This window comes from Leguminivora glycinivorella, chromosome 8, assembly GCF_023078275.1.
Source record: "Leguminivora glycinivorella isolate SPB_JAAS2020 chromosome 8, LegGlyc_1.1, whole genome shotgun sequence".
NCBI lineage: Eukaryota > Metazoa > Arthropoda > Insecta > Lepidoptera > Tortricidae > Leguminivora > Leguminivora glycinivorella.
In genome coordinates, this window is record NC_062978.1 from 21,195,741 (window position 1) to 21,317,411 (window position 121,671).

General features: G+C 38.1%; 3 protein-coding genes across 3 annotated transcripts; all 3 read left to right on the top strand.

The window, feature by feature from the left end:
- Positions 1-41,571: 41,571 nt before the first annotated feature.
- LOC125229111 lies at positions 41,572-46,696 on the top strand. The gene is made up of 4 exons (XM_048133891.1): positions 41,572-41,820; positions 45,141-45,239; positions 45,905-45,997; positions 46,506-46,696. Exons 1-4 carry the CDS (start codon positions 41,763-41,765, stop codon positions 46,694-46,696), a joined length of 441 nt encoding a protein of 146 aa, XP_047989848.1. The 5' UTR covers positions 41,572-41,762.
- A 226-nt stretch (positions 46,697-46,922) lies between these two features.
- LOC125228538 lies at positions 46,923-48,610 on the top strand. Its single transcript, XM_048133140.1, has 2 exons — positions 46,923-47,180; positions 47,518-48,610. The coding sequence occupies exon 2, from the start codon at positions 47,556-47,558 to the stop codon at positions 48,522-48,524; it is 969 nt and encodes a 322-aa protein (XP_047989097.1). The 5' UTR covers positions 46,923-47,180; positions 47,518-47,555; the 3' UTR covers positions 48,525-48,610.
- Positions 48,611-49,635: 1,025 nt separating this feature from the next.
- On the top strand, positions 49,636-91,803 carry LOC125229112 (glycine receptor subunit alpha-1). The gene is made up of 10 exons (XM_048133892.1): positions 49,636-49,667; positions 52,036-52,112; positions 60,580-60,679; positions 72,024-72,178; positions 81,311-81,466; positions 84,913-85,053; positions 85,686-85,915; positions 88,113-88,253; positions 89,345-89,527; positions 91,318-91,803. The coding sequence occupies exons 1-10, from the start codon at positions 49,636-49,638 to the stop codon at positions 91,465-91,467; spliced, it is 1,365 nt and encodes a 454-aa protein (XP_047989849.1). The 3' UTR covers positions 91,468-91,803.
- The last annotated feature ends 29,868 nt before the right edge of the window (positions 91,804-121,671 follow it).

The following is a 121,671-nucleotide window of genomic DNA, read 5'->3' on the forward strand; positions in this document are numbered from 1 at the left end:
CCATACGGTCCGTCTGACGGAAAGCGGTCACCGTAACCTATGGACGCCTGCAACTCAAGGGGTGTCACATACGCGTTGCCGACTCATTAGAAACTTGTACACTCGTTTTTTGAAGAACCCAATACTGTAGTTCATCGGAAATACCTCGGCAGGGAGCTCATTCCACAGCCGCCCGGAGCGTCCGCGGGAGGACCAATACTGTAGTTCATCGGAAATACCTCGGCAGGGAGCTCATTCCACAGCCGCCCGGAGCGTCCGCGGGAGGACCAATACTGTAGTTCATCGGAAATACCTCGGCAGGGAGCTCATTCCACAGCCGCCCGGAGCGTCCGCGGGAGGACCAATACTGTAGTTCATCGGAAATACCTCGGCAGGGAGCTCATTCCACAGCCGCCCGGAGCGTCCGCGGGAGGACCAATACAGTAGTTCATCGGAAATACCTCGGCAGGGAGCTCATTCCACAGCCGCCCGGAGCGTCCGCGGGAGGACCATTTAGTTTGCAAGTTTGGAAGGATGAGCGCCCTGTCGATGGCGAGCGGTGCGATGATGAAAAGAGTTCTTCAGAACACAACCCATTGTAACACCCCGTCGTTTTTGCGTCGGGGGTGTGACACAAGTTCATGTATTATTTTCAAATCCACTCGAAAGTTATTCTCTCCAGATATCAGCTATTTCTAACCGCTTCAAGTACAAATTATAATGAAATATTTAGGCACTGAGCTTTATTATTTCTCGTTGATTTGTTCCACTCACAGACCACCTCAACTACTAGACGGAAGATTCAAGCCAACTCAAAGTCACCACACACACGATTTCGCGTAGTAATTTATACTCTGTAACTTTAGGTATGTACTTCGTAAACAAAGATTTTGTATATTTTCTGGTAGTTGCATCGTCAATTCATAATTTGTCGGTTAACCAACAAATCCAACAATATTTAATTTTAAACCAAGTGGATCAGTCACTGAGAGATCTGTCTTGAACCTTATTTTTTGGTCGTGTAATGTTTTCAAACCTTCAAGTGACTGAAGAAGCCTTTTGAGGGTAGTTTTTTTCACATTTATTTAAACACTTAAAGCTAGGAACATACTACGCGGACGTCCGTCGTAAATCGACCGCGACCGCGACCGATCAGTGTGCACGGTCACCAAAACATCCAGCGAGCCAGATTTCGATCGGACGTATATGCGTTCAAGGCCACGTCCACGTCCGTCGACCGATAGTTTGCACGGTTAAGTTTATATTCATTGTCCAGATCCCCGTCCGCGGTCGATCGACGACGGACGTCCGCGTAGTATGTTCCTAGCTTGAAGATACAGACTTGGTTTTTAGGGTTGAATCTGGGCTGTTGCACTATATATTTTCTAATGGTGGCGTAAGATGTTACTCAATGGCGCTTCTCAAATCGTGGTATTTTACGTCATATATTAAAAAAAATTGTCATAATATATTTAAAACTGCAAACGGGACTTAATCGCGTATTACTATGTTTTAAACACCAACCTCCGACGTTTCAAGGACGGCATTGTCCCCGTGTTCTCGGAGCAGAGTCTGACCACGACCACCACCACGATCACGACCACGGGGACAATGCCGTCCTTGAAACATCGGAGGTTGGTGTTTAAAACATAGTGTCCCGTTTGCAATTTTAGATTTGTGTAAAAATCGTGACAGTTTAAATCAATGTCTGGTAACCGCGCGTTCTTTGTAAAGGCTTCATCATGTCTGGGTAGGTACTCTGTGCTTCCACAACGTCAGGTTTATCCGAGACGCCCTACAGATAATCCTAGATGGTTTCGTCTCGACGCCGAGAATCAGTCGATTGCACCTGTGGATTCAATTGAATGAGGTTCTTTACTTCTTTAGGTTTATTAACTTCGTGTAGGTTTTAGCTATCTGATGATTCTGATGAAATGCTTTGTTAATGATGTTTTTCCACAGGTACAATTTTTTAGGGTTCTGTAGTCAACTACGGGTTCTTTATAATTTCGCCATGTCTGTCTGTCCGCCCGTCCGTCCGCGGATAATCTCAGTGGCCGTTAGGACAAGAAAGCTGAAATTTGGTGCCAATAATAATTAAAAGTGGATAAAAATGTTGGATATATGTATGTTTGAATTAGGTTTTTGTTCTACAGGAAATAAGGGCATTGTCAACGTAGTTGCTATTTATTATCTTATCCTTAAAACTTACACCAATGTATTATCAAACAGCAAGAGATTTAGAAAGTGAGAAGCTAGCTAAAGTGAAAACTTCTTTGCACTGTGTAATGAATTCCCTTTCTTTTACAGATACCTTGTATGAGGACACCATTGGAATGTCCTCCACTACGCAAACGACCCTCGAGCCTCAAAATGAGACTAGTTTCTTGGCCAACTACAATATTTTTTTTGATATGGTAAGCGTTACAAGTAATTATTTTTTCCCCTCACTAGCTCGGAAACACGTGTTTTGTCCTTTAATACCAGCGGGTAAAAACGCATTTTATCCACTTGTGGGTAAAGTAATTTGACCTTGAATAACGTCAAATTAACTGCTTTAAAATTGATAAAAGTAGGTGAATCTAGTAATAAATACCTGTGGAACTACTGGAAGCAGTGATAAACGCATTTTTTGCGTTGCAGTTTCCTCGCTGTAGTGAGGGGAAAAGTTTTGTGTTACACTCGGGTGCAAATATATTTTACTTCTCGTGTGTTAAAAAACTCGCAAGTTCAGGATTCTATTCTCGAACCACTCGCTTCGCTCGTGGTTCAACTAAAGAATCCTTTCACTTGCTCGTTTTTCAATTCTACACTCGGCTTTAAAATACAACTTTGCCCCCTTGTATAACAAATACCTATTCCTTGTTTTACTGTTGCAAATTTTATGTTGTATTGGTTGACGACACAATTTTCATCGCTATAAAATTAATTAAGCATCCTGCACTAATAAAGTTCTAGCTCAAGTAAACGATAAACTATCGCGTAGTTTAATTTTCTAACTCAAGAAACTAAAGATCTTAGAGATCCTTTGACAGTAAAGGAGAAAGGATTGTAGTCGATCGCTTTCAGACTACATTGTTGGCGAGGATTTTGTTTCTCTCGGCGTTAAAACTGTTTAACGCTAAGTATCAAGTAATAAATTTACTCAGCGATATTCATCAAACAATGCTAGCTTGGAATTTGAAACTTACTCGTGCACTGAGAGAGACACTATTTGGTGTTAAGAGTAGAGTAGGTGTTATATTAGAACTTTTACTTGATAGCCGAGCGACAAAACTATCAGGCGAGGCGGTGTACCATTATCATCATCGTCGTCATACCAGCCCTCTATCGCCCACTGCTAAGCATAGGCCTCTCTTCTAGTACGCCACTTGTCCCGGTCCTGTGCTGGCCTCATCAGTTGTAACGCCCAATTTTCCAAATGTCATCCACCCAACGAGCCAACGGATGACAGTGTAGAACAACTTGCCTTCGCGCGCGAGTCCATACAATACAAGCGTCTCACGGTAGTAGTAGTCTTGCGGGCGAGATTTCAAGTTGTGCTAGACCGCCAGAATAACTAGCTTCTAATGTCTACTCGCTTCTGGCTCATCGTCAGCGAGGGGGCAATACCTGTTAATGTAGATCAACCCGATAACACCCCACAGCTAAAGTACTTCACAAATTAGATGAACCGTGAGATAGCGCCTGAATTTGAACCTAACCTTTTTACCTACTGGCCGAAACACCTATCGCATCAATCTTCTGACCTGACTTTACCTAAGTCCTCACCTTGAACCCTGTTTGATAAATAGGCATTCTGTTCATTTATCTTGTGTTCAAACCATTGATTTGTCAATTACTTGTGAAAGAATAATATATAGACGTACATTGAATTTTATTAAACACTGATGAAAACATTCTTTTACACATGATTTAAATTTTAAATAGGACTTAATCGCGTCTAAATTTTAAAAGTCACCCTCAGACGTTTCGGGATGGCGCGTGGCGTAATACCCGTGGCCTCTGCATATACCTGTAGGTTTTTGGAACTATTTTTGAAACTTAGTCATGCAATTCAGTTCCGTTTACAATGTCTCTTTCTAAAAAGTAAGTAATGTTAAAGTAATAACACCAGGTCACCACTTAATCATACAGTTTATTGAACGGAATCCTAAAATACAAGATCAATGACAATCGACATGAAGAGACGCGACGATTCAGTCTGACGCCATTTTGGAAGCGATGCGTGGGGATGGGGACGTCGACTAGTGATGTTCTTACAATAAGTAAACTCTTTATTGTACCACCAAAATACAATACATCAAATATAAAAGAAAGAAGAAGGAGGAAGTACAAAGGCGAACTTATCCCTGATAGGGATCTCTTCCAGTTAACCTAATGAAGATAAGTAATGAAGATGTTATATTTAAATATTAACAATCTTTTAACTTCTGATTAGCAGAAACGTCTGCAATCGATGCCGTTAGGCTTAGAATAAATTTAAAAGTGGAAAATGTCTGCCTTGGGTGAGACTTGAACTCACAGCCTCTGGATCGATACTCCAGCGCTCTGCCAACTGAGCCACCAAGACTTCAACCAAGCCAGCGAAATTTTCCACTACTAAGGTCAATGGGACCCGTAGCGACATCTACCGTAAGAGTGTTAAACTTCTTAAACGGCAACCGGAGTTCCAAGTCATATTGGAAATTCAAACCATGCTAAATTTTAACTTCTGATTAGCAGAAACGTCTGCAATCGATGCCGTTAGGGCTACGGGTCCCATTGACCTTAGTAGTGGAAAATTTCGCTGGCTTGGTTGAAGTCTTGGTGGCTCAGTTGGCAGAGCGCTGTAGTATCGATCCAGAGGCCATGAGTTCAAGTCTCACCCAAGGCAGACATTTTCCACTTTTAAATTTATTAACAATCTTATTATCTTATTATCTAATCCTATACATATATATATAATACACCGCACACAGCGTCCTACGGGTCAGTTGGTTGTTCATCTGAGAGCCAAAGTTTTTTCAGTTTAGATTTTAGGGATGCTACTGATTGACACTTTCTGAAAGGAGGTGGTAGTGCGTTCCAGAGCTTAACAGAATATACGGCAAAATTATTTATTGTATGATTGGTGTTTGTGAGGCGGGATAGAGAGAGAAAGATCGATGCTAGAGCATAGTCGATGGTCACTATCATCTGCCAGGAATTTGTACCGTTCAGAGAGGTAGCCTATATATATGTCACCCTCCATCCCTTCAACTATCAACAGATACACACTTTCTCATTTATAATATCAGTATGGATTATGGATATTAGAATTAGAATATTCTACAAAACCAAAAGGTAAAAACTCAAAATCGTTCCTGTCAAAATCGGGTTGATCTTTAGACACTGTTGTCATAATTGCATAGTCGCGATGAATAGTACTAAATAAAAAACCTAAAATAAAATTCCAATCACGACTAAAATTTTACCTTCTTTCTTCAATACTACTTTCTAAATATTCACGCGATCCTCCCACGAATTCGACTGTGAGAAAATAAACTTTAAGTGTCAGTCAAGTGTTGTGGCTTGTGACAGCTGAGAAATTCGTGCTTGGAATATTTACACAGGATACATTAATATTAAGGACAGATAATATCCCTCACAAGTGATACCCTACGAGCGTACATCACTGCTGATAAAAGTTCTAGGCTTATCATCATCATCATCCTCCTTGCGTTATCCCGGCATTTGCCATGGCTCATGGGAGCCAGGGGTCCACTTTGACATCTAATCCCAAGATTTGGCGTAGGCATTAGTTTTACGAAAGCGACTGCCATCTGACCTTCCAACCCGAAGGGTAACTAGGCCTTATTGGAAACAGTCCGGTTTCCTCACGATGTTTTCCTTCACCGACTACCGACTTCCAGGCTTTAAATAACAACGCAAATATTAACTACCTATCTAGCTTTGATATAATATATCCATGTACGTACCTTTTATATATGTTACATTACATGGGACACATATATCGCCACAAAAGAAATGTCGCCACTTTAATTTTTGAATATTTTCATGGAGTTTACAATAGTGATGTCCATTTCATTTTTTCTGTTATGAAAGTAAGTTTTAGATGAAACGAAATAATTATGTTAAGATTATTTGAAAAATGTAAGTTTCCGACACGACTCGTGTGGGGATGGGTTAAGAATTTCACCACCATCTTTCCTCCCAGGCGACTGTGGGTTATTGGTTTAGTTGAGATGTGGGCGATGGGCTGGTGACCTGTCACTAATGTGTCCGTTTTCACATTATCCGATCCGATATCGGATGTTGGAAGGATTTCAATGGAGAAAAATCTAAGATGGCACCTGTAATGTATGGGATATCAGACCTACATCCGATATCGAATAATGTGAAAACGCTCTAATAATCATCATAATTTTGTTTTGCCAAGAGTGGCACTAAATCTTGAACATTTTCATGTACGTACTCTGGCTTATAAAGGATACACGCCAATTAGTCTCTAATAGTAATCAAAATGTTCGTTAAAGTTTAACAAAGAGCTGGCATTGATTATAAAACTCCCATGAGACTCAAATATGTTTAAGGTGTACTCGGGTAATTCCGAACGTCGAAAACCGTCGGCAAATTCCGAAAAGGGACCCTTATTACTATGGAATCACGGGTGATTATCATTTGAATTTCGGAATTTTCCGACGGTTTTCGACGTTCGGAATTACCCGAGTACACCTTAATAGTTATTTGTTTTACAAGGGGGCAAAGTTGTTGTTTAACCGCACGTGCCAATATTGATACCCGAGCAAGCGAAAGATTCCAATATTGAACCGCGAGCGTAGCGAGTGGCTCAAAAAGTGGAATCTAGAGCGTTGCGAGGGTTTCAAGGCACGTAGGTTAAACAAACTTTGCCACCGAGTGAAACACAAAATTTTTCACCACACCAACATGAACAAAATACTGACTATAAAACATCAAACTAAATCAAATCCAGCAATCTATTCAATATGTATGATTCAAAATAATTATTTGTAGGTAAATTCTACCAGCCAGCTCAAGGGATCAAGTTAAAATTTGTATGAAATTACCATGCACTCTTGTGGATAAAATGCAATTATCCGTTTTCGAATAGCAGAATTGATCTTTAACAGTTGGTGTGGTGAAAAAATATTTTAAGCGGGTTACTCACGTGTTGAGTGAGTCGATATAACGTTCGGAAACGGATCGAAACATGTCGAACTTTATATCGACTTAACACGTGAGTAACCTGTTTAAAATATTTTTAAAGAGGCATTGGTTAATAATTATTTCTGGATATTGACCGTAACACATGAAAGCGGGTATTTGTATGGAACATACCCGTCCCCTTTCTTAAGTTTTCATACATATTTTACAAAAAAGAAAGCGATCTCTTTCGTAGTTTTTGATATAATTATATTTTAAATAACGACCGGTCTGGCGCAGTCGGTAGTGACCCTGCCTGTTACGCCGCGGTCCCGGGTTCGAATCCCGGTAAGGGCATTTATTTGTGCGATGAGCACAGATATTTGGTCCTGAGTCATGGATGTCTTCTACGTATATAAGTATTTATATATTATATATATCGTTGTCTGAGTACCCACAACACAAGCCTTCTTGAGCTTACCGTGGGCCTCAGTCAATCTGTGTAAGAATGTCCTATAATATTAATTTATTATTATTATTTGTATCTCCGTTTAAAACTCTCGGGTCTTTCGAGCCCGGTCATTTATAAGGCATGCGTGGGGATATAGATCCAACACGTAGAGGCTTTGATGTTATGTAGAAAATTAAAAAGTTAATAATATTTAACGAAGGTTTGGTTCTAATTGGGTCGTTAGTCTATTACAACTTTACTTTATGTAGCACGTTTTGAGGTATATCTCTGTCGGTGTCACAACCTACTAATTTACCTTAAGTGGGTAAGGAGCCGTTTCAGGGAAGGTTTTATTTACATTTAATTGAATACCTAAAGATCATCATCATCATTCTCTTGTCCTCTTCCCATTATTTGGGGTCGGCGCAGCAGATTTTCCTCCTCCATTCCTCTCTATCAACCGTCATTTCCATACTAACACCTTTCACTTTCATATCATTGTTCACACGTTCCATCCATCTTTTCTTAGGCCTTCCACTGCCGTTGTCGCCATCCACCTTCATATTTACCACTCGTTTTATAACATTGCTTTCATCCCTCCGCATTACATGCCCATACCATGCTAATCTACTTCCTCTCACCTTCTCTGTCACTGGCGCTGTCTCAGGCTTCTCTTATATACTCATTCAGAATCCTATCCCATCTTGTCACACCACACCGAATACAGAAATACCTAAAGATACAGACAATAAATACTGTTCAGACTCAGAATAGTAGGTACTCAAGTTGAACAATAGCACTAGCTGAAAGTTCGTCTAATAATCGACGGCGTATCTAAATTCGATCCTTTTACTTCAAACTTATAATAGCATTTTCGATTAAATTTGGTGTTGGTTTGGTTTAGTTTTGATAAAACATGATGAAAGAAGAATAAATTTAATAATAAATCAATCAATTCTACTGGGGGTTCTTAACTAAACACAATTTAACTTTTCAGTAGATATAGATATTTCGGCACTTAAATTTTCGCAATAATATAATAGACAGAATTAGTTCGTAAACTTTAACTTGAACGTTTGAATTTTCTTTTTATAATTCAGTGTGGAATTTATTTCTTCGGAGGAATTATAATGACTCTGTCCAAGTGATTGGAGTATTTTTCAAACTATATAACTGTAATAATCATAAATCTCTTGTTTGATAGCGATAATGCCATTATGGGGCAAAAATGAACCATGCTACCTACTCTGTTTAAAATAATTTTTAAGAAAAAAAAACCGTCGCCTTTCGGGTTCTGATGAAAGCTACTTGCGAATGTTGGATTATGTAGAAAAGAAATGTGTATTTTTTAAAACTGCTTTTAATGCTTTAATTATTAGATGGCAACACTAATGAATATACGTATAACGTTAAGGTTTGAGAAGTTTCCTCAATTCCTCATGAATTCGATTATATTATAAGAAATCGATGCTTGACAAACTTTGACTTCAAAACTCAATATGCTTAACAAACATAACTAAATAAATGTCACTGTTCTGATCTTAAATGCATGCTTTTCTTACAAAAATACCAAAGTCACTATGAGTGTGCCGTTTTAGGTTTGAGGAGTTTGGTTCTGACTATCATCAGCAGTTCCACTGCACCAAATGTCACTGTTCTGGACGTAAGTGCATGCTGTTCTTATAAAAATACCAAATTCACTATAAGCGTGCCGTTCAGATTTGAGGAGTTCGGTTCTGACCATCATCAGCAGTTCCACTGTAGGTACCAAATGTCACTGTTCTAGACGTAAGTGCACGCTGTTCTTATAAAAATGGCAAAGTCACTATAAGCCTGCCGTTCAGATTTGAGGAGTTTGGTTCTGGCCATCATCAGCAGTTCCACTGCCACCAAATGTCACTGTTCTGGACGTAAGTGCACGCTGTTCTTATAAAAATACCAAAGTCACTCTAAGTGTGCCGTTCAGATTTGAGGAGTTCCGTTCTGACCATCATCAGCAGTTCCACTGCACCAAATGTCACTGTTCTGGACGTAAGTGCATGCTGTTCTTATAATAATACCATAGTCACTATAAGTGTGCCGTTCAGATTTGAGGAGTTCCATTCTGACCATCAAAAAAAAACTTTTCAAAATCGGTATAGTAACGACGGAGATATCGAGGAACAAACATAAAAAATAATAAAAAAAAAAACAAAAAAAATACAGACGAATTGAGAACCCCTTCCCTTGAGATTGGAAGGCGGTTAAAAAATAAAGATAATTACTGAACACGTGTGTGACAGCCTTTAACAATTCCTAATGTTTTTTGTTTTGACATGTGCCGTCAATCACTTGAAAAATTTTTTGCGAATTTAACTAAAAGTGATATACAGGGTGGTTCCTAATAATGAACCTATAGCTAGGTACGTGTCGAATTTAACGGAAAACAAAAAAAACACGGTGTATATATAAGACCGATAAGTTGGATCCAATGACGGATACAGGGGCACAGTTTTGGAAACCATAAAGTTTCCTGACGCATTAGAATAGGTTACTATGCAGGGTAAGCCTAACGGATTTTTTGCAATTTCGCGGTTCTAGTACCTGTTATATAATTATACATCCAATAAAGGTAGTTTATTTAAACGCAATGTACCTATTTCAAAACTTAAAATTGTCACATTAAGCTGTAAATCTGTGATAAAACAACGTTACCTTATGTCAACGTCAACACCGACCGGCACTTTAACGCAAGGGTCATAGACAGATTACAAATCGATCACGCTTTAAAGCACATCGACCAGCTAATTCGAGCTATCCACGGAACAAAAATGATAAACGAGCGATGAAATGATAAACTCCCGCTAACCCTTTTGTTGGCCACGGAACGTCACCTTCAACAGACGCGTATGTTTCAAGAACTCTGCAGAACCTTGGTGTAGTGACGCAAACGCCAGGGCCACTGCAGTGGGCACCGTGCAGCGATGGTATCTAATCGCGTTGATTCATGGGCCGGCCTCGGCCCCGACCTTCCTGTCTGGGCTAAAATTGCTTGCCCTTTACGGCTGCCTGTTTGAACTAGCTAGCTCTAATCATTCAGACTAGAACATATTGCTCATTCTAGGTGCAAACGAGAAGGCCGATATAGACAGAACATGTGTAGTCCTCAGAGCATAAAATCTTAAATATATAAAAGAAGAAGCTGACTGACTGACTGACATATCAACGCACAGCCGAAACCGCTGGTCCTAGAGATCTCAAATTTGGCACGTAGGTTCCTTATATAGTGTAGAGGAGCACTAAGAAAGGATTTTCCAAAATTCACCTCCTAAGGGGGTCAAATGGGGGTTCAAAGTTTGTATGGGGAAACAAGATTAGTTTGACTATTTTATTCGAAACTTCACAGGAAGATTCCTTAAGACATATGACTGAATACGTGTTTCAGGTTTTTTGAAAATTTAACCCCTAAAAGGGTGAAAATGGGGGTGATAAAGTCAAAAAATCAATATGGGTATCGTTTTTATGGTTTATCGGGTCGCTGATCACGATAAATACAACGTTTTTAAAATCTAACGAGGCGGAAGTGAAATACCTTCTCCCCTGTTGTGGTGCAATGGGGTTTAAATATCAAAAAAATATATAAAAGAAGATATTGACTGACTGACTGACATATCAACGCACAGCCGAAACCGCTGGTCCTAGAGATGTCAAATTTGGCACGTAGGTTCCTTATATAGTGTAGAGGAGCACTAAGAAAGGATTTTTCAAAATTCGCCTCCTAAGGGGGTTAAATGGGGGTTCAAAGTTTGTATGGGGAAACAATGTTAGTTTCACTGGTTTATTCGAAACTTCACAAGAGGGATCCTAAAAACATATGACTAAAGACGTGTTTCAGGTTTTTTGAAAATTTAACCCCTAAAAGGGTGAAAAGGTGGTGGTAAAGTCAAAAAACTAATATGGGTATCATTTTTAGGGTTTATTGGGTCGCTGATCACGATAAATACAACGTTTTTAAAATCTAACGAGGCGGAAGTGAAATACCTTCTCCCCTGTTGTGGTGCAATGGGGTTTAAATATCAAAAAAATATATAAAAGAAGAAACTGACTGACTGACTGACTGACATATCAACGCACAGCCGAAACTGCTGGTCCTAGAGATTTCAAATTTGGCACATATGTTCCTCATATAGTGTAGAGGAGCATTAAGAAAGGATTTTTCAAAATTCCTCTCCTAAGGGGGTGAAATGAGGGTTCAAATTTTGTATGTGGAAACAAGATTAGTTTGATTATTTTATTCGAAACTTCACAGGAAGATTCCCAAAGACATAGACTAAATACATGTTTCAGGATTATTGAAAGTTTAATCCCTAAAAGGGTGAAAAGGGGGTGATAAAGTCAAAAAAACAATATGGGTATCGTTTTTATGATTAATCGGGTCACTGATCACGATAAATACAACGCTTTTAAAATCTAACGAGGCGGAAGTGAAATACCTTCTCCCCTGTTGTAGTGCAATGGGGTTTAAATATCAAAAAATATATAAAAGAAGAAACTGACTGACTGACTAACTGACATATCAACACACAGCCGAAACCGCTGGTCCTAGAGATTTCAAATTTGGCACATAGGTTCCTTATATGGCGTAGAGGAGCACTAAGAAAGGATTTTTCAAAATTCTCCTCTTAAAAGGGTGAAATGGGGGTTCAAAGTTTGTATCGGGAAACAAGTTTAGTTTGACTATTTTATTCGAAACTTCACAGGAGGATTCCTAAAGACATGTTTCAGGTTTTTTGAAAATTTGACCCCTAAAGGGGTGCAAAGGGGGTAAAGTCAAAAACACAATATGGGTATCGTTTTTATGGTTTATCGGGTCGCTGATCACGATAAATATTTAAAATCGAATGAGGTGGAAAAGAAATTTTCTCCCCTGTTGTTGTGCAATGGGGTTAAAATATCCAAAATAGCCATAAGTATAGGTTTAGTTTTTATCTTTACTTCTGGTTCAAGAGATTTCAAATTGACACGGAAGTTCCTTAGAGGAGCACTAAGAAAGGATTTTTCAAAGTTCACCTCCTAGCATGATAATTTGACAGGGGCAAGGACAGGGACAGGGACAGGGACAGGGACAGGGACAGGGTCAGGGACAGGAACGGGATAGGGTTAGGGTTAGGGATAGGGAAGGGATAGGGGTAGGGGTAGGGGGTAGGGGGTAGGGGTAGGGGTAGGGGCAGGGAAGGGGTAGGGATAGGGATAGGGATAGGGATAGGGATAGGGATAGGGATAGGGATGCGGATGCGGATGCGGATGCGGATGCGGATAGGGATAGGGATAGGGATAGGGATAGGGGACGGGGATAGGGATAGGGGAGGGACAGGGGCAGGGACGGGACGGGGACGGGGACGGGGACAAGGATAGAGATAGGGACGGGGATAAGAATAGGGATTGGGGTCGGAATAATCGGTCGGCAATCGATATCTAGGCAGTGTAAAATGCAGGTGGCTCAGTGGGAAGGGATTAGTAAGTATGCATCGGCGAGTATCCTGCATCCGTAATAACTATTACATTCAATGTGCTGTAAGAAGATCGTTGTTTGCTTGCCTTTTATATGTTTACGTTTGCAATAAGTATAAGCAAAATGGAAAAAATTGTAAGCGATAATGCAAGGAAGTACTTTTTACCCTACCGACCATAGCATCGAGATACTGGCTATGTGGGTTGTATGAAGTTTCCCCAGTATAAATATTTATATAGGTAAAATACATACATAATTATTCGTACCTACTACCTACGCTGTGGTCGCTGTGTAACAATTCTACAATCATTGCAAGAATTTCTTTTAAAACAATAGTAATATGTGTAAGGTACAGTCAGCCAAAAAAGTGGTTTACCACTTTTTGATCAATAGAGTCGAAAAGTGGGAAACCACTTTCATGGCTGACCGTACAGCAAATAGATCAGTTACAATGCCCCCCCCCCCCCCCCCCCCCAGTCGAGAATTGCCCCGCTTTACCTTAATCGAAATAATCTCGGACAGATGTACCTACAAAGAAACCTACGGATCCAAATGAAAATCTTATTTTTGTAAACGTTTCAATAAGAATACTTTTATTACGCGGGCGAAGCCGCGGGTAAAAGCTAGTCTAGTGCGTAGTGACCCTGTCTGCTACGCCGCGGTCCCGGGTGCGAATCCCGGTAAGGGCGTTTATTTGTGTGATGAGCACAGATATTTTGTTCCTGAGTGGATGTTTTCTATGTATATTTCATTTCATTTATTTATTCATAAACAATAATAAATTGTGTTTGAATATTACATAGGTAAGTACTTAATTAATAAAACATGCCTTTTTACAATTTCCTGCAAGAAGAAAAGAAAAAAAAAATACACTACTATCTAAACTCACTATTTCAAACCACTTAAGTAATATCACAATAGTTTATAAATATATTTCACTATTCCTAGCAGTTGTTTTAAACAGCATCGCGTAAGTTTTGTTGCTATTTAGGATCAAGCTGTTAGCCGTGTACCAATTACAGCATGTCTCAGTAACAGATGTTACTTTCTCGTTTAAGTCGTCTAAGTTTTCTCCAGATATTACTGCACTACTGTCGTCAGCAAATAAAACTAAGTTTGCATGAGGTACTTCATTTTGCAAATGTAATATTAAATCATTTATATAAATTATAAAGAATATGGGGCCAAGAATTGACCCTTGTGGGACTCCCTTTACTATGCTACTGAACCTAGATCTGTGAACCACCTCTGTAGACCTATCATCTATTTCTTTTATTTCTACACACTGTTTCCTATTAGATAAATAAGACTTAAATAACTTTAGGACTTGCCCCCTGATTCCGTAATATTCTAATTTTTGAATCAGAATGTTATGATCAATAGTGTCAAAGGCCGCCTTCAAATCGAGAAATATACTTGCTACCTTCAGTTTTTGTTGTAACTTACTTGTTATATCCTCAACAAGAGTCTCTAAAGCTTCAGATGTTCCAACACCAACTCTATATGCAAATTGCCTTTCATTCAGAATCTTGTTGCAGATTAGGTAGTTACAAAGTCTATCTTTTATAGCTTTCTCTAAAACTTTAGAAATTACTGGCAACAAAGAAATTGGCCTGTAGTTGCTAGCCTCCGTTTTCAGACCCTTCTTAAATAATGGTAAAACTTTTGCTATTTTTAGTTGGTCAGGAAAAATCCCTGACTCGAAGCATAGATTACAAAAATGCGATAGTGGTTTTGCTAATTCAGATATACAAGCCTTTATTACGGTAATTGGAACATCATCATAACCAGTCGAAGACTTGTTTTCCATGCTATCTACAATTTTCTTAATTTCTGATGGTGTGGTTTTCGACAACTCAAGAGAACTATCTATTTTATTGACGTTTGACTCAAGAAGGTTAAATGCCACTTGTACATCACCTCCTACATCAGTGTTTAGCGTAGAAAAATTATTTGAAAATATATTTGCAACTGCAGAGACGTCATAAATCGGAGTATCATTCACTTTAAGTATTATCTTTTCCTTGCAGTTTGTTTTTTTCTTGTTGGTGCGTTTATTGACAATTTTCCAAATAGCTTTCGTGGAACTTTTTGCCTGACTTATTTCTCTTTGAACTGCCAACATTTTTGATTTCCTTAAAACTTTATTATACACTCTTATATTGGATTTTTTATACGTAAGGAGACTCGGGTGATTGTGTGACTTATCAATTGAGCATAAGAAACGTTTCATTTTACTTGCTACCTTAATGCCCTTCGTAATCCATTAATCAAATCAAATTAATCTTTCCTGTTTTTTCGATATTTACTTTCTTTTTTATTTTTTTGAAACTTTTGTTAAATATACTTGTAAATTGTTTCAAAAACATATTTATACCTAAAGAGCTCCAGTCAATGTTCGTAATATAATTTCTAAAAACTTCTATATTCTTTTTACTAAAGACTCTACGTTTCACAAAAACTACATTCTCCCTTTGTGTCTCCTTCCTAGCACGTTCAACCTTGAAATTAGCTTGAATACCCGCGTGACCATCAGCAAGTCCATTATGATCTACCGCCGTTTGTATCAGCTGGTCTGCTGGTAGATTTGTTAAGAAATTGTCTATACACGACTGAGACGAGTTTCGCCTAAAAGTAGATTCGTTGTCAATAAGATGCCTAAAATTATATGACTTTAAGAGATGAAGAAATTCCTTTTTAGGGTTCCGTAGTCAACTAGGAACCCTTATAGTTTCGCCATGTCTGTCTGTTCGTCCGTCCGTCCGTCCGTCCGTCCGTCCGTCCGTCCGTCCGTCCGTCCGCGGATAATCTCAGTAACCGTTAGCACTAGAAAGCTGAAATTTGGTACCAATATGTATATCAATCACGCCAACAAAGTGCAAAAATAAAAAATGGAAAAAAATGTTTTATTAGGGTACCCCCCTACATGTAAAGTGGGGGCTGATTTTTTTTTCATTCTAACCCCAACGTGTGATATATCGTTGGATAGGTATTTAAAAATGAATAAGGGTTTTCTAAGATCGTTTTTTGATATTATTAATATTTTCGGAAATAATCGCTCCTAAAGGAAAAAAAAGTGCGTCCCCCCCCCCTCTAACTTTTGAACCATATGTTTAAAAAATATGAAAAAAATCACAAATGTAGAACTTTATAAAGACTTTCTAGGAAAATTATTTTGAACTCGATAGGTTCAGTAGTTTTTGAGAAAAATACGGAAAACTACGGAACCCTACACTGAGCGTGGCCCGACACGCTCTTGGCCGGTTTTTTTTATTATCGTTACTCAACATGTCAACATTAAAATCTCCGCAAATTATACTTTTTTTGTCAAATAAATAATGCAATAAGCGCTCAAGTCTTTCCATAAATATGTCAAATTTACTACCATTCTGATAACAACAACATATACAAACATTAGTATCCAAATCTTTGATACCACAGATCTCAAAAGAGTCCGTTCTACATAGTTTTTCACATTCTTTCAGGACCTCTACACATCTGTTTTCGTAAGGACTGTATCGTTAATTATAGGGACACAACAACACGGAGAAAAAAGTCTCGTCCATGATACCTGAATAGTGTAATCTGAACGAGAAAATCTAGTAAATTCTGGGACAATTGTTCACATAGTATAAATAACTAAACTAGTCTGTTTAAATGCGTTGAGCTTAGTGAACTAGTTATCTTGTAATTGCTACACATTAAAATAGCGTGTATTACTAGAATATTTAGTAATCATAACACGTGGACCGTACAAATAAATAATATTTTCTTGCAGAGCTTAATAAATGAAATGTGACCTTGACAATATATTCTTGTAAAGGTAATATATACATTACGTATCATAAAATAAAAATATTGTAAGGGTCACACAGTCAAATTGTGTGTATTACTAGATTATTCAGTATTTATAACAAATGGAGTGTCTAAATAAACAAAATAATGTATACTCCACAAGAAATTCTTGTAAAGATTATAAAACTTTAGTTAGGCCAATAATAGGTATCGTTAAGAATACAAGTCATCTGATATATATTACATTCTCTTCATTTATGTAAACTTCATTAAATGGTTGATAGAACAAGAAAGTTAGTTACAGCAACTGCATTTATGGTACTCTCTAATAAATATACAATTGCGTTAACGTGTTATATTTTTATCGGTACCTATGAATTTGTCTGTGCACTGTATAGACAACTAACATTTCTTGTAAATGTAAAAAAAGGTTTGTTGTCTATACAAGGTGGTTCAGTAGGATTAAAGGCCGAGCCACGCCAGATACGTCTACGTAGACGTGTGCGTGGCGTGCGCGCTGTAAAGTACGAATCTTCAAAAGAGATGATACACCGCTTAGACACACACGGGAAACACGTCACACAAGCGGTGTAATCTCTAATGAGGATTCGTCATTTACACCGCGTACGCTACGCGCACGTCTACGTACACGTATCTGGCGTGGCTCAGCCTTTAATCCTACTGTACCACCTTGTATAGACAACAAACCTTTTCTTACATTTACAAGAAATGTTAGTTGTCTATACAGTGCACAGACAAATTCATAGGTACCTACCGATAAAAATGCAGGTTGCTAGGACCAGTTCCAAGAGACAGAAGCCTAGAGTTGAAACTGGGATCCGGAAACCTGGGTCACCCAGCATATGGAATGGATGCTATGAGCGGTGAAAATTGGTGAATCTGAAAGTAAATAAAATAATTATATAATTTGTTAAAAAATATATTTCAATGATCCTTAGTGCAAGACTTTGCTCATATATTCGTCAGTGTTAATAGAACCGTCCTTCATTTCGTCCAAAATTTATATTTTGCAGAATTTTTCCACTTTTGTTCCACAGTATGGCATGGGTCACAGGAAACTTGCAACCATTGTAAATCATCTGAAAAAGACATTAAAATTTCTATGAATAAATTTTACATTAAGTAATATTCTACGTCCACTTCAGATTATATATAAAGACTGTCCACGATAAAAAGTGGTCATATATGGTAAATCTTGAGAATAATGAGAATTTATAAGCAGCATGTTTGTCAAATAATTTGTAGATATTAAACTACATTATAAAAATACAAACAAATTATAAACTTTAGGTGGCCTATGAATTTAAGCAGTATGTATCTCATGATAACAATATTTTTTTGTACAGTGTCTTCTTGCAGTCTTTAAGTACAACAGTTTTAATGACAAAAATATTTTTTTAATGTTTAATTATAATAGCCAAAATATACCCTATTACATACTGATTTTACGATAGTAATAATTTTTCTGATTGTAATCAGATTAAGAAAGTACTGAGATTTTCTAACTTTGCTGAATTCGAATTTTTGACACTTTTTGGCTCTCCATACAAAAACAACTGTCAGTGCTTGGAGTAGAAAGTCTTCCTGACTACCAAAAGTCGAAATGAGTTTCAAAAAGTATTTTTTTGTCTGCTAAGATGTCATTCTAATGTGTGTAAAACAGCTTATAAAAATATAAGTATTTATAAAATTGTGCCAGGAAGCGTGTGAAGTTTGTTAAAAAACACTGTACAAGAAATGAAATGCTTGATGGTATACATTCGGCGAAACCTCAGACACACTAAATCATTATAAGGAATAGCTTTAATTATTATATAGTTTTATGTATACAGATTTATCAAAATATAATATTGCTTCAAAATGTGCATTCAGGAAGAAAGATTTATCATGTTATGTATGACCACTTTTTATCGTGGACAGTCCTTATTAGTTCAGTATTTAGATTTTGCCCACATAATGTCGTATGAATTTGTATGCAATGTAAAATGAATACAACATTAAATGCCTTTTTACTCACCATTCTAATTATCTACTAAGTTCTACGTTCTACATGATGTACGGTATGTGACTCACCTGCTTTTGCTAACTCTGCCATCTCCCATCCTTGCAAGAATTTTTGCACCTCTTCATCCATTTCCTAAAATGGAAACTACCAAACGAATGGATAATACGTAGTGAGTACGTTTAACGATAAATAATATAACCTATTGCGATCCGCGTCCACGCATGATCTCTCATGAGTTCATGACACGTAAATGGCCGCCGACCACGCCGCAAAACATTGCGTTTCGTTACACAAGCAAAACATTTATTTATGCGGACAATATTTTTGTTATAACAATTATTTTTCGGTGTATATTACGAGAATAATATTGTTATTTTTTACAAGAGGCGCAAAGTAAAATCAACTATACTGCTATAGCATTCACTAAAAGATATACAATGGTACTTAAACATGGCGTTTCGTTACAAAAACGAAACACATATGTATACTAACTAAATACTTTTTCAACAGAACTATTTGTTCACCAGTATACATTACGAGAATATTATTGTCATTATTTACAAGAGCTGCGAAGTAATACCAACTTATAAAACAGTCATATCAACTATACTGCGATGGCATTCGCTACGATACAAATAATAGAGTTGACAGCGATGCGTACATATTTATACAAACTTAATATTTTTAAATATAACTCTTCGTTGAGTTTACATTACAAGAATATTCTTTTTATTTCTTTACGAGAACTACAAAGTAATGGCAACGTATAAAAAAGTTACAGGAAGTATACTGTGATAGTAACCGCTAAGATTAAGATTGTAAAGATAATTTTTATTTTTTTGGCATTACAAGAAGCTTCTGTTAATAGAATTATCGTAACCTTTATTCTATTAGTTGTAAATAAAACTAGAGTTCTCGTATATGTAATTCAAACAGAACTGTTTAGTGCATATTAATGTTTGCTTAGTTCTATTGAATTCAAAATATAGTAAACGTAACAATACAGTTGTTTTTATTACGAGACTGTAGTATCAGTTACGATAAATCTATTTTACTAAACGTTCTGGTAGTATTTTTTTTTTTTTTTTTTTTTTTTTTTTTTTTTTTTTTTTTTTTTTTTTTTTTTTTTTTGACATGGTAGTATTGTCTGGTAGTATTGTTAAAATATTTTTTTTCCGTGAAACCTCGTCTAAATGTTGACATGTGCATAATTTTGTATTATTATGGTCCGAGAGTATGATCTGAAGGTATTGGTAAGTACTATTTGATATAAGAAGGTCTGATATTTTTTTTATTTTAGGGACTTTATGGTACTTTCATTAAGGTCTAGCAAATACATTTCGGACAACCCCTAATCTGGCTTAATTTGAGAATATCTCAAAGACTTTTTGTACGATTTCGACAAACAAAGGTTAATATGCTGCCAAAATATATTTTTTAAGAGTCCTCTTCATGGTTGTTCAATTGGGTACTTGCAGAATAAATGCGGTGAATTTATATAATTTAAAAAAACGCATTTTTGAGCAACGTTCCGGTTTGCCGTAAATTTTTGATACAAGCAGAATGAGAGAAATAGATAAAAAAAATTAGGCATAGGCCAATGTCTAATAGACATTCATGGTGTTTGAACAGTGCCTAAACCAGATCGATATAAACAGTGTATGATAGTTAAATTCGACATCAAAGTCGGAGTTAGCGTAAGCACCATGCCACATTCTCTAAATGGCCGCCATACACAGATCATGAACTTTATTTTTTTAAATAACAGTGGCTAGACTATGTCTAGATATTCTGCTTTGTGGATCATGTGTCGTTGAGGTTCGCACTGTACAATTTTTTTTCGCAATTGTGTCGTCTTGTACGCACTTTGTGAATTTTCCAGTAGCATTTGTCCGAAATCGTAAATGGTACTCGGGAGGATTAAGTCAATGCTGTCTAAACCACATGCTTTACGTCGAGTTTCTAGGACAAAATGCGTACCTTATTATGTGCCTTATTAAGCCCATGTCTTGTTATAAGAAAAAAATATAATAGCAAATAAATACGGCTACTCAAAGTTGTCTCCATATTTAACGATACAGTCTTTAAGCCAGAATGAGTGTCCCTCCCCTAACTTTGTTAGCCCTAGCAAAATGTGCTTTTAAAGTGTAACTATTTAAAAATAAAATTTCGGCAGATTTATTATTCAGAAAATGCTCACTGATACAAACATAGTGCGGTTTTTCAGTTAAGTTTTCTAAGTACAATTCTAATTGATCTAATTTGGAATTGATTCCACAGACGTTTTGATGAAACACATTCAATGATAACAATGAGGCCTGACGGGCAGGTAAGGATGGAGGTGAACAATCTTTGTCTAGCGCTACTAACGGGTCTTTGGCACAAAGTGAGCCTATTCTATGATTATTATTTATACGATGCAGTGAATTAGTAATATTAACAGTATTGGAGTAATTAGTCAGTTTTTCCGGCATCGTCACGAAAAAACGACCCTGCGTTTCCTCTGTGTATTAACTTAAGACTATTATTTATAATATTTTTTACACCAGTCACTTTAAGTTTCCCTGTCCATATAGAGAACATGTCAAAAGTAAGGTCTAAGTTTGAGTCTAGAAAAACAGAATAACCATGCTCTAGAATGTCCTTATATAGTAATGTAATAAAAGTATCTACTCTAGCATTAAACAAAGGTCTACCACATATATACGTAGGACAGGCTATAACAAAATTGGTATTAGTAAATTCTCTCAGTGTATCTCTTGTGTGCTTGACGAGTGTATTATAATCCTGAATAGTTTGGAAATCCTTCTCTCCAATTAATATTACGCAATGGTCATTCCTAGTGAGGCTTTTGGCCTGAGAACTAACAGCGTTTAGTAACTCCTTCAATCCGCAGTTGGGATAAACGTGATGACAATAACTATAGTGCTGTAGGTCGTCCTGATATTTTAAAACTTGCAGGATTTTCTGTCTGTTGTTGTTGCTAAAAAATAATACTTTATTTTTATTCTCGTAAGATACGTTCTGTGTTACGTCTAGGTCATGTTCTGTTATATCGTATTGTGTCGTATCTATGTACTCAGATTGTAAATCACCCTCTGCGATACGCGTATTTTCCGGCGAGTCACCACAGGAGACTGACATTTTTCCTACCTTCCGACTTTGCATAGAGGGCGTGTGTGTTTTCCTGGCACTCTTCTTAGTTTTATTTGACTTATTTATAGGCGTCTTGGTAGGTGACCTTTCTATTTTGCTCTGTACTAAGTTTCTATATAAATCACACCTTTTTCGAGCTTCGCATAAGGCATCTTGTAGCTCATAGTTCTCGCTTAAAAGCTTTTGTACTTCAGCGTCTGCTCCTAACAATTGTTCTTTCAGACTTTCCACCTGTTTTTTAAGTTGGTCCACCAAAAAATTTTCTACATGCGAGTCGAGGTTCGGTAAGCTTTGTATACTCATTTCGTTCGGCGTAGAGTTCAGTATATCAAAACTATTTCCATTAGAAAATGAAGTTATTCCCCTACCACTTATGTCATTCAATTGTTCTGATGACTGATGTATAGACTTTTCAGGTAAATTCATATTTTCAGACATTTTTCCCGTAGCAAAGTTCTGAGCCGGGACTAGAATATTTTGTTGTTGTATGGTTTGGAGTGGAGACGGTAATATATTCCTATCTGATCCTAATAATATTTCAGAATTGTTAGTGTTATCTGTAGCTTTTTTAGTTAAGCTCCCTTGACTAGAAACATCTTTTTTTGCACTCACAATTTTCTTATTACTCGGTACACTAATATTTCTGTTACGCTTAGTTCGTGTGATTGGAGTAATTTTTTTCTGCTTGCATTTAATGCACACCCACGAAGCTTTACCGTCCGCATCCATAAGATCATAACGTTTTTGTGCATTTGCGCAGCAGAGGTCATAAGCTTTTTTACAGACGGAACATGTCAGATAATGTTTATCCTGTATCCTATTTTTGCAATGTGCACAGTTTACTCTCGGAGCCATTTTTGTGGTTGATTAAAAACTTTGTAAACAAGTATGCAGAATTAGTAACTAAGTTCAATTCAAATTTATGAAATAAAAATAAAAGTTTTTAGTCCTTAGCTGTTTAAAATTCCTTCCTGTAGTGGTTTATGCTGTCAACACTCGAATTCGCCGCAGCACCGCTATGTATTTGCACAGGTACTGTAAAGCGCTGCTGCACTTCCAACCGTTAGACCGTCGAAAGCAGTAAGCGCTACAGCCGCTGTAGGCGCGCCGTCCAGTTGGCCGCCGATCGCTCACCCGACGACTCCCGAACTTATGAACTTTGTCCTCCGGCGGCTACTGCCCGGTTGGCCGGCCGATAACGTCTTCTAAACATTAACGATCACTCAGATTTTGATTATTTTACTATTGTCATAACTTTTGATTAACACGCTCGTTTGTAAATCTAATTTCACATTCTAAAAGCATTAGTTCTTAGCTTCACGGTGGTAAATAACAAAATGTCTAAATTGCAACTATTATATATTATTTGATTATAAATGCCTGTCGCAGTTTTATGCACTGTTGTCGCGGTAGCGCCCCGCGCGCCTCTCCTATAAGTACTATATAAGTATATTATATATATTTCGTTGTCTGAGTACCTGCAACACAAGCCTTCTTGAGCCTACCGTGGGGCTCAGTCAATCTGTGTAAGAATGTCCTATAATATTTAATCTTAATTTAATTTAATAACTCTGTGAGTGGTAGGCGAATTTTTGTGTTATTGGAATTTTGATTTTATTCTAATTAATCAAATTTCAGATAGACATAATCGGCCAAGAGTCGACAGCCGACACCACAAAGGTTAAAAAAACCGGTCAAAAAAAAAGTGTAACATTAAATTTATCCGCCCGACCGGCTTTTTGAAGTTATTAAACATCATTCTTATATCAGTTTTTCAATTTCACACCTAAAATAACCTAATATGTGAATGTAAAACCTGACAATGTATAATCAATACTGAATAAAGAATATGAATATGAATATGAATAAAATGCACACGAATATAAGTAGGTAAACTTAACGTCAGCCAGATTCAGGAAAAACATTTATTTTGAATTGTTTGAATGAAACTTAAATTGCTAATATTCTAGTTAAGGCTGCAATTACTTAGTAGGAATACAACCATCTCATGCAAAATCCTTTCTATGACTACATTAAGATCTGTACTTTACTCCGTTCCAATAAAACTTATAGTAATATGAGCAAAAATATTAACTATGGTCTCGTCAGCTTCTGACGTCATACTGGCGTGTTAGCCAGGGTATTAAAATTAATGTTATTCTACAGCAACACGATGTCGTGTATTTTACCTATTTATGTTGAAAAATAAAACTGAAAACTTTCTTTTTGCCCAGGCTTCAGACTACAAAATGGAATGTTAAAAATATTTCGAGAATCTTCTTTTTCTGTATCCTTTACCAGGCTCAATTCTGGGTTTGCACGGGCTTAGTAGCTAATGCTTAGTGCTTGTCACTAACACTTGTCACATGTTTACAAATGCTTATATTAGTGCAACTGCGAGTGCAAGTGAATAGAAGTCGGTTCTATTTACTAAGCGACAAGTATCTATCGCCCCGGCAAAAAATACTAATTTTGCCACTTTACAAGTGGTGTAAACATTACTGACAAGTGAAGTTCAACTACTCCAGTGATTAGTTTACTTTGTTACCACAGCAACATCTTGTAACTAATACTATTCTCTAATACAAAATTAAGGTGTCGTAGGTTCAGATAGCGCTAGTTTTAAAAGGGGGCAACGTTTTTTAGGGGTCCGTACCAAACAGGTACAAAAGTAACCGTAACCGTATTTTTAATTTTAACAACATAATATTATGAAATAAAACTACGGAAACGGATTAAATCGCGTATAATGAATTAAAAATACATCCCGACGTTTCGAACTCTTTACAGCGTTCGTGGTCAACGGGTGACTGAGGAAAAATTACAATATGCAGAAGCTACCTACATACAAGAAATATTAACGAACCATGACCACAAATTAATAATATAGATTTCTAAGGCAGGTTCACACACTATTAATAAAGCTAGTTATACAATATTCAAAAAAATTACCATTACTATGTTAAAAAATAATGAACCAATTAATCTACACAAAATTGACAAAGAACAAACTGCAAATGTCCAACACCATACAACACAAATGCCTCACCGCCTTATCGTCGTGCTTGTTCCATTATCAGATGTACTACTGAATCCCAAGCCGGTGGTAAAGTAAAGCCATCTTCTCTAAACACTTTCGCTACCAAGAACCCGACTGTCGGGCACACCGCTCGTAGAAGCGTAGCCGATTACATGGGGAAACCCGTATGTAGCGAAAATGTCGTAGCGCCGCGTAGAGCCCGGTTTCGAAAGTGTTAAAGTTTGGAGTATTATACGCGATTTAATCCGTTTCCATAGTTTTATTTCATGAGTACCTATCGCGGTAACCGAAGACAATATTAACATAATATTACTTCTTTGTAATGTATTTTCGGTTCACTCGTTTATGTCCCCGATGCCTATATCAGCGGTGGCCTATCCGGGGTAACACCCTGCTGAGCCATGTCGCAAAAAAATGTTTATTATTATTTCGACGACCGGTCTGGCCTGGCGTGTAGTGACCCTGCCTGCTAAGCCGCGGTCCCGAGTTCTAATCCCGGTAAGGGCATTTATTTGTGTAATGAGCACAGATATTTGTTCCTGAGTCATGGATGTTTTCTATGTATAATATACATAAGTATTTGTATATTATATATATCTTTGTCTAAGTACCCACAACACAAGCCTTCTTGAGCTTACCGTGGGACTCGCAATTACTTTATGTGAGTTTCTTTCATCCGCTACCTACTATTGATGTTTACTGTATCCTTTGACCTAAAGCTGATTGACATACATACGAGCTACTCGTATATGGCACTTCCAGTTCATGACCGTCATTTATTATTTTCTCGTCTGGGAACGTAGCCAAATGCCAAAAATCTAACAATAAAGTCGTTATCTAAGCTACCTATGTCCCTGTTCCATATTGGCGCGACAGGGCCAGCCTGCGTTTCAACCGGCTTCTAGCGTCGGTTGTCGTTTAGGCTGGGCCGGGTCGCCGACTACAATTTCACACCATTTGGTGTCGAGACCCTTGACCCTTCAGATCCAAATGCCCTTAAGTTATTTAAGGAACTTTCTAAGAGATTGACAGAGGTTATGGGTGACCGCGGGTTAAAACTGACAGATTGTTCGCTCAAATAATCTAACGATAATTTATAGTTGTTTTTATTACATTTGGGTTTTAGTGTGTTTTAAATAAAAACAGTAAAACATTCAAGTTAGTTGGTCAAAGGCGCCTAGTCTTCAGAGATAACATACACTAGAGAAATTTCGACGGGTACCTCGGCGGTCGGGGTGGTGTAACGGTTTTAGCACGTCAGCCGCGTTAGCTGGAGACCCGGGTTCATTTCCCGGCTTCGCCACCAGTGGGCTTGATCGCTTTTTCTTTAGTGTATGGTATATATTTCAGTTTATAATTTATATACTATATTGTTACTAGGTACTTTTGTTTACTAGGTACTAGGTACAATTTGTGTTTTCTTATTTTCCTATTATCTCTTTTATTTGCACCACCCGTTCACTTAATTATGTTCGCTGTTTCGCTATTTGAAGGTTGGCTGGTAGAGATCGCTGCTCAGCGATAAGCCCGCCTGTTGTCACCTTAGTTTGTTAATTTCATTGGATCTTGCTGTATCTTTTGTTTTGTAGTGTGCAATAAAGTATTTTATTATTATTATTATTTCTCTTTATTCATTTTAATTCTTAGGCTAGGTTTTATAATATGATTATAAAAGTAAAATACAAAACCACATACAAAACAATACAAAATATATAAACACATTATAAAAAACCTAACCTAGGGTGCCGCCAGCAGCGGGGCAGGGCCCAAGCTGCCGGTGGTTAGGGCTGCAGAGAGAGGAACCGTCGGACTATCCGCGCTGTGTCCAAGATCACCGCCTTCTGCATCTGGCCCTTGATCCAGCCACCTAGCGAGAGTCTCTTAAGATGTTGGTCGAGACTCTTCGCTATGAGACCGTTCGCTGAAACGACTATCGGAACAATGATCGTTGATTCAACATCCCACATGGCGGTTATCTCGTGAGCCAAGTCTAGGTACTTACTGGACTTGTCCTTCTCGGCTTTCACGAGATTCTCATCATGGGGGATGGTGATGTCAACGAGCACTGCCCGGCGTTGCAGTCGATCTATTATCACAATGTCAGGCTTATTGGCTACAATAGTCCTGTCAGTGATAATAGATCGATCCCAATAGAGCGTGGCACGACCATTTTCGAGAACTGGCGCAGGTAAGTACTTGTAGTACGGTACTTCGCGGTCCACAAGGCCGTATTGAAGAGCAAGTTGCTGGTGAATGATCCTGGCTACGAGATTATGTCTGTGCAAGTACTCGCCGTTAGCTAGATGAGAACAACCGGAAATGATATGCCTGAGTGACTCTCCGGGACGGCGGCATGCCCGACAAATGTCGACCGTACCGTCCTTCAGGATATATTTCCGGTAGTTGTTCGTCATCATAACTTCGTCCGCAATTGCACAGGCAAAACCCTCGGTTTCTCCGAAGAGGTCCCCGAATCGTAACCAGTTCACCGATGCGAGCAGATCTACATCGGGTCCCGTGAGGGCCTTGTAGAACCGCCCGTGTAGCTGCTTGCTCTCCCTACTCTTGCGGTCCGCAGTACTTAGTACCACAGGTTTGCGCCAGTTCTGTTTCGCCAAGGAGAGCGGCGTGAGGTTTCCGTCCACTGCCACCACATCACGATGCATCCCACACTCGTTGTTAAGGAAGTAATTCCTGAGATTGTACACCTCACGGTTGTGAAGATCTTTGGCGTTTAGGAAGCCTCGACCTCCGCACTTCCGTGGGATGTACAATCTCATAACAGACGAGCGCGGGTGTAACATACGGTGTGTGGTAAGCAGTGAGCGGACCCTCCGATCCAGGGCGTCCAGTTCAGTCTGGGTCCACCTTAGTATGCCAAAGGAGTATGTGAGTAGAGGCATTACCCAGGCGTTAAAGGCGCGCACTTTGTTGCCTCCTGACAAAAGACTGTTAAGGACTTTTGTGAGCCGACTGAAAAAGCGCTCCTTCACCGACCGTCTAATGCCAACATCCTCAATACCCAACGACTGTGACATACCAAGGTACTTATAGGTTTCTGATTCAGAGATAGATCTGAACGACATCGTCTCAGAAAGTTGTAAATTTTCTGAATTTACAACCTCCCCCCGCTGTACATGCATGACCGCACACTTATCGACACCAAACTCCATTCTGATGGCGGTACTGAAAACTTCTGTGGTTTTCAATAGCACCATTAGGTCTTGGTCTTTATTATTATTATTATTACTTTAAAAAAACAAATGAAAAAATATTTAATAAAATAATTTGATTTGTTCCCTACATCGTTAGTAAAACATTCATTTCTTTCATCCTCCTTGCGTTATCCCGGCATTTGCCACGGCTCATGGGAGCCTAGCGTCCGCTTTGACAACTAATCCCAAGATTTGGTGTAGGCACTAGTTTTTACGAAAGCGAATGCCATCTGACCTTCCAACCCGAAGGGTAAACTAGACCTTATTGGAATTAGTCCGGTTTCCTCACAATGTTTTCCTTCACCGATTCACTTCTTATCACAGTAAATAATAATATAATATTCAAGTCAAGTATGAACCCCGGATATTTTGGTTCGTTACATAACTTCATTGGACTGTTACTAACAACTACACGGACCGAGAATATCATCACATTGGATTTCGTTATACATATACCCTGTTTTGTTCATTTCCATTTATTTGAAGGGAAGGTTCTTTAGATGAAATATTAATTTATATAAGAAACTAGTGATTTTACTGCTTTCTTAGATCATCAGACAGTTTATCCATACTAATATTATATATGGGAAAGTGATGTATGTGTCTGTTTGTTTGTCCGTCTTTCACGGCAAAACGGAGCAACGAATTGACGTGATTTTTTAGGTGGAGACAGTTGAAGGGATGGAGAGTGACATAGGCAATTTTTTGTCTTTTTCTAACGCGAGCGAAGCTGCAGGCAAAAGTTAGTTAGAAATATTTGGAGCCACTCCAAATATTTGTACTAAATCTGTATTAGAAGTAGAGATGGGTCGTGGGTAAATACCCAATCTACCCACCCAGGTATTTACCCGGTAAATACCTATCTACCCGGTATTTACCCGTATCTTCCAAATTGACGGGTAGATTCATTTCATGTTGCACATGCTGATTTGTGTTAAAATGGAGATAAATACTAAGTTAGTGATTGTAATTATTATACACAATTCAAAACGAAACTGTTCAGTCAAATATACAATAAAGATTACAGAAGTTTTAATGTATATTTTTAAAAATAATTAAAAAAATATGTTTTACGTGTGCTTTTTAGATTGCATTAAATAGTCGTATTTATACGATAAAGATAAACTTCCTAGTACTGGTTGGAGGGAGTTATGGTGGGGTTAGGGGGGGTAAATGTATTTTTTTCATATTTTATGGAAACTATCATGAATATCGAAAAGTTTTGTATGTACGAACTAAAGTAGACACAATTTCCTACAAAAAAGTTTATATACATTTTTGTCATGAAACATACTATGTATGAGTTATGAGCTTCAAAAAGAGATTTTTAAAATATTTTTATTCACATATTTTCATTTACAGTTTTAATTTATCAGACTTATAATTTAAATTAAAAGCATTTTAAATTATTTCCGTGTGTCAGAGAATGATATTACACCATTTTTAGGGTTCCGTAGTCAACTAGGAACCCTTATAGTTTCGCCATGTCTGTCTGTCCGTCCGTCCGTCCGTCCGTCCGTCCGAGGATAATCTCAGTAACCGTAAGCACTAGAAAGCTGAAATTTGGTACCAATACGTATATCAATCACGCCAACAAAGTGCAAAAATAAAAAATGGAAAAAAATATTTTATTAGGGTACCCCCCCTACATGTAAAGTGGGGGCTGATATTTTTTTTCATTCCAACCCCAACGTGTGATATATTGTTGGATAGGTATTTAAAAATGAATAAGGGTTTACTAAGACAGTTTTTTTATAATATTAATATTTTCGGAAATAATCGCTCCTAAAGGAAAAAAAAGTGCGTCCCCCCTCTAACTTTTGAACCATATGTTTAAAAAATATGAAAAAAATCACAAAAGTAGAACTTTATAAATACTTTCTAGGAAAATTGTTTTGAACTTGATAGGTTCAGTAGTTTTTGAGAAAAATACGAAAAACTACGGAACCCTACACTGAGCGTGGCCCGACACGCTCTTGGCCGGTTTTTATAGTTGGAAAGATACACTTAAATCACATTTTATCTCATAGCAACCTATTCGTACTCAATTTAAATAAACATTATGTGTACAATTACAAAGACTGACTTAAATTAATCTATTTTAGCCCAAAACACCATTTAAAACGTCAAATTTGGAAGAAAAATGAAAATACCTGCGTATTTACCCGCGGGTAGGTAAATATCGGGTATTTACCCGGTAAATACCCACCGTCGGGTATTTACCCGGGTAGTTAACCCATCTCTAATTAGAAGGCAACGAACTTATTTTACTTAATTTACGTAAATTAATTAATATCTCACCACACTTCATGTTATTCAAACTGCTAAACGTCGTAAATGTATTAAAATATGTACTAACTTGATTATCGATAAACCGGAAATTGGGTAAGATGTAAATTTAAAAGATAACTAAAGCAAATTAATGTAGTTAATTCTTGTTAATTAGATATCAAGATAGTTGTAATGCTTTAACTTCGCTTCATCAATCATTTAACGATTAAGACGATACGGTATTAGGGGTCAATTCTCCATACAAACGCTCTCGACTTCCCTGGTTTTTAAAGATAGAGCAATGAGTTTTTCAACACAGATTGTTATTATTATTATCTGTGTTGGACCGTTTTGATCTTTTTGATATTCTGTTTTTTAAAGACTCTAGAGCCAATCAAAAATTTCCAAAAACAGCCTTTTTCATCGTGGCGCAAAAAAAGGTGTGATACTCCTGCCAAGCTATTGCCAAGCAATTAACCAAAAAAGCTACGGTCTGACATAGATTATTTCATTGTCATTCAGATTCTCAAATTTCGTTCCGATTGATTAAGTTTTGATGGAGGAAAGAGTCGAGAGCGGAACCTCGATTTTAAAGAATTTTTTGTAATATCTTTTGACTGAGTTGTTTTTAATGGTCATTTTTTTTTCGATCAATCTAGTTAATAACACTTGTATATTTAACCTTTCCATTTTAGCATTTTCGCTACCGTATCCTCTTAAAATCTTATATTTATTTACTGTAGACGATATTGCACGATCATGTTATTTTAATGATATTGTACCTATTAGAAATTATTTCCACCGACATTAAAATTCATTCCTAATCTAATTAAACATGCATACGTAATTTCGCATCATTTTAAAATTGATTGATGCCATCAGCATCAACAACTGTACGAACAAAACAATCATAATTGAGTATTTATACGTCCCACTGCTGGGCACAGGCCTCTTCTTGAAAAGGTTATGATACATGAGAGGGATCGGGCTATAGTTCCCATCCCACACTAGCCCAATACAGAAAGGGGATTTCACATACGTCTTTGAATTACATATTAATTAGAAGACATGAACATGTTCTCTTCGGTTTTTTAAAGATGTCGATGGTGTTCGTTTCATAAACCGTTCGCTCATTGCGGGTCGGCAACGCATGAACGCACATGTAACACCCCTTGAGTCGCATGCGTCCATAGGTTACAGTGACCGCTTTCCATCAAGCGGACCGTATACCTGTTTGCCACCGACGTGGTAAAAAAATTCTTGTATGTTATTTCCCATAGAAAATTTGAATTTCGCGCCATTTTTAGTGACCAGCGAGGGTTGCCTGGTGAAACCCAATAAGTGACAAAAAGTGAGATTTTAAGGTAAAAACAGTTCTATATTGATTCGTCATCGCTTAATCTAATGGTATTATCCGATAAGCTGATTTGACATGTATCTCGGAAATATGCCGAGTTGATAACCCAATAAGTCCGTGATCTCAATTTTTAATTTAGAACTTAACACTACAAGTCCATTTAAGGCATCTGTTTTTAATATTACTTAGTGAAAGAACCACATAATACCAGCGTTTTACCTACCAATAAAACGCTTATTAAACAACTTACTCATTCGAAGCCTGTAATAAATGAGAGTGGCAACACTGTTATCCGAAACTATGAAGGTTGAAGTGCAGTTTTTCAGTACTGGTAACCCTATCTTCCCCCATTGGTTTCCCACTTTTGCTTTCAGCCCCACCAGCAGCTGACTTGGCTCCTCGATTTGAAATCGAGCCTCATTGCGTCTTATTTACACCAGGCAGCGATAGAAATAGGCTTCGAATGAGTAAGTTGTTGTTGTATTGGTAGATAAAACGCTGGTATTAATCAACTGTACGTCATTCGAAGCCTGTAATAAATGAGACGTGTCTGTTATCGCCTGGTGGGGCTTATTTATGATTTACAGCCAATGTGATTGAATGATTCTGAAGTAAGTATCCTGAAGGACGGATTAGCAAAAAGGGTTTTGTATATTTTATGCATGAAAATAATGTATCTCGTCAGAATCATTGTATACCACAAAATAATTGGTAGTATGTAACATACTTAATAGTCTTGTAAACCGAAATAATTAAGCTAGCAAAACCATGAGACCTGTATGTTCACTTACTACCCATTATTATTTATGCTAACATATTTGCTACAGTATTAATCTCTGTAATGAGTGATAGGTCCAATGCTGGGGCAAACATGTTAAGAAAAAACTGAGCTATGAAAATTCTGGATTTGGAAATCCTAGTAGTGAACACTTCTTAGCTCAGTTTCGTTTTAGGGAAACCAGAACAGGTGATGAAATCTCAAAATGCAGACAAGGACAATAATAATCATTTTTATTACCAATTCTTACAGACACATCAAGTCCAACAATGTGTAAAGCTTAGTCTAGGCTTACATAAACACATAACTCTTAAAAATTAACTATCATACCCATAATGATATTATTTATAATCTCAATTGAAATTGTATTACAATGATAAGAGTGATAACCAACAAGAGTAATTAATTATGTTAACCGAATATCCGGTTAAATCACTATAAAATGTGCAACCAACCTCTTAAGCATTTAACATTTATTGATAGAAAGGTGACAATTTACATTTGATTCACATACTCAAAAACACCTATGCCTGTTTAAAGAAGCCACACTGGTAAAACAAATAATTATAATGTTAAATTGAACACTTTCATGATGATTTAGTTTAATAACATTCGCATTTCTTAGAATTATTGTTACTACAAATTATCAGGAATTAAATCCTTTGTGATTTAGTTAATTTAATACCAGAAGACACAGAAATCTAACCTTTTTACCTTTCTTAAAATACAAGTTTAAGTACATATCAATGTTAGACGTACAACAGATAAATGTAATTTCTATAGTAGGTAAACAAAATATTTTATAATCTACTGAACAGGTATTTTTATTCACTCATTAGGATCTATATAATTAATATTGATATTTATCACATCACATAATTTATACACGGCTGTTTGTTACCTTTGAACCGTTAATTAGTGGATATAATGTATAAGGGGGCTTATATTTATACATTACTAAATAGGTACAAACAACGATATCCCAGGTGTTTGGGACAAAGGCATTGGTTGGATTTCGCGGCGGTAAAAACGAGTAAATGTGTTAGTTACCTTGGGCCAGGATGTCATCTATTGGCAGTTGTTGCACCCAGTTTTTAGATGCTACCGCTGGGCGAAGGCTGCCCGGGCTAGCTTTAATGCCTGCCTCAGTCAGCATTCGCTTAACCCATCCTGCAATAACTGTACGTGACGCCGGTTTAAGAGGTCCACAACACGTTAAAAACAAATTGTCACTATTGCTCACACTCCGGCGCTCTGCTGATAATTTAATAACTAACTTAACCCAGTGGACGGGGTCGATAGCCTTATTGTTGGTATTGCGCATAAGGCGCCAGCCAGACTGTCTCTGATTTTCGTTGTCAGTTTTGGAGCCAAACATAGGAAAAAATGAAATTGAATTCTCTTCCACCACACACCTGTTTTGATTGATTGACAGCAATGTCAGGTCGTGGACCCTGCGCCCTGAACATAGCAACAAAAGTGTTGCCGTTCTTTTAGAACATTGAAACAAGTTATTCTCGTCGCAAATATTATTTATAAGATAATTAGTTAAAATATCCGTGTCCCAAATTGGTGGTTTACATGATTCCCGAGGATTTTGAATTGCTATGGACTTTAGAATTTTCTTTACCAGGATATTTGAACTTAGTCTGTCTGACACATCAGGATTACATAAAGTAGCAATAGCTGATTTATAAACTAAAATCGTGCGATATGAAAGTTTATCTTTTTGGAATAAATCGGAGAGAAACCTAGCCAATTGCGATCCACTAGGATCATAAGGGGATGTTACGTTATTAACGGAGCACCATTTCAACCATTTATTCCAAGCATTTTTATAAGTTTTTAAGGATGATTTGCGCCAACCTGATTGTAAAAGTAATTTTTGTTCTGCAGTCCAGTCAGTTAATTTACAGGTCCACCCCCACATCTCCAGACTTGAAGAGTCATTTCGTGTACCTTCTTGGGAGGTAGACCCGTAAGGGTGTCTACTAGGACCCGGTTGAGCCGGTGTATTGTGAACGGTGGGCTGAGAGATCTGTTCCGTATATCCGGCTTCCAAAATACTTTCTCCCACTTGGGAGTCACAATTAGATATATCCCCCTGGCCAAATTCAAATGAGACAGTACTTTCGGGATTAAGTATGGTGGAGGGAAGACCCATGCTAGAGGAAAATCCCAATTCCTGCTGAAGGCATCGTGGAACAAAGCTTTTTGGTCCAATATATCCAAGCTTACATAATGGGGTACCACATGAGCCGTTTCCGACGCCATCAGGTCGACCACAGGAACTCCCCATTTTTGAAATAGAACCCTCGTTACTTCTGGGAGTAGGTGCCATTCTGGGCTGGCTCTGAGGCGAGATATATGATCGGCTTCCCCGTTGAACTTCCCTGGTATGTGGTGAGCCGTTAGGTGAATTTTGTATTGATCTAACAGTTTGAACACTTTTCTGGTAATGCTCATCAGGTTGGCTGACCTTGTCCCGCCTTCCTTCCTCAAGTATGCTATCGTCGTCTTGTTGTCGCACTGTAACATCACAGACGAACCCTTTAGGTAAGGCCCTTGTTCTTTCAAAACGTGGAGCACTGCGAGCATCTCCTTTTGATTGGAGTGTAGGAGGCTCTCTTGTAGGGACCACCTCCCTGATAGGTGCAATTTGTCTAGCTGTGCTCCCCACGCCAAGTTCGATGCGTCGGTCACCAGAAAGTGCTCGATTGGTGGCTTGTGGAGGACAGAAGGGCAATCGCAATGTCTCAGCCACCACCTTAATTCTTTTCGACCCTGCTTGGGAATTGGATAGCGGCGCGAGAAATTGTCGGCCGGTAAGCTCAGGGAAAATTGAATCAGCTCCCGGTGGTTTAACCGGCCTCGCGGTACTACGAAGCTCGCAAAATTTATAAGACCTATGAGGCTTTGAATTTCTTTTAGCCGAACAGATTGCCGAGATAACATGTGAAGTATATTTTCTTTTAATGTTGCGAGTTTCGTATCTGGGAGGCTTTTTAAACCATGCCAGGGGTCCCATATTATCCCTAAATATTCTAGACTCTTTTGTGGAGTCAGGATTGACTTCGCATAATTTATTTGCCAACCTAGGGTTTCCAGGAGATTTACTGTCTCGGTCGCTTGCGAAGACAGAGTCTGCATATCTTGGTGGGCCAACAGAAAGTCGTCTAAGTATACTATGACTCTGATGCCCCTTTCTCTTAATTTTTGGGTGACCCAATTCGACAGACTGGCGAATACCTTCGGAGCGGTCGCTAGCCCGAACGGAAGAGATGTCACCTGATATAATTTGCCCCTGTACATTATTCGTAAGTACCTTCGATGTGACTCCGCGACTGGGAGGTGAAAGTACGCGTTGGACAGGTCGATTTTTACCAACCAATCGTGCGGCTGAATAAAATCGGGTATTCGTTGTATGTTTATTAGACGAAATTTGGTCACGATTAGATATTTGTTAAAATTTCGCAGATTGAAAATAGGACGCATTGTTCCGTCCGATTTGGGAGCTAGGAACATCGGCAATATGAAGCTTTGGGATGGCAACACCGCTTCTAGTGCCCCGATTTTTATTAATGACTTTATAGCTACCCTCATTTCTGATGAGGGCTCCGTTTGATGTTTGTGGTTTTTTAGTGGCCAGCAAAGGGGAACTTTTTGTTTCAGAGGCAAGCGATACCCTCGTATCATTTTTATTATAGAATCTGGGGCCTTCATTTCTGCCGTCCTATCACTAAAACCCATCTAACCCACAAATGATAGTTTTGAGATATGGGCAAAAAACATAAAAACCCATATCTCTAGGAAATGTGTCGATTTAGTCCAGATTTCTTTTATTCTTAAATTAAAACTAAATTCACGCTAACATTATTTAAAATCAATTTAATTAAATATTGTTTAATTTATTAGAAATTCGCCATTTTGTGTTTAAGTTATGCAAATAATTCCTAAAATATGTATGATTTTACTGTTAAAACACGGTTAAGTATACTTTAGCCGTTTTTTAGGATTGAATAATACATAAAACATGGCTTAATAACGGCAAAGTAAATTTACGTGTTTATAGTAATCGTAACTGAGCATTGCATAATAATCTAAAAACATAGCTTAATAACCGCAAAGACACTAAACAATTTTATACTATCGTATATGCTCTAAAAAAATGCTGTAACCGTTTTTAAGCTATGCAATGACTACTAACATCGAAATAATTTGTATGCATTCCTAATCTAAAAGCCCGCTATATGACAAACTAGCGACGATTACTACGTTTTAGCATTGTCATTCTTTTTAAAAGGAGTTTATCATTTTAGCAATATCCCGTTTACCAGCAGTACCTGCAATAAGTTTCAAGAGCAATTCAATTTGTTAAATGAATAAAAGACAACTGTATGATATTGTAACCATTTATTTGCATGCATAAAAAACCTCGTTATAAGTTATGTTACAAATTAACATATTTAAACTTAATATAATATTCTAACATTAGTGAAAACTAACATAACATTAATATGAAACAATAAAATTCGCTTTTTACATTGCAACAAATCAATTTGCTATACCGACAAGGTGAAAGGTGTCGCTCTTGGATATCCAAAGTTATTCGTATTATTACTACAATAAGTATAATACACTATTAAAATAATGTTTTTATTACCGAGTTATATAAGGTTAAAAACGGTTGACATTGGCAGTTCTTACAAAAAGAAACACGGATTTCATTTATTATTCGCCAAGCAAGTGAAAATAGCAATCTTTATTTATTTTATACTTCAAAAATTCAAAATACATTTAGGATTGTTTGACATAATAATTTTCTCTCTTTCCGCTTGATTCCGTTCTTCTTAAAATTTATTTTTCTTTTTTTGTGCGTTTGGTTTTCGACAGTTGTATTATTAATATTAATATTACGAGTGTAGTGCTCTATATCGACGGTGGTTCTACATCGATAAATGGTTATATGTACTTATGTGTAGGTCAGTCCTCCTTTTCTGTATGTAAAACTTCTGGATTTGAAGGGTCTGAATGAATTGGTACAGCAGAATACTTATATATCATACATCTTTTTTTTTTCTTTAAACTAGAATCAATATAGAGATCTTTGTTAACAATTTCTGGTAAAATCAGGTGCATCATTGCTTAAAATTGTATTAACTAGTCTGTTTCTCTGTTGTTTGTATGAATTGGAGCGGATAAATCAAGATAAAGCTTCATTTTGGATGATACATATGTTGTCATTTTACAATTTTTACATGCTAGGTATAGAGTTCTTCTTCTTTCGAGTCATCACTTGTAATTTCAATGCGTCTGCGACGGAATAGTCAAAAACCTTCTTTCCTTATATCAAGATGAGAAGCATTTTACGAATGATAAAAGAAGTAAACGTTGTTCGATTTTGTTACAACGAAGGATAAACCCAAATTCGATGATCGTCAGCAACGGTTTTAGCTTGGACCAGTAAAAGGGAGTTTTAAAATTGATGTATTTTCGTCAGCATTGAAAATTAAAGCAGAAACGTTCGACGTGGCTAAGTTAGGCAAAGAATTCTGAGGTATCAATCTCAAAAATTCTTGAAACAATACACAAACGATAGAATGTTCCTTGGTAAAGATCGAGTTGAGCAATCCCCTTCTGTTCTACATTTATTAAACTTACTGCTGGTGTGATGACTTGTGGTCGGTTTTTCGGTATTCATTTTATTCGCAGATCTCTGTTATCGTTTGTATCCTGAAGTTCGTAACAAGCCTAAAAGAAATAACATTAATTAATTAGATTTTTGACTGCATTATTAAATCAGCTTGACGGTAATATAATGTTGCGCAAGTAATCCATACCTACAGTCCTACATAGGTACTAAAACATTGTAAGGTAAATAAATGCTTACAAAATGTATGTGGCTATGGCAATGCCTACATAGCAATAGGATGGTACAATGTAATTTCTTGACTTATTTGTTTACGCTTTATTTGTACACAATAGTTTTAACTGGGCTCTTGATCGAATAACTTATGAGTTAGGTATTTACTTGTCGCGGCAAACGTGTGATAATACGTTAGCAAAACGCAAGTTGTGCTTGAAAAAAACCTTTAAAAAAAGACATTTAACACTTACCTGGTCTTCGGTTTCTTAACATTTTAAGGAGAAAATGTTCATTCACCGGTCACTACAGCCTTCGCACAACCTTCTGCGCGCGAGCCGCTCGGCCGACTGTCGGACTGGCGCAATAACTTTGGAAGGTATACTTTTACAACTAGCGGGGTTTTAGCGTAGCTTTGCTGGTTTGTCCTGTTTCAGTGTGGCATTATGAATATTTTTTAGTAATAAATTCACCGTAAAGCGCAGTAACTAGGTTTTAGTGATGTATTTGTAACCGAAATTACAATGAAAGTCTTTAAACACACGGTTAAAGGACTTTAGCCGTGTTTAAGCGTAGTATTTTATTTAAAAAAGTGAATGTTATAAAATGTAATAACGCAATTAAACGGCTTTAATGGGAATTTATGAAGCTTATGTCAAGTAACGTTGTTATAGTTATGTATCGTGTGATAAAACTATGAAGATAAACAACTGCTAAGCGCTTTAATATAAGTTATAGAAGACAAATGTGGGTTTGCGGTTTTATACTATTGAAAAGGGTTATAAAATAGTGCACTTAGCGAGGTATGTCGACTCTGTATCTCGGTAACTAAAAATGATAAAAATATGATTCCAAGACCAGTCGATGGGGAATTCTTTCCTATTTAAGAATATTTATCCAAATGAAAACTGGTAATATGCAGCTTAGAGGGGTTCTAGTGATAGGACGGCAGATTTGTTCCCACACATGAATAAATTGAAGAAGGCGACCCGCACTGAAAGTCTGCGCGACCGAGTCAGAATTTTCGCTTGCCTCGAAACCTTCTGTTGTCTCGATGGCCTCTCGAGTTAGAATTCGGCATTTGTTCATCGTTTTTTGTAGAATTGCGATTTCTATTTACTTTTCTATTCTGTTTGCCATCCCGATTTTGCGAAAATCGTTGTGGCATATAAAAAGGGGCTTGTTGCGAAAAAGGATTCATAAAATATCCTTGCGGAGGATAATATGGGAACCCATGCGCTGGCGGGTTTGGCATAGGTTTGCCAAAATAGCCCGTATTAGGAAAATTGTTAGAGCCCTGCGCGGGCTGTCTGGCACGCGACGGTCCAGCTTGCGCAGCTGGCCAGTTAGCCTTTGGTGTTTGATTCGGTAACGGCCAAAGAGTTTTCGCAACTCCGCCGTTCTTTTCTAGCTCGGCTGACAACATTCCTTTATCAAACAACCACAACACACAACAAGTTGGCGGAATCTTACGAATGGCCGCACGGGTGAATTTATCTTTCACATATCTCAAAATACCGTCACGCCTCTGTTGAATTAAATCTGCCCTATGTCCACAAGCCATTTGGAGAAGGTCAACTGATATTTTGTTAAAAGGACCCTCTATAAAGATCTCATTAAGTTTTTCTCTTAAGGCAGCTACAGTTATGTCTTGATCGGCGGATGAAATCCACGAGAGTAAAGACTCCAACCCAGATTGCAACGATTCTTTTTGTTTGATTAATGCCTGAGTAATGGCGGCAAAGCCTTTCTCAGTAACGCTAAGAGAGACATTTCTGTCATACGGCTTTAATTCATCGTTACATTCGGTATCGATGAAACCTGGGGTCGAGCAATAAGATTTCTGAACCTCCGCATAGCGGACGTCCGCCCAATCTGGCGAGCCAAAATGCTGAACCTCATTTAAGAAATGCACATGGTCCTGGGCAGATTTTGGAACTGATGGCTCTTTTAAAGTAGTATTAAATGGCAGGTTAATACTCAAATCTGCCGGCTCAGTCTTATTTGCGCCACGTGTTTCATTATCAGAGCAAAGTTCACCACTGACATTCAGACTAATATTATCGTCCCGATCGTCAGATATAAGCAGCGAAGGAGGTCCGGGCATGGGTTGCTGCGGACCATGTGGGTACGGTATCATTGAAGATAAAAAACGTTTTACCTCACTTACTTCTTTCATTAGGTTATGTACCGTAACCTCTTCGCTGTGACGTTTCCTTTTTGAAGCTTTGTGAGGCGCTCGCCGTTTCCTTTTTGAGGGCCCTGGAGCCGACGGATCCTCCACAGATACGAAGCTTGACCTCGATTCATCTGAGGATGAGGAACTGCCGTCGTTTTCCATTGTACTGAAAAAACAAAACTTATTAAAATCTTCACGAACGGTTACACCGTTTGAAATATTTTCTACATATACATAAATAGATATAAGTAAAAAATAAAATATGCACTTATTTTTACCAGATTGCAGAAATGTTGCTCTGGTAACAACCTTACAGTTGGAAAACAAAATTGCCAATGAGGCTCGATTTCAAATCGAGGAGCCAAGTCAGCTGCTGGTGGGGCTGAAAGCAAAAGTGGGAAACCAATGGGGGGAAGATAGGGTTACCAGTACTGAAAAACTGCACTTCAACCTTCATAGTTTCGGATAACAGTGTTGCCACTCTCATTTATTACAGGCTTCGAATGACGTACAGTTGATTAATATATATTTATAGGTTTTTATTGCAGAGATATTTCTACTAAATCAAACTAAACACACAACGTAGAACCAGTTACTAATACTTACCCGATATTACCTCATTACGATTTGAATCTTAAAAGTAATTGTGGTAAGAATTAAAATACGTTAGTATCATTTGTCGGATTCTGCTTTTACGATATTATTTATTAAACGTACAATCTACTTCAAAGAGAAACCCAATAAACAAACTTATAGTACTTATCTAAACTAAATCTTTAAGAAATATTCGGTTAAGTCTAGTTGTTGGATTCTCGCACGGGCCTTTAGCAAATTTATTTCAAAAGTGATCCGGGAAAGAACCCAATAAGCCTCGACAAGTAGCGACGCGATCGCAAGCGCAGCGCTTGTCGAGCGGAGTACCGTCGCTGCGTCGTTGCATATTTTAATTGAAAATAGCTGTTAAAAAGTTGTGTATTATATAAATGAAGGTTGTGTATGTGTTCAAAGTTGTGTGATGGGTGACCGAGGCAGAAAATTAGTGCAGCTAGCCTGCAGTAACAAGCTAGAAACAGGTAAAATCTACTTTTCTAACCTAGAAATACATTTTGAATTGTCGTACTAAATAAGATACCTACCTAATCATGTTATGCTGATTGATATGATTATGTACTGTACTTAAATAATAATAAATCTAAGCTATTGTAACCGTTCAAATGAAAAGTATTGTTGTTGTTTTGTTTCATTAAGAGCGAATCTATTGGGTTTTAGCACTAGCTACATTTATTAATCAAACTACGCGACGCGACTTTGAGTGATGCTTACGGTACAAAATAATAAATTAAACTGTTGTTTAAATTAACATTATGTTTATTTAAATTATTTAAATGGTTAGTTATTTATAATGTCAAATCAATGAGTTCCCTTCCTGAGTCGACGTGCCCCCACTGTCTGGATTCGACGCGCTTGTTTACATCTCGAGGTCTTAAGTCGCACATTACTCGCAAACATAAAGATATTCCTCATTTTAGTTCCTTGCAGTCAGCCAGCAATGCTGTCGTTCACTTTGATGTTTCACAAACAGCCCCTACGCCGCCAGCAGGCTGCAGCCTGGATCAACTTGCCTTATTTAAAAAATCTGTCCGCGTTCTCCGCCATATCCCGAAAGGGGCAAGGAATATGGCCGCTAATAAGTTATGCAGTATAATTGATAGCTGTGTTACAGTTAACGGAGTAAACCAGTGGTGCGCTCTTTTATCTTTCGCCTACGGGGCCTTGAGAACCCCTGAATCGGATAGCACAGGATCTCTCACCACCAAAGTTAAGGCAAACATAGATGCTTTCTCTTACTTAGCGCCCGTCGAAGTTTCGGCGGCTCACCCTTCACTTCCATTAACTAGGTTAATTGAGACCAAGGCTCACGAAGGCGATTTGAGAGGAGCTGTCAGACTACTTATGAGCGAGGACACAATCGCCCCTCCAGGACAAGACACCCTTTTAGCTCTGCAGTCGAAGCATCCGGAACCATCTCGACCTCTTTGTTTCCCAGCGGAACCAGATGTAAGCTCTCCAATCCTGTCAGTTAAAGTGGAGGATGTTTCGTGGGCTATAAACTCCTTTCACTGTGGAACTGCGGCGGGGTTGGACGGCATTCGCCCTGACCATTTGAAGGAGCTGACATCTGGCTCGGCTGGAGACAGTGGGGTGCGCTTGCTGGAGTCTTTGACCAAATTGTGCAATTTTTTATTGAGCGGGAAGGTACATTCTGAAGTCTGTCCGTTTTTGTACGGAGCTTCTCTCTGCGCTTTAAAGAAAAAGGAGGGAGGGATACGCCCAATAGCTATTGGGAGCACTTTCCGGCGACTAGTCGCCAAGCTTGGTTGCCGTGCTGTGAGAGAGCAGATGGCTTCTTACCTTCAGCCACATCAAGTGGGTTTTGGGGTCCCTTTAGGTTGTGAGGCGGCAATACATGCAGTTCGTACTTTTGTTTTGGATCCAGAGAATGCAGATAGTTTAATCGTTAAAGTGGATCTAAAAAACGCCTTCAACTCGGTTGAAAGGGATTCCCTCTTAAATGAAGTTAAGGAATACATACCATCTCTCTTCCCCTTCCTCTACCAGGTCTACCACCTACCATCCAACCTCTTTTATGGTTCTGATTGCATAATGTCTCAAGTAGGTGCGCAACAGGGAGACCCGCTTGGCCCCCTCACGTTCAGTCTCGCAATACAAAAAGTTATCACAGAACTCAAGTCTCCTCTTAACATTTGGTACCTCGATGACGGTACCATTGGTGGTAAACCGGAAGAGGTAAAGCGAGACTTGCTTGTATTGTTACCGCGTCTTAGAGATATGGGGTTGGAAGTGAATGGGTCTAAGTGTGAGTTTTTTCCTTGTGGATCGGTTTCCTCGCCTTTTTTCGCCAGCTTATCATCCGTGCTGCCTGGACTTAGGGAACTGAGCTCTAACTCTTTAAATTTACTGGGTGCTCCTATATTTTCATCTGCAGTTCCTGAGGCTCTGCGGACACGTAGGGAGATGCTTCTTCTTGCTGGCGAACGCCTCAGAGGCATCAATCCTCACGTAGCATTGGCTCTCTTACAAAAATGTTTTGCAGTACCAAAAGTAAATTACCTTCTGCGTACGGCCCCTGTATGGATGTACCCTACCGACATCGATTGCTTCGACGTCGCGATAAAGTCAACGATAGAGTCCATCGTCAACATTTCCATGGATGAAAACCAGTGGACACAAGCATCCCTTCCGGTTCGCTATGGGGGTCTCGGCATACGGCGCATTAAGGATGTGAGCCTGCCGGCCTTTTTAGCATCTGCCCATGGGGTTGCCAACCTTGTTGCTAACATTATATCTAAAAATGGCGACAGGGTGTGCATACCACATGTGGCGGACGCTATTAAGGCTTGGTTGTCTATTAACACTGGAGCGACGGTGCCGGAGAACCCTAACGTTCAGCGTGCTTGGGATGACACCCGCTCTAAAGCTGTAATTGACAATCTCATCACGAGTGCCGCCGGCGTTGACCGTGCGCGGCTTTTGGCAGTGTCTCAGCCCGAGTCAGGAGCATGGCTGCATGCGTTGCCATCTCCTCAACTGGGTACACTGCTCGACGGTGACTCGCTGCGTGTGGCCGTCGCTCTCCGCCTGGGCTGCGATGTTTGCCAACCACACACATGCATCTGCGGCTCTATGGTGGGAGCTGACGGCCACCACGCTCTGAGTTGCCGACGCTGCGCAGGAAGACATCCGCGACATTTTGCCCTCAACGAGACCATCCAGAGAGCCCTAAGGTCGGCTGGTGTCCCTTCGGTACTTGAGCCACCAGGACTTAGCCGCACTGATGGTAAACGTCCTGATGGCCTGACTTTAGTACCGTGGGAACGGGGGCGGTGTTTGGTATGGGACGCTACGTGTGTCAGTACCTTCGCTGCCTCCCACATCTCCCACCTCGCACGCGGCCGGAGCGGCGGCTCAATCGCAAGCGGGCTTGAAACGCCTAAAATATCTTCCCATTGGCCCGGGCTACATATTTGTCCCATTCGCGGTAGAGACGGCGGGGAGCTGGGGAACAGACGCGAAGTGCTTTGCACGCGAATTAGGCCGTCGACTCAGGCAAAAAGGAGAAAGCCCCCGCTCCGAGTCGTTCCTGGTGCAAAAGCTGTCCATTGTAATTCAACGCGGAAACGCTGCGAGCGTCATGGGCACTTTTGCACCGGGAACGACAGGGAATAGTTTATTTTGATAGTTCTAAGTTTTTATTGTTATTAGTGTTTAGTTATCTGTTTATTTTGAGTGGATTAAAATTTATACCTTATATTCGAAAAAATAAAATAAAAATTATTTAATAATATAGATTAAATCGTATTTTGCATTCCAGCGGGATCAGGTGCTTCTGTTAACAGATTTTCTATGACTGGACCTAGTGTTTCAACGGCAAATGAAAACATAAGCTGTTATCAGCGAAACAATAAAGATGGTAAGTTTCCATGGTTTGAAGATCCGTAATTGTGTACTTAGTACATTGAGCATTAAGCTTAAGCTACACAGGGTGGCTAGCCGAATGGCACAATCGCTCACGAAACGCTCACGAAACGAAGCGCTAGTAGATATCTATCTCTATCGCGCTTGCGTATTGGCGCGACAGAGCCAGCGGCGTATCGCTTTCGTTTGGCGTCAGAGAAATGCCATTCGGCTACGGGGCCAGGACTCGGGCGGGCGGACGCGTTCAACGCGGCCAGCTGAAATGAACCTTATAGCTTAAGCTATTCTTAGTGTAGTAGCCTTAAGCTTTAACCTCGTAGGTCCCGGCGTACCTGTAAAAGTAGAAAATAATCCATAAAATTATCTCTTCATTTTAGTACTTATGGTGTTATAAGATGACTAATGGTTTCGAATGATGCGTGGTCAAATCCGATAACTTTAGCTAATTGGTTTTGAAATTATAATATTAAGGGATGTATATGAAAATCTTCGCTTAATGACAAATTAACAATGACTTATCGGGTTTGACCTAGCATCCATCGATGTATTACATGCCCTTATTTGTACTTACCTAAGTTTAAAATCCCGTTATTGTGCGTAAATGATTATAAGTTATTGTGTTTTTGTTCACTTCTCTTACTTTTTTTTATTCAATTTCAGATGATGACTCCTCCGATCTTGATGAAACGCAAATAGACATCGCCGCCCAAATGCACAATATTGTCATCGATGATAATAGTACGGCAGACTCGAGTAAGTATTTTGAGGATTAATATAAAAAAATGTTATTACGAGCAATCTGTTTTTCAGTACAGATAGTGCTTTTTTTACGCTCAAGTGCGAGAAGTGGGTCATTATTTGTCAGATCGAAACTTCGGAGGGCCATCTGTACTGAAAAACGTCGTACGATACACGTGCGAAAAGGAAATTCGTAACTCGTGTCGATTTAAAACATTCCCTTTGGTCGTGTTTTAATTTATCGCCACTCGTTTCGAACATCCTTTTTTATCCGCACTTGTATCGTAATGTACTATGTATATCAGTACAGATGGTTTTTTTTACGAACTAGTGCAAGAAGTGGTTCATTTCGGGCCATCTGTACTGAAAAACGTCGTACGATATACGTGCGAGACGGAAATTCGTAACTCTTGTCTATTTAAAATACTCGGCCGTGTTTTAATTTATCGTCAGTCGTTTCGAACTTCCTTTTTCCGCACTTGTATTGTAATGTACTATTACTTATAGGTACTTTTTTTTTCAGATGATGAGACTGCTTTATTTGGCAGTGACTATTCCGATGAAGATCCTACTTACGTGCCAGATTCTAAGGACTATTCACCACAGCAAATAGATACCGACACTGATTTTATTCCTGAAAGTCCGAATGTTTCATACAAAGAGGAAGACTTTTTTATGGTGCTAATTGATGAAGTTTTAGATCGATTTCTGTAGAAGAACTTGACCATTTAGTAGGAGCTCCTTATGTTCTAGATACAGATTCAGAGAACGAAACACCTCAGCAAAATGACTACGACCATGATATTATTATTCCTGAAAGTCCCAGCCCATGCAAACAGCAGGAACATTCCTTGCCTGGAGAAGCTGATGAATGTCTAGAAAAAGCTCCTTCTCATTTTTCAAATTCAGAGGACGAACCACCAAAAATTTTAAAAACAACTGACTCTAGTTGCAATGGCAGCATAATCCCTGAAAGTTCAGATGTTCATTCTGAAGTAGAAGATACTGTTTACTTAGTTTTAGAGAATATTTTAGACAGAGTTTTGAGGAGTACAATTACAGCTTTTATAGTCCCAAAAAAGACCAATGTAACGTTTGTTCAAGATACAAAAAAGCACAGTCGAAAGAAAAGCTAGAAGAAGAATACCAAGAGCATATACAGGGTGTAAACCTAATACGGGCGAACCTCTTAACGGTGGTGAGTATAGAATATAAAGATTGGAATTAGGTAACTTTTACTTAAAATTGAAATATTTTTTTTATCCATACAAAATAATTCGGCCCGCAACGTAATGCAAACACACTCGCGTTAAACGCTCGTTGACAGTTGTCATTGATTGTCATCGCAACCACGTTTACAGTACATTGCTGCTGGGAAATTTTTCAAAAATTAACAATCGGGTGAAAATTAAGAGTAACTCAAAAACACCTCTTAATTAATGATAGCAATATTGAATTATATACCTGGTTTCATTTATCGCCCTTATTAGGTTTACGCGCTGTATAACGAAAGACGGTCTGTCAAAACGCGAAAGACACTGACAAAGCTCGTGCTAATGTAGACGAAACGTTCATGTCAATAACTATGGATTTACAGGCAGTTTTGCAAATACCTTATGGCGGAGAAAGTCTACTGTACTACATGAGAAAATTAGTTCTATTCAATTTTACCATTTATGAAGCTAGTCTTCCAAATAATGCTTATTGTCTTTGCTGGAGTGAAATAAATGGTAATAAAGGCAGTTGTGAAATCGGATCATGCCTTTACTACTACTTGTCTCAATTACCTGAAACCGTGACAGAATTAAGCATTTTTTCGGATACGTGCAGCGGTCAGAACCGAAACCAATACATTTCTGCTCTCTTAATCTGGACAGTACAAAAAATAGACCACCTACAAATAATTGAGCAAAAGTTTCTTGAAAGTGGCCATAGCCACATGGAAGTAGATTCGATGCATGCAGCTATTGAATATGACTCGAAAAACGTATCAATTAATAGCGTTTCTGATTGGAAAAATGTCTTTAAATTTGCTAGAACTAAAAAAACAAAGTACGTTACCAGTGACGAAGGAAAGAAAAAAATTAAAATTGATAGCTATAAAGTGAAAGAGTTTAAATATAACGAGATGTTGGACTTGAAAAAGCTCAGTGCTGCTATAATGAATAATAAAAACAAAGATACCACGAATGAGGCTGTAAACTGGCTGAAAATGAAAAGGATTCGGTATGTAAAAGGTGATTTTAAAATTTACTTTAATTACGACATGTCTGAGGATTTTCGTCAGTTAGATATTTCATATAAAAAACCAAATATACCGAGAACAAGAGCTAAGAGACAGTCTAACCCACCATCCGTTGCAATGCCGTGGCCAGAAGAGTTAGAGGCAAGATACAGCAGTCAGTTACCTATAAGCATTGCTAAGAAAAAAGATGTAGAAACCATGTGCCGGAAACAAATTATACCTGAGGAGTACCATGGATGGATAAGAAGCTTAAAAATATTTGTCGGCAACGCACCAAATTATTCAGATGAAGAATAACACCGTTCTGACTTGTAGATTAACTTCTTTTGTTTGATTTTTTTATAACTAATAAACCCTCTTAGTAACAATTACGGCTTTTTTATTTTTTCGTAAACCCAATAAGTCGACACCCTTTGGTAAAAAACATTTTCTTACAGGAAAACTACTTGAGTTACGTAACTAAAACACCAATTTACTTAAAGTGGATTAAATTACCTTTCAGATAGAAGTTATACAACTAGTTATTTATTTGTCGAAAGTAATGTTTGATGACCATAAACCTTTAACATCATTTTTCTCGAAACTAGGTTTTTCATACTTATTGGGTTTCACCAGGCAACCCTCGACTGATTTGGTGTGCTTTTTCTTCCTGCCGCTTGCCGGGTATGTCCACAAATTACGACGTAGCGGAACTGTTCCGAAATTATTTCCCCTTGCAGAGTAAAGCCTCATTACTTAATAGACGCTCTCGACAGTCCCAAAAAGTCAACATCTTACTTATTAAGGCTCAACTGACGCGAAAATCCCCAAATCGAAAGGATGGCCCCTCCTTCAATACGGTTTTAAGGGGGATTTTCAATTAAATTTTAATATAAAAAAAATAGTGGCTAAAGGAAATGCAGGCGAAAATCATAGTATTTTATAAAATATCCAAAAGCGAGTTTTCTATTTCAACTGTTTCCTGGGGGCCGATTTTTGAATCTCGGCCATTCGATTTCGTGAAATTCGTTCAATGATATCCCCATACTAGCGATTTAAATTCTACTTACAGAATCGAAAACGAGTGGCCATTACCACTAGTTTTAAAATTACTAGCCGTCCTATTTCAAAAATAGCATTGATTCTTTGAGGATTCCGTACTATTACGGAATAGACTGAACCTTTATTAGTTATCTATGCTGGCGCTCAGTCGATGCGCGGTCGGCGAAATTAACGACCATATTTTGCGTTTACTAACGCGAAGGAAAAACGCATGAAAACTCGAAAATTCGCGTTTTCCGGGATCTGAGGCTAAGGTAGATCGATTTCAGCGAAATCGTTCACGCTTTTTTTGCCATACTAAATTGAACCTGGCCAGAAAGTCTTCCGTGTCAGACTAGCAAAAATGGTCCACATGAGAGGGTCAAAGATGGGGCTGGTGACCCTCTCGCACGTGTACATGTATGCTATCTAGGTTTATAAATTTCTTATACTATTTTTGTATTATATACAGACCAAGGTATTAATTCCTTGTAAAGAATTGGTAAGTCATTATTCTGAAGCCATTAAACCAAAGATTTGGTGTCCTATCGTTTGACCAAAACTTGTTTAGCAAATTGACACTTGACAATCAACCACTGGCAAAATTATATTTTGGCAAGTCTTCACTTTACAAAAACATTTTTGATAAATTATTTTCGTAACCAAATATTTAACCTATAAAATTGCATTTTATAAGGGATATACTTGACAAGTTAATATTTAACACATAAGTTAACTAATAAACCTACCATTGGCCTAAAAATGTTTGCTGTAATGTATTATTTGACAAGTGAATCTGTAATAGTAATTTATAATATGGGTCAAATGAAACATATAAGCAAAACAAAGTAGATTAGGTTAGGTTAGAACTGTGACCAGAAAGATTTTTTCGCAATATCTTTCACCTTCATTGTCCTTAACGCACATTTTTTTATTTATTTAATCTTTATTGTACACAAAGAAAGAAAAACTTATAGTACAGACAGCATTCTCTACCAGTCAACCTTTAGGCAAAGCAGAGATATTCTATAAATCTAGTCAGTAACACGAGTATCTTTTACTAAAATTCTCAAATTTCTATCAAAAAAATTATAATTATAGATGCGATCCCTTTCTATGCGGAAAATTGTGGGTCAGATGATTCACAATTGGATGCACAGAACTAATTTAGTTCTGTGATTGGATGAGACTAGCTAAGGACGGAGACATGTCAAGTGGCGTACTTGAATAGAGGTCTATGATACTTTAAGAAAAAAAGGTCCGGACATAATTATTTTAAAAAAGGTCCATGAATAATAAGGACCCTTTTACCATGGAAAGCCACTTCTAATATTCTCAAAATAGTGACATAGCGTGCACGCCAAATAATCGATTGCGTTGTCGCCTTGGCCTGAAAGCGGTACATTCCCCATGTTGTTTTCATATGTGTTTACAACCTGGCAAAAAATACTACAAATTATTAGGTGGCAACATCGTCCCGTCCCGTTTCCTCACACATATTGATTAGAAAGTGAAGGTGAAAATGTTGCCATTCTTTCAGTTTTACTCCGTTTTGCCAGGCTGCAAAATAAGTTGTTACACTTGGCAAATAATTGTCAATTTCGCGTTGATTAAAAAAATCGCCACTGTACCTAATAGAACTGTTATTGGCTTCGTGCGAATTGCATGGAGGGTGTAATGTTTTTTTTTTTATTATACCACGTCGGTGGCAAACAGGTATATGGCCCGCCTGATGGAAAGCGGTCACCGTAACATATGGACGCCTGCAACTCAAGGGGTGTCACATTCGCGTTGCCGACCCATTAGAAACTTGTACACTCCTTTTTTGAAGAACCCCATACTGTAGGTTATCGGGAATACCTCGACAGGGAGCTCATTCCACAGCCGGAATAATTGGCAGTTATAAATATCACTTTATATGGCAGTCAGTGTGGGAGCATCATAACTAAGGCCAGAATTTTAACAAATTACATACATATGCCACCTGGATTAAATTCGGTTTGATTTTGTCATTATGTACGAGTAGCTACCAAATATAACAGTTAAATATTTTCTTTGAGTGCAAAATAGTATTTTATGCAACTGGTGGTTAAAAGAGGTCAAAAAAGGTGAGTGGCGTTGGTAACAATTTGAGGCGAAGCCGAAAATTGTTAATAAAGACGCCACGAGCATTTTTTGACTCAGTTAAACACCGTTGCATACAATACTTTTTCTACGACCAAGCACTTATTTTGAAAGAAAATTATAAATCAACAAATACCTACTTTCAGTCATCTTAGTTATCTAGTGGACCGCCTACCATTTTGAATATGCAGTTTGAGTGCAAACATGAAAATAAAACTGTCTATGGTATGGTTCTTTGAAGCCTGGCCACTAAGACGAATCGAGCCGAGTTAAATCGAGTTCTCATACATTTGAATGCGATTCGACGCGTCGCCAATGAACGCAGCAGAAAACGAAGGAGTCTCGACTCTGCGAATTGGTTTGTTAAGTTGGTAGCAATGTATTTACTGAACTGTAACAGCTATATCGTGCTACTGCTACTAAATGTTTTCAGGGTATAGACTAGATAGACTTGTCCTGATATCTTTTATGTAGGGTTTTAAAGTTCTATGCACGACCTTGTAACTCACGAATAAGAGTACGGGAGTAGAAAAATGTGTATTACTCGGCGTTCTAAGTTTAACCCTCGTGCTTTGAAACTTTTGAATCTCTTGAAGTTTTCCCTATTGTATAACAAATACCTGGCCTAACTAAAATTTTATTAAACTGTTCGTCATTGTTTCAGGCTGTGCAATGACGTTGTGTCAAAAAGAAACCACACGATCAAGCCACGGATCGTACTTCCGGAGAACTATGTTAAAGGTACAGTCTACTGCCATATTTTACCTCCGTTTTGAAAATTAGAACTATATCCTGTAACTGATATTGATATGAGTGAAAATTATTAGGGTAGGTTCAGATTCATGCATGCATGCATGCATTCATCACGTAGTCGTAAACGTGCGTTAGCTAAACGCGCGTTTACGACTATTGTCCCAGATTTGTAAGAACCTCTTTTTGACACATGACAGCGTCCACAAAACGTAAACTCGTGCAACCTAATGAAATTTTAAATAAAATCCTGTAATAATATTTAATAAAATCAAGTACTTAAAAACAATATTTCGCTTACTTTAAACATAATCTAACACATGTTACATTTTTGCGGATCTTCGTTAGTGAGTATTTTACGATATTAATTTATCACCCAGGATTTAGTTATTATGTCATTTATCATTCATTTTTATTTTTAAACTAGTGCTGTGGCAGAGTCTGTCATTTCGATTTAAATGACATTTCACTAATTTGATAGAAATCGTATATTTGTTTCAGCACCTCCTTGTACATAGGGCCTAATCGATTCAACCAATTCGAAATAAATCGTTAGATTTGGCAAACGATACGTCTTAGCCACATCGCAACATACTTCAAAACAAATGTGTCAAAAATGTGAACTGACAATAGGTACATAAGTTAATATGTGGCGTTATATGGGTAATTCATTTGAATTCAAATGACATATGAGCTATGGCAACCCTAGCCACGGTAAACATTAGGCTCCTAGTTTAAATTCTTTAAAAATAGTAAAAGCGAACATTCAAGTGCACAAACATTAAATTCAAGTGTAAAATAGTGTAAATGTGAAAAATAAACGTTATCCCTACAAATAAATAAGAAGTAGGTACAAAAACTGTGACCAAAAACTTAAACGAACCGCCAAACAAGAAATATAACTATTTTTTGCGATAACCAGTGAAAAATTAGTGAAGGAAAGTTAATACCAAATATTTAAGTGCTTATTCAGCTAATATCATAAAAAATCAATAACATTACAGTGATAAACAGTGAGTTTTAAATAGTTATTTCTGTTGGTCATTTAAATTCAAACTAAGATACGAAATGTAAACAAACCCTACGACCAATCACAGAACATCACCACAGATAACGTATTTTCTTACAACGGAACAGTATCAAAGTTAGCAACGCCATCTCTCAGCATTATCTCAAACTTTTTCAGCGCCATCTAGTGAACTGAAGGAAGATGAATGTAGCTCATCGTTACTCAGTTTCTCTGATTACAAGCTATTCGCCAACAGAGGGCAGTGTCGTTCAAATTATTTGAGTCTGAGATCAGAGGTAACACGTCACTACTCAGTTTCTCTGCTTACAAGCTACTCGACAACAGAGGGCAGTACCTATCGTGGTGATAATTAAAAAACATTAATTATTGCAAGATGGAAACTAACTGCAAAAAATGCCACAATTTAGTTAATGACAAATATAGATTACTGTGTACAAATTGTAAAAACACTTACCATATGGATTGTACACATGTTACCCTGAGTAGATTTATATTAATGGAAGAAGACAATAGAACATTCACATGCAATACATGTATGACTGATACGGAAGTTAACGTTCTGTCTCCAAACTTCACGCATAAAAATGTTACAATAAGAAAACGATACAAAATAAATGTGCCGACAGAAAACTCATTCTCCGGATTGTCGGAAGACGAATACGAAGATGCTTCGCCATCGAAAACATCAGTAAACTACCGTGATTTACGATTGAATACAAGTTATACACTGCAAGAAATGGCCAGTGAAATAAGCGAACTCAAAGAAAAACTACATACTGCGGATATAGAAATTTTGCACTTACTATCTGGAAACAACTTATTAACTAAAAAACTTACTGAGTGTGAATTGAAATTAAAGAAAACTACGCCCATCATCAGTCTAACATGTAACAGTAACAAGGAAAAATCTACAAACACAAAACAAAACGAAGTAAAACGGACTAAAATAGATTTCACATCCCCCGAAGGAAAAAATAAGGAAGGCAGCGTGAATCAGAACAATCAGAACACAACTCAACCGTCTCAAAATCTCTCGAAAATTATGCACTCGTCACCACCTGTAAAGCAAATAGAATTAAAACAAACATCGGAGCCTACTACTTCTACCACAAGCAATCAGAAAACAACCACAATTGATGATAGTAGCAGAAACAATACACAACATAGTAGATCTCTTCATAAAACTATATACTCCAAAATATATGACAAACAATTTCAAGATGATTTTGAGAACAGAAGAAACCATGGCTTAGCAAAGCGAAAAATTGTTGTATTATCCGACCAACAAGGTAAAAATCTCGGATCATCGCTGTACAACATGTATGGATCATATTTTGAAATACAATGCTACTCAAACCCCGGAGCCGACACAAGTAACGTACTGCGATCACTACCAAACAATGGAGCATCGCTGACCAAGGACGACTTCTTGATTATTATTACAGGAACTAATGACAGCAACCCAAGTAAATTATTCGCAAATATGTATTATTTAGTGCAACAATTAGATCATACAAACATTATCGTATCCCAAGTGCTGCATAACCAGTACTTAAATGAACGACCATTGAACAATATGATTAAATCTATTGTCAAACAATTTAATCATTGTGAACTACTAAATTCTTATAACCCAATGAAAAACTTCAACAAAATTGCAGTATTCAAACAATTAACAACAAAAATCTTTCATCAAATAGCCTGCACACTCTACACTGATGCCTACCAACGACAACTTCTTCAGCGCAATAAACCTGCATTACAAAACATAGACTCGGACATTGCGCCTCATAATATTGAACAAATTCTGAATGTAACTGATATTTCAATTCCAAACAGCCAACATAAAGTAATTTCAAATACAACGAGCAAACAAATATCGACTACTAACAAGTTTTTTCGTCGCTACTCCATGTAACGACATTTTAGCTCAGGAACAAATTGATTATTGCAGAATAAATAATAAAAATATAGATAAGGTAATGATATTACATCAAAATATATGCGGACTGTTGAACAAGCTTAATATCTTAGAAATTACTCTTAATGAGTTTCAAAATAAATATCAAAATATTGATATACTGTGTTTCAGTGAAACATTTGTAAAAAAAGGTAGTGAGCATAACATTAAATTAAAAAACTTCAAATTAGTCCCATACAACCATTTCAGTCGCAAAATCTTCAAATCAGTAACTAACTGTCAAATGTGACATAACGCGTGGTAACGGCGTGCAAACAATGCGACCGTATTGATACAATAACAAAATGTAGTCGTCGTGTGCACTCGTTACGGTAACAAAATGTGTACGAATTTGTGGCTGTCAATGTCACTGTCAGAATGACTTTTAACGACACTTTATTAGTCGACGTTTGCACACATAACGGTAACAACATGTGGACGAATTTGTGGCTGTCATTGTCACTGTCAGAACGGTTTCTGACAGTGACATTGACAGAATTTGTACACACATGTGTAGGTCTGATTACCGAACTGCTCCTAAACCACTGTATCCGCAAATGACAATCTGAAATACGATGGTTTCTCAAACTGTCTTGTGAAGTTGTGGACTGGTTGCTTTGAATCATTTAAATATGAGCGAATTAAATAATAATAAACGACGACGACCATTTAAGCACTCTTCGACATTTTATAGAAATGTGGGAAAGTTAAGAAAAGTGCAGAATGATAATACAAATAGATAAGCACTTTATAGTTACTTAATGTATTAAATATATAATTTTTAATTCTTATTGATAAAAATGAAGTGTAGTGTTGCTTTACACAATAAAAGTAGGAATCAAATGAAATAGAGTATTTACTGTGATATTAATAGAATTTCTGTTGCGCAATGATAGTTTTTTTTCAGTACAGATGCTGCTTTTTTTAACGCAGTAGTGCGAGCAAATCAAGCAATGATTCATTTCTTGTCTGGTCGAAACTCTTAGCTTATATTTAGGTACTGAAAATCGTCGTACGATACACGTGCGAAAAGGACATTCACAACTCGTGTCGATTTAAAACACTCCCTTCGTTCGTGTATTAATTTATTGCTACTCGTATCGATTTTCCTCTTTTCCGCACTCGTATCTACAAGTATTTTGTTTGGGTTACAAAAAAAACACATTATTTACTCTACTACGTTTTATTTATGTCTCTTTAACATTACAAATTTGTAGACACTTATCTATACAAAAATCTTGACAAAAGAAGTACAGATCGCTGAAATGAATGTTGATAGTAATATTAATGAAGACTAATTCAACAAGTGTCAATTGTGAAATGCCGCACAATACTAGTTGCTCTATAGAAGACCATAATAATATGATCCCCGATCCTTTACAACCCAGCAGCTCGGTACGCACGTTACAATTTTTTTTAATCTTCTTTAGTGAGGGCAAATGAGTACGACGGCATATTTAATTGTTTATAAAGTTTGAGGATACCTGAAAAAAAATGAATACAAGAAGCCATTCTGCTTTCGGTCACGCGTGTACGCTGCGACCATTTTGCGACCGTTTGTTGACCGTTTGGTGACCGTTAAGCGACTGTTTTTTACATGGAATATTACCGTCTTAATCCATATTTTAACAACTTTATTGGTTTTCTAGGCATTATTTTTATTATTTCAGTATAGTATATGCACCAGAGCACTAAAACTTCACCAATCAATATACATAACACGCAAACACCGAGTAGTCAATAATATTATTACTGGTTAAACTGAGGTAAATTGATGGCGCGTTGATAAATTTAGACTTATTTTATGAAATCACTCGAGCAATTTAATTGGCCATGGTAATTAGCCCACATTATATTACAAATGCAAACAATATTTATCTTTAACAAATTCTTACGCCATTACATTTTAATGTCAAATGATTTTATTTCTTTTTTACTTTGACGTCTCTGACAGTCGCCATTTGAAAAGAATGAAATGAACGAATGATTTTGGGAAAGTAGTCGCCAAACGGTAACAATGTGTGCACGCGTAGTGCACACTTCTGTCACTTCTGTGACCATTTGTGCCTGTTACCAATCGTCCCCATTTGGGTCGCCGCGACTAAACGTCGAACGTACTGCGACTAAGCATTGAGACCCGAAGACCTGTGTGTACACAAAATAGGAGGATTTGCGTAGGAACGGCGACCGATTATGGTTATATGGGGTAGCATCGCACTGCAGAGAAAAATCTAGGGGTGGGACAGCTATATTAGTTAGAAAAACGTTAGATGTTAAGTCCTTAAAGCTTGTGCCACAATTAGCCTCAAACTTCTATTTTGAATGTTGTGGTATTGAAATAATTAGCATCAACTTAATAATAATAACCATATATCGAATACCACAGAACACTCAATCTCACTATGGTATTTTTCTTCACAAACTTGAAAATTTGCTCCAATTTCTAACCCTTAGATACAAAAAGAAGAAAATTGTTGTTTGCGAAGACTGGAACATAGATATTTTAAAGGAAAATCCAGTTACGAAGGTACTAACAAGTATACTTAGGAATTTTAACATGACAATGCATATTAACACTCCAACTAGGAATAACTCGTGCATTGACCAAATTGCGAGTAATATGCGTAATGTGAAATCAGACACTCATCAACTTGAGTTATCGGATCATGATCGGGCACAATCCATTACTTTAAACATTAATAAAAATAGGACATGCACCACTTGGTTTGAACTAAAACGTAACTATTGCAAGGATAACATTCGTAAATTTCATGATAGTATAAAAGCTCTCTCCTTCTATGAAGTAATAAAATCAAATAACGCACAGGAAGCTTTTAATATCTTTTTTGAATTATTAAAACTTTTCTATGACCTGTGTTTCCCGATCATTAGAGTAAAAATTGACAATAGACAGAACGGAATTAAATGGTTATCCAAAGGCATTCGCAAGTCCTGCCAAATAAAACGAAAAATGCTTTTTGAAAGTAGAAATGATTCTAATAATACTCACTCTAATAAAACAAATCTTAAAAACTATGGTAAAATATTAAGAAAATGTATACAAAAATCACAACAAATTTGCAATAACGAGTATATAACTAAAAATAAGAACAAATGCAAAGCGACCTGGAAAATTATATCCTCACAAGTATCTAACATAGATGAAACAACTAACATTAGTCACTTAAAAAAGAATGAGAATATGTATAGAAATCCTCTAGATATCTGTTCTATTTTAAATGATCATTTTACTGAAATAAGTAGTGTTAACAAGGTGGCAAACAATAATAAAACAACAATAAATGTTGAAATAAATCCATATACTATGTTTTTAATGCCAACAGATAACAGAGAAGTACACAAACTGATCATGTCTTTGAGTAATAGTAAAACTTCTGGTATAGATGACATTTCCACTCACATAATTAAATTAACTGGATTATTTCTAAGTATACCTCTTGCCCATATAATAAATTTATCTTTTAGCCAAGGTTACTTCCCAGAAGAACTCAAAATTTCTATAATCAAACCAATATTCAAAAAAGGAGAACGGGATGATCCACATAATTATAGGCCAATAACAATCGTTCCAATATTATCCAAAATATTTGAAAAAGCTTTTTACAATAGACTAAATAACTTTCTAACAAAGCATAATATTTTACACCCTGACCAATTTGGGTTTCGGAAGGGATTAAATACCGAACTGGCGGGCTTTGAATTTGTTAAATACGTGACAGAAAAGATTAATAATAAGTCTCCAGTCATGTCAATATTTCTTGACATGACTAAAGCTTTTGACCTAGTTGATCATGCAAAGCTTCTAAATAAATTAGATTCTTATGGAATTAGGGGTCAAACTCATGATTGGATTAAATCTTACTTAACAAATAGAATGCAGTGTACGCAAATTAGTAAACTTGTTGAAACTAATAATCAAATCCATAAATTAGTCTACAGATCTCCTCTTCGAACTATAGTTGCGGGAGTACCTCAAGGTAGTAATTTGGGTCCTCTTTTATTTTTAATTTTTATTAATGATCTTCCGGCATCGACTAAACAAAAATCTATTCTCTTCGCTGACGACACGACTGTTATAGTTAGTGGACGTAATCAAAATACGTATGAAACAGATATAAACAGCTCTTTGATGGACATAAATAGATGGATAACAGATAATAATCTTCTAATAAATCTCAGCAAAACGCAATATATGCAGTTTCATTCATATGGATCAGTACCTCCTCAAATCAACATTCACATTAACAACGCCACATTAGTTAAAACAAGTTCCATCAAATTTTTAGGATTCAATATAGACTCATTTATGAATTGGAAGGACCATATTAGCTCTGTTTGTTCAAAACTTGATCGGTTCATTTTTGCACTACGTAAGTTAAGACTTTCTGTTTCTTGTGAAGCAGCCCTTATTGCTTATCATGGATACGTCTCGTCCATACTTAATTACGGCTTAATTTTATGGGGAAACTCTGTTGATGTAGAAAAGGTTTTCAAACTTCAAAAAAGATGTGTACGCGCTATAGCAAATGCTCGCATAGGGACTAGTTGTAAACCACTCTTTAAAAAGCTGAATATTTTACCACTTGCTTGTATGTACATATTCAAAGTCTGTAATTTCTCCAAAAAATATCCAAAGTATTTCCAAAAGCGTTCTGATATAATGTTCAATAAATCCAAGATCACAGCACAAGGATATTTTACACCAACCACGATGTATGACAGATATATACAAAAAAAATGCTTACAATATGTGTGTAAAAATTTACAATAACTTGCCTGTTCATATGAGATCTCTTGAAGGCAATAAGTTTAATAAAACACTAAGGAAATGGCTATTAGAACACTGCTTTTATAATATCAATGACCATATTGCTCATGAAAATTGTAATGATGATTATACAAATTGTACATAATAGGTGAACTTTACTATAAGATTCGTTTTAATAATTTTCAATTTACCTTTGTATGTACATCACTGTAAATAGCTTTAAAAGTAAGGTATAATAATTTATGTTTGCTATCTTCTAATTCTGTGTCATAGAGGTTTTTATTTTCTGTATATTTAATTCATGTCAACATAATTATACATTTGCATGCTGTTTTTAACAGCTGAAGAAGGTGGAACTATTTTATACTATTTAATAAGACGCTATGTACCCTTTTTCTGCAAATAAAGAATTTCTATTTCTATTTCTATTTCTATTTCATAAGTTAATATTTGGCGTTATATGGGTAAAAGGACCTTATTGTCGATGGCGCTTACGACCAGCGGCGCCGTATTCGTACACGAACATCACTCATAACGCCATAAGCGCCATCGACAATAAGGTCCCTATACCCAGATAATGGCACATATTGTAACAGAAGGACATAACATTCCTACCCTACATATTTCCGCACGGGGAGTAAAGAAAATAAATTTTTTTAACTTTTTTTTTTCTTAACAGAAGTGCGACCCCCTGCTAGAAAAGGCCAACCGGTGATAGTAGAATTCAGTATATACGTCGTAGACGTCAACTCTATCAATGTTGAAGACATGGATTTTAGGTAAGCTGATAACTATAATTTTATTATGACTGCATGATTAGACATTAATGGTAGATTTTTAAGAGGACAGCTTCGAAATCAGTAGGGTATTTGACTGCATTTATAATAAATTATTTCACATCAGCCCTTTATTTATTTGTTAGTAAAACATGTTTACATGACATTACAGTAAAACCAATGCGTCATGAAACTTAGATAACAAAAAACATGAAAAAGAGAAAAAAAAACAACCAATAAAGTTACAACTAAACAATTGATTTGGGCGATGACGTAACAGCTTGGCTCCGTTGCGTCGTTTGCCCCGGTATAGGATTCGGCAGGTTGCCCCGGAACCGCCGAAAAACCATACCTTTCACCATCGTACACTGCTGAGCATAGATAGACGTAGCAAGTATGCAAAATAATTTCATACTTTCAACTTGATGTCCTGACGTGGCCGGTAGAATTAACTTTGAAATGATGATTTTGAATGGCATTGACCGGGCAACAAAAATGGGCATAATAATAATAATAATAAGGACTGGCCCGCAGGACTTCATAAGGATTGAGCGAGGAATATTCCAGGGTGACAGTTTGAGTCCATTATGGTTCTGCCTAGCTCTGAATCCCCTCAGCACGCTGCTGAAGGATTCTGGGCTAGGTTGCCGGCTTCGGAGAGAGGGTGAAGTCATCTCTCACCTTCTGTACATGGACGATCTCAAACTATTTGCACCGAACGCCCAAGACCTGATGGTGCTATTGAAAACCACAGAAGTTTTCAGTACCGCCATCAGAATGGAGTTTGGTGTCGATAAGTGTGCGGTTATGCATGTACAGCGGGGGGAGGTTGTAAATTCAGAAAATTTACAACTTTCTGAGACGATGTCGTTCAGATCTATCTCTGAATCAGAAACCTATAAGTACCTTGGTATGTCACAGTCGTTGGGTATTGAGGATGTTGGCATTAGACGGTCGGTGAAGGAGCGCTTTTTCAGTCGGCTCACAAAAGTCCTTAACAGTCTTTTGTCAGGAGGCAACAAAGTGCGCGCCTTTAACGCCTGGGTAATGCCTCTACTCACATACTCCTTTGGCATACTACGGTGGACCCAGACTGAGCTGGACGCCCTGGATCGGAGGGTCCGTTCACTGCTTACCACACATCGTATGTTACACCCGCGCTCGTCTGTTATGAGATTGTACATCCCACGGAAGTGCGGAGGTCGAGGCTTCCTAAACGCCAAAGATCTCCACAACCGTGAGGTGTACAATCTCAGGAATTACTTCCTTAACAACGAGTGTGGGATGCATCGTGATGTGGTGGCAGTTGACGGAAACCTCACGCCGCTCTCCTTGGCGAAAGAGAACTGGCGCAAACCTGTGGTACTAAGTACTGCGGACCGCAAGGCGGTATGGGAGAGCAAGCAGCTACACGGGCGGTTCTACAAGGCCCTCACGGGACCCGATGTAGACCTGCTCGCATCGGTGAACTGGTTACGATTCGGGGACCTCTTCGGAGAAACCGAGGGTTTTGCCTGTGCAATTGCGGACGAAGTTATGATGACGAACAACTACCGGAAATATATCCTGAAGGACGGTACGGTCGACATTTGTCGGGCATGCCGCCGTCCCGGAGAGTCACTCAGGCATATCATTTCCGGTTGTTCTCATCTTGCTAACGGCGAGTACCTGCACAGACATAATCTCGTAGCCAGGATTATTCACCAGCAACTTGCTCTTCAATACGGCCTTGTGGACCGCGAAGTACCGTACTACAAGTACTTGCCTGCGCCAGTTCTTGAAAATGGTCGTGCCACGCTCTATTGGGATCGATCTATTATCACTGACAGGACTATTGTAGCCAATAAGCCTGACATTGTGATAATAGATCGACCGCAACGCCGGGCCGTGCTCGTTGACATCACCATCCCCCATGATGAGAATCTCGTGAAAGCCGAGAAGGACAAGTCCAGTAAGTACCTAGACTTGGCTCACGAGATAACCGCCATGTGGGATGTTGATTCAACGATCATTGTTCCGATAGTCGTTTCAGCGAACGGTCTCATAGCGAAGAGTCTCGATCAACATCTTAAGAGACTCTCGCTAGGTGGCTGGATCAAGGGCCAGATGCAGAAGGCGGTGATCTTGGACACGGCGCGGATAGTCCGACGGTTCCTCTCTCTGCAGCCCTAACCACCGGCAGCTTGGGCCCTGCCCCGCTGCTGGCGGCACCCTAGGTTAGGTTTTTTATAATGTGTTTATATGTTTTTTATATTGTTTTTTATGTGTTTTTGTATTTTACTTTTATATTCATATTATAAAAAGCTTAACCTAAGAAGCAAAATAAATAAAGGAAATAATAATTAAAAAAAAAAAACCGCTGACACTGACGGACGTGTCTTTGGATAAATTTTCACAATTTTATTTATTTTTATAGTATTTTTATCGCCGTTCTTGGTTTTTGTGGTTCAGTTTTTGTGTATTTCTTACGCTACATTAAAATCATGTACAATGAAGAACATCCAACGAATTACTATACTATCTAAATACACGGATATCAGCATGAACTGTCAAACGGCGATAAGTGCATTGTGAAATTTGTGAAAATGTTAACGAGGTCACGCACCAAAGCGGCACAAAGAAACGCACGCCCACCATCCCCGCCCGCCTCGTCCAGCTCCCCGTCCGCATCGTCGTCGGGCGACGAGTTCGCCACGGCGCCCGACACCGACGGGTCCAGCGACGAGAGCGGGCCGCCGCCGCCGCCGCCACCACCACCTGCGCGACGAGGGCGGCCACCGCTGCCGGCACGCTTGGGGCCTGCGGGACATCCTGCCCCGCCCACGGCTCCCGCTGCCGGTGGTGTAGTGCGTCGCATGACATGGACTCGAGAAATAAACGAGAATGTCATGCGCGCCTATTACGGGGCCACAGAGGGGGGAACCCGGCTATCCGCGTACCGTTCGAGAATGCTGCCTCTGTTTCAGGCACTCGAGCCATCCACCACCGTATCGGAGCAGCGGCTATCGGATCAGGTGCGCGTCATTCAGCGGTCAAAGCGGTTGGATGACGCCACACTTGATCGGCTCCGCCAGGAGGCTCTCGCTACTCGCGCGGACCCTGCCTCGGGGCGGGATTTGCCCGCCATGTCGCCGGACCCGGTGCCCGAACCCGACCTGGCACCGGAGGCGCCGCGGGTTGATTCCGGTAACGACGGCGGGGACTTCGCGAGTCAGAGCGAGAGTGAGCCTGCCAATGAGCAACTGAGGAGGTCTTTGGAAGAGGCGATTACGCAGTATCGCTCCACAAGCAATCCTAGGCCACGATTACCACGTCTGCCCATGAATAGACGCAATCTAGCGCTAATAGGAGCCTTAAATGCTTTACTAGATCCATATATGCGGACTAGTAAAGATCTAGATGATACACACTCGATCATGTACTGCGGGGCCATCGCGGCGTGCCGTGTTGCTCGAGTCAAGTTTCCGGACGCTGACCGTGCAACTAGGACCGCCGAAGGTGTCCCTGCATGGCAAGTACGGATCGAGCGTCGTATCAACTCGTTTAGGACTCTCATTGCAAAGCTGATCTGCTTCAGAGGGGTAATAATCGCCCCCGAGTAATGCGCTTTGTGAACCAGGCGTTCGCGGGGACGGACATCAGGCCCCGCGACTATTTGGCCAATGTCACAGAGCGCATCGACTTCCTGAAGCAGAAAGTCTATGCATGGGCAAGCCGTATTCGCCGCTACAGAAAGCGTGTGGACCGATTCCAGCAGAATCGTCTTTTTCAAAGCGACCAAAGGAAAGTATACCGAAGGTGGGAGGAAACCGACCCTCGTGTGTCTGACGTGCGGCTGCCGGATGCTACTGCCATGTCTGATTTCTGGCGTAGCATCTGGTCGGTGCCCGTCGAACACACGGAGGGTGAGTGGATGACCGTTGTCGAACGCGAGTGCGAGAGCATCGAGCCTATGGGGGCTATCACCATCAGCCCCGACGACGTAAGTTGTGCTACCCGTACGGCCCAGAACTGGAAAAGTCCTGGACCGGACGGATTGCACAACTTCTGGCTAAAATGGTTTCGATGCTCGCACTCGCATTTGGCAACGCAATTTCAACAAGCCCTCGATCTTGGTTCTCTCCCACCTTCCCTAACAACTGGTGTTACTTTCCTGCTCTATAAGTCCGGTAGTACCACGGAAGCAAAAAACTACAGACCCATCACGTGCTTGCCTACACTTTACAAGCTCCTTACATCCATTTTGAGAGCAAAAATTAACGCGCATATTGTCGCTAACAACATTCTGGCTCCCGCTCAAAATGGATGTAGGGTTGGGTCCCGTGGTACTAAAGAGCTCCTCCTCATAGACATGACCATCTGCCAACAAGTTCGGCGGAACAAGGGGGCCATTTCGGCCGCTTGGATTGACTATAAGAAGGCCTATGATTCGGTGCCTCATTCATGGTAAGGGTATTGGAGCTGTATAAACTTGATGCAGCTTTAATATCCTTCCTGGCTGCATGTATGAGGCAGTGGACCACAGTCCTTCGTCAACCAGGAGGCAGGGATGGCCCCCCTGGCCCGCAGGACTTCATAAGGATTGAGCGAGGAATATTCCAGGGTGACAGTTTGAGTCCATTATGGTTCTGCCTAGCTCTGAATCCCCTCAGCACGCTGCTGAAGGATTCTGGGCTAGGTTGCCGGCTTCGGAGAGAGGGTGAAGTCATCTCTCACCTTCTGTACATGGACGATCTCAAACTGTTTGCACCGAACACCCAAGACCTGATGGTGCTATTGAAAACCACAGAAGTTTTCAGTACCGCCATCAGAATGGAGTTTGGTGTCGATAAGTGTGCGGTCATGCATGTGCAGCGGGGGGAGGTTGTAAATTCAGAAAATTTACAACTTTCTGAGACGATGTCGTTCAGATCTATCTCTGAATCAGAAACCTATAAGTACCTTGGTATGTCACAGTCGTTGGGTATTGAGGATGTTGGCATTAGACGGTCGGTGAAGGAGCGCTTTTTCAGTCGGCTGACAAAAGTCCTTAACAGTCTTTTGTCAGGAGGCAACAAAGTGCGCGCCTTTAACGCCTGGGTAATGCCTCTACTCATATACTCCTTTGGCATACTACGGTGGACCCAGACTGAGCTGGACGCCCTGGATCGGAGGGTCCGCTCACTGCTTACCACACACCGTATGTTACACCCGCGCTCGTCTGTTATGAGATTGTACATCCCACGGAAGTGCGGAGGTCGAGGCTTCCTAAACGCCAAAGATCTCCACAACCGTGAGGTGTACAATCTCAGGAATTACTTCCTTAACAACGAGTGCGGGATGCATCGTGATGTGGTGGCAGTGGACGGAAACCTCACGCCGCTCTCCTTGGCGAAACAGAACTGGCGCAAACCTGTGGTACTAAGTACTGCGGACCGCAAGGCGGTATGGGAGAGCAAGCAGCTACACGGGCGGTTCTACAAGGCCCTCACGGGACCCGATGTAGATCTGCTCGCATCGGTGAACTGGTTACGATTCGGGGACCTCTTCGGAGAAACCGAGGGTTTTGCCTGTGCAATTGCGGACGAAGTTATGATGACGAACAACTACCGGAAATATATCCTGAAGGACGGTACGGTCGACATTTGTCGGGCATGCCGCCGTCCCGGAGAGTCACTCAGGCATATTATTTCCGGTTGTTCTCATCTTGCTAACGGCGAGTACTTGCACAGACATAATCTCGTAGCCAGGATTATTCACCAGCAACTTGCTCTTCAATACGGCCTTGTGGACCGCGAAGTACCGTACTACAAGTACTTACCTGCGCCAGTTCTCGAAAATGGTCGTGCCACGCTCTATTGGGATCGATCTATTATCACTGACAGGACTATTGTAGCCAATAAACCTGACATTGTGATAATAGATCGACTGCAACGCCGGGCAGTGCTCGTTGACATCACCATTCCCCATGATGAGAATCTCGTGAAAGCCGAGAAGGACAAGTCCAGTAAGTACCTAGACTTGGCTCACGAGATAACCGCCATGTGGGATGTTGAATCAACGATCATTGTTCCGATAGTCGTTTCAGCGAACGGTCTCATAGCGAAGAGTCTCGACCAACATCTTAAGAGACTCTCGCTAGGTGGCTGGATCAAGGGCCAGATGCAGAAGGCGGTGATCTTGGACACAGCACGGATAGTTCGACGGTTCCTCTCTCTGCAGCCCTAACCACCGGCAGCTTGGGCCCTGCCCCGCTGCTGGCGGCACCCTAGGTTAGGTTTTTTATAATGTGTTTATATGTGTTTTATATTGTTTTGTATGTGTTTTTGTATTTTACTTTTATATTCATATTATAAACAGCCTAGCCTAAGAAAGAAAATAAATAAAGAGTATAATAATAATAAAATACTTTATTGCACACTACAAAACAAAAGATACAGCAAGATCCAATGAAATTAACAAACTAAGGTGACAACAGGCGGGCTTATCGCTGAGCAGCGATCTCTACCAGCCAACCTTCAAATAGCGAAACAGCGAACATAATTAAGTGAGCGGGTGGTGCAAATAAAAGAGATAATAGGAAAATAAGAAAACACAAATTTAGACACATACCAAGTACACTAATACATAAACTACACATATACAATAAAACATATACTACACAAACTACTACATAGCATATAAATATATATAAATCGATGATAATAAATGTGTGTTTAGGTATCTATGACAACTAAGATGTAGATAAATAATGATCCTTTAGAAGATTTTTAAATATAGATAGGGATTTAGCGCGTCTAATATCCACGGGCAGAGCATTCCACAACCTAACTGCACGAAAAGTGAATGAATCGACATATGACTTGGAAGAAGAAGGCGGGGGGGCAAGAAGAAGATTTTGAGAGCACCTGACGGAGGACAAAAATTTAAAACGGACTTTAAGATAGCAGGGAGTGTTAGGAAGAAACAGGACGGAATATAGAAGATGGAGAATATGAGAGTTTCGGCGGAAGCGAATAGGCAACCACTTGAGTTGCTTACGATAGCTCGAGACGTGATCAAATTTACGTAGACCAAAGATAAACCTAATTAAAATATTTTGGAGCCGTTCGAGTTTGTTTAGTTGCTCTTCCGTTAAATCTAAGTAACTAATATCGGCATAGTCCAAAATGGGCAGTAAAAGCGACTGTGCAAGCGCAATTTTGGTGGAAAAAGGTAAAAAGTTACGAACTCGGCGCAGGGAGCCAACAGATGCAAAGACCTTCCTGCTCACCTCGCTCATCTGCGGAGCCCACGAGAGTGTCCGATCAAAGAGCACGCCCAGGTTTTTAACCTGGAGAGAGAACGGAATCAGTACTCCGTCAAATAAAACACCAGGAAATTTCTCAAAATCAATTCTTGCTATGGTTCTCGGGCTACCAATTATAATAACTTGAGTTTTGGAAGGATTAACCTTCAAACCATAGCAAGAACTCCAGTCCGAGATGCGCTCCATGTCAGAATTAATAGTGTGAACAAGAGAAGGTAATTCGTCGAGCGAGGCTTGTGAGTAAATTTGTAGGTCGTCGGCATAAAGATGGTAATCAGAAGTGAGATTTGAAGAAATTGAGTTTATGAAAATTGAAAAAAGAAGAGGGGACAGCACGCCACCCTGCGGAACGCCAGACACCGTGCTGCGCCAAAGTGAACGAGAGTCATCGACCTTAACACGTTGCCGGCGACCTACTAAATAACTACGAAACCATTGGATTGCTTCTGGAGAAACATTGAGAGAACGCAACATACCCATCAAGATATCAAAGTCTACGGTGTTGAAAGCGTTGCTGAAATCTAACAACGTCAACACCGTAAGCTTACGATTGTCCATGGCCAAACGGATATCGTCAGAAATCTTGACAAGTGCAGTGACCGTGCTGTGACCGGATCGAAACCCAGACTGAAGAGGATTTAGGAGTGAATTTCTGTTAAGGAAGGAGGTCAGTTGTCGTTGGACGAGCCTCTCCAGTACTTTTGAAAGAAAAGGAAGAATGGATATTGGCCTATAATCTGAAAAGGAAGATGGGTTAGACTTTTTTGGTAAAGGAATGATATCAGCGTCTTTCCAGGAAATAGGGAAACTACAGGAAGAAACAGAAAAATTGAAGATACGGGTAATAACTGGAACGAGAATGTCAAGGAGAGGGATGATCATATTGCGACCCACACAGTCGACGCCGATAGCATTAGAAGTAATAGCTAAAATATTCTTCTCAACATCAATCTCTGAAAAATGAGTGATAATGAATGGAGAATAGGCAGGAGTGGGAATGTTGGAGAGAAAGCTGAGGGTTTTTGATTTTACTGGGCCGTTAAAAGTATAAGAAGAGGAGAAATGTTCATTAAGCTCATCAAGGTTTAGATCTGAAGGTAAAGAATTGTTCGCCGACCTACCTACACCAAAGGATTTTAAGCATTTCCAGATCTTTGCAGAATCACCATCGACCACAGACTTGTGAATATGACGGCGTTGAGCATCACGGCACATAGTACTGCAACGGTTTCTTAAAGCGTGATACTTCGCTTTATTCCTGTCAGTAGGTCTATGTTTAAATTTATACTTGGCAATGTTTCTTTTAATAATTAAGGCTCTAATGTCGTCGGTCAGCCAGGGCGCAGGGAGGTGTTTTAATTTAACTGGGCGAACTGGAGCATGCACGTCAAAAAGTTGAGTTAGAAGTGAATTAAAAAGTGACACTTTCTCTTGAACGTTATTGGCAGCTTCAATTACACCCCAGTCAACATTACAGGCGTCCTCACGAAGCTTATCCAAATTGAGCCTACTAAAATTACGCTGCATTACAATTTTGGGTTTAGCTTTAGGAGGACGAATCTTGTATGATAAGCAAAGCAAATCGTGATAAGAGAAGGCTTCGGCAGAATGCTGACTGTATTTACCGACTAGAGAAGGAGAAGAGACAAGAGTAAGATCCAGAAGAGAGGGCATACAGTTGGGGAAACGATGAGTGGCATCAGAAGGTAGAATTGTGAGGTTACAGGCATCCGCGAGATACTTAAGTGATCTGGAACGAAAGTCATTTTTTAGAAGACATGTGTTAAAGTCACCCATAATAATATGGTGATTATAAGAAGGCATGAGGTCCTCAAGTACTTTTTCAAATGAAGAGAAATAGTCTACATTAAGAGAAGGAGAATAAAACACACCAAGAAGGACTTTAATACTAGAGATGTTCAATTCTAAGAAGAGGTACTCCGCAGAATTGAACGCTGAAACTGACGCCTTTATAATTGAATAGGGAAAATGAGAACGGAGATAAATGGCCACGCCTCCTCCACCCCGGCCTATGCGGTCATTGCGTATCAAGTGAAACCCTGGTAAAGAATAAGAAGTTGAAGGGAGACATGGCTTAAACCAGGATTCAGAAACGAGAATTGCATGAATTCCAGATACATCAAAAGATGTTAAAAAATCGTTATAGTGGGCGGGAATACTCTGCGCGTTAATATGTAGAATATTTAAGTTTTTAGGAACATCAGCTAGTTGGTTAGAAATAATATCATTTAGAGGGAGAGGAATACTATGAAAACTGTTATCATCGTTGTCTGAAGAAAAAGAAATAAAGTGATCCGTAGATACATCACTATCGTTATCAGTACCTAAAGACATACTAAATAATAAAATATATATAAACTAAATATATATCAATAAATATAAATATGAGTCTGAAATTGATATGTAGTTGGCAATAAACCAACTATGTTATACCATATCGACTATCCACCAGCAGTTTAAAACAGGGTAAAAAAAAGGAAAATAAATAAGTAACTTAAACTAAAAATACAAAAGTTTCTAACACATTCAGCTATACACAATATTTTCCAAGAAAGTGTTAAAATAACCATAACTATGAACGGCGTAAAAAGAAACGTACCATAACAGAGTAAAAATAAACGATCTGTAACAGCGTAAATAAAAACGTACTTCAATTGACAGATGTCAAGACACTAGAAACGTCACGTCAGGTCAGAGTTGTCAATGTCATATCAAAAATAAAGTCATATCAACCCACCAAAAAAATAAACCATTAGTGATCAATTTAGAAAAACTAAGTGACGGTAGAAAGGTTATAAGCGGCACTAAATTATATTAACAGACTAGGTACCTACTCTATGGAAATTCATTTCAATAAATTATACAAAGTACAAAGCTACTATGATTAATAAGAGATTTTAGAGATGTATAGTCTCTAAGTGTTAAAGTACATCAAAAAAAAGAAAAAATATACATGATGAAAACAAAAAACAACGAACTCATACAAATAAAAGATAACTAAAATAACTTTAGAGTTGTACTGACTCTTGATGTTACAACTAAAGAAAAAAAAATAGATATACTTAATCTACTTTTTTCCTTGGAGATGTATATGGTCTCCAAGAGTCAGAAAGAAAATAAACAAACAAGGACCGAACAGAGTGCCTCAATGTAATCAAAATTAATGTTACAATCTAATAGTTATAGCCCCTATTAGCTCAAACAGACCGGTCTTCACAAACAGCACCCGTTCACGAGTATGGCGCATATCTCAGCCATCGCCTCCCTCAACCTATATTCGGGAAGGTGGCGACCCGATCAACGACGCCACCGTAAGCAAAGACTTTTAAGCGAGCATGACATGTTCAAGCTGTCCGGGCTGTATTAAATATTCAAATGATAAGTCAATACCGTATACCTAGATGTAAGACACAACATTCCGTGCTTGTATGTTACATAGCTTAAATTGACTTAACTGAAACAAGATCTTGGGAGATGTAAAAGGTCCCCACAGTCAATTATAATTAATGGGATATAATAAAAAATAAAAATTTGGAGGTGTAAAGGTTCTCCAAGTGTAAATGCATTTTCCCAACGTAAAAAAAAGGCCTTATTGGAATTAATCCGGTTTCCTCACGATGTTTTCCTTCACCGAAGTATATACCTATATAGAACAAAATCTGTACAAAATCTACAGGACATCAGATAATGTGTGATGCTTACTATTAAGGTTTATGTCTTAGCCCATATGTGCCCCAAACATATTTTTCCTAATCGAGGTGACGATCTCATTCTTCTATTATAAAACCTGACCAGAAATATATGACATCGCGCCATGTTGCGGACTTTCACTAGAACTATTTTCTTCATACTAAACTGCACTGTCACCCCATACATCAGACCAGCACAGCGTTCTCCTGATAATAATCATAAATATTGCGAGTCAGTCTTTACTTAGGTACTTTAATGAGTAGGTATTACCTACAAAGTCATATAAACTTTGACTTCGTAAATTTGTTCATTCATGTAAATACTTAAATAAATACGTTAACGTTTCAGAGTGGACATGTTCATAAGACAGACATGGATCGAGAGCCGGTTGCAACTTCCCGAAGACATCTTCGAAGAAGGTGATGACCACGTGACCCTGCCACCGGAGTTCTTTGACAACCTTTGGCACCCCGACCCGTACTTCCTCAATTCTAAAGTCACAGGTAAGAACATACACGAAAAATGGAACGTCAGAATAAAATTATATAAGGTTTGTTTTAGTGAAACGCGTGGAGCGATTCGCACTGTTCAGTCGGTCTAGCCGTTGCCGTTAGACGCCGATGAAACGCAGAGTGAACTACAACATTATCAACTTCTTATAAATTGGTTATAAATTGGTGTTGGTATGCGTGGAACTAAAACCAGCCTAACTCAATTCAGAGTAAAGGCACTGGTCCCACCGCGAGCTAGTAAGCTATCGGCTATAAAAACGAACAAAAGATAATCACTCCCGTTCAAATAAAAGAGACACGGCGATGTTTATAGTTACTCGCCCAGCGGTGAGCTTGATAGCTTCGGCGATCGAGATGAACTTCATATGGAGAGGATGGGAGCCAATCGCCGTGTCTCTTTTATTTGCACGGGGGTGCTTATCATTTGTTTGCTTTTATAGCCGATAGCTCATAGCTTACTAGCTCGCGGTGGGACCAGTGCCTAAAAGTACAGTAAACCAATTGGAACCCTAGGCCACTCTACAACCATGTCAAAATGACAAGCAGTAAGAGATTTCTTACAATCTGATGTATAACGTCACTATGACACAGTTCTACAGTGGCCTGTGGTTCCAATTGGTTGACTTTACATATTGTCCTTTGCTTATGCAATTTCAGTAGCATTATTTGTGACGTTATCTGGGTAAAGGGACCTTATTGTCGATGGCGCTTACGGCGTTATGAACGATGTTCGTATACAAATACGACGCCGTGGGACGTAAGCGCCACCGACAATAAAGTCCCTTTACTCGAATAACGTCACATTTTGTTACCCGAGCAATAAATTAAACTGTAGGCTGTGCCTCAAACTGATGACCAATAGTTATTCAACGACGTTGAAAAATAACATGTGTTTTGGATTTGTATCGTCTTTCAAAGTTTTATTTGTAAGAAGCAATGTAAAGCGAAAGTTGTTACGTTTAAATCGTAATAAGCAACACCAATTACAATACTTAATGATGACATTGAAGCTAATATTTTATTAGTACGAAATTTTTGAAATAAAATTTTCTTTACTTTTTAATGTGGTTGAATAAAATTATCTTCGTTTGAGGAGTACAATCTGTGTGTTTCATTATTTGCTTACTTACATAGCTTGAGACAGACCAAGTTACAAGTTTAGAGCGATTTTGATAAGGCGTACCTAGTGGTAAGTTATACACTGAAATAGATAAAGGGAGAGATTAGAGCGACGGTCGGGGTGGTGTAAAGGTAATCACGGTAGCCACGTAGCTGGAAACTCGGGTTCGATTCCCGACTTCGCTGTCATTGGACACGATTTATCTTTGGTGTATTTTATCTAAGTTTTACAGTTTATAATTTATGACATATTCAATTAAATAATTAGATTACTTCTTAACTTAATGAGGTCATATTAAAATTGTTGTCAACTTGTATTCGTCTGGCTCCATCTTATCCTTAAGCAAATGGATCATTTTTTTCAAAGTTGTCCACCCCACTTTTTTTGTAACATGGGTATTTTTTACGCGATTCATACTCAGAATCGGGAGGTCTTTCGATCCTGATAGGAGAAAAAAAATATCCCAAGATTTCCATACATTTTTGAAAATAAAATGTATGAAAATATGGTAACGGAATGGGAAAAAAACCTTGGGACACTTTTTTTCTCCCAGTAGGATTGAAAGAGCTCGCGATTTTAAGTGGAAACCACATAAAAAATTCCAAATCCAAAAAAAAGTGGGGTGGACAACTTTGAAAAAACTGGACCAAATACCGGTGGAAATACATTTATATTGGACAAAAATAAAAAAAAAGTTAAAGGGGTTTGTACGATTTTAGGAGGAGCTATATACTACCGTCATCAGTCTTCTGGTAATTTTGCCCCGTAAGGGTAACCCTAGACTAGCGTTTTCTAAGCGTCGGTCATCTAGTAGATTTGGAAAATGGCGTCCCCGCTCACTTGCGCCAACGTCTGTGTTTCCGAGCTCATAACGTTATAACCCTGCAAAATTCAAATGGGTGAATAGACACCTTCTGGGCGAGCTCAATCCTAAGCCACGTCTTCGCCTCGACTATACTCTGTACTTTTAGGTGTTTAAATTAACGTAAACAAATAATTTGTTCATTTTCGGGTAGATGGGCATTTTCAGAATTTGGGACCCCCCAATAGCGTAAGTTGTTAACAAAAATTTACTCTCTGTCAGTTTTGTGACGATAATTAAGCATGAAATTTCAATAAAAATATTGTTTTTGTGTTAGTTACATATACTTTAAGCGATAATCTACATTCAGAATGTGAATTTAAAAAGAAAAAAATGTGAATGAAAAGTAAATTTTTAGACACATTTTATGCTTAATTGTCGTCACAAAACTGACAGAGAGTTAATTTTTGTTAACGACTTACGCTAATTGGGGGACCCAAATTTTGAAAATGCCCATCTACGACATCTGTTCGCTAACCAACCAAATACAAAAGCAAGCGGGTCTGTCACTGAGCGACCTGTTTATTAATTAACGTCCTTATTAGGTCGTGTAATCTTTTCTACGACACCCACGGGAAGAAAGGGGGTGGTGAAATTCTTAACCCGTCACCACACAGGCAACTATGGGATATGGGTTAAATTGTGGCGTAGGCGAGAGGCTGGCAACCTGTCATTGCAATGTCACAGTTTCGTTTTCTTTCAACCCCTTATTTGCCAAGAGTGGCACTGAAGCTTTAGTAGTTTCATGTGTTCTGCCTATTATCCCTTTATGGGATACAGTCGTGATTGTATGTTGATTGTATGTTGTAATCTTTTACTTTACCCTCAACTGGCTTAAGGATCAATTTGAGGGTAGATTTTGTTTACATTAATTGAAATTGGTACCTAAATACACACTACACCTAGATACGGACTATAGTCTGTGGCCATGAGTACTGTCATTTATAATTTAAAAGTTGTGTGGCGCAAAGAGTTGACTAGACGCGGAAGATTAGGAAACGCTTTTGTGGGGTGGCCCCAATTTTTAGAAATTGGAAACACTGTATTTTTTAATCCTACAAACTGCTTGTTCTTTTGTGTTAAATCTGATGGCTGGCCTTAAATAATAGATAACATAGTTGGATTATGGAAACTCGGCACTTCGTTACATTTGAAACATTTTGAATATTTCATAATAATTCGTCCAAATTCATGGTAGGTTCAACACTATTTTAATTACTTAACTTGTTGACTAAATAGTGTTCGTTTGCTAAGTGCTTCGATAATCAGGCACTTAGCAAACAAGAAATTATGTGTCAATTTCAATATTACTAATAACTTGAAACCTCTATTCTCATAGTGACTTTGATTAATTAATTCGTGTATACACAAACGCTGTCTTTAGTAAATAACGCCCTTATATTTTTTTATTGCTAAATACGATAATGTCACTACTTACTACTTTTTTTAGGGTTCCGTACCTCAAAGAGGAAAAACGGAACCCTTATAGGATGACTCGTGTGTCTGTCTGTCCCTTTGTCACAGCCGATTTCTTCGAAAGCACTAGACCGATTTACTTGAAATTTGGTATTTTAATTTAAGTTTTATGAACATCAGTGACATCAGCCTCGTGTCTGACAACCTTCAACATTTGCATAGTACTTTGTGGATAATGTTGTTGATTGTACATATAATAACACCTACTGTAACAGTTGTTGTACAAGTTGTTGTTGTATCCCTTGTACAGTTGTTTGTTATTCCTTAAATAAATAAAAATAAAATGTCACAAAATATCTGTGACTCGAAAAAAAAAATTGCCGGCCAAGGCCTGCAATATTTTATGGCATTCCTTTACTCTGGAGTTTTTTTTATATACTAACGTCGGTGGCAAACAAGCATACGGTCCGCCTTATGGAAAGCGCCGCCGAAACGTGATACTTTGAAATTTTGAAGCCAATTTTAAAGAACGCAATAATAATAATGACTAAAACTAGTTTAGTTATTAATGCTGCATACCTATGTTAGTATGCATAATTTAAGCACAAAAAATAGAGATAGAATATTATAAGACATTCTTACACACATTGACTGAGCCCCAAGGTAAGCTCAAGAAGGCTTGTATTGTGAGTCCTCAGACAACGATATATATAATATACATAGAAAACGTCCATGACTCAGGAACAAATATCCATGTGCTCATCACACAAATAAATGCCTCTACCGGGATTCGAACCCAGGACCGCGGAAAAATAAATAAAGTCAGTCAGTCAAAATGTCTTAGTTTAAAGAAGAAAAGCAAATTAAACATTTTTTTAAAGTTTTTTAAGGATTTTGCTGTCAGATTTACACATTTTAAAAAAATCAGGCTGTTTGTAAGAATTCACTATTTTCCACCTGTATGACTATTCCGCTTTCACTGTCATTATTTCGTAGGACCTTGGGCCCGTTTCTCAAAACTGAAAGTAACAAGTTACAAGCGGAAGTCTCTTTCTAATTTTTTTTTTTTTTTTAATCTTTCTAAATTGTCATATATATTAGACATTGACAACTACTTTTAAATTATTTTACCTATAAAACTCCCGTGAGACTCATACATATTTAAAAATATTATAAGCGGGTTACTCACATATTAAGTCGATATAGCGTTCGACATTTCAGTATGCGTCGCGCTCTCGACATGTAAACGCGGGGTCACTAGTCTTGAGAAAGATCCTCGAAAATTGGATCGAAACATGTCGAACGCTATATCGACTTAATACGTGAGTAACCCGTTTAAAATATTTACACTTGTAAATTCTGCCCTGATAAGCCGAAAAGCGCTATCTCAAACGAAAATCCATAGCTAACTTATACTTAAGTATCTATAACTGACAGTTCCACTTTCAAAATCATTTGGTTTTGAGATAGCTTAGCTTAGCAGGGCAGAATTGTAACTTGTAGTTTCAAGAAATGGGCCCCTTGTCGTTTCATTACAACTGGCACAAAACTTTGATAGTTTGATAGTAGTAGTTACACCTGCATCGGTACAATCAAAGAGGATGTACAGATGTCGTGCGAAAAGGGTTTCCTTCGTATTTTTCCGGAAACGTTCGTATTTGTCATGCTAGTTCAGTCGATGTGAGAACATCTTGAACTGAGACTGACTGAAATAGCATGACACGTTCGTACGTTTCCGTGGCAAAGTAGCAATACGAAGGTAAATCCTTTCGCACTACATCTGTAGTATATAGAGTATTACAGTCAAAGTAAAATGAGTAGTCACAATGCCTAGACTGCCATCTATCGACAAAGGGTTAGGCTAGTTTCCTACTAGTCAAATCAGCTTTTTTTAAGAACTGTCAAAACAATTTGCTAATATGGACTATGAAATACTGAGGACTGCCATCACGGTCAATTCATTTACTTTAATAGAAAATATGTTTAAACATAACTACTGTCCATGTTTTTATTCTAATTATGTGGTGCTTTATTTCGTGCATTGCATGAAATATTTTATTTTAAGTAAAGGAAACTAGACTATTTGCCCTTCAACGCCATCTATGCGAGTACGTCTTTCTCGATGGTTTTGACGTACATTTTTTTAGACGTTATCTGTCTACACGGAGTTATTTATGTTTTTCGTATAATCAAGACTATCACAGGCCACTACTGTTTCAAGTTAAATACACATAGGTATTTTCATGCACTCATTCGTGTTAGTTTTTGTGAAATGACCTATACTGATGAGTTTCCACCTATCGATATTCACTGTTTGGGTTAACTGTTAGTATTTACAGTTATTTTTCAATTTGATATTATAAAAAAATAAGTTCAAAAACTAAAACCCGACTAGTTTTAGTTTTTGAACTTATTTTTTATTTAACTTACTTTGGGGTTACAAAATATAAGGGCGCTAAAGGCGCCCGGCTAAGGACCGCGTGCGTCGGGCTTCGCCCGACACTATAAGTTTGAGGGCGCCGAAGGCGCCCGGCTTAAGACCGCGTGCGTCGAGCTTCGCCCGACACTTTAAGTTAGAGGGCGAAGGTAGAGGGCTAACAATATATACATATTTGAAATGTGCTAATCAAGCCCTTTCAAATGATATACAACATGTCATCCTAACTTCATTTTATTTTTTTGCTTCGTTACTTTATGACCTCTAGAGGGCGCCATGTTTTGTTTGCGGTGACGTCATATAGCCTTTAACCAGCGGACGATTAAGACGATTCGAATGACATATCGTTTGTCGAATTCTGATGAGTACTTTAGAAGTTATGAGGGAACAGATGAACATACATACATACCCACATACATACCGGTCAAAATCATAACCCTCCTTTTGCGTTGCAGTAGTCGGGTACTAAAATTATATATGATGTAGGTATTTCATATTGTGTATAGAGTACACTTTCTACTGGAGTTTGTTTCATTTGGTAAACACGTCGGTGAAATTAAAAAAAAAATCAAAAAAATTAAAAAAATAATCTTGACCATTTTTATTGAGGTTGCCACATTAAGACATGTTCAGAAACTTATTTCATTTTATAAAATATTATGTTCATCTGGTTAACACGTCGGTGAAGATCGAGCTTAGTACGGATCTTAGACTAATACAGACACTATACACAGGTAATAAATAAACATACAAGTTTTAGCTTCACGAATTTCTTTATTTTGAACAAATTAAAAAGATTGGGATTCGACAAACAATGGTTTTTGTATGCAACATTGCAGGCCCGGAATCAAAACTGCAATGTTTGAAACTTTTCAAATTTTATTCAATTCTTTTAACTTATAAAATTTGAGTGGATAAAACTGTATAATTAATGTAGTCTGGCGTAATGCACATGGTTCTATCAGATAGCAAATATTATATTTTACAAAGATTTTATAATATTTTGGTGAAATAAGGGATAGAAGGTGCGATACAAGTTAGTCACGATATTACAGGCTCATATAAATCCAACTACTTATCTGTTTTTGTAACTTTTTTATTAAGAAAAGGTAATAGGATATTAAGATGTCTGGTATTATTTCAAACAAACAAATTAAATTAAAATGTAAAATTAAATTAAGTCAATACAAATCAGGTAGGTCTTATACTAAAACTAAAATATTCCTCCCTGGATCGTACCTGGCTCACAAGTCCCCATTACTTCCGCTGCATTACCCCGCCGGACGGCGACGGGAGACCTGTTGGACCAGATACGACCCAGAACGAGGATCGCAGCCCCTCTCCCACAAACGACGCCCTAATTCCTTGAAAAAGGAGCGAGCCTCTGAACCCCAAGGGCCCGCCGTCTCAATCGCCACCGGCACAAAGTCGTAAGCCGATTCCAACGCGGAGTACTTTGCGTGCTTAGCCTTTGCCGCGGACTCCGCTGCCGAGCCAGCACAACTTGTAGTCTGCCTCAAACTCAAATGGGAAGCAGCGTAAATGCTGACACAAGTTACATCCCATATAAGGCAGCACTTTCTACGCCACGGGACCAAGGTCTTCTTTTAATTTTGCACAATTTTTATTATGTGACGTATTAATGTTCAATCACATCGAATAACTGAAATTCTAACCTGCCTGATTGTCTTTCAAGTCACCCGTAACACATTTAATAATTCTTATGATCGGGACTAGGTATAACAGGAAAAATCGGATTTCGCAGCATCTTTCTCTGTCACTCTAATGACGACTCTGTTGGAGGGAAAGAGAAAAATTCACACAATTGATGAATTTAGATTTTCGCGGTTATAGCCCAGTCACGACGACTCAAATATTTGTCAAATCTAATCTTTATTACTCAAAGTATGCCCTTCATAAATATACTCATTTGAATCTAAACTGTGTTTGAATACTTTTGAGGAATAACTCTGAAATATTAGGTACTGGCGGTAATCAAATATCTATGAATGAGTAAGAAATAAATAGTTCAGCTAATACGATTTCGCAATTTTTGTGCCGTCCATGGCCCAGTGATTTGCAACATACGTTTTATAAAAACAGAGCTCCGATCATCATCAGCACAAACATCACACCAATAATTATATTTGTAGTTGACATATGGAACTTTAGCTCCCCTATAGAACCACTATTATCCCCTCCGGCTGCATTCTGCGAGATTATGATATCTTCTTTTTCCTGCTTTGTGTTTTGACCGCCCATTTTAAACAAAAATTGTATGCCAAACTTGACAAATCCCGTGCACCGACATTCTGGCAGTCCGACCAAAATGCATCGGAATATCTTCAACCAGAAAAGTCTTAAAATGTCACGCGACACGTCGTGATGTGCGAGGCAGGGTCGCCATATCCTTATATGAGGCGGTTGCCGGATCGTAAGCAAATATAATAAGCAAGCTTTATATAATAAGCAAGTACACATAGACGATACGCACACTACAGTAGAAAATAAATCTAATTCCGGAGCAAATAATTATCCAGCTCGCCGGACTATACCAGACTGTAAATTATTCGCGGAAGGCGATGGAAGCGGAAGGTGATATCTTTTGGGGAATTAGAAATAAACACGTGGGGCCTTTTATAAAGTGGCCATTTTTTCTTAAGGATTTTTTTTGTTAGTCTGTAAGGACATTACGAAGTTTTTGTACGCCATCAGGCAGAGTATAGTGCTACATTACACACCGTGTTTTTTTTTTTTTTTTTTCCGTTAAATTCGACATGTCGGCAGGTTCGTTATCAGGAACCATCCTGTGTATACTTATCACTTTTAGTTAAATTCGCAAAAAAAATTTTTCTTCGTTTTCATATACACCAATGAAATAATTAGTGTGAGAGACCCTAAAGAAAGTTAACGGAATTCAATAAAAACAGGGTGTATTATATTGTTTACCACCACTGTAATCAGTTTGACATCTACATACAAATAAAACACTTTGGACTTTGAACTTTTCAATCAAATGTGATGGAAAAATGCATCAGTTTACAGACTGAATCATCATCTTTGTGCAATTACAACACCTTTTACACTTTTGAAAAAAAAAACCTACTAGTAATACCAAAATGACGTTTTTCGTTTTTGGTATTATGCATTTTTTGCCACCTTCGTTTTTGCATGAAGCGTACAAAATGAATTTTTTTTTTTTATTCAATGCGCAAAACACACAAAACGGCGTTTTATCAGGCGTCGAAATCTCTCGATGAATAATATGTTTTTCTTGTAAATTTTCAGAAATAGCAGAGTTGACCCACAAGTTCTCGTCCGTCACTCTTTATCGGAACCAGACCGTGCGCTACGCGGCCCGGATGCACGCTATAATCGCTTGCCAAATGGAATTCCAGCTTTACCCCATGGACATACAGTCGTGCCCGATTTACATCGAGAGCTGTGAGTAGTTCTTTATAGCATATGCTGCGGCTGCAGGACTGTCCGTTTTCACATTATCCGATTCGATATCGGATGGAAGGATTTGAATGGAAAAAATCCAAAATTGCTCCTGTAATGTATGTATATAGCATATGCTACGGCTGATCCGATATCGGATGTCGGACGGATTTCAATAGAAATAATCCAAAATGGCTCCTGTAATGTTTGGAATATAGCATAAATATGCTACGGCTGCAGGACTAAGTCCGTTTTTACATTATCCGATCCGATATCGGATGTCGGAAGGATTTCAATGGAAAAAATCCAAAATGGCTCCTGTAATGTATATTATCCGATATCGGTCCGACATCCGATATCGGATCGGATAATGTGAAACGCAGTAAGGGCCAGTACGTGCACTATTCCCGGCCTAGGCCAAACGTCGCACAGTGAGTCTAAGAACTAAAAATATCGCGCAAGTAGGTCACAAGGGCTCTTTCACAATTAGGGATTGCAATCCGATGGAACGGATCCGGTAATCCGTTTAAAGGCGATGAATAGAAGGTCAGGGTGGCTAGCCGAATGGCACAATCGCTCACGAAACGCTCACGAAACGAAGCGCTAGTAGATATCTATCTCTATCGCGCTTGCGTATTGGCGCGACAGAGCCAGCGGCGTATCGCTTTCGTTTGGCGTCGGAGAAATGCCATTCGGCTACGGGGCCTGAGCTCAACAGAATAATGTACGAACGAATATAAAAGCTGGCGATTTAATAAATAAAGAAAAAAGTTAATTGAGATTACAAACAGAGAATACAAACAAATCATTTTATTTAAATTGAATTTCGTTCTTAGAATGAGATTAGCGATGTATTCACTTTTCACTTCTGTGTTTTGATTTGTTTTTTTAATTGTTATATTTAAGTAGTAAAAAACTACTATGGGGAAACCGGGAATAGAACCCGGGTCTCCAGCTATCGCGCCGTTATTGCACCGCTACACCACCCCGACCGTCAACCACCAGTGGGCTTAATCGTTTTTAGGGTTCCGTAGTCAACTAGGAACCCTTATAGTTTCGCCATGTCTGTCTGTCCGTCCGTCCGTCCGTCCGTCCGTCCGTCCGTCCGTCCGTCCGTCCGCGGATAATCTCAGTAACCATTAGCACTAGAAAGCTGAAATTTGGTACCAATATGTATATCAATCACGCCAACAAAGTGCAAAAATAAAAAATGGAAAAAAATGTTTTATTAGGGTACCCCCCCTACATATAAAGTGGGGGCTGATATTTTTTTTCATTCCAACCCCAACGTGTGATATATTGTTGGATAGGTATTTAAAAATGAATAAGGGTTTACTAAGATCGTTTTTTGATAATATTAATATTTTCGGAAACAATCGCTCCTAAAGGAAAAAAAAGTGCGTCCCCCCCCTCTAACTTTTGAACCATATGTTTAAAAAATATGAAAAAAATCACAAAAGTAGAACTTTATAAAGACTTTTTAGGAAAATTGTTTTGAACTTGATAGGTTTAGTAGTTTTTGAGAAAAATACGGAAAACTACGGAACCCAACACTGAGCGTGGCCCGACACGCTCTTGGCCGGTTTTTTTCTTTATTGTAAGGTAAGATGCATTAGGCAATTCCGAAAGTCGTCTAATTTCGAAGTCGCATAAAAATCACCATTATTTCCATCACATCAAGATTTCCCTTTTGGAATTACCCGTGAATTTTTGTCATTCGGAATTACCCTAATGCACTTTATATATTTTCGGTTTTAATTTTTATTCTCAAAACAAAAATAACTACATCTATTACATCTACCTATAATCTTCTTCTTCTTCTTCTAACTTAAGATATGTGCTCTTGTCGGTGGAACAATCTCCAACTCGTCCGGTCCTCTGCCAACTGTGAAATAGTTTCACCTAGGTCTTCCTCTTCCCCTCTTTCCTTCTACTTTTCCTTCTACGGTGTTTTTGAGAAACAGGTCGTGTCGTAGCAGATGTCCAACTAGTACACCTCTTCTGTTTTCTATTGTCTTTAATATATTTATTTTTTCTTTAATCCTATCTAGATCTCTAACATTTGATATTTTTTCCAACTAATCCCTTCCTTCTCCGCCACCACCACACCTCGAAGCTTTCCAATCTCTCTCTATCTATTTTCGTCATTGCCCACGTTTCACACGCGTATAAATGCGTAAGGCGATGCTCCAGATATAGGATTTAATAAAAAGATTTTTCGATTTGAAAATCTACCTATACAGGCCACAAAAAAACTAAAAATTAGGTACTGCAATTTAATTATTATCCGTCATATCCCTATAGAAAACGAAATCCAATCCGGCCGGATTATGGCCAAAATCTGGCCAGATTGGAAACCAATCCGGATTGCAATAACTATTTACAATTCAACGTCTAGTAAGGTGCGTGGGTGGTTTTTCACTGGCAGCTGGCAGTGCACCGTAAATAGGTATATTAATTTTTTTTTTATACTACGTCGGTGGCAAACAAGTATACGGCCCGCCTGATGTAAAGCGGTCACCGTAACCTATGGACGCCTGCAACTCAAACAGTGTCACATGCGCGTTGCCACCCCATTAGAAACTTGTACATTCCCTTTTGCTGTGTTAAGTACACAGCAAAAAGGAGTGTACAAGTTCTAAGGAGGGTTCGGGTTGCCGACGACTCAAAGGACAATAAACGGAACAAGTTAGTTCCGTAAGTCCTCCCGTCATCAGCACACCGCACCCTCGTTGAGCTCTGGCAGCCTTACTCACCGACAGGAACACAACACTATGAGTAGGGTCTAGTGCTATTTGGCTGCGGTCTTCTGTAAGGCGGAGGTACTACCCCAGTTGGGCTCTGCTCTAGATTCGAGCGAGACAATATCCGCTGTGCTGTGCCCTACCACACAAAGCGGAATATCATTCGCTATGCCCTACCTCCTATTAAATGTGTAATACTTGTGTAATTTTGCTCCCTTTACCTACAAATCCTACAATACTATTCAAATCTGGGCGTTAACAATTGAAGCCTAATACGCTCATTATTTTATAGAAGCGCTGGTAGCCTAGCGGTAAGTGCGTGCGACTTTCGTTCTGGAGGTCGCGGGTTCGAACCCCGGCTCACACCAATGAGTTTTTCACTTATGTGCGAAATGTCATTTGGTATTTGCCATTCGCTTTTCGGTGAAGGAAAACATCGTGAGGAAACCGGACTAATTCCAATAAGGTCTAGTTACCCTTGGGTTGGAAGGTCAGATGGCAGTCGCTTTCGTAAAACTAGTGCCTACGCCAAATCTTGGAATTAGTTGTCAAAGCGGACCCCAGGCTCCCATGAGCCGTGGCAAATGCCGGGATAACGCAAGGAGGATGATGACGCTCATTATTTTATAATTCCTTGTGTAATTCAACGCCGTCGCCGAAAATATGGCATTTTGCTCTCTTGTGACACAATGTATTTCTTTACAGTTTCGTACAGTAACCAGAAAGTGAGGTTCCGTTGGAGCGAAGCCGGGGTAACCATAAATCCGGAGCTGAAGCTTCTGCAGTACCACATCGGGGAACCACTGAGACTTGAGGAGACCAATGGATATATGATTGATAAGGACGGTAAGATGATTCAGAATAGGGAAATGGGCAAAGTAACTTTTTGAAAGATTCAAATGTTTGCTTTTTTGTTTGTGTATGTTATTACATTCAAGGCCTAAATATCTATTCGACTTCTTACTACCCTGTGTCTTCCTCTTCCATTCTCCCCTTTCTTTCATCATCTCAGCACTCATTCGTTTCTTTCTTATATTCTCTTTCACACGATCCATCCATTGTTGTTTGAATTTACCCTTTCCTCTTCATCCATCAACATTCATTTCTAATACCTATACATATCTTCACTACTTTTAAAGAAACTTGTATCTTCGTCAATGAAAAGAAAATTGTAGTAAGTATGTATGGAATGCATATAGACTTACTGCGTTTTAACTTTGAGGAGCAGCGTGAGATACGAGATTTTTTCAGTGACGATATCAACTTTGTACATTAGAAGTACGATTTTTGATAACAATAGAGACATATGGAATAACACCAGAGACTTATTTAAATGTACTGTATTTTTCTTTCATTCAGTTTATTTGAAACATATAATAGGTATAGTCTTTAGCTCGTGTTTCAATTGCACTCGTTCAAATAAAATAGTACTTTACACAATTGTATACTGTATAATAACAACTAACTTTTTTTTTCAGGCAACTACTCAAGACTAGTAGTATACTTCAGATTCGAGCGACAGATTGGTCACCATTTGATCCAAACGTTTGCTCCATCATCCCTGGTGGTCATGCTATCGTGGTTTAGTTTTTGGCTAGACTTGGACGCCATTCCTGGTAGAGTGACCTTGTTGGTTACCTGCATGTTGACTCTGGTAACCATGTTTACTGGTTTGAGAGCTGATATACCGCCTGTGGCTTACGTAAAGGTACTAATAAATTATAATTTTAACTCTTTGATCGCCAATTCCTACACTTCAAAGTAAAAAACGGAAGCCAATAGAGATATTGATCAAAGGCTCCGCGTCGCAAGTTCTATGGTGTACGTTTTTAAAATAACCTTGACAGTTCGCAACGTCTGATAATAATGTTTTCTGTTAAAATATAGAAATGAATTAGGCGTTTTGATAATGTGTCCGTCCGCAGAGACTCAGCATGTTTGATATTATTTTTGAAGCGTTGAAGCGTTTTGTAATGTTAACATCGTTATTTAGAAAGGTGTTTGCATTCTGTTTTCAAATAGGTACCTACTTATATTAAAAATATTTTGTACATCTCTGGTAAAAGGTTACTGTAATAAACACGCGTACAACTTTCAAAGTAGATTTCAAGTAAAAGAGTAAGACAGTCAGACATGTTGCTAGTAAAAGTCAAAAACATTACTATAATAAATAAAACATGACGTAAGCAATTAGCTAGATAATTTTCACAATATCTAAAGCCGTCATAATTATAGCGGCAGTCTTCATATTCCAACCGTAGATTTATTTGGAGGCAACCGCTATTAGGTAGCACCGCTCTCTCAAAAACTTTATAATATTTTATTAAGAGCCTGCGATGTCCCACTGCTGGGCAAGGGACTCCCCCCGCTTTTTCCATTCTTTCCGGTTTTGTACAGTTCTCGGCCATTCTTTCAAAAAGGAATCCAACTCGTGCCGCCATCGCATACGTGGTCTTCCAGGTTCCCGTTTTGGTCTGGGCTGCCACTCTGTGGTAATCTTGGCATGGGCATGGGCTTAGCTCGTTCGGTATTCGGCAGACATGACCGGCCCAGTCCCACTTCAGCTTTGCCGCTTTCCGAACTACGTCAACTATTTTCAAAAACTTAAGCTTAAGAAATATTTTCGTAAATAAGACATTAATTTATGCATAGCAAGAACGTAAACAACCAATAGAACGATCAGCACTGAATAGGTGCCTTTAATTGAATTCTACAATCTGTATTGAGGCTCCTCTATAACATAATGTATAAACACCTGTATAAAGCCCCTATATAAAGCTTGCGCGCTTATTTCGGTCCTGGATTCTTAGATCCACATCAACTAGTAATTTGGCATTATTTATTCATCAAAGATGTCAATTGTACTCCTGCAAACCTACTTTGCCAATAGAAACAGGTTAATTTGTTTGTTTAATCTGTTTCTTTTTACATTTTGCTACCGACATAACGTAACCTACCAATCTGTAAGGCTGAGCTGTACTTTTTAAGTTTGTTTAGAGCACGAAGAGTACCAGTAACCCTATTTCGGCTTATTTCGGCTACCTGAGTCCTCCAACTCAGGCCTCTATCCAGAAAGACGCCCAAGTCGTACACTGGCTGTAGAGCACCTGTAGGGGATAGGCGTGCCATTGAAGTATACAGAGAGTGTCAATTACACTTTAGGAAGCTGTCGGTTGCGCCCTATGGTAAGGCCTGACACTTGGAAGAATTGGCAAATAGACCGAACCTCTCCTACCAACGCAAGTGCATGAGCCAGGTCAGCACTGCAGTATCACAGTAGCTGCAAGTGATCGGCGTAAAGATGGTATGAGCAGCGAATGTTTGGAGTAATTGTAATTGACGAAGATGGAGAATAATAAAGGAGAAAGTATTCCTCCTTGAGGTACACCAGTGGCCAAATCACACTATTCGGATAATTTTCAATCGACCCGCACTGCTCGTTAACGTTCACAAAGATACGGTTTGCTGAAAACCAATTTAAAGCTCAAGGCGACACGTTGGGGTACTCAAGTACGGCAAGAAGAATTTCATGGTCAACAGTGTTAAAAGCGTTAAAGAAGTCAAGAAAAAGATAAATGTGACCATTTGATTATCTATGCCACGCCTGTAGGCCTAGGACATGATTGCCGCGAGAGTATATCATTAATACAGTTAGAAGAAGACGTGTGATCTATCTCGCGGCGACAGTCATACTCTCACGGCAATCATGTGCTAGGCCTACTGATGCCATTGGTTACTTTGAGCAATCAGGTACAAGTGCTATGTTCCAGTCGAAAACCAGACTGAAAGGTGCTCAGAAGGTTATGCGAGAAAATAAAATACTTAGCTGTCATATATCATTAAGTCCGCCTTTAGTTACTGTATATTTTACTGTGCAATAATTGTTAAATAAATATTATTTTCAGGCCCTAGACTTATGGATGGCCGGGTGCATGATGTTCGTATTCGCGGCGCTGGGAGAGTTCGTCGTGGTCAAGGTCCTAGACAAGCAGTATCAGATGAATAAGAATAAGGCGCAAGAATCCTTGCCGAGAATCATTCCTGTGGTAAGTTGTATGCCTTTTAAGAATCTGTCCACTTTTGTTTTTTGAGATCCACTCTTTTATTTATAAAATAAACTTTTGACAAGCAAATGTCTGCAATTGACGTCACTAGGCTTAGAACAGTAAGAACCAATTTAAAACTAGAAAATCACTGCTTTGGATGAGACTTAAACTTACTACAACTGGATTGATACTCCAACGCTCTGCCAACTGAGCCAACAAGACTTTAACCGAGAAGGCAGCGAAACTTTCTAAAATATAGAAAGGGAAAAGGAAGGGGAAGCGAAAGGGAAGCGAAAGGGTGTAGGGAGAAAGAGTGAAATTTCGCTGGCTTGACTTCAAGTCATGGTGGCTTTGTTAGAGTGTAGGAGTAACCAGACACCGTCAGTTCCCAGCGAAGGCAGTGATTTTCCACTAAACTTTTTATATTTGATGTCTAAATTTTATGTTACCTACAAGTGAGTTAAAAATATCAGAGGCACCTACTTAAATATCTTACTATTTTTAGTAGCCTGATCCTAAAATACAAGCATTAATTGGTTCAAGAATACCTTCAATTAAATCTATTTTCGTGGAATACCCGGGAATATAAGTACTAGTAGCAGCACTTTATTAAGAAACTCTCCGTCTTCAGTTAATTTTAAAGCAAAATTGCTTGTTTTTGATAAAAGCGTCGAAGACTCGTTTGGCTGTTAAGTCAAGCAGTTTTCTAAGAAAAACTAATCGTCTTATGACCAAATAACGAAACGACGATTGTACTAAATTTATAATAAAAACTATCGTCTGAACTATAGGGAACTAATAAAACTATTGTATTTTATTAAATATTGTTTTTATTTTTGATTAAATGCTTATTATTTATTTGTACATCAGTGAATTTATGGTCATGTTTCCTAGCTATCAGTTGTATATCGCGGGAGCCAAATTATTTAGTGACTCCGGCTTCAACACTAGTGCAGGGTGATTCATCTACAATAATTTCAAAAAAATTGAGATATGACCTTTTAGCAGGCCCAGGATGATTATGCACTCGCATGAGGTAGTGTTGCTGCACTTGCGGCATTGTTTTATCAAAGTTTCCCAATTATTTTCAGCGTCTCAACGGCGACAAAGGCTCCTGTGGCACAGTGGCAGCTTGGGAAGGTAGCGGCGTCAGGTGCCGTAAGGTCGACGTCATGTCGCCCACATCCCCACCTGCGGCCACCCCCGCCGTGCACCCCGCGCCCGCTGCAACCCCCCACCTGATAGGGGTTGAGCGCCGACAGAGCATTCTTCAAGTATGAACAAATTTCACAAAGTCTAAAGTATTTTTCAATTGGTAGTACCTAACATCGGTAAACAATGTGCTGCCCATCCTGTAACATAAGTATTATTTGTAGGTACAGTAAATAATTTATAATAAACTCTTTTTTAATGGTACGAGTAAGTACCAAGTTCGGTCCACTCAGTTTCGACCTCCATTATAAATATTTTTTCAAGAACTTTCTTGTGATAAAATTATCTGGAGGAAAATTTTCTTTGAACACCACCAGAGAGATTGGTTTGAAGAGCTTCCATTCTAATGTAAATATTGCTGTCAGGGGGTTTTTGTTTCGCGCACAACAGAACTGTGTACGACCATGTGGCGCCCCACATGGTCCATGGTGGATGGTAAAAGACCGCCGTCTTTTACCATCGTTTCCTGTCCTGTCACATGCGAAGGCCAGCTTTATCGTCATCTGATCCTGCAATTCCTATCCTTGTGATAAAACTGATAAAGTTTGAGCTAGGCCAAGTTTCGAGGCCGCGTTAGTGGTGACTGGGTTATAGCCCAAGCAGACAGCGATCAGAGTTCAGTTAAAGTCCTGCATTCTAGTGACCGTTGATCGCTCAAGAGTTCCGACGTACTCAAGTGGCGTTCAAATTCTCGCGTTTAAGTTTGGCTGGCTTGGGCGTCTGGATGTCTATTTGGGCGTGGTTTGTGATGTGTAAAAATAGTTATTTGTTATACAAGGGGGCAAAGTTGTATTTTAACGCCGAGTGTGGAATTGAAAAACGAGCAAGTGAAAGGATTCTATAGTTGAACCACGAGCGAAGCGAGTGGTTCGAGAATAGAATCCTGAACTTGCGAGTTTTTTAACACACGAGAAGTAAAATACATTTGCACCCGAGTGTAACACAAAACTTTTCCCCTAACTATAGCGAGGAAACTACAACGCAATAATTTTTAAGAAAAAAAAAACCGCCTTCCTTTGGGGTTCTGGTGATAAATACTTTCAAATGTTGGATTATGTTATCAATTCGTCTGTATATTTTTTAATGTTTGTTATTCGATATCTCCGTCATTGCTGAACCAATTTTGAAATTTGGATGATTCTGGAGTACTTACAGATGAGAATGATTATCAGAACGGAACTCTAACTAGGGGCGGCTCACTCTTCATCAGCAGTTCCACTGCACCAAATGTCACTGTTCTGGACGTAAGTGCATGCTGTTCTTATAAAAATACCAAAGTCACTATAAGTGTGCCGTTCAGATTTGAGGAGTTCCGTTCTGACCATCATCAGGAGTTCCACTGCACCAAATGTCACTGTTCCGTACGTAAATGCATGCTGTTCCTTTAAAAACATAAAAATCACCATATGTATGCCTTTCAGATTTGAGGAGTTCCCTCGATTTCTCCAGGATCCCACCACCAGAACTGGGTTCTGAGAAAAATGGGACCAATCTGTATGCATATACATTCAATCAAAAAAAAAAAGTTCAAAATCGGTCCAGTAACGACGGAGATATCGAGGAACAAACATTAAAAAAAAAAAACAGACGAATTGAGAACCCCTTCCCTTGAGATTTGGAAGGCGGTTAAAAAATGCATTTATCACTGCTTCCAGTAGTTCCACAGGTGGTAAATCATCTTTATTACTAGATTCACCTACTTTTATCAATTTTAAAGCAGTTAATTTGAGTTTATTCAAGGTCAAATTACTTTACCCACTAGTGGATAAAATGCGTTTTTACCCGCTGGTATTAAAGGACAAAACACGTGTTTCCGAGCTAGTGAGGGGAAAAATATTTTTTTTGTTTGCAGGTAGCTTGGCTGGACGCGGACACAGGTCAGGAGCGTGTGCTATGGCGGGAGATCGACAAGTTATCGCGGGTCGTTTTCCCCGCTTTATTCCTGCTCTTCGTAACTATGTACTGGCCGGTGCTTCTACTGAAGACCAAGACCTCTTCATAACACAATCGAGTGACTTGGTATCTGCGCTGAAACGCACAGTCTCAGGCTGGTTTTAGTGTCACGCGCAACGATCCGCACGACCAGTTTGTATTCAGAAGTTGATTTTGTTGTCCGCGCGGGCCCGTCCGCTTTAGGTACTTTAAAATGCTCCCTTCCCTGATCTTAATACCTAGGTACATGTAAATCTGGTGCGGATCGCTCGGTGCGGTCGGACCGCGTGTGACACTAAAACAGCCTCAATAATTTTATTGTAACAATGTCAATATTTTAACAAGCTCGGCCGAATTACGCCTTCTCAAACGGAGTTTCGTTCGCATTTTAAAATTAGGTGTTGGATTGTAACGAAATTTTGTAAATATATAAAATAACATGAGGTTTAAATATGTAAGCCTGTAATATTATGTGTATATTTATGCTTGTTATTTCATTGCAAACAAGTTTATACCTTAATATCTTAAGATGTTTATAATGAGAGCTTTAACTACGTTTGTAGATGTAGAACCGAGCTTGCTACGAATCCTTAAAGGAATCTCGAGCTTTTTTGACCTTTCGGCAGGTCGTTTTACGTAGCTATTAAAACATAACTTACTTCTCATCGTAAGGCCGTGGCTTTCGTGGGCGACGGTCGCGCGATGGTCGCGCGATGGCGATGCGACGCATACGAAATCAAACCTTATCGATATGGAAGTATGAGACGCGACGGCGACGGTCGCGCGACCGTCGCCTACGCAAGACACGGCGTAAGTGTCACTACTCATAGTAGCTCCCTAGTAAAACGACAATGTAACGATAAGCTTTGCCGACTAACTCTCCATAGCACTATCGGAAATTATACCTCGTTTTTTTTAGAATTAGAAATTTGATAAACAAAGAAACAGTCGTGGTCAAGTCAACCTATCTTCTAAGAGTTCTAAGGACAAATATTAGATGTTAAGAATTTTAACCAGAACGAGAACATGACAGGTCAATATTAAATAGTTATTTTTGATTTTTTTTAATTGCACCCGTGGGTATGTCAATCACATCATTTGATTATTTGCTAAGAAAAATTGGAGTGATTATTTATTTATTCGAGAAACTAACATTCAGAGGAGTACGTGACGGTGTTTTTGCAAGCCATTTGGGCCTGCCTCTGGCTGATCCATTGCAGTAATCACAGTCAAATGCCACCAAACATTCAGCACAAAATAGAATATTAATAATAAAGTAGTAAAATAAGTGCTCATATCATAAAATTCTATACGTTAATACAAAAAATAACGTACTCAATATGTATAAATAAATAAATACCATTGACACCATTGACAGCTCATAAAATGAACCAATAGTTCCAAATGTCTGCTTCTTTAGGTTTTTTAATATGCAACCTTTCCAGAACTAAATTAAGAAATTTTAAATAATACAGATTATAACAAATATGTTCAAGTAAAATGTATAATTGTAAGTATTCTATAAATATCATTATCAAACACATTTTAATAATTTTAGTGTTGAAAACAATAGAGTATTTTATTAAAATGTCTGTTTATGATACTGACAGTTGATAAATGACAGTTGTGGCAAAAATGTCTCATAGAAAAGACCTCGTGCTTCGTGCTTTTACGTTCTCTCTAATGCTAAAAAAATGAGGTAAATACATATGCATTTTAAAATGGCTTAGCTAACAGAACATCTGTTACTTTTGATGATATAATCATCAAAAAGTTGTAGACATACAAGTAAATAGACCAAGTCGCTTTTAGGACAAGTGCGGGTGATATATTATATTATTTTAAGACCCATTTAGACGGTGTGAGAACTCGCATGCGAGATTGCATTGCGTTATTTGATTGCCGTACTGAATTACAAGAGAATGTTAGTCAATGAACCTAATTAAAGTCTCATTCGAGTGCGCGTCGTGTAAATGTGTCTTTATGTGTTGGTATAGGAGATTGTCGAAATCTGATTTTAATAAAAATACAACGAATGAGTGCCATTTAGTGTTCTATCAATAGGTACAGTCAACCAATTGGAACCCTAGGCCACTGTAGAACTATGTCGTAGTGACGTTATAAATCAGGTTGTAAGAAATCTCTTACTGCTTGTCATTTTGACGTAGTTGTAGCTGGCCTAGGGTTCCAATTGGTAGACTGTATGTACAGTCAACCAATTTAAATCCTAGGCCACTGTAGAAACTTATCACAGTAAACGTCGAAGTGACTTCTTTGACAAATGCAGCGCGCTTGCGTAACCAATTTTTGCTTATTTTACTCACTGGCGTTTTTAAAAACGTGAAAAACAAGATAAAAATGGAGAAAAAGTAATGTCACGAGTGTGAAAAAATAATTCACGACGTCACATTTACTTTTAAGGCCCTACGGCGAAATAAAAATTTGTAAATTACGTTTCTAAAAATAAAAGTTTGTAATTTCTGCTGTTTTCAGGCTTAGCCATAATTAACGTGGCAGAGAAAGTTGCGTACCTAATGTTTACGAATTATATTACGTTTTTAGGGTTCCCTAGCCAACTAGGAACCCTTATAGTTTCGCCATGTCTGTCTGTCCGTCCGTCCGTCCGCGGATAATCTCAGTGACTGTCAGCACTAGAAAGCTAACTTTTGAACCATATGTTTAAAAAATATCACAAAAGTAGAACTTTATAAAGACTTTCTAGGAAAGATGTTTTGAACTTGATAGGTTCAGCAGTTTTTGAAAACAATACGGAAAACTACGGAACCCTACACTGAGCGTGGCCCGACACGCTCCTGGCCGGTTTTTATTTATAAAATTTACGTTTAAGAAGCAACATGAGGGGATATAATTATAAAAATATCCGTACCAGGTACTCGACTGTTTCCTCTTATGTTTTAAAGGATACCAACAGCATTTTTTAAATACAAATTAATAATTATTAATATCTTACGAGTATCTGTGTAGTTCTGTAATCTGTTTTACAAATTTTGATATTTTTGTTTTTAAGGAGGAGAACGCAGAAAGATGCGTGTTATTCAAAACAATCAGGAACTAGGCAATGAATAAAAACCGTATACTTGGATAAATTCATCTATTTATGTAGTATATACATATTTATAAATTCCTTTCTTTCTAGTCGAGGGCATAATTTTGATGTAAAAGATTTTTATATTTTTAGGGTTCCGTACCTCAAAGAGGAAAAGCGGAACCCTTATAGGATCACTCGCGTGTCTGTCTGTCCCTCTGTCACAGCCGATTTCTCCGAAACTACTGGACCGATTTACTTGAAATTTGGCACACGTATGTAAACCTGTGGCCCAAAGACGGACATGTAATTTAATTAAATGAAATTTAATCACAGGGGTCACTTTTGGGGGGTAAAATTGAAAATTAAAAATCAAAGTTATTAAAACTATATTGTGTTACATATCAAATGAAAGAGCATTTTATCAGCATCTGAAATATATTTTTTTTATATTTTTTATTTTGGTAATTTAGAAGTAATTTAAGAAAATAAGCAAAAAATGACCATTCCCCCCTTATCTCCGAAACTACTTAGCGTAAAATTTTCAAAAAAATACACGAGATAGCCCTCTACCTGTAGATTACAGGAAAACCTATTAGAAATCTACAGTCAAGCGTAAGTCGAACTTAAGAGAAAAAAACTCAGATTACGAATTTCACTCACTGCCGCTGCAAGTAGTTACTAAACGACAACACTTTCGCTACCAAGAACCCGACTGTCGGGCACACCGCTCGTAGAAGCGTAGCCGATTACATGGGTTTCCCCGTATGTAGCGAAAATGTCGTAGCGCCGCGTAGAGCCCGGTTTCGAAAGTGAATTGTGTAAGCGCGTTGGACAGGTATAAAGAAATCAATTTCTGTTTCGTTTTGCTTTAGAAATTGCTAAAAAAAAACATTTTCCAAAATGACTTAAGTTCCTACTAAAAAGGAGGCGCTTAAGACCGTTTAGAACTTCACTGACCATAATATTGCCCACATAGGTCCAAAAAAAGGTGTATATATACGAAAACAAAAAAATTGTGCCACCGACAACCAAAATCTGAAGTCTATTTGCTCTATCTCTTATAGTTTCCAAAATATACGCAAAATCTTTACAGTACGAAACTTAGTGTACGTTGCCATTACATGTCGTCAGGCGCTCATGACCTTTTTGTATGGAAATGTCGAAATCCGACTCGCACTTGACCAATTTTCTTAGAAAGTTGTGTTTTATTATAGTTTTGAAGGAGGTTTCTTGTTTTTAACCACCAACGCAAAAACGACGGAGTGTTATAATAATAATAGGTTTGACGCTTGACATGTCTGTATGTCTGTGGCTATGAAGCTCCTGAACGAATCAATCGATTTTGATTTAGTTTTTAATGTTTAAGGTGAATTCGTCGAGAGTTTTTTTTGTACCACGTAGGTGGCAAACAGGCATACGGTCCGCCTGATGGAAAGCGGTCACTGTAACCTATGGACGCCTGCCACTCAAGGAGTGGCACATGTGCGTTACTGACTCGACTCATTAGAAACTTGTACAAATCTGTACTTAGAAGGGGCCTGGGTGCCGACGACTCAAAGGACAATCTATTGTCCTAATTACTTCCGTTGTCAGCATACCGCACCCTCGTTGAGCTCTGACTGCCTTACTCACTGGCAGGAACACAACAATGAGTAAGGTCAAGTGCTACTTGACTGCGGTCTTTTGTAAAGCGGAGGTATACTTCCCCAGTTAGACTCTGCTCTACCTTAGGCCGTTTTCACATTATCCGATCCGATATCGGATGTAGGAAGGACGTAAAATGTAAGATTTATGCGCTTCCAGGTCTTCATTTATGTATTTAATAGATCATTATTACTAAAAAACGATATAAAACGCAAAAATTGCGGATTTAATGCCGATGGCACTCTCCTACAACAGTTTTTGTCCGAGGCACCATCGAACTGCCGATATCGGCAGGACGCTTCCGACTATTTTTGGCATGCCGGACCCCCCGCCAGTTGTCGGCCGATAATATTTGTTTGTGTGCGTATATAATGTAGGTATACGTATGTAGTAGTATGCGTGACAAAAATGGCGTCTATTAAACAGCTGTTAATTGATCGAAATTCAAATTAGTTGACAATTTCCATTGAAAAAAAAGGTTGTAATGCATCGGTCCGAATTGCGGATACTAGTTTCTTCATCTTTTAGTAGATATATTTATTTATTTATTTATTTAAACTTTATTGCACAATTGGAAAAAAGTACAAATGGCGGACTTAATGCCTTAAGGCATTCTCTACCAGTCAACCATAGGGCCAAACAGAAATTCGCGAATGTGGGTGCAGTGAGAAAAATAAATTTAGAAAGCATGACAACTATTGACAAGTATAGCAATATTATTTACAATATATATATAATAATATATATATTTAATATTTATATAGTTGAATGTAAAATTATTTATTTTGCCTGACACTGAATATTTTTTATGTTCGTTATTTTAATTTTACAATATAATATTTGGAATATAGTGCTTATAATTATTAAATATAAATTATTTTTTAAATATTTTTTGATACAAAATCATACTTCATTGATTTGGAACAATGCGTTTTATCGGACCTACATCCGACATTATCGGAAGCGTTTATCGGATGTAGGATGTTGGTTCGACATCCGATATCGGATCGGATAATGTGAAAACGGCCTTAGAGTATATTCAATTTAGTGTTAGAGTTATGTCAGTGTACATGTTAGCGGCCGCGAGTTCGCGGCCCATTCATTGGCGACTACCTTCGCGCGGCGCAATAAAATTCAATGTTGGCTGCTCGCGTGCGGTCCGTTTGTTAATGTAGTAAGAATTTAGAATGGCGGCATTTTGTGAACATCAAAGGAGTGAGCCTTCTGTACTTGTACTATTATATATTCTGTGACAAAACGAACAACATGTGTTCCAAGTATAACACTCGAAATGCCGGAAAGTTATAGTAGGTATCGACCGTAAATTGGCGAAATCCAACAAATTAACACATGTGATGGACCCTGCCGTCTATTAGTTATTTGTTATACAAGGGTGCAAAGTTGTATTTTAACGGCGAGTGTGGAATTGAAAAACGAGCAAGTGAAAGGAATCTATAGTTGAACCACGAGCGAAGCGAGTGGTTCGAGAATAGACTCCTGAACTTGCGAGTTTTTTAACACACGAGAAGTAAAATACATTTGCACCCGAGTGTAACACAAAACTTTTCCCCTCACCACCATTACCACCATTACCATTTTTACCATTGAAAGTTTGTACGGAACCCTCGGTGGGCGAGTCCGACTCGCTCTTGGCCGGTTTTTTTTTTACCTAAGATTTGTCCTTGTGGCACTACTGTTTTCATTACTTCAGCGTGATGGGTATTATATACAATAGATACATACCGTAAAATCGGGGTACTTTGTCCCAAAATCATGACACTTTTTACTTCTCGTTTGAGTACTCGAATTGAAGTGACCCTATGACTATTTTATAGGCATAGGTGTTTATTTGTGGATATAATCTACTTATGCACATACGTAAAACTTAATAAAACAATCCCACTAAGTATTTTTTTTTTCCGCAAAGTTTGGGCTAAAGTTGCTCTTTGTTGCGCGTTTCTTTAACCCTCGATTTTCCATTAAGTAAAACGTAACGGTTTGTAATGAAAGCACAAAGAAACCTAGTTTAGATAGGTCACACATAATCAAAGGAAGCCATAGTATCCTGATTAATTTGTTTGTTACACTAAAAAACTTCAAAAAATTAACTTAGAGTAAAAAAATATCAAATATATATGTCACCGTCAAATTGTAAAAACTGTTAGTTTATAGGTAATTTCACTAGCGAGATTATGAACTACCGAAATATTGTGATTATTGTGAACCGTAACGTACAGTTCACAATTTGACGGATTGTTTTTACGTTAGATTCATATATTTAGAATTATTAAACTAGATTGTGGAATCACATTTTTTGCCATACTAAATTGAACCTTATCACTGATATAGAAAGGTGATCGTATCAGACTAGCGAAAACGGTCCACATGAGAGGGCATTGTTTGGGCTGGTGTCCCTCTCGCACGTGTGGCCAGTGTTAATGAGGTTACCATAGTAGTAGTATTTTTATCTGTATATTACCTGACTTTATAACTTCTTATATTATTTTAGTGTTATATTCAAACTAGGGTTTCGATATATTTCAAAGAATTGGAAAATAATTATAATGTAATTATTTTGATGCCAATAAATCAAAGATTTGTATAATTAAAAAATATGTTCAAATGGGTATTAGTAGATTTGGTAGTAACTTTGAAAATTGACTGGTATCCCCAATGTATGACAGTGATGACGTCACTGAATAATGTTGACATTGTCAGTAAGTGCGAGAGGGACACCAGCCCAAACAATGACCTCTCATGTGGACACACTTTTTGACCTAACTACTCATTCTGATTTAACTGTAATTCTGTGGTTAGATTATAATCTAACGATGCGAAACCGTCAAATTGTAAACTGTCATGGCGTCGGAACGAAGCTAGCGCTCTGATTGGTCGGTTTTATAGTTGATCGTTCTGTGGCCATAGAGTGACTGACACAAATAGACACTGCAATCACAGATGTCAGTCAAAAACCTCATTAAACTTTTATCATCAAAATTCGATATTTGTTTATTAAGGAAACGGTCGAAGTTGCCAGAGAAATAAAATTGCCAGTTACTTTGCTTGTTATGTGGCGGCTTAGTTCGTATATTTTTTGTGATTTAATATTCAGTTTTCGAAAAAAAAAATCGTTAGTTTATAATCTTACTAGTGAGATTATGGACTGACGAGTTATGGTGAACCGTAACGTTCACAATTTAACGGATTATATTTCGTTAGATTATAATCTAACGGAGAGAAGCCGTCAAATTGTAAAGTGTCATATGCGTCAGGAGCTAGCGCTCTGAATGGTCAGTTTTTTGTTAAATCGTTCTGTGACCATAGAGTACCTAACATAAATAGACACTACAATCACAGATTTCAATTAATAGTACATTACTCTTTTTTCAGTCGTGTTTTGATTTATCGACACTCGTTTCAAACTTCCTCTTTTTCGAACTTGTATCGTTCGACGTTTTTCAGTCCATACATATATATGGCCCTTTAAAGTTTCGATATAGGCACATAATTAACTACAGTTCGCATTAGTGCCATAAAACTGCACCATGTGTGCTGAAATATACTATTTTAATACATTAATTTTATTGACGTCTGTGATTGTAGTGTCTATTTATGTTAGGTACTCTATGGGCACAGAACGATTTAACAAAAAACTGACCATTCAGAGCGCTAGCTCCTGACGCATATGACACTTTACAATTTGACGGCTTCTCTCCGTTAGATTATAATCTAACGAAATATAATCCGTTAAATTATGAACGTTATGGTTCACCATAACTGATCAGTCCATAATCTCACTAGTAAGATTATAAACTAACGGTTTTTTTTTTCGAAAACTGAATATATAATCACAAGCCGCCACATAACAAGCAAAGTAACTGGCAATTTTGTGTCTTTGGCTAGTTCGACTGTTTCCTTAAACATAAAACATACATCGAATTTTGATGATTTGAAAGTTTAATGAGGTTTTTGACTGACATCTGTGATTGCAGTGTCTATTTGTGTCAGTCACTCTATGGCCATGCACAGAACGAACTACTATAAAACCGACCAATCAGAGTGCTAGCTTCGTTCCGACGCCATGACAGTTTACAATTTGACGGTTTCGTTTCGTTAGATTATAATCTAACGTAAAAATAATCCGTCAAATTGTGAACTAGTTCGTTAGTTCATAATCGCGCTAGTGAAATTATAAACTAACGGTTTTTACAATTTTACGGTGACATATATATTTTTATTAAAACTTTGCCAGAAAAAGCAGAATAATCCTCTTAACTTATTAATTATACCTAATCATTAGAAGTACCAGTTAACATGTGTCTACCTAGGTGAAAAATAGATAGGTTCCCTATAAAATTATTTTAATACGTCTATAGGATTCTATTGATTATTAGGTCAGATATAAACCAGACTTATGATGTACTTAAATCAACCAGGACTACGCTGAACTAAGCAGTGTCAATTACAGGTACAGTAAATAAGCCTTTTTTCACAAATTTAGGAACATTAATTTTTTTTATCATTTCTTCTCAGTGGTATAACTGTTCATCTTTTATTGGAGGTCATTTCCAGAATTTTCCCCTCTTCATGCAACTTACTATTGCTGCTTCGCATACATATACATTTTTTTCCTAGATAAACGCATGATTACCATTTAACTAATACTTTGTCACGGTCATAGCCCATGGGTCAAAGTTACCCGAAAGAGATAGCCAAAGAATACTGAGATTTTAATTATTATTTACTTCTCATAAAAATGTCTTAAAAACCTTTGATTTATATCACATTAGGATCTCAGATACATATCTGTTACGATTGATAACAATCAAACACCTAAACTCATCTGCTTTTTTTGTTTCGTGAAGAAGTTTGCACATTTGAAATTCGCGTAGTTTACTGGTACCAACTTGTCGCTAAAATTATGGATTGACCATCAGCTTTGTTTACGTGAAACTTTTGTACCGGCTGTCCCATACGGCCATTTATCGATGAGTAGCACGAATTAGATCAATAGCTCCTGACATGCGGCGTGGTGGGAAGTTAAATCTTTTTTCCGTTTTGGGCCAAAGGGGGTAACCCTCGGGCTAAAGTACCCCGATTTTACGGTATCCATATATTTCAATAAAATGCTCTTATCCCTTTCGATGTTGAAATTTCATGCTCCTATTGCCTCTTAATAGCCCCATCCATTTGAAACAGGTGTTTGAAATTAGTTCGTCACGTCCCCCGTCTATGGAGCTACCACTAGTTTTATAACTTTTATATTAAAATTATAATACTAGGTTTACAAAATAAAATTGTGGTTAAATGTAAATAACTTACCACTTTATGCCAAATGTTGCCGTAGTGAAACAAAAAAGTAATTTCGATAAATCTTTTAAATGTGGGTACGGTCAGCCATGAATACGACTCTATTATAATCATATAAGGTCGAAAAGTGGTAAACCACTGGTGGTTGTGGTGGTTTAGGCTGACTGTACTTAGAGTAAAATTATACAAAACTCAGTTGATGTACATGGAGTATAAAATCTTAAAACGTATTTCTCTTATCTTAAAACGTCTTTAATCTGAGTAATTAAATAAAAGTAAATCATCATTGGTTTTATATTTTAATAAGTGGGTGAATTTTTCTTGCCTGGGTGGCTAGCCGAATGGCACAATCGCTCACGAAACGCTCACGAAACGAAGCGCTAGTAGATATCTATCTCTATCGCGCTTGCGTATTGGCGCGACAGAGCCAGCGGCGTATCGCTTTCGTTTGGCGTCGGAGAAATGCCATTCGGCTACGGGGCCTGTTATTGCCATGGTTACGATCCGCTGAGTAACGCTGGTTTTATGCAAAATTATGCTACTTAGACTACCTATGCAAAACGTGCATTTTTCTGGTGTAAACAAACCATTTCCATCATTTGCCACCTACAAACATGGACTACATGTTTGCATAATTTCAGTAGCGTAATTTTGCATAAAACCAGCCTGACTGTAACTATGGCAATAACAGGCAAGAAAAGGTTTCACCCAAGTACCACATTAATTAACTATTCTTATACAAACCATTGATTATCCTTTGATACTCGTATGCTTTAAATTAATATTTCGAGTAGATACTCAATAAAAAAAAAAGTTTTTTATGATATCAGTCCCATAAGAATGGTGTTGTATAAATTATTCCTATTTTCTCGTCTGCACTTTGAGGCGACAGGAAAAGTGACATAAACGAAAGGAACAGAATGTATTTACTACCTAAATATATTTATGGTAATAACTTTCGTAAGAAAGAAGGCAAGGCTGGAAAATATATTTGCGGCATTTTCGCAGTATATATTTTGATAATCTTGGAAATATATATCAAATATACTCGTACGTACTTATTGTGCACTTACTATAAAATGATGTAAAGCTTTTTATGTATTACTAGCCTTTGGCCGCGGCTTCGCTCGCGTTATTTGAAAACCATTTTGGGGGGGGGGGGGGTTTAGAAAGAGACAAAAAGTAGCCTATGTCACCCTCCATCCTTTCAACTATCTCCACCTAAAAAATCTCCATTCGTCGCTCCGTTTTGCCGTGAAAGACGGACAAACAAACAGACACACACACACACTTTCCCATTGAAATATTAATATAGATATTTTATCTTCTATGTTTTTGAGTACAGAGAATCCGAATTGGTGAAAGTGACAGGGTGGAGTCACAGTATAATAAAGAGTACTATCGTACAGTATGGCCACTACCGCTCCCCGCTGAAAGAGCCGCCCACCTCCTCTCGGTTACCTCACAGTTACCGCATGTCAAAAACGCGAACAATCAACCTGTCATATCTCACTCACACAAGCATGGTACGCGTTCACCTACACGAGCTTAGAATGTGTGCTAGGAACGCGCCTCTTTCATATATTTGATCGCCAGTGACCGAGATGTGGTTGAGTGGAGGGACAGAGGAAAGTCTTTGCCCAGCAGTTGGACACTAGAGCAGATTTGACATCGTTCGCGTATAGGATATGTACTTTTAACCCATTAACGGGCAAGAATCAAAAAAATTCAAACCTCAACGCCGTCCTGTAGTTCTAAGATTCTGTGCTAAAAATGGTAGTGTTACATGGTATGTAAGTATATACATAAAAAATAATAGACAAACTACCAGACTAATTTATGTATGCATGAGTTCGGCAATCTCCTTTTAATAAAATAAAAACTGTACAAATATTAAAAAGGCACAAATTTATACAATGTTAATATTTGAACTCCCTTGCGAGCACTATATTAAAATATATATTATATAACTATTAGAATATCAATATTTTAAATATAAATGTATATTTATTATGCAGAGTTACTTCAAGGATAGACATATTAGGGTACCTATCGAACTGGGCAAAACATAATCTATTGTATAATTAGACCAGTAAAAATAGATTTTTTTCAGAATAAAATCCTGGCAAGCTGAAAATCATTGGAACACCTTAATTTGATTCTAAATTAATATTAACCCGATTAAATTTGCTTTATTACAAAAGCAATGGAATAGTTAAAATAAAATTGAAATATTGAAATACGTTTAGCTATTAGGTATATTAATAGAAACAATGTTTGCTATTTTCAAAAATCGAAAATCGTACTTCCAATTAGAACCAATTTTAATCAAATCATAATGAAAAGTTACCTCTCTAAAATAAAAAAATATATACGTTATGAAAATCCTTAGTGTTGTTGTGGAAAATGGCCCGAAATCTTCGAATTTGTTTTGGCATAGGTAATTATGATGAAAATTCGTAAACGCCTTTTTGCCAGTGACTGCATTGAAATGAAATGAAATGAAATGAAATGAAATGAAATGAAATGAAATGAAATGAAATGAAATATTTATTTTTCAAGTAGGCATATTACAATGCGCATATGAACGTCAAATAAAGCTACGCCGGCTCTAACCCTACGCCTCAGCCTCGAGAAGATTTCAGTCCCCCCTCAGTTGGGAGGGGGGTATCCACTATGGGACCGGCAAGAAACTCGGCGGGCAACTTCTTTTCAAAACATTACATCTTATAATTAACATGCATTAAATAACAACATACAATTTAACATGCAAAAGTATTCATCAAAGAATATGAACAGACTAGGTACTCTATGGAAATCAATTTCAATAAATTATATTATTGCTTAATAATACGTCGTTCTTCTTCAGAGAAAACATATCAAATTGTCATAGAAGAAAAAGATAATATGAATCTCAATATCATTAAATATGTAATTTACCTACACAACATAAAATATAAAATATTTGATGTGCTTTCTTATCTGAACTGTGTCCTCTATACATAATACAATTATTTTAATTGCTATTCGTTTTTTGTAGTTTCTGGTTCGGGCCATGCATGTTTGTCTGTCAAATAGTCCTCGACTCTGTAATAAGCCTTTAACATCAATGATTTTTTTAAGTAGTTCTTAAGAGCTGGGAGGGGTAATCTCAAAGCAGTGTTGGATGCTGGGTTCCTCTTTCATCGAGTGGTTTGGCAGTCAGTAGGAATACGAATGTTATTTGGTTGCTAAATAATCCATCCATAACTCCTGAAATGGAGCAAATTTTAATTTAATGCCAAATGAATGTATTTTATACACCGTGTTTTTTTTTTGTTTTCCGTTAAATTCGACACGTCGTTAGGTTCGTTATTCGGAACCACCCTGTATATTACTTTTAGTTAAATTCGCCAAAATTTTTTTTTATCGTTTTCATACACAATAAATGAATTAATTAGTGTGAGAAACCCTAAGAATAATATTCATGTTAGTGTCAAGTGATTGACGGCACATGTCAAAACAAATAACATTAGGTAGTAGTGATAAAGGCTGTCACACACGTGTTCAGTAATTATTTTTATTTTTTTAATAACTCAATAACCGTAAGAGTAAAGACGCTAGTTTCTTAGAGAAATTAATTGTATTTGATCTAAAGAACCTTCCCTTAAAGTTAACGGAATTCGATAAAAACATGGTGTATAAAGGACGATTTGTATAAAAGGTCTAAGAAAAATAATGAGGGGTATATTCGATATCTTTACCAGACGAGAGTATATTAGGAAAACATTTTCTTAATGACCTGTTCCAACTTGAAGGAAATATATTTTTACCCAAAATCCAATACAATGCAATACCGAATATGCCCATAAATGGATCCAGACTATTTTTTACACACTATTTTATCCCAGAGAGTAAAATCGCACAACCAAAACAGACTCATGAAACGGATCGCTACAAAAAAACTAATAACTAAATAACCTAACCACAAAATTAAAATTTTGTAAAAACCCCCGACCGCGACATAGTGGACCGATTTTCATGAAACATGGCTAAGAACACTCCCGACTAACTCAGCTTTTAGACAAAAAAACTAAATCTAAATCGATTCATCCGTTCGGGAGCTACGGTGCCACAGACAGACACACACACAGACAGACAGACAAACAGACAGACAGACAAACAGACAGACAGACATACACACAGACAGACACGTCAAACTTATAACACCCCTTCGTTTTTGCGTCGGGGGTTAAAAAATATAAAGCGATGAGTTATTACGCACTCATCACACGATATTTTTTGTACCGACTGCAACATTATAAACATCATATATTTATGTAAATGTAATAAGTCCGCCGTTTGTACATTTTTGTGTATAATTATTTTGATTTTTGTGCATTAAAGTTTAATTTAATTAAATAAATAAACAAATATTTAAAGTCACACACAGGTCGAACGCGATTAATTAACATTATTTTTACCTTTTTTTCCAACGTTTCGGCCAGGTTGCACTGGCCGTGGTCGCGGAAGACTGACGTCCCAGCAAAGTGTCACCGGAGATGTAAACAACACAAAACTACCCGATATTAATTTATATAAATGTTCGGGGTAGACAAATAAATATAATCTACCCGCTTTTAGTTATTGTTTATTTCCCACCGCACGACACACAGCACTCACAACATCCCGCGTTCGACCTGTGTGTGACTTTAAATATGTGTACAAAGCGCGAGAACTTAAAGTGTTATAAATAAACAAATTGCAAATATCTATACCTAATTAAATATTATTATTTTGATCAATATCTCGATTCCTTAACCCTTAAATGCATAGTGATTATGCATCATGCATTTTTCTCTATTGACAGCATGACAAAATTCAAATTTGAAAATCTTTGTCAAGGTCATGCACTTAAGGGTTAAAACAGGGATGTCTTGAAAAGGAAAGAGACCATAGTTAGGTATATAATTAAGCCTTTTACTTTTAGTAATAAGTGCCTAAAGCACCACAGCTTAAGCTTTAAGATTTGTGATAAGTAGTTATTTAGATACATAGTATACCTAATATTGTATATGAAATATATATTATATTCTTTCTTCAGAACTATCTTCAAATTCAGCGAAACTCGAGATCGTGCTCATATGAAAATTAGATTTTTACGTGTCAATCACATTCTTTGAAGTTGAAAATTCATAAGTAAAGGAAGATTGATAAATTCAGGATTCGAACCCGACTTGTAGGAAAACTGTTCAAAATTTCGTGTCGAAAATGTTGTCAATTTAATTTAAATCAGTAAATGGATATTTTATATATACACCCTGTTTTTATTGAATTTCGTTTACTTTAAGGGAAGGTTTTTTAGATCAAATACAATTAATCTAAGAAACCAGCGTCTTAACTCTTACCAGGGGCGGCTCACTCTGCGTTTCTTTCGTACATTTCGACGGCCGCGAGTTCGCGGCCCATAAAGTTTGACCACCTTCACGCTGCGCAAGAGAACTCAATGCCGCATGCAGTCCGTTGACAGGTTGTTGTGAGTGAGCCTTCTGTACTTGTACTTTTATATATTCTGTGCTCTTACGGTTATCGAGTTATTAAAAAAATAAAGATAATTACTAAACACGTGTGTGACACCCTTTACCAATTCCTAATGTTATTTGTTTTGACATGTGCCGTCAATCACTTGACATTAACTTGAATGTTATTCTTAAGGGTCTCTCACACTAATAAATTCATTTATTATGTATGAAAATGATGAAAACATTTTTTTTGCGAATTTGACTAAAAGTGACATACAGGATGGTTCCTGATAATGAACCTAGCTACGTGTCGAATTTAACGAAAAACAAAAAAACACCGTGTATATATTTATGGAAGATTAGCCAACCTCGGTTGAAAACGTCGTTAAAAGCATGTCACGTTTATATTCATATCAATAAGTAAGCACAGAACTAACAAAAATAGTTTAGTTTAAATAGGGTAGTAAACAAAATATACACATCATTAATAAGTTTTGTGAAAGAGCTCTTAGGTGGTGGCGCCACCTAGTATCAACTAACTAAACAAGTAACTTTCTTAGTGGCGCTGCAAAGTACCTATTTGAAGAAGATAATATATATTTTACGAGGTACTAAGTACCACATGGTTTGGCTGTGCGTTGTATGTCCGAAGAAAGCGACTGTTTATGTATTTAGAAGAACGTTTCTGCTACTGTCGTCATAAAATATATTTTGGTACAGTAACGTTCAGTTAACTGACTGCACATACACTTACGAACAAAAATATGTATTTTTGAAATTCTGTGATTCGCGTAATAAGTGTGTAGATGAATAACTGGGCGTGTCTGTGCATAAGCACAAATATTGGGGATAAATGTAAGCAAAGACATAATGTAACTCCGTATAGACATCTAGATAGTCTAAGAAAAAAACGTGCCTAATTCAAAACCATAATGAATGAGGTACGGTGGCCAAGATGGCGTTACTCCTTTAAGGAACGCTCGGCTAGATGGCGCTAATAAAAATATTTGACATATTAACACATATCAAGCTAAGAATATGGACTAAATTGTCAAAACTGAGGTTCAAAGTATTTTAAGCCTGTGTCGAGAGATGGTAGTCTATGCACTGTGATTACACCTTTTACTTTGACAGTAACTCTCTATAATACTCAATCCTCTTTGGTATAACTAATTAAAGAAAAGCGGTGCCTCTTAACACAGGTATTTGTTACTTAAGGCTGCTTTCACGAAAAACGTCAAAATAATGTAAAATTGATAGTTTTAGTCGGTGAAATACTACACTTTCCGTTATCTAATAGACATATAAGATTCAAATTTCAATTAGAGCATATTATTATCTTGATACTTAATAGATTGGATTTTAGAAAATTAACTCATTAAATTAATTATGAATTTTTCTCTGATGCACATTTAGGAAAACCCGCGTATAGTGCTGGATTAGTCGATTTTATTTGTAAAATTTCGAGAATTATGAATACTGAAACTGGTAAATTTATAATACGTATATCCTGTACTACAAACTTCTCAGACTACATTTTTATTATAAAGTTTTTAAAAAGAGTAAACAAGACTAAGACGAATTCAATTTTTTTTCAGAAATTACCTAAAATTATGTAACAATTTCTTTGAAAATCTACATCACATCGGAGTTATTTTCATACAAAATTAATCTGCAACGTTTACTAAAATTGCTCTCATGACTAAGTGATTATAAATTTCTATTATATATTTTTGGCAATTTTTTGAAAACGAGCCTTCTCCTTCACAATTATTGCCACTTCTGGACATTTTCTCATATTTTGTTAGACCAAGTAGAAAAAGTCCTATATGTTATATATTTGTAAACTACTCGGAAAGCTCTTTAATATGATACCACACACGGTATGATTAAGCGCTCGATTGCGATTTCACTATTTTTCACATGAAAGCCCTCTTAAAAGGGGATACCTACACTTCATTATTGTGTTAGTAATTCTTAAACAGAATAAACAATTCTTATTTTTTTATTAAGTATGTAGTGATGGCACAATTTTTTCCTAATACATGAGTATTAGGAAAAAATAAAACATTGTTTTGGTGTTTAAGTGAGAGCGTCGGGTGACTTGAATGGTAACCCATTATGATACCTAGGCAAGAAAATTTCGCAAAATTTGGCCTTAGACTAGTCCCCGATATTTGTGTTACAAACTGTATATATTATTATGATTTTGTTTTAGTATTTTATATATTATATTGTAAGATGTTAATTGTTAATAATGCTTCTAGGTTATTATAGGTAATGATCTATTTCTGAGAGAACTAAGTGAATGATTGTTGAATATGATAAAAAATCATTTTTGAAGAATATATTTTGTTCTATTTTATTCTGCGACCATCAACATCAACCTCCTTGCGTTACCTCGGCATTCGCCACGGCTCATGAGATTGAATTTCTTCATAATTTCTCCATGCGATTATGCAGTACCTTTCGTTTCATAAAATATTGGAAATACCTAATACGTGTTAATTAATAGGCATTCTTAGTAGGTACAGGTACCTGTACTATAAAATCTGTTACACAAATTCAGGAGCTTTATTTGAGATGCGAAAGCTGACCCAGATTTTCCGGCGATCTTGAAGGAATTGTGACTGACCGAATTGCTACCCGACCTGAACAGTTAAAATTAGACAACCAAACTAGAAATCCATAGAAAACCGCCGTTGGGTTATTGAGCTGGTCTGTGTATAAATACGTACTGTTGGGTCAGCAGTTCTCAAAAAGCTTGTACATAGCCACGTCAGAAAATTTTAATTAATCCTATTTTGTTACTAACATTTAGTAATATAAGTCGATTTTCGTAAGATACATACATATAACATACATACATATAATCACGCCTGTATCCCATAAAGGGGTAGGCAGAGCACATGAACTACTAAGTTTCAGTGCCACTCTTGGCAAAAAGGGGTTGAAAGAAATCCAAATTGTGACATTGCAGTGACAGGTTGCCAGCCTCTCGCCTACTCCACAATTTAACCCATATCCCACAGTCGACTTCTACGACACCCACGGGAAGAAAGGGGGTGGTGAAATTCTTAACCCGTCACCACACGGGGGTTTCGTAAGATATATACAGGATAATTTGTTTTAATTAAGAAAATATAGATACTAGAGAACCTTAATGACGAAATAAAACTTACTAATAAAATTTTGAAAAAACCCCCGACCGCGACATAGTGGACCGATTTTCATGAAACATGGCTAAGAACACTCCCGACTAACTCAGCTTTCAAACAAAAAAAACTAAATCGAAATCGGTTCACCCGTTCGGGAGCTACGGTGCCACAGACAGACACACACACAGACAAACAGACAGACAGGCAGACAGACAGACAGACAGACAGACAGACAGACAAACAGACAGACAGACAGACAGACAGACAGACAGACACGTCAAACTTATAACACCCCGTCGTTTTTGCGTCGGGGGTTAAAAATCTCAATTCATCAAAAAAATCTTGGTAACAAAATAGGAATTAAAAAAAAAACATATTTAACTTTTTCCTCAATTTTTGTACAAACTTTTTGAGAACTCAATTACTGCTGAGGTAAGAAACGTCGCCAGTAAAGTAAGAAATGTTTGTTTGTTTACCTCGGCTCCGCCGCGGCTAACAATTAAGTTTAGTATATAGTGATTTAAAGCTTTCTTATTCACTAGCCAAGGTGTGTAAACTAAATATTTTTCTGTTTAAAGGAACCGGGAAGCCGTAAACAATAATTTTTAAGAAAAAAAAAACCGCTGCTTTTGTGGTCCTGGTGAAAGGTACTTCCGAATGTTGGATTATGTAGAAATGAATAGGTATTTTTTTAAACTGCTTTTAATGTAAATCCTTGATTATTTGATGGAAACACAAATGAATATACCTACGTATACCGTTTCGGTTAGAAGAGTTTGCTCAATTCCTCATGAATCCGATATCCGATTACATGAAATCGAGCTTGACAACATTTGAAAACTCAATATGTAAGCATAACAAAGAGAACAAATCTCCTAACAGACATATGTGACTGTTCTGAACTTAAATGCATGCTGTTCCTATAAAAATTCGAAAGTCACTATAAGTGTGCCGTTCAGATTTGAGGAGTTCCGTTCTGATCCTCGTCAGACGTTCCGCTGCACCAAATGTCACTGTTCTGAACGTAAAAGCAAGCTGTTCTTATAAAAATATGCGTGCCGTTCAGATTTAAGGAGTTCCGTTCTGATCTTCATTAGCAGTTGCACTGCACCAAATGTCACTGTTCTGGACGTAAGTGCATGCTGTTCTTATAAAAATACCAAAGTCACTAGAAGTGTGCCGTTCAGATTTGAGGAGTTCCGTTCTGACCATCATCAGCAGTTCCACTGCACCAAATAACACTGTTTCACACACCAAACGTCAGTTTGACGTGTCTGTCTGTCTGTTTGTCTGTCTGTCTGTCTATGTGTGTCTGTGGCATCGTAACTCCCGAACGGATGAACCGATTTAGATATAGTATTTTTTGTCTGAAAGCTGAGTTAGTCGGGAGTGTTCTTAGCCATTTTTTATGAAATTTGGTTCACTACGTCGCGGTCGGGGGTTATTTCAAAATTTTAATTTTGTGGTTAGATTATTGCTTATTAAATTACTTACTAGTACTTTGCTCAAAACTGAAAAATAAAGTGGAGTTTTCCGGTTAAAAACTAGAGCGCGTAATGTAGTGCGTAGTTACTACCACGGTAGTCCGTTAAAACGAATCCTCAGTCTGCAATTTATCTTCTTCCCGTCCTCCGCAATAATTAATTAAGTTGTTCACCTGTTTATTATGTAGCTGTGATGAACGAATAAATAACTTGATTGATTCATTTATTCATTCATGTGACAATATCAACGGTTAATTTAATTAATTAAACCGATGCGTGACAGTTGTTGTGCATGTCGAATAAAGCCCCAGGAAGCTGTGAAAATAAATAGGTTTAATTTTCTATCCAAGCACAGACGGGACGGTCCCTTGAATAGATAATATTAGAACTATTATATTTAGTGCTTCGGTGAAACATTTGATATTATATTAGAATATCTGGGCGACCGAGCTTTGCTGGGTTCTATTTTTAAGCCCCGACGCAAAAACGAAGGGGTGTTATAAGTAAGTTTGACGTGTCTGTCTGTGTGTATGTCTGTCTGTCTGTCTGTCTGTCTGTCTGTTTGTCTGTTTGTCTGTCTGTCTGTGTATGTGCCTGTCTGTGGCATCGTAGCTCTCGAACGGATGAACCGATTTTGATTTAGTTTTTTTTGTCTGAAAGCTGAGTTAGTCGGGAGTGTTCTTAGACATGTTTCATGAAAATCGGTCCACTAGGTCGCGGTCGGAGATTTTTTCAAAATTTTAATTTTGTGGTTAGGTTATATTATATCACGTCTTAAGATAAGGGCTGTTAGCCTAGCGGTAAGTGCGTGCGACTTTCGTTCTGGAGGTCGCGGGTTCGAACCCCGGCTCACACCAATGAGTTTTTCTCTTATGTGCAAAATGTCATATTTGATATTTGCCAGTCGCTTTTCGGTGAAAGAAAACATTGTGAGGAAACCGGACTAATTCCAATAAGGTCTAGTTACCCTTCGGGTTGGAAGGTCAGATGGCAGTCGCTTTCGTAAAACTAGTGCCTACGCCAAATCTTGGGATTAGTTGTCAAAGCAGACCCCAGGCTCCAATAAGCCATGGCAAATGCCGGAATAACGCAAGGATTATTTACGTCTTTAGATTTAAAAAAAAACTGTTATAAATACTAAAAAAAAAAACTTAATTTCTGGCCGGGATTCGAAACCCGGGATTGCGATCTGCCCGCGAACATTACACCGACTTCTTACGACTGAGCTACGCGGAGTAACATATTTTGTGTTTACTAACGCGAAAGAAAAACGCATGAAAACTCGAAAAATCGCGTTTTCCGGGATCTAAGGCTACACTAGATCGATTTTTCACCCCCGACCATCCCAAAACCCCCACATAACAAATTTCAGCGAAATCGTTAGAGCGGTTTCCGAGATCGTCGATATATAAAAATAAAATAAACAAGATTTGCTCGTTTAAAGAGTAGGTACTAATTTTAAATATCTAACAAGGATATTTCGTTACAATTAATTAACGCCTAGAAATAGGTATCGGCAATGTTTCGGTGGGTGTAGACAGTTTGAAGTTCTACACGTCGTGCCACCCAGCTGAACTATATTTAGATAAAATAAAACCATGGAAACGGATTATATCGCGTGTAATGAATTTATAATTCATCCCGACGTTTCGAACACTTTACAGCATTCGTGGTCAACGGGTGACTGAGGAAAAATTACAAAGTGCATAAGCCAACCACATACGAGAAATATTAATGAACCATGACCATAATAATAGATTTTTCCGAATGCTGTAAAGTGTTCGAAACGTCGGGATGAATTTTAAATTCATTATACGCGATATAATCCGTTTCAATAGTTTTATTTCATGAGTAACTATCGCGGTATCCAAAGACAATATTGTATATCGTCACTACTTTGAAAAAATCTCGTCTCGCAGTAAGTCTATATGCATTCTATACATACTTATTACATTTTTATTTTCATTGACAGAAGAAGATACAAGTTATTTTCAAAGTAGTGACGATATTTAGATAAAATAAATAATTTGGCGTGTGACATTTCTGACATTGCAACTTATCTGTGACAGGAATGATGTCTCAGGTGCACGAGTGTTAATTTTTTTTGTGCTGTTGTAATTAAATATCACTGAGGCATTTATAGGGTTCCGTAGTTCTATCTCAGTGACCGTAACGCGCTAGAAAGCTGAAATTTGTATGTATATCGACCTTGACGACCGGTCTGGCGCAGTCGGTAGTGACCCTGCCTGCTACGCCGCGGTCCCGGGTTCGAATCCCGGTAAGGGCATTTATTTGTGTGATGAGCACAGATATTTGTTCCTGAGTCATGGATGTTTTCTATGTATATAAGTATTTATATATTATATATATCGTTGCTGAGTACCCACAACACAAGCCTTCTTGAGCTTACCGTGGGCCTCAGTCAATCTGTGTAAGAATGTCCTATAATATTTATTTTATTTATTTATTTATATCAATCACGCCCACAAAGGGGTACTTAAATAAAAAGTAAAAAAGTTTTATTACCTAAAATAAAGTGGGGAGTGATTTTTTTTTGTCATTTCAACCCTAACCAGGGGCGGCTCACTCCGCGTTTCTATCGCCGCGCTACAAGTACATGCTGGCGGCCGCGAGTTCGCGGCCTAATCAGGGGTGGCGCGCGTTTTCATAGAACGCACGTTCACACTTTCTATTGTTACTTTACGTCGCGAGTTTTTTTTTAAGTTTTATTTGCGATGTCCACGTGGGAATGGCTAATAATAGTAATAATGCTTAGTTAAATAGACATCATGATTAAAATAGGACAATCTTACACAGATTTACTATAGATTAAGTCCCACAGAAAAGTTCAATAAGGCTTGTGATGTTGGGACTTACACAAAAAAATATAAATACTGTATATATACCCAGAAAGTACCCAAAACTAGAATATAATAGTATAACATTTTATCTGAGTATTAATTCGTTTTAATCCATAGGCAACCCTATCGTCCGACGCTGCGCACGTGCGGCTCGTTTCTTTGTTAGGATTTTGTAGGCATTTAAAAGGCGGCATTTCGTGAACATCAAAGCAGTGGGCCTTCTGTACTTGTACTATTATATATTCTGTGCCCTAACGTGTGATAATATTGTTGTATAGGTATTTAAAAATTAAATCGACGGTCTTCGTTTTGGTAAAATTAAGATTTACTTGTTTTATTGTTTTGGGTATGTATTAGCTATATGAAAATTTCGTTAAGTATTGCCAATTATAAAAATTACATCCTGTAAAAAGTAAAAATACGCAGATTACTACTAAACAATAAATAAATTCGTACACGCCTGCTGGTCAAAGAAGTCTTATATCACCGTATAAATAATAGAGTACTATCGTACAGTATGGCCACTCCTCCTGCTCCCCGCTGAAAGTGCCGTCTACCCGCTCTCGGTTATCTCACAGTTACCGCCTGTCAAAAACGCGAACAGTCGACCTGTCATATCTCACTCAGACAAGCATGGTACGCGTTCGCCTACACGAGCTAATGTGTGCCAGGAACGCGCCTCTTTCATTATATTTGATCGCCAGTGTCCGAGGTGTGCTTATTTTGTTCATGGTTTTTATTCCTGTGAGTTTTGAGACTGTTTTTTGTTACTTTTTTGATGGCATAGAAGCATATAGCCAGCGTGACGGTAAGCAATCTCACTGGGGGGGGGGGGGGATTTTTCACATTTTCCTTCAAAATTCCTTTTGATATGTACACATTCAACTCTTTCTAACGATGTCCCTGACCCTACAGGATTATAGCCATTTTCTATAATAATTATTAATTAATTAATAGTATTTTATACAATCGTGATATAATACAAAGCTTTTCAGTCGAGTACCATGTTTAGGCCACGAAGCTTGCTTAGTGGCCTAATAGTACGGTACGAGAGTGAAAAGCTTAATTATATCACTATTGTATACAATACTTTTTCTACGAGTCATCATCTTCATCATCAATGGACAGAAATATCATCATTCATGCAAGTTAAAATTAATGTTAATAGCGTCGTTCACCGTTGTATCAACATCGAATTAACTAGCAACCAATTGTTTGTAATAACCGTCTCTCATTGGCCGATAACGCGACAGATAAAAAAAAATGTGTTTCAGATGCAGAAAAATTTGCCAGGTATCGCAAATTAGTATAGAAATTGTATGAAGTTCTATTTTTGAAATTATTATAGTTAACTAAAGTCAACTATAATGAGATTATTAAAGTTGAGTTGGAGCTGCCATAGAGTATCCAACACTGAAAAGTTAGCACTTATAGTTTATTACAGTCGACGAGTAGAAAAAAATAATAATACCTTCAATTTGTAGTGGTTAACAATGTTCATAACTATTCCACATTTCATATCGATAGCATAGGTAGTTCTCGAGATAGGTATTTAGTAATGTGTCCTTTTGTACCTTTTTGGTACGGAACCCTAAAAATACTAGTGATATAGTAAATAATCGTTTCGGGGAACCAAACTTTCTCCATAAAATGAATCTTGTGATTTTACCACTATCGACTCATCATCATCATCGTCGTCCAAACCGTATCCGGCTATGGCGACTCCTTGTTAGTCCACGTGGTCTGAGTTTTAGTTTTGGTGGGCTCTTAAATGACTCGCAAAACCGAACTTTGTTTTAAACGTGCGATTACACGGAGCACCTTTAAATCAAGAGTGAACAGGTATCTTTTGGGCGAGCTCACTCCATCGTAGGCCACGTCTTTGCCTTTGGCTAGTCTGCGGCCAAGAGTAAGCCCATTTATAATAATATATATGCACAATATTATACCACTGTCGAGTAGTAACACATTAAAAACTCATGGTAACCTCACTTTTGCGTGTTTATGGAAGTCAAAATATGTATTTATGACCGATTCTCACAGCCTCCCAATTTTACAAAGGTCGGCTGACTTTCTGTACACTCGAGTTCATAAACATCTACACAAACCAACATTCCAAATACATGTATACAAGACCTTATTGCTATTGTCAAAGATGTGTATATATGTTTTTGGGATGTCGGCAAGTATATATGTTTGTGATCGTACCGTGAGCAATTCGGGTCATGGTTGTCAGAACAATGATTCACACTTCACGCCTCACGAGCAGGAGGTGACATAACCCGTAACTGAGTCAGTACCAGTGCAAAACTATTGTGGTGAGTAGTCTAGCGACTAATACGAATGATGTGACCCGTGACGGGTTAAAAATTTCACCACCCCCTTTCGTCCTGAGGGTATCGTAGTGCACTGTGCTGTGAGCGATGGGCTGGAAGCCCGTCACTGTGATATCACAATTTCGTTTTTTTTAATACCTTAATTGCTAAAAATGGCATTGAAACTTTAGCAGTTTTACGTACTTTGTCTACTTCTTTTGGGAGTGCGTCATTTGTGAGTGTGTTAAGTAAAACGTTCCACTTTGTCGATTACCATTTGTATCTTTATATGAATAAACTGACAAAACGGCTTTATAGCAATCGACAAAGTGGAACGTTTTCCCGTGCATACTCACATTGTATGTGCCTATGCTTTGTATGCATGTTGTATGTTTATTGAAGATATGAAACCAAAGAAAGAAATTGATGAGATGTCGAACAATAGAGAGGTACCTATAGGCAAGAGAAAGACATTCGTCACCGACCCCAAATTAATAGGATAACCGGCAAGCAAATGATAGTCGTTAAACTGAAGGTACAGCGGGGCAAATCTCGACTGGTGGCTAAATATAACTGGTCCATTTTTTCCATGTTTTACAATGTTTGCATTATTAAATAGAGTGTCCACCGGTTATATATTATGGCAGGCGTATTCAGTGGATACATATACCTAGAACTCAAAATAAACATCATAAGGGAAAAAACAGATTAGTTACAATTGTCCCCCAGTCGAGATTTGTCCCGCTGTACCTTATTAAAGTTTGATGACCAGTCTAGCCTAGCGTCTAGTGACGTGCCTGCTAAGTTCTGGTCCTGCAGTATGTCTTTGTAGGTACAATATTATACGTGGTGTGTCCCATAATTAATTGGCCTAAACTAGATTCTATCATGCTAGCGAAATTAAACAATTATTATTTTTCAATAGAGTATTTTTAAATAAAACAACTGTATTTGAATAAACACCTATATTCACTTATATAGAAGTAGCATGACGTTTGTTGGTCTTCAATATGACCGAAAATTGCCGCCTCCAAGTTTTTGCCGTGGATTTTATTTTTTAACCGACTTCAAAAAAGGAGGAGGTTCTCAATTCGACTGAATGTTTTTTTTTTTTTTTTTTTTTTTTTTTTTTTTTTTTATGTATGTTACTCGATATCTCCGAGAATCGTGGACCGATTTTCAAAATTTTTTTTTTGATCGAACCGGTATAACCCCGAGATGGTCCCATTGGCTCCAAGTCAGGGTCTGATGATGGGATCCTGGAGAAATCGAGGGAACTCTTCAAATGTTATAGGCACATGTAATGTTTTTAGTCTATTTTTCAAAGGTACACCAGTATTTACGTCTGATGGTAATAATTTTATGTGGCTGAGCTGATGATGGAAGGTCAACTCCTCAATGGTTAGGAGTTTAAGGATAATTCTTTCACTACTGTACATGTATTCGGACTGATACATCTAATATCACTAGGAACCACTAAAAATCAACTGAGCTGATGATGGAAGGTCAACTCCTCAATGGTTAGGAGTTAAAGGATAATTCTTTCACTACTGTACATGTATTCGGACTGATACATATAATATCACTAGGAACCACTAAAAATCAACAAATAAATAAACTTTTTAACAAAAAATAAAACCGCCTTCAAAAATAAGCGCGTTACAAAACACGGAGAAACTAAAAAGCCAAAAATAATAAACCTTTCAATTCAGATTTCTTATCGTATTGCAATAAGCTAAACATCCAAATTATAAACAAATCAATTATTTTTGGAGTCGGTACCAGCCTGTGTATGGTTGGGTGGGGCAAACAGGCAATAGCAAGGCGACGAACAGGTCTGGTACCGACTACAAAAATAATTGATTTGTTTATAATTTGGATGTTTAGCTTATTGCAATACGATAAGAAATCTGAATTGAAAGGTTTATTATTTTTGGCTTTTTAGTTTCTCCGTGTTTTGTAACGCGCTTATTTTTGAAGGCGGTTTTATTTTTTGTTAAAAAGTTTTTCTAGCCCTAGCTATTATTCCCAAACCTTAAATGGAACCTTTAAGGTTTGGGAATAATAGCTAGGGCTAGAAAAAATTTAAGGTAAATTCAAAGTGATGGAAGACCTCAGTGAACCCGTACTCGCGAACTGTAGCTTTAACCACCAAAATTTCCACTTGTTCTTTCTTTTGAACATTCAATAGAAGATTGGACTCCCATCTTACACATGTGAAGATGATCTTGAATAATGTGGTGGATGGTATATTTAGAAAGCCCTAAGCCTGCCGATATTTCTCTGAACTTTAGAAGTTACATACATACATACAATCACGCCTGTATCCCATAAAGGGGTAGGCAGAGCACATGAAACTAATAAAGCTTCAGTGCCACTTTTGGCAAATAAGGGGTTGAAAGAAAACGAAACTGTGGCATTGCAGTGATAGGTTCTCTCGCCTACGCCACAATTTTAGAAGTTGATTACCTAAAACTTCCCCTTGGACGACGGTTGATGTTATCAGGAGAGGGGGGCTCTCCACTGGAAATTCATCCCATCCCAGGCTAATAGCTTCCCGACCGAATCGAAATAGATCAAAGTGTAATTTATGGTGCCATTCGAAGTAGAAGAGTTATTAAATACGTCATCTAAAGCACATTTAATTTGAGTAAGAAATAACCCTTCATAAAGCAGGAATATTATAACGATTCGCTTTGCAATTGTCGACTATGTCAAAAATCTTGCCACCTCCTTGAGTTTGTCTCTCTCTAAATCTGTAAATATTGCATGCAAGAAAACATAATTCCGTTTAAAAACTACTGATAAGACGTGCTATGCAATAGTGCATATCACGTCATGATACCTCGCACAGAAGTTGGTTAGGCCAGGTCATTATGGGACAGCCTGGTACACCTTGTAACAACTTATTGTCTGAGTACTCACAAGTCCCACAAACAGGCCTTCTTGAGCTTACCTTGGGACTTGGCAGTCGCCGCGTATAGCGACCAAGGTGCTCACAAAAATCTAAACACTCTAAGAACAAATTAAATTACTTTCATAGAAAATATTTTAACTTGTTATTTTAAGTAGTAACACTACTATTATGTTCTAAACATTAAATAAATGTCATATACAAAGAAAAAGTGACCAAAGCCTCCAGTGCTCCGAGCTGGAATCGAACCAGCGTACTCCGCTTACCGGGCGAATGAGTGGTTCTGGCATTCGCCCGGTAAGCGGAGTACGCTGGTTCGATTCCAGCTCGGAGCACTGGAGGCTTTGGTCACTTTTTCTTTGTATATGACATTTATTTAATGTTTAAAATCTAAACACTCATCTATGATCAAATCTTGCACAGCACGTTTAGATATTTCGGCGATAAAAGCTTGTGCCAAAAATGTTTCTCTTTTTGCAAAAAAACTTATCTTAACCTTAATGGTGAATGTCATGTCATCAATATTTGTACGAAACGGCCAAGTGCGTATCGGTCCACCAGACGATACTGCCTAATGTTTCCTTTAGCAATTTTGTTGCAAGTTTTACGAAACCGAAAAATGTACGGAATACGAGTAAAAACAAGCGACTGATTTAACCAGGAATTCGAACGGGCGAGCCTGGGCGCCTAATATCATGTATATCAGGGGTAGTAACCGGGATGAAATGGAAGGCCGGTGCTGCATTCCGATACAATATTCCTTTTCGATTTTGTATATATTTTGAGCAAAAAGTCGTTTGGAAAAAAGTCGCGCAAGGGCTGGCACGGCACCCAAATTCTGAAAATGCCCGTGAATACTGATACCGGACCAAGCGAAAGATTCTACAACTAAACCGCGAGCGTAACAAGTAGTTCAGAATATGGAATCTAGAGCTTGAGGTTTCAAATAAAATGCAGCAATACAGTGAGGTACAGTACGCTCCAAAAGCGCTGTACACCTGCTGAACCTGCGGGCTATCATGTTGGCCCTGATGGCCAGAGCCCTAAGCTCAAAGTATGCAAGTTAAACACATTTTCACCTGAGTGAAACACAACATTTACACAACACCACACCCAAGACTATGAAAAGTCTAAAACATGAAACTACATTTTTTTTAATACCACGTCAGTGGCAAACAGGTATACGGCCCGCCTGATGGAAAGCGGTCACCGCAACCTATGGACGCCCGCAACTCAAGGGGTGTCACGTGCGCGTTGCCGACCCATTAGAAACTTGTACACTCCTTTTTTGAAGAACCCCTGTACTGTAGTTCATCGGGAATACCTCGACAGGGAGCTCATTCCACAGCCGGAGCGTTCGGACATAAATAAAATTCAAAATTCTTCAGAAAACTGAGCTTTTGTGATACGTTGAATATTTAATAGGTATGTGTAACGGTCCGATTGAGTTGGAAATCAAAACTTTCAGAGTACCTACGCGGTGGTTTTCGGTAAATGCGAGTTCTCAGTTTGGAGCGAACTATTACGTCATAATCGCTGCGGAGCATTGAATGATTGACGGTTATTTTCATTAGACTAAGAGCCAGTTGCATCAACCACATTTGACACATCATCGTCACGCAGCAGTCGCGTATGGAACTTCCCATACAATAAAACTTAACGAACGCTTTAACGGTGACAGACGGCAAACCGTCTGTCACCGTTAAAGCGTTCGTTAAGTCGGTTGCACCAAAGTGCAACCGACCTTTAATATTAAAATATCGGGAGCTGGGCAAAAATTAAAAAGGTAATCATGGCCTATATCAGTCAAATAAATCTTTGATGTTTTTTGCAGTGATGCCAAATATGGATACGAGTAGGAAATTTTTTAACCCCCGACGAAAAAACGACGGGATGTTATAAGTTTGACGTGTCTGTCTGTCTGTTTGTCTGTCTGTCTGTCCGTCTGCCTGTCTGTCTGTCTGTCTGTCTGACCGTCCGTCCGTCCGTCCGTCCGTCCGTCCGTCCGTCCGTCCGAGGGTGAACCGATTTAAATTTA

Excerpts from the sequence above, each read along its gene's own strand:
- LOC125229111 (XM_048133891.1), top strand. The coding sequence starts at position 41,763 with ATGGGTGACCGAGGCAGAAAATTAGTGCAGCTAGCCTGCAGTAACAAG. Across the intron at positions 45,240-45,904 it reads TCAGCGAAACAATAAAGATG|ATGATGACTCCTCCGATCTT; the intron begins GTAAGTTTCCAT and ends ATTCAATTTCAG. Across the intron at positions 45,998-46,505 it reads TAATAGTACGGCAGACTCGA|ATGATGAGACTGCTTTATTT; the intron begins GTAAGTATTTTG and ends TTTTTTTTTCAG.
- LOC125229112 (XM_048133892.1), top strand. The coding sequence starts at position 49,636 with ATGGGGCTGGTGACCCTCTCGCACGTGTACAT. Across the intron at positions 52,113-60,579 it reads TCCGGAGAACTATGTTAAAG|AAGTGCGACCCCCTGCTAGA; the intron begins GTACAGTCTACT and ends TTTTCTTAACAG. Across the intron at positions 81,467-84,912 it reads CCCGATTTACATCGAGAGCT|TTTCGTACAGTAACCAGAAA; the intron begins GTGAGTAGTTCT and ends ATTTCTTTACAG.
- LOC125228538 (XM_048133140.1), top strand. The coding sequence starts at position 47,556 with ATGTCAATAACTATGGATTTACAGGCAGTTTTGCAAATACCTTATGGC.